The sequence below is a fragment of the Acipenser ruthenus genome, chromosome 2, assembly GCF_902713425.1.
Source record: "Acipenser ruthenus chromosome 2, fAciRut3.2 maternal haplotype, whole genome shotgun sequence".
Taxonomy (NCBI): Eukaryota; Metazoa; Chordata; class Actinopteri; order Acipenseriformes; family Acipenseridae; genus Acipenser; species Acipenser ruthenus.
This window is the reverse complement of record NC_081190.1, coordinates 114,315,713-114,459,891: the sequence shown is the minus strand read 5'-3', so window position 1 is coordinate 114,459,891 and position 144,179 is coordinate 114,315,713. Positions and strand designations below refer to the sequence as shown.

At 38.1% G+C, this 144,179-nt stretch overlaps 2 protein-coding genes across 8 annotated transcripts; both read left to right on the top strand.

The window, feature by feature from the left end:
* The first annotated feature begins 8,696 nt into the window (after positions 1–8,696).
* On the top strand, positions 8,697–32,957 carry tbc1d19 (TBC1 domain family, member 19). 3 transcript variants are annotated; one of them, XM_034013663.3, is made up of 21 exons: positions 8,697–8,919; positions 13,618–13,690; positions 15,218–15,263; positions 16,739–16,814; positions 17,142–17,216; positions 17,762–17,825; positions 18,136–18,182; positions 18,879–18,989; positions 19,348–19,420; positions 19,926–19,964; positions 20,711–20,823; positions 22,912–22,986; positions 23,200–23,262; positions 26,311–26,395; positions 26,602–26,646; positions 27,585–27,617; positions 27,945–28,054; positions 29,183–29,274; positions 29,851–29,966; positions 31,093–31,163; positions 32,268–32,957. In XM_034013663.3, exons 1-21 carry the CDS (start codon positions 8,821–8,823, stop codon positions 32,340–32,342), a joined length of 1,581 nt encoding a protein of 526 aa, XP_033869554.3. In that variant the 5' UTR covers positions 8,697–8,820; the 3' UTR covers positions 32,343–32,957. The 3 variants fall into 3 exon arrangements, with proteins under 3 accessions (XP_033869554.3, XP_058862473.1, XP_058862474.1); XM_059006490.1 differs by having other exon boundaries at positions 13,618–13,708; XM_059006491.1 differs by lacking the exons at positions 29,183–29,274; positions 29,851–29,966 and having other exon boundaries at positions 13,618–13,708.
* A 16,954-nt stretch (positions 32,958–49,911) lies between these two features.
* On the top strand, positions 49,912–128,035 carry stim2b (stromal interaction molecule 2b). Of its 5 annotated transcripts, none has more exons than XM_059006489.1 (13): positions 49,912–49,995; positions 50,558–51,371; positions 81,428–81,558; positions 103,080–103,191; positions 113,424–113,535; positions 116,056–116,171; positions 117,637–117,814; positions 118,047–118,224; positions 122,152–122,313; positions 122,980–123,080; positions 123,219–123,457; positions 125,772–125,970; positions 126,795–128,035. In XM_059006489.1, exons 2-13 carry the CDS (start codon positions 51,239–51,241, stop codon positions 127,237–127,239), a joined length of 2,106 nt encoding a protein of 701 aa, XP_058862472.1. In that variant the 5' UTR covers positions 49,912–49,995; positions 50,558–51,238; the 3' UTR covers positions 127,240–128,035. The 5 variants fall into 5 exon arrangements, with proteins under 5 accessions (XP_058862472.1, XP_033871170.1, XP_033871171.1 ...); XM_034015279.3 differs by lacking the exon at positions 49,912–49,995 and adding an exon at positions 50,011–50,455; XM_034015280.3 differs by lacking the exon at positions 49,912–49,995 and having other exon boundaries at positions 50,011–50,735; positions 51,218–51,371.
* The last annotated feature ends 16,144 nt before the right edge of the window (positions 128,036–144,179 follow it).

The window sequence follows — 144,179 nt, the reverse complement described above, 5'->3', positions numbered from 1 at the left end:
CTCACCGACTCTATTAGACCAATAAGAACAGGAGAGACCCACCTGTGGCTAAAAATGAGTAATAGCATTGTCACCTGCCAAACAGATATCTACCTGTGTGCAGCCTACATCCCCCCATCGGACTCCCCTTATTACAAGGAAGACACCTTCCATGATCTCCAGACAGAGATCTGCCACTTCCAGGCCCAGGGAAGTGTGCTGCTCTGCGGTGACTTTAATGCCAGAACAGGCACTCTGCCTGACTTCATGAACTCACAGGGCAACAGCCACATATTCGGACAATCCCCTCTGTACCACACGCACATGACTACAAACAGGAATAGCCATGACAGTGTGGTAAATAAAAATGGGAGACAATTATTGAATCTCTGTCAAGGCCTAGGCCTCTATATCATGAATGGCAGGATCAGAGGGGACTCTTTAGGTAGGTTTACATACAGCTCAGCTCTTGGTAACAGTGTGGTGGACTATGCCATCACTGACCTGGACCCCTCCTCTATTAATGCATTCACTGTCAGACCACAAACCCCCCTGTCAGATCACAGTCAAATCACTGTGTTCATAAAAAGAACAGAGCAGATCAACAACACACAGACACAGCCCTGTAAGCTGTACAATCTAAACCATTCCTACAGATGGGCTCCAAACAGCACAGAAATATACAAAGAAGCAATTGGCACCAATGAAATAGAAACCCTAATACACACATTTCAAAACACACAGTATCAACACACAAAAACAGGAGTAACTCTGGCTGTAAAAGATTTGAATAACATATTTAGAAAAGCAGCAGAAAAATCTAAATTAAAAATAGTAAATCGGAAAAACAACCAAAAGAATAAATTCAAAGAAAAGTGGTTTGATGAAGAATGTAAAACTAGAAGGGAAAAACTAAGACAGCTATCCAATCAAAAACATAAAGATCCAGACAGCCCAGATTTACGCCTCAGATACTGTGAGGCACTGAATCAATACAAACACACTCTAAGAAATAAAAAACAAGACCATATTAATAAACAACTCAGCGAAATTGAGGAGTCAATAAACCAAAATCATTTTTGGGAAACCTGGAACAACCTAAATTCAACAAAAAAAGAAGAATTGGCCATCCAAAATGGAAACATTTGGAAAAAACATTTTGAAAACCTTTACAAAGAAATACAAAACAAAGAACAAAAAACTCAAAATGCCATTTGTGAAAAACTAAAAAATTTAGAATCCTGTATTAAGGACAATCAGAACCCCCTCGACACCCCAATCACGGTGGAGGAGCTGAGTGATAAACTCAAGGCCCTCAAATCAAAAAAAGCAAGTGGACCTGACAGCATCAACGCTGAGATGCTCAAACACAGCAGCCCCAAGCTGCAGGAGGCCCTGCTCAAACTCCTCAATCTTGTACTGAGAGCTGGGTATTTCCCTGAGACCTGGAACCAAGGGCTTATAACACCCATATATAAAAGTGGAGACAAATTCGACCCCAATAACTACCGGGGCATCTGTGTGAGCAGTAATCTGGGGAAGGTGTTCTGCAGTATCATTAACGCCCGGATACTGGCCTTCCTTACCGAACACAGTGTCCTGAGTAAGAGTCAGATTGGATTTCTACCAAAACACCGCACTTCTGATCATGTTTACACCCTACACACCCTAATCAATAAACACGTCCATCAAACTAATAAAGGAAAAATATTCGCTTGCTTTATAGACTTTAAAAAGGCATTTGATTCAATTTGGCATAAAGGACTATTTCTTAAACTTCTTCAAAGTGGTGTAGGGGGTAAAGTCTATGACATCATAAAATCGATGTACTCAGAAAATAAGTGTGGTGTGAAAATTGGCAACAAAAGAACAGAATTCTTCACACAAGGGCGTGGGGTGAGACAGGGCTGCAGTCTGAGCCCAACACTGTTCAACATCTATATCAATGAGCTGGCCACAGTGTTGGAGCAGTCTGCAGCCCCTGGCCTCACTCTACATGACACTGAAGTCAAGTTTCTGCTCTATGCAGATGACCTGGTCCTGCTGTCACCCACAGAGCAGGGGCTGCAGCAGAGCCTGGCACTGCTAGAGCAGTACTGTCAGACCTGGGCCCTGGCAGTAAACATGAACAAGACCAGAGTCATGATATTCCAGAAGAAAGCCAGATCTCAGGGAAATAAGTACCACTTCACTCTAGGTAACACCACCCTAGAGCACACCAGCAGCTACACATACCTGGGTCTGACCATCAGTGCGTCAGGGAGCTTTAACCTGGCAGTGAATGCACTAAAGGAGAAAGCACGCAGGGCTTTTTATGCCATAAAGAGGAGGCTCTACAATATAAATCCCCCCGTCAAAATTTGGCTCAAAATTTTTGAAAGTGTAATTCAGCCAATTGCTCTCTATGGCAGTGAAGTGTGGGGTCCAATCACCAACCAGGACTACACAAAATGGGACAAACACCCCACAGAAACCCTGCATGCAGAGTTCTGTAAAAACATCATGAGATTACAAAGAAAAACACCAAACAATGCATGCAGGGCTGAATTAGGCCTTTATCCATTGATTATTAACATCCAAAAAAGAGCATTAAAATACTGGATTCATCTAAAAACTAGTGACCCAAACTCACTCCATCATAAAGCCCTGCAATACCAAGAGCTCAGCCCAGAAAAGAGTCCCCTCAGCCAGCTGGTCCTGAAGCTCACTGAGCTGAGCAACACTGACATCAGTCAGCTTCAGGACAGCACTGCAAAAACAATTCCAATTAGTGTCAACCAAATTATAAAACACCTGAAACACTCCTATCTGGACCATTGGGATACAAACACTAAAACACAAAACAAACTAGAGTGCTATCGGACCCTAAATAGAAATTACACCCTGGCAGAATACCTGGTAACTGTCAGAAACACAAAGCAGAGGCAGATCCTGACCAAATACCGGCTCAGTGACCACAACCTGGCCATTGAAAAAGGCCGACAGAGGCAAACCTGGCTGGCCAGGGAGAACAGGCACTGTGGTCACTGTGAGACAGGAGAGGTCGAGACAGAGATTCACTTCCTGACACACTGTGAAAAATATAAAAACATAAGGGACATTTTCTTCCCCAAATTCTGTGATTTAGTCCCAGAATTCCCAAAAATGTGTGATACCCAGAAGCTGTCAATCCTGCTGGGGGAAGACAAACACACAGCCAGACTGGCCGGTCAATACGTGGAGACCTGTCATAGCCTGAGGGACAGACCGTGAACACGTCACACTAGAGAGGGAAAAGAGAGAGGGAGGGAGGGAGGGATTCTGTTTAATATAGAAAGAGGGAGGGAGGGAGGGAGGGAGGGGGTATTGTTTAATTGAGGGAGGGGGGATTCTGTTTAATAGAGGGAGGGAGGGGGATTCTGTTTAATATAGAGGGGGGAAGGGGGTACTGTTTGATATAGAGGGGAAGGGAGGGATTCTGTTTACTGTATTAATATAGAGGGAGGAGGGATACTGTTAGTATTAAGAAAAATTCTTTGTCTGTATATTTGAGTTGGTTATGCCATGTATGTGCTTTGGCAACACAATTATTTTTATTGTCATGCCAATAAAGCCAATTTGAATTTGAATTTGAATTTGAGAGAGAGAGAGAGAGAGAGAGAGAGAGAGAGAGAGAGAGAGAGAGAGAGAGAGAGAGAGAGAGAGAGAGAGAGAAATAAGAATAATAAGTAGTGTTTCTCACCGTGTTTGTTCGTCCCTGTTTGTTAGTGTCTGTCCGTTTAAGTGTTTAGTACGTTTTGTTTGTCTCTTTATTTTGGCGTATAGTGCCGCGTCCTGTGTTTTTGTCTGTTCCGACCTTTTATTTTCTGTGCTGTTGTATTAAATGCTGAGCGAAACCATTCGCTCAGCTCCACCAAACTCCAAATCTCTGTCTGTTTATTTCCTGCATCTGGTCTGACGCCACCCACTCCGGCCGTCTTTGTGACAGTACCACAGAACAGTAATCATCAATATAGCTTTAAGTGCACTTTATGAGGCAAGTACACTGTACCTTTTCAAAATGTATTTCTCCATTTTATACAGTTAGAAAATATATGTGAAAAAAACCTTGGAATTCAGATTATTTATTCACAAGATTTGTACGATACAACACCACATGACATAAATGGAAACCTCCAAAAAGCTAAGTTGAATACTTGCCAGTCTCAAATGTGATGAATTGCAACAACTAATAGCAAATAAAAACTCAAAAAAACGACAGAGGAAAAGAGGGTTATAGAATAAGATACCACTGAAATTCAAGTTGTCTATTTAAATTCCGTTGGGATAGACACATCTCTTTTTATTTTTTTATTTTGTTCAGTGAAAGTATACATTTAGAGCTTATGCATTAATTGTTTGTTAATCACATCCCCACTATCATATTAAACCAGTCTTGTTTAATATGCTTAATTGTATTGTGTATGTTTCTACATCCTTCCATGGTTAAGTCTAAAAACATATTGGACAATTTTCTGTTTTTCTCCAGAATATTATTTTTTAGTCATGTAGATCATTATTACAATGGGGGCATTGCATGTCAGGAAATACATGTTAATATTTTCAACATGGGCTTATAAAGTAACAAATATGGGCATTTATTTATATTAATAATTTTTTTAAACCTGTACTCTCATAAGCAAAGACATGGTTTTACTCATGAAGGAAGAACAAATAATGAAGAGAATACAGCTTTTGGGTCTTAATGCCATTTCCAGAGAAGAAAAAATTAAATAAAAGCTTTTGCTGCTTCTCAAAGTCTTCACAAGGGCAGTTATTTGAATGATAGAAATGCCAGGATGACTCATTTGCTACTCATCATATTTGTAATTATTTAAAATATAACTGAAGTCCTGATCAATTACTAGCCATCAAAAGAAGCTTGCAAATGCAGTAATACTAAAAATAAACTAAGTAAAATGTCTTTGTCTTTCGTTTAATTAAATTGTGTACTGCAAATGTAAAACATCATCTAAATCTATTTCAGCATACGACCACAGGGATGTAAGAAAGGCACTGAACAGTGCCTGGGCTTACCCGATTTCCTATATTCCTCTATTCCCATTTGCACATGCACTAGATGTATTTTCAATTCAATAAGTAGTCTGTCTTCTACTATGCACTTTAACTGGAAAGGTTAACTGGAAAGATAAGCACAACTAACCTGGACTAGATTTTTTTTTAAAGACATTAAAAGCAAATCTGTTTGCTTAATCTTTCTGTGGAAAAGACAGCATCTCAGAAATGATTATTTGCAGTGGTAGGCACCACTTTTCCTCTTATTATTCAAAGGAGGTCTTGGTTTTGGTAGTTGAACACTTGTATGTAGGTCATGCATTATAAAGGCATAGATAGATTCATATTGTGATTCTATATGAATGATAAAATAAGGACACAATTGAACCCACCTGCTGTAGGCTGATGATAGTTAAATGCATACCCCATGTGAAGGTGTATTGTCAGATGAATGTATTAATCTGGTAGAGGGTACCTGTTACAATGCATTACTTACAACAATGACAGTGCAATTGTTTTAACTAACAACAACAACATTGTTTTTTAAAGAGATTTCTGCATGCTGTACTTTTTTTGTATTCGTTTTAAACAGCATACTATAATGAACCATCGGTGAAGACTAAACAATTGCAAAGGCACAACTATTGTTTTGTGCATCCCATTTCTTATGCTTTTCCTTGAATCAGTGACAGAACATATTATCCACTGATAAATCTGCTGAGCTGCAAAAGGGTTTGTGATTAGCTGAGACAATTGTTAACCTCAATACATAATGCATGAGTACTTCCAATGCATGATTTCCGAAAGACTTTCATAAATAATTAGTGGCATTTGGGTTTTATGTCCATCTCCAAGAAAGCACATGTTGAAATATAAATCAAATGTAATTCAATCTAAAGCAAATACATTTGCATTTAGCCAGTTACCATAGTGTTTAAAGCATTCATGCATCATTGTATTTACATTTCACACTTCATTCTAAACAGAGTTCCACTGTTGTACAGATTGCAGAATACAGCATTTCTTTTGAGCAAATGTGTGGCAAAGTGGTTAACAGTGTGCAGGTGCAGGTGATCAATAAACAGACAGACAATGATAATCCAGGTGCAATGGTGTTTTATTTTATAATCCAATTGCCTGATGGTGAAACAGCAGTAAATAATAACAATGATAAACATTGTTAACAACTAAATTGATGATTTAGTGTACCGAAGTTCCTAACCCTTTCTAGATGACCAACTTCTGTCTAACCCTGGGAATGTAATGACTGGCCATCCAGTCCAGGGTACTCTGTTCCCTTTACACAGCGCCTTCACAGGTCGGGAGGGAGATGTATCACCAAGAATCACTTTGTCTCTATCACACCCTGTTAAGAAAACAAATGGAAAAACCTGGGTAAATGAGGGACACCAAGTATATTGAAAGCAAGGGCTTCCACACATGTGTGGCCCATGTGTTAATTAAGCAAATAACATCCCAACATGCTTAGGGTCATGTATAAAAATGCTGGACAGGCTTGGTTGCCTATAATTATGGCTAGCATGGCTGCAAGAGGAGACCTCAGTGACTTTGAAAGAGGGGTGATTGTTGGGGCGCGTTAGGCAGGAGCTTCAGTGACCAAGACAGCTCAACTTGCTGATGTTTCACGAGCAGCGGTGTCTAAGGTGATGTCGGCATGGAACTCCGAGGGAAAGACATCATCAGCAAAGGGCAACAGTGGGCGGAAGCGCATACTCCAGGATCGTGATATCCGTGCATTAATTCGAAGTGCAAGGCAAAACAGACAAGCAACTGCAGATCAATTGACTGCAAATTTCAACCTGGGGCGCGAGCAGCCAGTTTCATCAAAAACGGTCCACTGAGAACTCCACAGAGCGGGATACCATAATGGCCCAACGCCCTATTAAGTGACGTTACATTGGTGTTTCCATTTTTTTGTCCACTACCTGTATGTTATGTAAAACACAACACGCCAGGATGATATTGCTAACCTTCTGAGGAGTGTACTGTAGTGTTCCCCCAAAGACATCCAAACATCAGAATTGCATTTCAATGATTCCAAAGGTTGTCTTAATTACAGTACAAGCACATTTAAAGGTACGGTTATACCTTTGTTCTGCAGGGGTCATGGGGTTGAGCAGTAGTGTCAGTAGCCACCGTTTCAGTGGATACCCGTTGTCCCCTATCAACCAGCCTCTCAGACTGTCATCCCGCTGAAACGCAGCTGCCACCTGTGAATTAGCGGAGCCAGGATAGTTTACATACACATTTGTGGTGCAGTTGTTGGCTAGGCATCACACACTACTTGCATGGAGACAGAATAGGTTCCCTTATGATTTATGTAGAGGTGCCTATTCTGTGTTGGTGGGCGTAGCTGCACATGTGTGCAATCGATGTCTCTCAGGACACCAGGCAGGAAACCCATACCTCCAAAGAAAACCCTGCTTTGTATTTTGTTGCAGCTCGTAAGAGACAGGGAAATGGATGAATTCTCCTGCCCGCTTAAGCTGCAGTTACATCTGGCTCATGTCACAGTACGTTGGAATGAGCCAGGGGCATAATATGTTAGTACAGCAGGGTGCTGTACTTAGTGGTGTAGGCAAGGCAGCAGCAGGGCTGGTAGGTGACGTAATCACACACGAAGACAGGAGCATGACATACACTCCTTGCTAGTGCGGTATCGGCACTATGCTGTACTGCGAGAGGTCCCGGGTTCGCGCCCGCCCTATATGTGGATTGCCTCTCCGTGTGATGTGCCTGCCTGCGTTAACCGGGATCGCTACAATATATGGGGGGTGGGGGACACATCACAACACACATCTGACTAAAATACAAAATAAAATATCTCCCTCTCTATAATGCACATATAGTGAAGCAAAAATGTAACTTTCTGTGAATTAACCATGCATAAAACACCATGTAATCAATGTTATATTTTTTACAAAAAAAAAAAAAAAAAGGTAACATTCCCACCCGTGGATCATTTTAATTAGCAGTTTTTAAACGATAAATAGCCTGGCTAAAAAGTGCTCAGGAGTTAAGTTCGAAGCGACAGACAAGCAAACCAAGTAAGAGAAGGAGGGGGAATGGGCTCGCCCCAGGTTCTGCTGCCGGAGCGGGGCTGAAGCGTCTCGTCTCCCGGAGAAAGTGGGAGCACTGTGTGTGTGTGTGTGTGTCTATATATATATATATATATATATATATATATAATTTGTATTTTTGTTCTGGAGGCTGCCCATTACGAAAATGACGATTTAAATACTCCATTGGAATTAACTGTGAATTCATTATGTCTTTTATGCCTAATTTTGGTTATAATTAAACCCCCCCAACATTTCAAAAAATAGATGGTCTCACTCAGAGGTCTGTGATCTGTGGCAACTGTACAACCTGCACAAACACAGACCCCCTGATTTACCATCATGTTTACCATTAATAATAATAATAATAATAATAATAATAATAATAATAATAATAATAATAATAATGCAGTTATTAGAAAATGACAATATAACAAGTAATGCACCGATTCTAAAATCCTATACCTTAATATTGTTTATACAGTGAAATATTGCCATATTTGTTTCCTTTTGTTCAACAAGTCTTCATACTTATCTTGGGACTTGTTGGTAAACGAGTAAATATTAAAGTTAATAAGACAAGGAACTATTTTCCAGCTCTGTTGTTTCCAGACGTGTTTTAGACGGTGGGACGCAGTTGCTTAGTTACCGCTGCAGGTGCTGTGTCTGGAATGTATAGGTAAAATAAAATGGTGCTACTATAGTAATATAAAATCACGTATCGCAAATGATGGACGAAGGAACGGAACTCTCAGTGACGATTGCTCAAATCGTCCAGAAACTGAAAGGGTCTAATTTACACTCTCAGCTGGAGCGACAAGCCAAAGTGAGTACGACAGGACAGAGGCGAGAGCAGCTGCGTTTATCACTTCCTGCGAGTGTGTGAGTGGGTTACTGTTGACAGATAAATGCGTTACTAGAAATACGTGGTTCTGTGATTATCAGGTTAAATTATTTAATATACAGTCTTAATTAAATACATCAGTACTGCAACTCTACACTCATTGGACGTTAAAAACTCGCTGACTGAATCTGGTTGCTTATTTTTTTTTTCTGCCAGTGCTTTACTGAGTCATCTTCGTGGACAGGGATCAATACTGTGTTGAACGTTATTAGGGAATGCCATGTACAACTGCATACGAGGTCCATAATGAAGCTTACTGTGTTTCTACCATGTCATTTATGTGTGTTTTTATTTTTATGCATATAGTTCCATTTATTAATTATAATACACGTTTATTTTCAATTACAAATTGATTTTTGCATCCCCCCCGAATACAATGAAGCGAGTGGTATTGCTGTACTGTAGTATACCTGTTATTGATGGTTTGAATACTTTATGTATGGGGGTCAGACAATTCGGAGATGCAAATGAGTGTTGAGTCAGAAGATATTAATGGAGTTAAGTGTGGGACTTAAGTACCACCCCCCTTCAACTTTAAAATTAAGTAGATTTCCTTGGTGTTTATTTTAATTGTTTGATGATGTCTTTAGGCACACATAAAAACACCAAACACAACACAAGTGTTATCAAAATAAGCATGACTAGAATATAAATGATTCAATGTTGTAAATCAGTTGCATTAGTTGTTTAATTAATAAACATTTGGTTTCAAGTGTTCCTGCCTAGTTGCATTTTCTTAGATTTTGACTAAATGAAAGATACCATGCAATGTAAACAGATGCACATATGGGGTCTGAAATACAGTGCTGAGAAAGTTTGTGAACCCCTTAGGACTTTCACATATTTCAAACCTAAAATGTTATTAGATCTTAATCTAAGTCCTTATAATAGATAAAGGTAACCTGATTAAACAAATGACACAAAAACATGATACTTTTTCAACATTTATTTATCCACAAATGATTAAACATTTAGTATCCATGTGTGAAAAAGTATGTAAACCTTTAGATTCAGTAACTGGTGGCACCCCCTTGAGCAGCAATGACTTCAACTAAGCGTTTCCTGTAACTGTTGGTCAGTCTCTCACATTGGTTTTGAGGAATTTTGACCCATTCCTCCTTACAGAACTGCTTCAACTCAGTGACATTTGAGGGCTTCCTTGCATGGACAGCTCGCTTCAGGTCCTGCCACAACATTTCAATGGGGTTTAGGTCCGTACTTTGACTAGGCCATTCTAAAACGCAGAATTTGTTCTTCTGCAGCCATTCTTTTGTAGATTTGCTTGTATGTTTAGGATCATTGTCTTGCTGCATTATTATTATTTATTTCTTAGCAGACACCCTTATCCAGTGCTACTTACAATTGTTACAAGATATCACATTGTTTTTACATACAATTACATTATATTTTTACACATTATTTTTACATACAATTACCCATTTACAGACATGCTCAAATTTGTTGGTACCCCTCCACAAAAAACAAAGAATGCACAATTTTCTCTGAAATAACTTGAAACTGACAAAAGTAATTGGCATCCACCATTGTTTATTCCAGATTTAATAGAAATCAGACTTTGCTTTTGATTTTTTATTCAACATAATATTGTAAATAATAAAACAAATGAAAATGGCATGGACAAAAATGATGGGACCGCTAACCTAATATTTTGTTGCACAACCTTTAGAGGCAATCACTGCAATCAAACATTTTCTGTAGCTCTCAATGAGACTTCTGCACCTGTTAACAGGTAGTTTGGCCCACTCTTCCTGAGCAAACTGCTCCAGCTGTCTCAGGTTTGATGGGTGCCTTCTCCAGACTGCAAGTTTCAGCTCTTTACATAGATGTTCGATAGGATTCAGATCAGGACTCATAGAAGGCCACTTCAGAATAGTCCAATGTTTTGTTCTCATCCATTCTTGGGTGCTTTTAGCTGTGTGTTTTGGGTCATTATCCTGTTGGAGGACCCATGACCTGCGACTGAGACAGAGCTTTCTGACACTGGGCAGTACGTTTCGCTCCAGAATGCCTTGAAAGTCTTGAGATTTCATTGTGCCCTGCACAGATTCAAGGCACCCTGTGCCAGGCGCAGCAAAGCAGCCCCAAAACATAACTGAGCCTCCTCCATGTTTCACTGTAGGTATGGTGTTCTTTTCTTTGAAAGCTTCATTTTTTCGTCTGTGAACATAGAGCTGATGTGACTTGCCAAAAAGCTCCAGTTTTGACTCATCTGTCCAAAGGACATTCTCCCAGAAGGATTGTGGCTTGTCAATATGCATTTTAGCAAATTCCAGTCTGGCTTTTTTATGCTTTTCTGTCAAAAGTGGAGTCCTCCTGGGTCTTCTTCCATGGAGCCCACTTTTGCTCAAAAAGCAACGGATGGTGCGATCAGAAACTGACGTACCTTCACCTTGGAGTTCAGCTTGTATCTCTTTGGCAGTTATCCTTGGTTCTTTTTCTACCATTCGCACTATCCTGTTCAGTCTGGGGTCGATTTTCCTCTTGCGGCCGCGCCCAGGGAGGTTGGCTACAGTTCCATGGACCTTAAACTTCTTAATAATATTTGCAACTGTTGTCACAGGAACATCAAGCTGCTTGGAGATGGTCTTGTAGCCTTTACCTTTACCATGCTTGTCTATTATTTTCTTTCTGATCTCCTCAGACAACTCTCTCCTTTGCTTTCTCTGGTCCATGTTCAGTGTGGTGCACACAATGATACCAAACAGCACAGTGACTACTTTTCTCCATTTAAATAGGCTGAATGACTGATTACAAGATTGGAGACATGTGTGATACTAATTAAAGAAACTAATTAGTTTGAAATATCACTATAATCCAATTATTTATTATCTTTTCTAAGGGGTACCAACAAATGTGTCCAGGCCATTTTAGAATAGCTTTGTAGAATAAGCAATAATTCATCTCTTTTTACAGCTTCTTTGCTTTATCTTATGACATACCAAAGGCATGCAAGTATACATGATAAAATAGCTTTTAATTTCATCACTTTTCAGGAGGAATGACGCATTATTTCAATGAGCTGTAAGGGTACCAACAAATTTGAGCATGTCTGTATACAGTTGGGTTTTTACTGGAGCAATCTAGGTAAAGTACCTTGCTCAAGGGTACAGCAGCAGTGTCCCCCACCTGGGATTGAACCCACGACCCTTCGGTCAAGAGTCCAGAGCCCGGGGCTCCCGAGTGGCGCATCCAGTAAAGGTGCTCCGCGCGGAGTGCAGGATGTGCCCTATAGCCTAGAGATCGCAGGTTCGAATCCAGGCTATGTCACAGCCGACCGTGACCGGGAGTTCCTAGGGGGCGGCGCACAATTGGCTGAGTGCTGCCCGGGTCGGGAGGGCTTAGGTTGGCAGGGGAATCCACGGCTCACCGCGCATCAGCAACCCAAGTCCAGAGCACTAACCACTACTCCACACTGCTGCCCATACTACTACACACTTCAGCTCACGGACGGATGGCCTGACATTCTCCTCTAGAATCTTCTGATGGCAAGCCGTCCAGGTCCTGAGACAGCAAAGCAGCCCCAAACCATCACACACCCACCACCGTGCTTGACGGTTGGGATGAGGTTCTTCTGTTCGAACGCAGTGTTTGGTTTTCGCCAAACATAACGTTTCGCATTGATGCCAAAAAGTTCTACCTTTGACTCGTCTGTCCAGAGAACATTGTTCCAGAAGTGTTGTGGATCGTCTATATGCTCTTTGGCGAACTTCAGACTGGCAGCAATGTTCTTTTTAGAGAGCAGTGGTTTCCTCCTGGCTATCCTTCCATAAAAACGATTCATGTTCAGTCTTTTTCAGATAGTTGAGTCATGAACACTCACATTAGCCAAGGCGAGAGTTGCCTGCAGATCCTTGGATATTACTCTGGGGTTCTTTGTTACTTCCTTGATGATTTTCCGGTTTGTTCTTGGAGAGGTTTTGGTAAGACGACCGCTCCTGGGTAGAGTGACTGTGGTCTTGAACTTTCTCCATTTATAGACTATCTGTCAGACAGTGGATTGTTGGAGCCCCAAATCCTTAGAAATGGTTTTGTAATCCTTTCTAGACTGATGAGCATCAATAACTGTCCACTGAGATTTCTTTTGATCGCGGCATGCCATGTTTCCACACACCTGTATAGTGAAGACCAAACTCACAAAGTTTCTGATCTTTATATAGGGTGGGGCCTCCCAAACTCACCCCTGAATATCTACCTAATTATTTAAATACCTGATTCTAATTATCCCCTTAATTGAGCTGATAAAACCAGGGGTTCACTTACTTTTTTACATACCCTGAATCTTAATTACTCATTGTTTGTCTAATTCATACTTCATTTTGTTTCAAAAGACATGGAATTGGTTAATATAAACCCTATTGGATATTTAAGAAAAGTTTTGAATCAAGAAGGTATCATGGTAAAACTATGGAATTTCCATAATTATCATTGGGGTTCACAAACTTTTTCTCGGCATTGTAAATGGTAACACACATTCTATTGTCTGGGTTTATTTGACTCCTGAGAGATTTCTTCACTACTAATATACCTTTTCCAAATTGATAATACATGCTTGAATTAAAAAAAAAAAGTTTATTACATATTCTAATATTTGTGTACTAGGAATGTCTGCAAAGACCAGAAATTCAACTTGAAGATCTTAAAGAAGATGTAAAGGAATTCTTAAAGAAATCAGGTAAAAAGCATTTGAAATGTAAGCATTACTTTGTAGTTTCTCTAGCATATGTATTGATAGTCATCATCATGACAGATTTGATCTAAATCTTCAGGAATCCACACCCAACTCATTGAAAGAACAAACCCACTCATTTAGTTCAACTTACCCTGCTTGACATGTTTTTCTACATATTTTTTAAACTTTTGTTGTGTTGCAGCTTAAGATTTTCTGGTAAATGTTGACATTTGCCAAGCAAAACACCAATTGTCCAAAATTAGACGATAATGCTTTACTTCGGACATTTACCGGTAAATCTCAAGAATAACCAAGTGCCTTTGTCTAGTGTCCGAATGTCTTTCGCGTATTGTAAGTCTTCAGGAGTCCTGTGTAACTCCAGTGCCACACAATGCTGCAATAAGTAAGTCATCAAATATATTCACTGCCTGTTTTTGTGACTTTTTGTGTCATAACCAAAGTGGTTTTCTGTTGAAAAAATGAAAGTCCTAAATGATTTAATTTGTGTTTAATAGCATGTTATTTTTTATCAAACTACTACGTATTTACAGTACAATATCCTTCAACACCATTGTGAATTGTTTTATATGTAAATTTACCAGAATGTTGGTTGTTCTACATAAGTGGATCACAGTGTTATTCAGTACCATGTTCAACTAGTTTAAATTGCTCAATTGTGCATTACTGTGAGCCCATTAATGATTATTTGTTAATGTAAAATGCGTATACAGAAATAAATATGTTTTTCGACATTAATGATTAACCGGCAAATGTCTGAAAAGCAATCTATTTCTTCATAATTTCTGACATTTCCCAGCTTGTAAATGTTGAACAACAAATTGTAATGATCCCCTCCTGGTGGCTGATGTGTTTATAATGCTACCATCAGCGTAAGACACGTACTTTCCTCTTGACTAGAGAGCTTGCTGTTTAGTTGACTGGTAAGGCGTTTGTCTTCTAACCACATGGTCGCAGGTTCGAGGCCCGGTCCTGCCGTTCCATGCAGTTCAATGGAGTGTAAAACCCAAGCATTACAATATACAACAAGAAAGTCAAGGTTGATGTATTTTAACAAAAAAAAAAATCTCCATCTGTACATTAAGTATATCCCCAGAATACTGGAGGTAAGAAATGAGTTCTATGAAAACACCTTGGGTTATCTACAGCAATGAGAAAATGGCTGATTTGACAATACTGTATTTTGCAACCTTGCTTAGATAACAGACTGGTGACATATCATAGATCTAACACCTTTTTGGCCATAAAAAATAAAAACAAGACATGGTATGTTGTAAGTATATCAATATACAAACCATTTGCCTGAATTAGATTTTTTGTATAAATTTGTATGAACTGCATACCACATTCTCACAGTCGCAGGTTTCTGTTTCATCTACAGGACCTTTATTTCTTTTGAATCCTGTGTTCTTTTAGGGGAATGGAAATTCATTGTTATGTGTGTAACAAAACCTTGGTATATATGAGAGCTACAGTGCATTTAATCAGAATGTGTTTTGTTCTTTTAAACAGGTTGGGAAACAAAGCTACAGAATGCAGTTTACCGTGAGCTGAATGTGTGAGTGATGGCATTTTATTCAGATATGGATCATGGGTTATAACAGAGAATAAGCATGTCATTTAAACCCAGTACGACAAACAATTGACTTTCTGTATTCAGCACACTGCTGGAGCTTGAAGGTGTCATTCTTAACTTCCATAGTAACATTAGAATACCGCACAGAATGACTGTTGGAAGCAGAATTCCAGACTGTGTTCTGATAAAGGGGAGTAAACAGTGGTAAACAGTGCAAGTCTGTTGAAACAGACTTAGATTAATAATGTTTTAGCTAAAAATGACTGTGGAACACAAAGACTTTAAATAACACATTGACACAGATCCAGGTTTAAAAACAATACATACTGTTCGAGTCACTGCAAAGCTGTTCCAACTTTCTGAGTCAACCTTTATTAAATATACAGTATTACAAACCCATTCATACCCAACGTTGCACATATATTACATACCCAGGGTACAATGCACATTAAAAAAATAAATACAAATATATTTTCTTCTACTGCACAGCCTCACATTCTAATATATTTATCACTTCATCCAAAGAAATAAAACTGCCAATTTACAATCCAGAATAGGAACAACTGTTTTACAACACTGCTAAAAATGTTTAAAAATGTGCCGAGTAGTTTTATTTCGCTGTAGGTCAGACTGTGGAAATCATAAAATAAAGGATAAGTGGATCAGGACCAGGGAGAATATTTCTGGTGAATGTAAATGCCGAGTTGTGCTTATAAAGCGATGTGCACAGTTTTGATGTTAACTCTTTATTTTTCCAATAGTATTTAGAGTAACTATTTAAACATAAGTAAAAGGCTGACCCTTTTTGATAAAAATATATGCATAACTTTGACAAAGACATGTCCAAATGCATCTCCAATTTCTTGTTCTGGACAGTATTTTGCATACTAACATTTCCAATATAAAAGTACACTTGCTTTGGTATTGATAGTGTTTTATATAAATAAATGGGAGGCTTGTATGATAATATACTTATTTATCATAAATCCTTGGCTGCTTTATTGAGGTCAAGTGACTTTTTGCTTTCCGGATGATAAAGACTGAACGCTTTGAGATATTGGCTTCAAACTTGGTACACAGCTTCAGTGATGCTGTAGGTCAGCTTAATCATGGGTATTATCCAAGAAAAAAGAACCCTTTCTGCAGAACGTAGCTGTATTCTATGATTCCGTTATAGGTGGTGTCCAGTGGAAACGAACCATCTCAGTGCCACATTGTTTTAACCTCTGGACATGTCAATGGTACAGATCTTCTTCACATCATTTATCCATTTTTTTTCTAGTTTACTTTTACAATATATTTATTTCAACATTCCACTTTACTTTTTCACACAGAGGTTACAATGTGACAGAACATCACATGCGTGTCAGAATATTTGATAGCATTTGATTAATCGAGCATTATGAACCTTTAATATATATCAAGTTAGAGTATTCATTGCAGTATTTTTTTAATAGGCTTCCTCCCCCCAGTCACCCAGAAGCACCTGCTGAGCACATTAAGGAACCATTGGCATACATGAGAAAGGCACAGGTAGATAGTGTTTTACATATTTTATTTAAAAGTTACAGTACATAATTGTTTAATTGAATTTATCAATTTTTGAAAGTTTAAATTAATTATTTTGTGAATCCATGTGGCACTTTTTGTCAACACACATTAAACATGGACTGAGTCATACAGTTGATATATAATCGACTGTAATCAACTGTAAATCTTCTGATTTATATTATAAAATAAACTACTAAGCATCCCTAAGCTGTTCTTTCTGGAATGTAACATAAACAGGCTTAACATTGTGTTTTAAATGTTGTTCGTTTAATTCCCTAGTTGAAATAAATGCAATATTTACTGCTACAGGGCAGCTGGGAAAAGCGTATCCTCAAAAGTCTGAACAGCATGTGCACTGAATTAAGTATCCCACTGGCACGAAAGGTATGTTTCAATGTTCTCTCACCACTACAAATATTACTACCTGCTGTTTTCTTGTCATACTGAAAAAGATATTACCAAACACTTTTCAAAGAATTTTTTAATATATTGGTGTTTATTATTTTGTTCAAGACAACATGACATGACAAGCAAAGGTTGTGTTTTGATCTTTAACCTAATTTCAGATCTTGTGCTTCCTGTCTTCCGTTGCCTTGACATGCTACTTCCAAACGTTTGATCACTGTTCACGTCTGTGTTACTAGATTTAATGCCTCCTTTGGTCTTTAATCAGTTGGGTGACTTAAACTTGTCAGTAAACCTAGAGATTAACCTGTAATTTGCTAATCAAATTAGGTTTACTTCATTAAATGGCTGGTTGAGATTTGTAGTGTCTTAATTAATGAAATCCCAATCTAGTAAACATACACCTACAGTGCACAGTCATTGTAATTACATTTCTTAAAACAAAGCTGCATATTGTCTTGTCTGAAATGTCTGAGGTTTCTGACTTAATTAACTAGTAGTGCATACTGTTGTTTTCACCTCAGAGACCTGGAAATGAACAAAAAGAGCTGCTAAGCAAGTGGAATGAAATGGGAACTGATGAACCAGGTACTTTGAGTTTACATTTATGACATTTAACCAAAATGTTTCAATTACAAAAAACAATTTCATAATGTATCCAATGTACATACTGCACTGCGTGTACAGAAACAATAGTACACTGTAAATATTATAGCATGAAATGCTGTACATCCAGAGATAAAGGGCATTTATTTTGAGCAGCTGAACTAAGACACGTGCAGCTTCACTTTCTTTATAATACAGTTTCTGTACAAAGTTTAAAATAATCCTGAGGAATCTGAGGAATTATGTTTTTTTACTTTCTGTAATGAAATTCCTTTTTTTATGTAATTAACAGATTTAAGCCACTTCAGACCTGTTTATGCCCCTAAAGATTTTCTAGAGGTAAGTTTTTGTAAAAGCTAATTTTGGTCCATGCAGATGAGTAGTTCCAAGTATTTATAACATCTTTTTTTATTACAGGTGATCCCTAAATCATTTTGAGAAAGGTGGTTGTTAAGTGCCTATATAATTAGTTTGCCCTATCATCACAAAATCAGCATTTTACTGCTGGCAAACTCTTAAATAGATTAATGAGCACAGTGCAGACAGGTTTGTGGCGCAGTATCTGGGCATTATGAGTGGCAGGCATTCTTTATAAACCTGGTTCTCCGGGACCAATTTTAGTCCGGGTTTCTGTACATAGTCAAACAATGAGTGTTGTTTTTTGTGCACTGGAAAGCAATGCAAATCAATATTTATGCCAGAATAAGTGGTTGTATTGTGGGCTCTGCATGATACTAACTAACCCACCAGCTGTGAAAGGATAAATGATAGGGGTATGTCAGTGTCCAGACTTGATTGTATACTACAGAAAACGTCCCACCTGCAACAGTCCTTTGCCAGTGAGAATACACACATGTGAGTACATTTATATAATTAGTCAAATATTTACTTGAAAAAATGTTAATAGCTTCCCTGTGTCATTGGAAACATAGGAATATGCATCCAGATATTATCAAAAACATAAAATAACTCATTGGTTAGATAATTGTGAATAACTGAATAGAGCTGAATATAGTCCCTGTATTTCTTTTTCAGGTACTGATTAATCTTCGAAACCCCAACTATGACAGTAGTGACCAACCTAGCTCTAAGAGTCACTGGGGGCTAATCCAGGTTCCACTGAAAGTCAAAGACATTCCAGAGCTAGTAAGCAACCAGAACAGCCTGTTGTATACTTATTTTGCAGTGATAATGATATGTGAATCTTTTGTATGTGCAGCAAGTCCAACAAGCAATTACAACACCAGAGAGTTAAAACCATGCAAATTTAATGCTTCTTGCTATAAAAAATAAACCTTATTGAAGTAAGGTGTTGCCCTGAATAGGACCTTTTCAGAAATCCACATGCATCCCTATCCTAGAAGACTGCAAAAGTACATTTTCCTTCCCTGACAGATAGCTCTGTACTAGACCTTGAGGTGTCACTGTAGCTCTTCCACTTCTGTCAGCAGTGTTGCATACATTCTCACATAAGGTTTTAAAAAAATTCTATGTTCTTTTATAGAGGGAATCTTTTGCAGAATTGGGTCTGAATAGTGGACAGCTAGGTATTGATGATACCACCCAAGTTCCAGCAGGTGTGTATGTATATTATTATCTGGAAGTGGTTGTGCATATGCCACACTTCATATTGTCCGTATACCTTGAAAACCAATTATTCAGTTGTCATGGTAAAAATATTGTTTAGCATAAATTACAGCTAGTATGAAAAAAAAACAACTTTATAATCTGAGGTCATTCTGATTCCCAGGTAAAATGTGAGGATTGGAAACAAGTCTTGAGCAATGTGCCAGTATATAGGGACCTTTGGAGACCACATTTTCTCATCCAGATACACAGAAGAAAACAGCTGGATGATGTCATTAACAGTGAAAGGCCTGATTTGACTCAGCCAGGAAGACTTTATGTCATGCAACCCGGCATGGACTGGCTCATGCCAGGGTTCTGCTGTTGGCTTTGTAACATGCCCATGGCAATTGAATTAGTGCTACAGAAAGGAGCTGATTTAATAAACACCCCCAGCGAGTGCATGGGATAAATATAGGATTACAGCTTTGACCTTTTTTTTTTCTTTATTTACAGACATGTTTGAAAGTGAACATGCTGGTATTGGAAGAAAAGGTCAGAGCTACTTCTTGAATGTTCATCTACCTCTAAATCAGATGGTTACATCATAAAAAAAACACCTCACAATAACATCTTTGAATAGGCTGAGTATTATTTGCTAGTGGTCAAGATATTATAGTTTAAACTACAGTTACCATTGTAATGATACTGGAGATTATTTGCAGGTTAAAACTATACTTTTATAGTTTGCAGATCAGCCTGCAGTTAAAATGAGACTTTAAAAAAAGATAACTACATTATACATTGAATTGTTTTTTAGTGCTTAATAAAGGCATATATCTGTTAGGAAAGAAGATTAGTGTCTTTGATACAGTTAATATAAGTGTTTGCAGATAACAGCAACATATAATTATTCATACTATGGTCTAGGAACAGAAAACAATATCTGCTTCCTGTTTAAAAATATCAGACTTACTAACATGTTCACGTCTGCTTGTATTTAAACTTAAACTGGCATGTAGTTTCTTCTGCAGGAGGACGTGCAAATTAAAAGTTCTGAAGATGTTTATATTACATTACCTGGTAGATATTAATTTAGAGACCCCTGTTATTTTTCCTCTGTCTGCCTTAAGTGAGTGCTCTCGTTATTTTTCATTGTAAATGTTAATAAAATTATCCTTCCAACCATTGTTAGATAAAAGGTCTGTTTGGATGCTGTCTTCCTTTACTGCAGTATAATTCTTTCCAGAAAGTATTGGATAACATAACAATGTATGAAACAGCCTTTTCTTTTCTGACAGTTCTCATAGAACAGGACAGCGCTGCTGCTGAGCAGTATATACGACAGGGCTGTCCGAATGAATTGCGTGCAGAATTGTGGGCACTAATTCTGAATGCCACCAATGAACCCGAGGTAGGAAAAAAGAAACATTGGAATACAGTGCATGTATAAATTTGCAACTATCGATGTGTCTTCACTACTCTAACAGATTGTTGGAGTTGCCCTAGATCCAAATTTAACAGGTCATTTCTTTATATCCACCACAGCCAAATATAGCTTTGTTTTACAGATGTTGGTAAGATGCAGCCTACTCATACTTGTTAACTTGAGAGGGTTGAGGAAGCAACAAGCACAGGACAAAGCCCTCATTTCTCCTGACAGCATCTTCCAAACTACGCCAGTGCAATTATACATATTATGTGAATATATTTTGTTGTTTTCATATTTTAAATTTATCTTGATATTAACACGAAGGACATGTAACCCTTTCACCCTTCCCCAATTGGTTGTGTACATAGACACTTAGATGTAACAACTATCATTTAATATCGCAGAATATTTGGTCATCTATCACTTAATTTGATTATGTGAGTTATTTTTAAATCCTGCTTGTCATTAAATATAAGCTCTGTGCCAGGATTGTAAAATGTAGTGATTTAAAATATTAAGTGAGATGGAGAAAATATATTTAAAAAGTAAGATATAATATTAAATCGACAAAAAGAAGCCATGAACAAAACAGGTAAGTTAAATTGGACAAAAAAACAAATTAAGAATAGCATGCAGCCAAAACACAAAGTCGAAATGTCTCGTACGAGAATAATCTCTTTCACTGAAATTAAACAACCCCGACCACTAAAAATGAAATCAAAACTTGCAATCTTATTACACTCACTGCAATACGATGTTCCAAATACTATACTGAGCATCAAATAAACGTATCACTTATATTTGAGCATCAAAAGAAACATATCAGTTATATTTGGATAAAATTCACTAGATGTGATTGAAAAATGACAAACTCTGTTTTAGAGCAGGTGCGGTGACTTTTTATGTGGTGATTAACAATTGGCATCACGAAGATGGGCAGGTGTTGTGACTCTTGGTCTCCCAGTTCATGGCCTGTCATTAACAGAGTGTGTCTGGTTATACCGTCTCGCCAGGTTTGAAATTGCTGGCGGTGCGCACCCAAGACGGCGAGCCACAGTACGCTGCTCTTTTGACAGACGTGGCATATTGTTTTTTTGTCTGTGATTTTCTTTATTGCTTTTATTCAAGCTTGTTTCTTTTGATGCTCAGTATATAATGTTGCCTGTTCAAAAAAAAAAAAAAATGCTTTAGATCAAACTGTGATAACAGTGCAAGGCGCATAGCAAACACTAGTACCATATACAGCACTCTGCAGTACTCTGCTAACTACCTTGTATATTTCAGGGATAATGGCATTGCTGTGGCATGTCACAAGGTAATAATGAAACCCCCGAGTCCAGTCATTGTTTCTACATTATGGCTATTATACTAAAACTTTGTTATTTATAAAGTTATTTATTTAGTTACCTCTGTTTGTGTGAAATAAACCCTAATGTTCTGTCCATTTGAAATATATCACAAATGCTGATTTAGTCAGACAAGAGTCAACTCCACCACATATTTTCTTTACGGTACTATTGGGAGTGCTGTGTACAGTAATAGTTTCAAGCCTTGCATCAAAATGTAGCCCTTTATCTTTTATAAACCATGCACAGATGTTCAGATTGTCCTTATGAGGGTTTGTATACACTTTTTCTGGCCCACAAGTTGTTCCAATTAAAAGGTTAAAATTAAAAGATTTGAAGATTGTGTATTTTGTGTAATATAAAACAGCACACAAACCCCCTCCACTCAAACATACCCATATATGCTTTATTTGCAGATTTGAACCAGAAAAAAATTCTCAATGGTGTCCCCATTGTGTAATGTTTAAATATAACTATAGAGAGAGCTGCAGTGTTTTTTTTTAAAGACAATACCGAGAAACTGTTGCTTTTCCTTTCATACTTATCTAATCTTTTCGGATATGTTTTTAAAACACTGTGTGCTGTGTTGCTTTAAACTGAAACCCCAAATACAATTCAGTGTATTTTTTTCTTCTTACTAGTTTCTTTCCAGAAATAAAACTGGAACCACAGGTAATCACTGATGAGTATGTTAAAAGTTAACAGTCCATTCTTTTTCTTCTAGGATATATTGTACTATGAACAATTGAAATCTGGTGTCCTCCATCATGACCTGTTAGTTGACAACCTGATCTACAAGGTAACATTTTTTTTTTATCTGCACAAACTGAAGAAAGACTAATGAAGTAGCTACAATTAAAATACAAATAACACATGCAATGATATGTACATTGTCTGAAATGTTGTTGAAAATAAGTATAAGCAATGATTTTTGACACCCAGTTCAATGTTGGGTCACCGGAATACTGTAGTATCATTTTTATAATTTCAGGTATTTTTTTTTTCCCCCCAGGATGTAAAACTGACTGCCAGTAATGATGATTACTATTTTGTGTTTGAAGATTACTTGTACCAGGTTGGTGAATATTGTGATAGCAAGTAGTAGATACACAGCAAACACTATGAATAAAACAAAATGTGCTGCAACAGTATTTGCAGCTATAATGATGTGAAACCGGTGTTGTGTGCATTGGCTGCAGTAGCCTGTTTTGCAAGCATCCACCTCTTCTATCTCTATGGCTAACAAAACAGCTGTCCTTAGTAAGTTTTTTGCAAATACACAATAAAAAAAATGGAGTTCAGAAAATTGCCTTTCACAGGGACAAAAAACAATTATCAGTACAAAATAGCCCCTTTTTCTGAATAGCGTTTCGAAGCTGATTAACATTGTTTAAAAGATATGATATAGGCTCTTTAATAACATGTACACGTTCACATGTATTTGTGTTATATTGCGTACTCCTGGAAGCGATATTAAACTGTATTACTAGTGTTGTAGGATACTTTACAAGCAATGGCAGCACAATGGATGAATTCCATCCACAGCTCATTTAAAACCTAACTTTTCAATATTTTATCATTCCATGATCCACCAAACTTTGTTATATGCAAAGCTTAGGAATGAGTATACCGATGTAACGGTGAACAAAGCCATCCTTGCATAGTCACATGATTGATGACTCACAGTCAGTCTCTCCTAATTGGCCAAAGGGAAAATGTTCCTTTAGGTAGATCCCTGGTATACTATGAGAAACATGTTTCCAGAAACATGGAAACATCCAGCATACACGAGGAAACATTTTGTCTAAAAACATATTTCTTTGTGTATGCAGGGCTTTACATAGGAGTGACAGGCGTAGTAATTTATTTACACTGATTACATTGCTAATTAAAAAAGGGATTACAGTGTCAACATAAATGTCATGGAGCAGTGTGATGTTTCTCACTGCAAAGCAGGTAATTAGATGCAAATAAGTCTTGGTTATTAAGACACTTGTTTAATTCTGCCCTTCGCATTGGGAGAAAGGGGCAAGATAATATGTCTTTGGACTGATATATAACACTGTTGACTGTTCAATATAAAAAGGATATAAACTTATGTAGTGTGGTGTAATACAGTTTCTTCTGACCAAATCTTGGATAAAAAGGATCAGATACATGATTACTGAATGACAGTAATGGTCTACACTTTTTACATGATCGTCTTGTTAAAAATATCATCAAATGTTTGATAGTATTTATTTGGTCCATAAACAGACCGTTTCTTATGGGGAAAAACATTTAGTTCTACATTAAGTGTTGGAGATCTTGCATCGAATAGCTCTTGTTTCTTATTCAGTACTCCTGAGTGAATATCTTTCTCACTGGCGCTCTTTTTGGAATCTGTATTGCATGCATTCAACCCCAAAGACAGAATGACAGGGTGCATTGTGGCTTCCAAACAATGCCACGCTGCTAAATAGGTGCAGAATGTCATTCTTCTAATGTAGTTCTTTCATTTAGGGTTAAATAAGTGTCCTTAGTATATAAACAGAATACTTCATGAATGCTCATAGAGACCTGTGGTTGCTTTCCTCAGGAGAATACCCGTAAACAATATAATTTTACATGTTCAAGTCAGTTCACTACATCGGAACCAAGTACGTCCGTGACATCTATCCACTGCTACTCCGACAATAATCGCCATCGACTGGGCAAGTTTGTGCAATGAGCCTATCTTACAAATATATATGTGTGTATATGCTTTTAAGCATTTATCATATTTTAGTACTGATACAGAAATTCCAGGGATAAATATTGAAATCTTGAGAATGTGTTCTGGCTGACAACTGTATTTGAACTAAGTTGACACACACTTTTTCTGGGTGGTTATCATGAGAAAAAGTCCAGAGTACTGAAAAGATGTCTGAGGTTGTTTGTATGCAGATTATTATTGTATACTCTTTATACGTTATAACTTCCAGATCATGCAACATACCATTCTTATACACTGATTATAAAGTATACACAAGTCTGGTAGTGATCTTTTAGGGTTACTATTGATAACATTGTGGCACAGATTTCTTTCCCATTCAGTAAGTGATCGCCTTTATTAAGCATCCCTGTAAAGGGTGCTTGTGTGAGTTTATCCACCTGCTAGGCTCATGTGACTTGTTTTGGTTTCTGGATGATAAAGGGCTAACACTTTGAGATATTGGTGTATCGTGTGAGTCTGTAGGTATAATACAATACGAGATACAACCCTTCGTTGACAATTTTTAATTTTTTTGCTTGGGGAACAGATGACTATGATATATTACCTAATAGATCAACACAAAATGGGAAATGCAATGTTTATGTCTATTGTCTATTTGCAAAGAATAAGATATTTTTTTCTTTTGGTTTTTCAAATTGGGTAATATTGAAAGTCCCATATTATTTTTAGAAAACATTGTACACTTGTGCTTAGCAAAAATAATATTCCATTACCAAAGTATTATCATTGAATACTATCAGAATGAACAAACAACATATCACCAGTGCCTGGATTTGTAGATATTACAGCTTGTGTAAACTTAATAAAGGCGAAGGCAAAGCAACTAATTGTCTGTTGCATGGGGTAAGCCATTACACTATTATTTTTTTACAGCACTTAATGTACCTTGGTATTTTTTTTTTATAGCCAGCATTTTATTATTTTATTCTCATAAGAAAACAGGATTATAAAATATAAAATGTATTCCCTATTCAGCAAAAACTTGAAATCCTGCAAAAAATAATTTATTTGAACTATGTTAATGGAACACAATAATCTTGTGGAATTACATTAAATCAAAAAGTAAATCTAAATGTTTTATTTCTGGTTTAGCAGAATTTATGCAGGTCAATCCCAATACATGATTCACGAATAAGCAAATCAATGATACGCATTTTCTTCCATGGGTACAGATACAGCATATACTGTATAAAGCAGAAAGCCAGAAACAAGTGGACTAATTAGGATGGTGTCTTTAAGTGTAATAAGTATTCTATGATCTAGTGGATCCAATACTGCACTGAAGAATAAACATTAACAGGTCTAAGTTTTGTTCATTCATTCTGCTTACATGTAAACCAACACAACCTTTTGATTTTCTGTCTCTAGGTATTGCTTTGTTTTTCCCGAGACACAGTGGTATTGGAGCATTTTAATTACAACAGTGCTACTCCGCCAAAGTCTTACATTCAAGGTAAAGGTGTTCATGTGCAAGAAGTTTTAGTTGAACTCCCTTATAAATGACTTACAGATAAAAAAAAAAAAAGTTGTCATTTCTTGTAGAAAGTTGTCATTTCTTGTAGAAAGTTGTCATTTCTTGTACTATTAAAAGCTTTTGTTTACAATTAGTAAAGAGCAAAAATACATATTTACTTAATGAATGTGTTTTATTATTAACAGGCAAACTGGGATTAGAAGACTATGCGGTTGTTTATCCACCCAATGGTAAGACTGGTACAGAAGCACCCTCTAGTGTCATATGTAATATTACAACTTGAAAGAATTGGTATTGCATTTTTAGTAATCATTGCAGGTGTTGGAGGCAGTGTTTTTAACTACTACCCTATACTGCCCTCAACAAATGTGTGTGTGTTTATTAGTAATGTAATTATATTAGTGTCTGGCTGTCCTATCTGTCTTGAAAAGATCACCATCTACAGATGAACAGGTTTTTCTTACTTTAAAACCAACAAACAACTAAACACATCAGCCAGCCATCTAATTTTAAAACCAACAAACACCTACACACATCACCCAGGGGGTTTGTTTGCAGGCTTATTAAAATTTAAATGCAATATAGAGAGATGGGTTTTTGAGTGATCCCCAGTAGTCTTCAATCACTTTTCTCATCCCATTTTTTTACCTTTCGAATGGTATTTTTGTTATGAATGTCCTTTGAGTTATTGTCTCTTTCAAATAACCTTTCTCTCACACACCTCCAGCAGCACAGCAAGCACTGCGGTGATGAAATCCCTCCGGTCATAAAAAATGTGAATGTGCAGGATTAGAAGTTTCAATATTGCAGACACCTGCTTCCCCTTATTAATGCCAAGAACATTTTGAAAAAGACAGTAGTGCAGAAGTTGCCTTCCCCCAGATCCCATTCCCCCTCTCTCTCACTCTCTCTCCACTTAGTCTTGAGCCTACAAAATGATAATGTATTTTTTTCAAACCCTTATTTATGTCTGTAATCAATGTTATTTGTGAAGACAGTTTGTATCTAAAAAAAAATATTTATTAATTAATTAATTAATTAATTAATTAATGGAGACCCGTAACTGCAAAATGCATATTATGTGGGAGAAAAAAGGAATGTTTAAGATGAAAATACACAAATTTAAATTAAAACACTTTGACTAAACGTCTTTTTTTGTGACCCTTAGGTGTTATCCCATTTCATGGATTTTCTATGTATGGTAAGTAATTATCTTAGTAGCATCCTTTTTTAGGTTTGGCAGATGAAAAGAGGAGGTTGAATAATAGATGCATCTCCTGGCTTATCATGATGCATCTGCTACTACCTGACTTGTAAAGAATAAATAAAGAATAAAGACACAATACCACCAAGAAAAAGTACTGAAAGTTACACAGCAAGGTCTAATACATCTTACAGGTGATGTTATAGCTTACATGGGTGTGATACTGGCTCTTTAAAGAAGTAAGGTGTGACTGCAAACTGAGAAATACTTCTCTTTTGTTTTAGATATGTACTGTATTTATTGAATTGTTTGTTTGTGTTTCAGTGGCTCCTCTCTGTTTTCTTTATAATGAGCCTTCCAAACTTTACACTGTGTTCCGTGAGATGTATGTGCGCTATTTCTTCAGGCTCCATTCCATCTCATCATTTTCTTCGGTAAGTTCAGAGGAACGTACATTTAAAATGTGTCACTAAGCCAGCAGGTTTAAATGGATTCTCCTTCTGATGTAGATTCCCAGCGCTGGGAATGTAATGAACAAGAAGACTACACTAGATATCACAGTGGGCTCACCTCATTCCCTCACTCACTCCCTCACTCACTAGTGAAATAAGTTTAGTGGCCTCATTCTATCCCACAGTGAGAATTCGTCTTCATGCTCAGATCCGGACTGAGGCCTTTTCATGGAACCTGCCAGCACCATGCATGATGTAGCCTAACCTGTCCCTAACCAGTTCTTTCTTCTGAATATTATTACTGTTCCCCGTTTTATTAGGGTAGCAGTGTGGAGTAGTGGTTAGGGCTCTGGACTCTTGACCGCAGGGTCGTGGGTTCAATCCCAGGTGGGGGACACTGCTGCTGCTGTACCCTTGAGCAAGGTACTTTACCTAGATTGCTCCAGTAAAAACCCAACTGTATAAATGGGTAATTGTATGTAAAAATAATGTGATATCTTGTAACAATTGTAAGTCGTCCTGGATAAGGACGGCTGCTAAGAAATAAATAATAATAATTGTGCAGATAATCTGGTTCTTCACTTGTTTCTTTATGATTATTCATGATATGCAAATATTTCAAATGCAACTCTTGTGCTGCATCCTTTTACCTTTGCTTAAACTAATTACATGACGTGATTAGGTTCCAGTAAGCAATATCAGGTTTTTTTATGTATAGTTTTGTCTTTACAATATCTGCATATTCCAGATTGAAGTATAAAATACAAGGAAAGAACCAAACAATCTTCAATAAAAGAAAAAAGAGTGATAATGGGCCCTGTTCACAAAGCTTTGAAACAAAAACGTATTTATTTTTTATAAAATGCAATTTGATGTCCAAGATGCTGTCCCAGACTGTTGTTGGCTTCTTAGCGGCAGTGTAGACCAGTTTCATTAATTCCAAACATTAAAAAACAGACTTTGAGCTAAAAAGCAGGAACATATGAGTTAAAGCTATGTGTATAGGGACCAATATTCCTTGTGCTAATAAGGGGTAAGAAAATTGATGACAGTTTAAGTTTAGGATTGTGAAAGTTCCCAAACTATTTGAAACTTTTTTGTGGTTTGCAGGGTATTGTATCCTTATGCTTGCAATTTGAATCCCTGCTCCAAACCCACCTCCCCCAGCTCTTCTATCACCTGCGTGAAATTGGCGCACAACCGTAAGGGTTTTCATTTTCATACAAATTTCTCGCTAGTTTGCTACTTGATATTTAAGACCTTGACACTACCAATGTTGTTATTTATTTGTTTTATTCAGTTTTATGTGGTATAGCATCATCTAGTGACCGTATGCTGGAACTACACGTCATATTGAAAGAGATAAGAAATGTTTTTCTGTTTTTTGCATCCTTGGGGTTAGAATCACATTGTCGTGTTTCCATGAAATCAACAAATAGTATTGTGAAAGGGTAGCGTCAGGAATGAGACTCGGTCAGGGAAAGCTGCTTTTCAAATGCAAATGATTTCTGGCTTCTGTAGCCACTCCCCAATTAGCACCAGTTACCTAATTGTGACTGCTGGCAGGGACAGATTTAACCCTATTCCTGCCAACCTTACATTCCCACACACACACACTATTTACAGCAGCAGGACTTCTGCCATGTCACAAGTATATATAAGACAGCTGTAGTATTAGCATCCTAAAGCTAATTAGAACTGTGCAATGCAGATCATTTATGAACATAATACACATTGCAATAGTCTAACTGACACAAATGTGGTATTTTTTTGTACAGGTTACGTATTGCATTTAAGTGGATGGTGCGAGCTTTTTCTGGTTATCTTGCCACTGACCAGCTTCTACTCCTGTGGGATAGAGTCCTTGGATATAACTCACTTGAAATTCTTGCTGGTAGTACTATATGTTTTTTATTAACCAGGTTAGGACTATAGAGAAGTCACATCGCTTTCCTGGTCTAGGCGTTAGTTGATGCCCACCTGCTATCTCATACAACAGCCACCAGATGTGTTTTGACAGAGATCAGGCAGTAAATAAAACTGATGAAAAATAATATTTATGCTACAGCTTAATCGGGGTACAGTAAATAAGACTAATATTGCATTGCACCTGATCTTAATTAGCCACACCTGAGCATAATAATACATATACTAGAGGCCATAGACCTAGGTGTGGTTAATTAAGCAATAGTACAGCCTGAAATGCCTTAAACTACTTCATTGTTCTTTCTGTACATTAATTTAGTGCCAGAACTCTTTGATGTTGCCCTACTTAGGGAAAGTGGATAGAGTCAAAGTAAACAAGCATTTTATTTACCTTTTGTGTAAGGTTGTGTTCTTTTAATAATTTCAACAAAATATATTGCAGTAGTTGGGCAATAAGCGACAAGCCCAGTATTCAGTACTTCTGGCATCCTTTTGGACTTGATTTGATAGTTTGTTTAAAGATGTTTATTTGGATAGTGTTTGTACAGTGTGCATTACATGCTATATTTAGTTGATTTATGCAGAAATAGAGGACTGGTGTATTAAGGTATCTTTCCTTGAATGCATATCGGTGTCAGTAAAAAAAAGCATGTGTAATGAAAGATAAAAACATGTTATTTTGAAATGGATTCCTGAAATAAGATATTATTTGTTTTGGTATATTATCAAAATTAAAAAGTAATTTACACTAACACCAGTTCAGACACTTAAATATAATGACAGAATATGTTTTTGTATCTGTGGTGGCCAGAGATGTAATGTATTTACAGGCAGTAACAGTGGGTACTTGTGCTGCTATTTCTGTGATTAATGATGTCCGTCTTTTCATTATGAATGTGAATAATTACCTACAGCAGCTGTATTATTTACCCTTCAGGAAGTCTAGGCAAAAGTACTTTATACACGATATAGCAGAGGATGATGCACATATAAAATAACATCAGAAACCATAAGAATCCCCTTGACTTTGTATTATTTTTTTAGTCCACTGGTTAGTAGGTCAGCAGTTTAATGCTGTGTATGGTATTTTTCAGTACTGGCAGCTGCTGTGTTTGCTTTCCGAGCACAGAATCTGATGGAGGTGACATCACTGGCTGCAGCTGAAGTAAGTATTTGTTACACTCAAGTACAGATTGAAATAGTACCTGACATACTGCCAGCCCAAGTAATTTAATCTTCATATGCAGATGTCTTGAAATCGAAGGTTACCATTTTGAATCTTTAAAAGTGGTTCAGTTTTGAAAACTACAAGATGGTTCTGTACATTAGGGTTAGGGTTGCACTCTGTTTCACTTATATTTAATATAATGGAAAATGTTTTTTATACTGATTTGCATGGCATGCTCATATTATGAGATACTAATAGAAAATGAATATTAGCTGGTTTTCTCTAAAGGTGCTAAACAACACTGTTCTTGTAAGTGTGACATTGTATCAGCTCTTTGTACCATACAGTGAGCCTTTTAGAAGAACACTCATTTAGCTAAATTGGTAAGCCATTCACAATTTCATCTCGGTTTTAAATTGGGGAGGGGGGAGGGGAGGGGGGGGGGCGCATTGCATTTTATGCTACACACTGTTGTCTAGCAATATCATTCTGTAGTGCAACTTGTAAATGTATTTATATAAACAAATCATTTTAGCAGAAATATTATGCTTGGATGGGAATGTCCCTATAAATATAAAATATATTAAAAGGGATGCCTCATAAAACAGATTGACTTTGTCAGTGACTTTAACTTGTGTTGGTTAATCCAGGCTGACGCACTGGCGCCAGATGTAAGAGGATTTAAGATCCAGTCAGACATTTTTTGCTTGCTCATCTACCACCAAGTTTATTGGAAAAGGTGTCATAACTTGTCTTTATTTTTAGCACAGGCTGGGTGAAATATTAGACTCTTTTAGTAAACATGATAGGTCACTAGTTTGAATCTAAACCAAAAGGCCAAGAAGGGGTACAGCACATTTGTAGCGTGAATGTATAAAGTGCAAGTTAGATACAATCTTACAGCATGTATACATCACAGCTGTTTGATTCAGTAACAGTGTCTTTTTTAAACTGGCCCAATAAACTTGTCATTTACTTGGTAAGAGATCAGTAAAACAGTTGTAGTTGTTGTGTTTGTATTGTTTTTTTAATACATTCTGCAATTTAAATGAGATCAACATTTACAAAATGTAACACAATGTTGTTTTATTTTTAACACAGGCCGTCCTTGCAGACCTTTCAACTCTAAAGGTTATGCCTCTACTTCAGATCTTCCTGTTTGCCACTATCATGTGAAGAGGTGAAGACACTGATGCCATAAAACCTTTGATTCAGTTGTGCAAATGATCATGAAGAGTTGCATGAAATACAGAAACATGTGCATGTAATACCACAGTATACAGCTTCATGCACTGTCTTGTGTTTATACTGTATACTGTTTCAAACTGCAACTTTGCACAAGAATAGCATGATGCTAATATGCCATATTTCTAGCATGTAGCCAATACAAAAATAAATATTATTAGTCTTAATTAATTTGTTAGTGTATGAGATCCTCAATGTGAAATGCATGAACGGGTACGTACTGTGTGTGGTATAATGTTTACAATGCTTAGCAAATGAGTTTATCTTTTCATGCACTGGCCATAAGTTTCTACAAAAATAAAAAAAAATATCATATTGTAATTGTAAAATGTAATTTAGTCTGTACAGCAATGAAGCCATGCTGTTAACAAACTTTGCACTTGAAGTCTTCGCATAACAACAGTAACCAGTATTCTAAAATTTTTAGAGAAAACAGACATAAATGCATCATTGTGATTATTCATATGCTGATTGTTTACATTGTAAATGTATGTGTTCCTTCAAGCAGCCATTACAGGTGCTGGAATAAAGTTGATTTCCAGTGTTCTGCTTTTCTTTTTAAAAAGTTGTGTTATACTAGGCTAGCACAAGGCCCTGTATCTATAGTACATTTAAAAAGTAAATGCTTTCATCATAAGAACATAAGAAAGTTTACAAACGAGAGGAAGCTATTCAGCCCATCTTGCTCGTTTGGTTGTTGGTAGCTTATTGATCCCAGAATCTCATCAAGCAGCTTCTTGAAGGATCCCAGGGTGTCAGCTTCAACAACATTACTGGGGAGTTGGTTCCAGACCCTCACAATTCTCTGTGTAAAAAAGTGCCTCCTATTTTCTGTTCTGAATGCCCCTTTATCTAATCTCCATTTGTGACCCCTGGTCCTTGTTTCTGTTTTCAGGTCAAAAAAGTCCCCTGGGTTGACATTGTCAATATCTTTTAGAATTTTGAATGCTTGAATCAGATCACCGCGTAGTCTTCTTTGTTCAAAACTGAATTCTTTTAGCCTGTCTAGCCTTTCCTAAAACCATGCTGGCTGTCTCCCAGGATATTGTTACCATATAGGTAGTTTTCCATTTTTGATCTGATTATAGTTTCCATAAGTTTACATATAATAGAAGTCAGGCTTACTGGTCTGTAGTTACCTGGTTTGGTTTTGTCTCCCTTTTTGTGGATCGGTATTACGGTTGCTATTTTCCAGTCTCGGTACAACCCCTGTGTCAGGAGACTGTTGCATGATCTTGGTTAGCGGTTTGTAAATAACTTCTTTCATTTCTTTGAGTACTATTGGAAGGATCTCATCTGGCCCAGGGGATTTGTTTATTTTAAGAGCTCCTAGTCCCTTTAACACTTCTGCCTCTGTTATGCTAAAGTTATTTAAAATTGGATAGGAACAGGTCGACATGTGGGGCATGTTGTCTGTGTCCTCCTTTGTAAAAACCTGTGAAAAGTAATCATTTAATATATTTGCTATTTTTTTTTCTTCATCTATGATTTTGCCATTTGTGTCTCTTAGACATTTAACCTCCTCTTTGAATGTTCTCTTGCTGTTATAATATTGGAAAAACATCATCAACAAACTATTACATTACAATGTTTATTTTGACTAGATATTCATAACGTTACAGTGTAATTTTGTTGCTAATTTAGCATCACAGGATATCTCCTTTATTTGTTAACCACAATTCTTTGGTTCCTTTATAATTCAGAAGATACTGTATGGTTACAACAGGAACCATAAAGGACAGAACTAGGACAGATCATAAGAACATAAGAAGAACATAAGAACATTTACACAACAAGAGGAGGCCATTCGGCCCATCTTGCTCATTTGGTTGTTAGTAGCTTATTGATCCCAGAATCTCATCAAGCAGCTTCTTGAAGGATCCCAGGGTGTCGGATCATGTTAAGCCCATATGAACCCTGTCACCTTGTGACTGGAAGTAGCAGGACTGAACCTAATTATTTGAGTTGTTTTTTCATAGGTGATGTAGAGCTTTGTAAATTGAATTTTGGATTTCATTTAGACTCTGTTGGCATTGTCTTTAATTAGAGATTCTGCAACAGAGGGAGAACATATATCTCTTTATTTTTTGGAAATGTAACAGGTTTATTACCAAAATAATTCATAAATACCTGCCCATGTTTACTCTATTTGTACTAAACAAATATAAGATGTAAATAAAATTGCAGTTAAGTCAAAAACTGTATGTTGCAGTTTTTCATTAAAAGTCGTGGTCTGCAAAACGTCAAGCCCTTCATTTTTTTTTTTTTTAAATAAATCTAACTAGTGGTATATGCTCGGTGATAGCAAAGGAATATCCACTAGAAACTGTCCTCATGGCATCAGATGATTCTAGGGCATTTGCCAAGCACTCCCACCTTTCACTTCCCAAGCTTGTCACCTCTCCGAAATCAACCCACCCTGACACTAACCCTAACCCAACCCCAACCCCAGCCCTAAAACCTAACCATTATGAATCATCTGATGCCCTGAGGACAGTTTGTAGTGGATATTCCTTTGTGCTGCCTGCTGTGCTCCTCCATTATGACCACTTTATACTGACATCTGGTGGCAGGAAGTACTGTCTAGTAGGTTACTTTCACAAATGGTTTGTTTCCAAATAAACACATTTCATACGCTGAAAATAATGTAGGAAAATGCTGTAAACACTGCACTGAAATCAACAAAACAAACTCGGCCTTTTCTGTTAGAACAAAGGGAAGGGAACTCATGTCTGTGTATATATAAGTTTACTATAGTAAAAGCATGACAAAATATAATAAAGCATAATTGAAAGTATGGTAAAGCAGATAAAGGCCTGGTAAAGCAAATTATGTTAAACTGTGGTGCATTCAATGTACAACTATGGGAACGGTGTGGGAAATCTACAAAATCACTGTGGTAAGCTTTTATAAGGCTGGTTAAAACCGTTCAATTCGCCTCAAATTAAAATGGAACATTACTAATGCAGAACTGCCAGTGTAGGACCAGGAAGTGGTACACATACCTGTTTAATGCCAGAAAATGGTACACTGTCAATGCTATGAGTAACTACTGCAGAAATCACTACGAACAAGACAAACTCTGGTTAACTCACAAAACTGTCAATGTTTACAATTTTATATAACCCAATTTGTTGCTCATCAGTTAAAGTCACATAAATTTTCTGAATTGTGAAAAAAAAAATTATATTAAAAATAACTTTATGGGCCAAACTCAGTACATTGTACCATTTTTAGATGGCGTTTCCTAAAATCATTTGTGCATGCCCGGGCAAGCACAGTACACAGTGTACCATGTTTTAATGCATGCCAGGGGCAGTCGGCATGGTGGTTCCCAACTGGGTGGGGATCGGCCGGTGTCGATCTGGTGTTGGACCATCCCAGTCCATCCCCCATCCTCCGGCCTGACCGCAAAGAGGTTCTCAAATTCACATAAGAGCGTGCAGAGCGGGTCGCTCTCCTGCTCCTCGAGTCCCTCTTTGCTGTGCTCCATGGCTTCACTGAGGCAGCTCCATGCCGTTTCCAGGTGGGGGGTGGCTGTCGCTGTCTTCTCCCCCCTGTTCTCTGTTTGCGGCCTTAGTCCGGCTGGTCTCGCTGGCCCGCTGGAAGATGTCAGGTCTGACCAGGGTGATAGTGAAGCCGGTGCCAATCAGCGCAGTGCAGGGTACGCCCTCTACTCTGCAATTTAAGTGGAGGTGTGCCCCAATACTGGTTCTCCCCACGGTGATGGGGATGGTTGTCGTGTTGGGGTTGGGGACTCGGGACAATGTTTCCCTTCTTACACTGGCCCTCGCTCATTTCCCGCCAGTGAAAGGTTGGGTTTGGGTCATGGCTCCTGCCGAGGGCAGTAGAAGCGGATGCAGCACCACATGGGCATCCCCTCTCATCGCCGCCGTCAGTTGTTGTCCAACCTCCACTTGCACAGCTGACCCAGCACCGTCAGCTGAGCATGCAAGGCCTCCCAGCTAGTAGTGCTGTCAAAACTGAGCAGTTTCGCAGTCCTCCGTCCCGCTGCGATACCGCTGCTGTCAGGTTGGCTGTGGTCCTACCCGTTTCTCCCTGCTCCAGGTATCCAGCTTGGCACTTTGTGGGATCCAGCAAGGCCCTGTGCGCTCCAGGGATCGAACTCCATCCTGCTTCAGGCAGAAAACAAGACAGAAGGTTGGTTCTTTTCAACTCTTTATTTCAACGCTCTTTCACACACCAGGGTCTACAGCTCTGTCAGCAACTCAGGATTTAAACAGCGACAAACAGTAATACAGATTGCCTGCCTTGGTCCTTCACTCTCAGTTCTTCAATTGCAGACAGGAAGCCCACGAGAATCTTCGAGCATTTGTCTTGAGGCTACAAGAACTCTTCAACAGACTCAGCAAGAAGGACTCAAGAGGCATCAAAGAACAGGTGCTTCTGAGAGACCAATTTATTGATGGACTAAGAGACTACTTTATGGAGTGAGTTCAGAACTAAAGTATTGTTGAAAGATGACCTCACTTTTTGCTGAAATAAAAAGGTAAAAAGGTAGTTGCTATTCCGGGAAGAAGCCTATGGCGAGAGGCCAAAGCATGCATTGTGTTTTTAGACAGGGGAGTACACTCTGCTTGAAAAGGGGACGTTAAAACAAATCAAAAGAGAGCTGTGTAAAGAAATGACCAAGAGGTGACAAGTTGTTTTACAGAGCTGTCCCAGAATCTGCTGAGTGAACTCCGAGCAGAACTCCATCGTGCACCACCTGTTAGGGAGCACCCGAGAGCTGACTTTGGTGAGAATGTGCAGACCCAGCCAAGATGGAACCCTGGGTACAGCGGCAGACCGTACCAGCCCTGGAACCAATCTGGGAATCAATATGATGAGCAAGGTAGGCCTACTTGTAGACTGTGTAAACAATCTGGCCATATAGCCTGTTTCTGTAGGGGAGCAGCCACAAGCCAGGAGGCACCTTTAAACTAATATGTACTACTGTCGTGGGTCAGACGGTGGGCAGTCCTAATAATGGCCCTACAGTAAAAAGTGAGACTTCTAGGCTCTTAGGAGCAGTCTCTGTTGTAGAAGTTAATGTGGGAGGAGTAACTGTTTCATGCCTTTTACATACTGGATCCCAAGTCACCATGCTACGTGAGAAGTTTGGCCAACAAGGCACTTGTCCTCTTGGCTATCTTTTACAAGCCGCAAATGGACTTGAAATTCCCTACCTGGGCTATGTAGTACTGGATGTAAAGATCGGTGATGTATTTCTTCTAAACTGTGGAGTCGTTATCGTCCATGATTAATGCTTAAGTAACACTCCAGGCCTTGTGGGGAGTGATATTGTAAAAGAATGCTGGGGAAACATTGTTTCAAGGACATGTTGCATTGTTCTCTTTCCAGCACTCCTGTTGAACAACGAGTTTGGCACCAAGCCTTAAAGGTCTAGACTAATGAGTTTCGCTTTGCTGCTTCCAATTGATTTCTGGGGAATGTCCGTACTGTTAACCGATTTCCCTTGACAGTCCCAGGGAGGAGTGAGAATGTTGCGGCCGTAGTAGAGCTGGAATAAACGGGAGAGACCACCAGTGCACGGTGGAGTTGCTCTGTGAAGTTGGAATACTAGTGGCCCGTTCTGTTAGCCCTGTCAAGCAGGGAAGGCTCCCCATTAAGGTGAAGAATATCAGCGACTCCCCAGTCTGCCTGTACCGACATCAGAAATTGGCTGAGGTCTTCGTAATCTCATCTGCGGATGTGTCTCAAGAGCCCAATGTGAGTGTCAAGAGTGGGGGAATGTGTGGTTCAAGTCAGTCTTGTTCAAGCACCAAAGGGGGACACAAAGCCAGAATGTGCTGTACGAATTGATTTAAAAGGAGTAGAAGTGACTACAGAGCAGAGAAAACAGCTGAAAGTACCGTTAGAGAAACACCAAGAAGTATTTGCTGCTATTTATATTCTCCCCTTAAAAAATAATAAGTTGTTAAACTTGCATTGTGTTTTTCTGTTGCCTAAATTCATTCCAGTGCCAAACAAAAGAACCCAAACATTTTTACCCTAATGTGAAGGTGGTGCCTTCAGTGATGTAGGCGGCTACCATAAATTATTTATACAGTGCCTTGCGAAAGTATTCGGCCCCCTTGAACTTTGCGACCTTTTGCCACATTTCAGGCTTCAAACATAAAGATATGAAACTGTAATTTTTTGTGAAGAATCAACAACAAGTGAGACACAATCATGAAGTGGAACGAAATTTATTGGATATTTCAAACTTTTTTAACAAATAAAAAACTGAAAAATTGGGCGTGCAAAATTATTCAGCCCCCTTAAGTTAATACTTTGTAGCGCCACCTTTTGCTGCGATTACAGCTGTAAGTCGCTTGGGGTATGTCTCTATCAGTTTTGCACATCGAGAGACTGAAATTTTTGCCCATTCCTCCTTGCAAAACAGCTCGAGCTCAGTGAGGTTGGATGGAGAGCATTTGTGAACAGCAGTTTTCAGTTCTTTCCACAGATTCTCGATTGGATTCAGGTCTGGACTTTGACTTGGCCATTCTAACACCTGGATATGTTTATTTGTGAACCATTCCATTGTAGATTTTGCTTTATGTTTTGGATCATTGTCTTGTTGGAAGACAAATCTCCGTCCCAGTCTCAGGTCTTTTGCAGACTCCATCAGGTTTTCTTCCAGAATGGTCCTGTATTTGGCTCCATCCATCTTCCCATCAATTTTAACCATCTTCCCTGTCCCTGCTGAAGAAAAGCAGGCCCAAACCATGATGCTGCCACCACCATGTTTGACAGTGGGGATGGTGTGTTCAGGGTGATGAGCTGTGTTGCTTTTACGCCAAACATAACGTTTTGCATTGTTGCCAAAAAGTTCGATTTTGGTTTCATCTTACCAGAGCACCTTCTTCCACATGTTTGGTGTGTCTTCCAGGTGGCTTGTGGCAAACTGTAAACGACACTTTTTATGGATATCTTTAAGAAATGGCTTTCTTCTTGCCACTCTTCCATAAAGGCCAGATTTGTGCAGTATACGACTGATTGTTGTCCTATGGACAGAGTCCCCCACCTCAGCTGTAGATCTCTGCAGTTCATCCAGAGTGATCATGGGCCTCTTGGCTGCATCTCTGATCAGTCTTCTCCTTGTATGAGCTGAAAGTTTAGAGGGACGGCCAGGTCTTGGTAGATTTGCAGTGGTCTGATACTCCTTCCATTTCAATATTATCGCTTGCACAGTGCTCCTTGGGATGGTTAAAGCTTGGGAAATCTTTTTGTATCCAAATCCGGCTTTAAACTTCTCCACAACAGTATCTCGGACCTGCCTGGTGTGTTCCTTGTTCTTCATGATGCTCTCTGCGCTTTAAACGGACCTCTGAGACTATCACAGTGCAGGTGCATTTATATGGAGACTTGATTACACACAGGTGGATTCTATTTATCATCATTAGTCATTTAGGTCAACATTGGATCATTCAGAGATCCTCACTGAACTTCTGGAGAGAGTTTGCTGCACTGAAAGTAAAGGGGCTGAATAATTTTGCACGCCCAATTTTTCAGTTTTTTATTTGTTAAAAAAGTTTGAAATATCCAATAAATTTCGTTCCACTTCATGATTGTGTCCCACTTGTTGTTGATTCTTCACAAAAAATTACAGTTTCATATCTTTATGTTTGAAGCCTGAAATGTGGCAAAAGGTCGCAAAGTTCAAGGGGGCCGAATACTTTCGCAAGGCACTGTATTTAATGGACCTAAGCCTCCACTACAGTAGCGTCCCCAAAATGAACACAAAAAAGGCATTTCTTCTTTCTGAAAGGTCAGTCAGCTTGGGGCTTGCCCTCAACGCACTGTAAAAAAAGGTAATTGGTTATTTCTTCTTCTGGCTGTTCAGTAAACACTATAGTTGGTTAAGTTATAGTTTGGTATTTTGCAATGTTTTTCTAGTTTTTTGAGTGCACTAGTATTTTATGATTTGTCGGGTTATGATATTTATTTTGATTATATTATTACAATTTGCATGGTTTTGCTTGTAGAAGGTGGGCATTACTAACCGGTGTGGGTGTTGACAATAGCCACCTAACTGACTTGCTAGTTAGGTAATATAGTGGTGTGTTGCCAGTCTGTTAACATTCAATTAATCCTTGGGGACCCTTGTATATTGCTGATGACTTTTCTAATACAGTTCCTCCCCTATGTGTGTTTATGAACTATTTGGTTTTGTTGTAGAATCCTTGCTGGGGAGATCCTGTATCTATCTATCTATCCACCATCCCTCAATGAGATGTGCATTTGCTGCTAGGCCCTGGTCTAAAGACCCTTCCTGTTGAATACAGTGTATTTTTAGCTGCCTTTTATTTAACTGCCTTTCTCTTATTAAAACTGTGATAGATTGTATCAGTTATTTGAACCGACTTATTTAACTTTGAGACTATTGCAATTAAACTTTTATTCTGCTTCTGCCACTCTGCTATCTCTGGTCACTTTACCTCTCTATTCAACAGGTTGAGTATTTACAAATTTAGTTTAGTAGTGCCCCTAGTGGCGGTGTTGGGACCCGTTGGTGGGTGCTCCTGGGTGGCTGCTACGCTTAACAAATGTAACAAATACTTCATCTCCCTCTGGTCCTCGCTATGTTATGTAAGGAGTGTACATTGTTTACTCAAAACTCCACATAACAAAGAAACAATTCTTACACAGCCAGTGAACACAGCCTACCTCAATCAGCAAAACGGCTAGAAATTGATTGTGCAATATTTACTCATTTCTAAACAAATTTATCCCGAATTTCTGACTTGCCATGTTTCTTCTCGACTACTCGTTTTTCTAAATTCAAACTACATCCTCGGGTTTTAGAGCAGTCATTTTTCACAAACACTGACAGCAATAGTTGGTGACTTCAGGATAGATTCAGACGAATGGTGAGACCGTTTCCCAACAAAACATGAATCCCATTGTTGTAAGCCATCGATCCGTGAGTTTGGTAATGCGATATGATGCCATATTCATCCCTCTATCAAGCAATTCTCATGGTTTAATTCTAGCAACAGTTCTCAAATCTCGAATAGACTACATGTATGTCTAATTGTTGTATTTCAGTCTCCACCCTATCTAATCAATCAATCCAATTTATTTAGTATGGCGCCTTTCATGCCAAGGCTTTCCAAAGCGCTTCACGTTACAAATAAATATACTATACAATAATATAATATACATTAAACTGTTAACATCCAAAAACAAATGGGGGGGGGGGGGGGGGGGCGGGGGTGGAATACATATTAACAAAATTCTAAAATAGGCCATCCCAATCTACAAAAAGGCCTCTACATAAAGATGTGTTTTAAGCTTTGATTTAAATGCATTTATTGAGTCAGCTTTACGGATTTCAATTGGAAGATTGTTCCATAATACAGGTGCATAATGACTAAAGGCCCTTCCATCACAAGAGCTACATTTTATCATTGTCACCATAGTCACCAGAAGACCAGCATCAGCAGATCTCAACTAACGTCCAGGGACATAAGGTAAAAGCATATAATTAATGTAAGCAGGGCCATTTCCAGAGACAGCTTTAAATGTCATTAATAACATTTTAAAAACAAATCTGTACTTCAGCGGAAGCCAATGCAAGCTGGCAAGAACAGATGTAATATGTTCAAATCTTTTTGTACCTGTCAGAATTCGTGCAGCTGTATTCTGAACCTGCTGTAAGTGATTGATAAGTTTACAAGGTAGACCAGCCAATAGGGCGTTACAGTAATCCAGATGGGATGAAACAAATGCATGAATTAAAATTTCTACATTAGATTCTGCAAGATACAAACAGACTTCCGATATATTTCGCAAATGATAATAAGCAGACTCCACTACAGTTGAAATGTGATGCTGAAAACTAAGAGCAGAATCAAATAAGACTCCAAGACTTTTCACAGCTTGCGAAGAGCTAATGGGGAGGCTGCCAAAGGTCATTGGTTGTGGGATTTTATTTAATGCTGTTTTAGAGCCAATTGAAAAAAAAAAAAAAAAAAAAAAAAATTATTTGCATTTAACTGCAAAAAATGTTTTGACATCCAAGTCCCTATTTTGTCAAGACAAGTTGATAGTCTGGAGCTTATGTTTATATCATCTGAACTCATTTTAAAATAAATCTGGGTGTTATCGACATAAGAGTGGAAATTAAAGCCATGTTGTCTGATCACATTCCCCAGCAGTGGCATATACAAATTAAAAAGTAAAAAGGACCAAGACCAGCAATGGAACCCCAGAAACAACAAGAAAATTAACCGATTTTGATCCTCCAAAGGACAATATTACAAATCACAGGAGCAAGCGTATCTGCACAATGACAGGCAATATTAGTTAGCCAAGGATCAAGAGAACACGAGGTGGAACGAGCTTTATTGATAATATCTAAAACATCAGCAATATCAGTTGTAGCAAAATGCGCAAGTCTATGTGGAGCTACTATGGTCTCTATGCCCACATCAATTAAATCTTCCAGACCCTCACAATTCTCTGTGTAAAAAAGTTCCTCCTATTTTCTGTTCTGAATGCCCCTTTATCTAATCTCCATTTGTGACCCCTGTTCCTTGTTTCTTTTTTCAGGTCGAAAAAGTCCCCTGGGTCGACATTGTCAATACCTTTTAGAATTTTGAATGCTTGAATCAGATCACCGCATAGTCTTCTTTGTTCAAGACTGAACAGATTCAATTCTTTTACCGGGATAATTCTGGTTGATCTTCTTTGCACTCTTTCTAGAGCAGCAATATCCTTTTTGTAACGAGGTGACCAGAACTGAACACAATATTCTAGATGAGGTCTTACTAATGCATTGTAAAGTTTTAACATTACTTCCCTTGATTTAAATTCAACACTTTTCACAATATATCCGAGCATCTTGTTGGCCTTTTTCATAGCTTCCCCACATTGTCTAGATGAAGACATTTCCGAGTCAACATAAACTGCACATTTTTATTGCCTGTGTGCAGTACCTTACACTTTTCTCTTTTAAATGTCATTTGCCATGTGTCTGCCCAGTTCTGAATGCTGTCTAGATAATTTTGAATGACCTTTGCTGCTGCAAAAGTGTTTGCCACTCCTCCTATTTTTGTGTCGTCTGCAAATTTAACAAGTTTGCTTACTATACCAGAATCTAAATCATTAATGTAGATTAGGAATAGCAGAGGACCTAATACTGATCCCTGTGGTACACCACTGGTTACCTCGCTCCATTTTGAGGTTTCTCCTCTAATCAGTACTTTCTGTTTTCTACATGTTAACCACTCCCTAATCCATGTGCATGCATTTCCTTGAATCCCTACTGCATTCAGTTTGAGAATTAATCTTTTATGCGGGACTTTGTCAAAAGCTTTCTGGAAATCTAAATAAACCATGTCGTATGCTTTGCAATTATCCATTGTCGATGTAGCATCCTCAAAAAAATCAAGCAGGTTAGTTAGACACGATCTATCTTTCCTAAAACCATGCTGGCTGTCTCACAGGATATTGTTACCATATAGGTAATTTTCCATGTTGGATCTTATTATAGTTTCCATAAGTTTACATATAATAGAAGTCAGGCTTATTGGTCTGTAGTTACCTGGTTCGGTTTTGTCTCCCTTTTTGTGGATCGGTATTACGTTTGCAATTTTCCAGTCTGTCGGTTGAACCCCTGTGTCAAGAGACTGTTGCATGATCTTGGTTAGTGGTTTGTAAATAACTTCTTTCATTTCTTTGAGTACTATTGGGAGGATCTCATCCTAGATAGGGTAAGAGAATCCCTTATTGTAACAATCTTGTCAGTGAAGAAATTAGCAGAGTTATCACGATCCAATGCTGAAGTACCTGCATCACATTTTGGTGTTATAAACTGATTAAAAGTTTGAAATAGAACTCTAGTGTTTCCCTGCCCCTCAGTTATAATAGAAGAAGAAGAATTAGACCTGGCAGAATTTAGGGCTAATCTGTATTCAAGAAAGTGTTTTTTCCACATCTCTTTGTGAACAACCAGACCTGATCGCTTCCACTGGCACTCCAGTTTTCTACCAGTTGTTTTTAGAGCCCTAAGCTCATCATTGAACCAAGGAGTAGAACGTCTTATTTTAATAATTCCAGTTTTAAGTGGGGCAATGTGGTTAATTGTGTTTGTCACGGTCAAATTGTAAAGTGCAACGGCATCATCAACATTACTCGGTACTACATTTACTAAGAGGCAAGGCAATCATTAAAGACCACTGGATCTAAAAGACTCTTTGTAAGTAATTTCCTTAGTTTGTTTAGGTTGGTCGAAAGAAGGAAAATTCATTTTTGCAGTAATTAAGAAATGATCAGATATAGTTAGATCTTGTAACACAAGATCAGAAAGTTCTCTACCTTTACAGATATAAAGATCTAAGATATGTCCATGAACATGTGTGGGGGACTGAATCACTTGGGAAAGCCCAAAAGAATAAAGAATAGAATTACATTCTACAGCCATAGTGGAAGGAGAGTCCAAATGTATATTGAAATCATCACCAATGAGCAGTTTCTTAGAATCAATAAACAACATAGAAAATAATTGATTTATCTTAGAAATGAATGAAGAATTGTACTTAGGTGACTGATAGACTGTACACAGAGTTAACGACAATGATGCAGGAAATCTAACTGTAAGGTGTTCAAATGAAGTCTTTCAGGGGCAGAACCTTAGCATTAAAGTGAGATTTATAGATAATAGCTATACCTCCTCCTTTACCAGTCTTCCGTGAGTTCTCTTGAAATGTATACCCTGCAGGTGTAGACTGATGCAGTAGACCTACATTGGCGTATTTGTGCCATGTTTCAGTGAGACACATGAAGTCAATTTTATTATTGACAACAAATTAATTTAAAAACAGTACCTTATTTGACAGGGACTTAACATTAAGCTGTGCCACTGTACATTCTGATAAATTAGTTGGAATCTTTCCATTTGAGTTATGTAGTGGAGTGTTTATCAGATACCTATTAGATCACGATTTTTTACATATTGGTACTAAGAAACGCTTTGTCCACGGGATAAAAATATTTGGAACAGCACTTGGTAGAAGACCATATTGCAAGCACATTTACCAAAAGCAGCTAAGGGAAAAGGGATGGGGTTAATTCCTGTCCAAATAAATTTGAGAATGTGGCTGCTCTCAAATTGAATAATTGGTGATAATTGGGAGCAGCCACATACTATAAAAGGAGAACCCAGAGCTCCATTCGAGAGACGACCAGGGAGCTGGGAACAGAGAGGTTTGCTGAGAGAGATTTTTTTTTTTTTTTGTATTATTTTGCTGGGTTTAATTTTCCTTTTTTTTGTTAAATATGGACAACTGGATTTGTGGAAACTGCGACACAGGCCAAATTGAATGGGAAGACGGGCTTGAGGAGCAAGGATGGTGCCTTGCATGTGGTGAGTTTGGCACAAGGTGGTATGCTGCCCTATCCAAGAGGAAGAGGAGGAGCTGCTTGCCCAGAAAAGGGGGAGCCTGAACATCCAGTGCCCAGAAGGGTGGAGCCCGAGTGTCCAGCGCCCAGCGACCTTAAGACACATTTGATCATGCTTGCATACAAAATGCAAAACTCTTAATCACCTACTCAAGTCTTTAAGTACTATTGTCTTTCCGAACAACCTATTTCAAATACTAATTGATAATCTGGCAAAATACTTATTTGAGCATCTGGCAACAATTAGTGTTCATTGTTGCAAATGACCTCATCTATGTGAGAATGCAAGGAAGCTTAATTGATAATCATTACATCACTACATAAAAACTCTGAGGAAACAGCAGCAGTTTGTGACAAAATGGAGCAATTGGATGAAATTGCTGGACGTGGATGTGGACGTGGTCAACAACAACATGTGGTAGTCTCAAATGAAATTAGAGCAACAGTGATTTCACCACATCCTAAACAGAGGTAAGACAATGCAAGAAGCTGGTCGTGTTGTCTACTGTCGGTTCAATTATCAGAACATTTTGGACTGAGAATCGGTAAGTGTACAATATGGGAATTGTATGTACACTGTTACAGAAACAATGTTTACATTACTGCAGTGTTGGATTAATGTATTTCAGAACTGAAAGGAAAGACACCAGTGGCAACCGTGGCCGTATTCATACTGCAGAGCATAAGATGACCATAGTGGACATAGTGCTGGCAAAAAATGACATTCGCCTGAAGGACATCCAGCAAAACAGATGTTGAAATATTTGAAGGGGTTGATGCCATAAGTACAACCACTATTGGACGCATATTGAAAAGGCACCAAATAACTATGAAACAGAGTTATTTGTTGCCTTTTCAAAGAAGTGAGGAGACAGTGAAAGCATTGTGAAGTGAATACGCTCAGGTAAGTGTACAGTCATTCTGCTAGTACTACAGTGATGATATGAACAGTGAGATGCTTTGTGGCTGAGAATTGTGTGTCTGTGCATATTCTTTTGATATGTGGCCTGTGTTCTACCGTGCAGTTTCAGAGAAGGATGAAGTTGGATGCGGGAGTCAACCACCATGAGTTCCTCTATGTTGACGAAGCTGGCTTCAATATGACCAAACGTCGGCGCTGTGGTCGGATGGTTATTGGCCAGCGTGCCACATTTGAAGTGCCAGAGCAGCAGGACGGGATTCTAACAATGTGTGCGGCCATATCACAAAATTGAGTTGTGGCACAAAATCCTGTGTATGGGCCATACAATTCAGCCCATCTGCTGAATTTTTTGGATGTTCTGCATAATCGTCTTGTACATCCAAATGCTGGAGGTACATTTGTCATAGTCTGGGACAATGTCAATTTCCATCATGCATTGGTAGTACAAGTGTGGTTTGCAGCGCTTCCAGACTTAAGCATGATGTTCCTGCCACCATATTCCCCATTTCTCAACCCTACAGAGGATCATTTTCAGCCCGGAGGTGGAAGGTGTATGACCGCCACCCTCGTCCAACCCATGGATGAGGTGTGTGGTGACATCACAGCGCAGCAGTCCCAGGGGTGGATAAGGCACTCCAAGAGAGATTATCCACGGTGCCTGGCTAATGAGGACATATGATGTAATGTGGATGAAAATCTGTGTGGAATATCATAACAAATGCATATTGTATCTTATTTTGTATATTTACAGTACTGTAAGTTATCATTTTGTTCACTGTGATTTAGATCACCTTTATTTGATTTAAACAAAATGCTTGTTTTATGTTCATTTACATTGGTATTTTGTGTTCAATAATATTATTTGTTAATGGTTATTTTATGTTATTGTGCTCAAATGATTAAAATGAAAATTTTGAACTATTTGTTTTGGTGCTATGAATTGCTTTTGCATTATGTATTTATCACATTTGACTCACTTTCATTTTGCACTGTTTACAGGACTTTGATACTGGAGTGAGTAGTTTGGGGTTTTGTGTTAAGAGTTTTGTGCTTTGAAACTGTGTTTTGAAAAGTGTCCAAGCAATTGTAAAAAGCTGTAATAGCTGTTTCCTTGAGTTCAGGATCCTCCCCCCTGATTTCAAGAGGAATCAGATGAGGTTGTTCAGTCTCCCCCCCTCTAATTGATAGTGGCTGCTGAGTTATTGGCAATTCTAATTAAAAACTACCCAGATATATATGGGCTAAATGTTTTGGGTAAAACATTAATTATCATCTAGTTTGCAATGACTGTGGCAAAGTGGTTGCTGAGTAGAACAGGTGCAGAGGTGATGCAGTGCAGAAATAATCATAAAAAGACACTGTAATCCGATTTGGAAAAGGGATCTTTATTTTGTAAAATCCCAGTCTGCCGACCAAACAATAATCCTCCGGCAATACACACCAATGTGTAAAGCTTGGCAGGAAAATGATAATAATGATTTGCAAAACAAATAACACGTTATCTGATCCCACAATAATACTAACACAATCACCAGTCCAGGTGCGTGCAGTAGTGCTCGAGGTGGGTGATAACAAACAATAATGACTGGGGTGGTGTTGTTCTGGGTAGTGATGGCCCAAGGTGACAGCTCCGGAGACGTGTTAGCCGTCTAGTGAATTTACAAACAGAAGACAATTACTAACAGTGCTACAAACAAACAAAACACTCATGAATACTTTTTCACAGTTCAAAGGGGAATCTTTCCCGGTCCTTCCAGTTCCGTATGCGCTCTGAAACCAAGCGAAGAAAAAGATTTATGATTCTCCGGCCCCTTTATGCCATTCCGCATGACCCTTTGGTAAACGATTGCAGCTGCCTTTACTGTCTGCAGCTGCTATATCGTTTCCCTTCCGGGTCAATACGTTCCTGCAACAGAGTCTCGTCTTCTTCCAGACTGATCGACTTCCCGTCCCAGGAAAAGAACTGTCAGGCCAGCCCGTCCAAAGCCTTTCCCTTTCGCTGCTTAGCGCCCTCACAGGTCGGGAGGGAGATTTACAACCAAAACTCGTTATACTTCTGTCAGTGACACAGCAATTGTTGTTAAGAATGACACACAAGTGTCCACTGTTGTTGATAAATTGCTATATATTTCTTCATAAAAGTTTTTGTTTTGAAAATCACGCTTGTGTATTTTGTCTGTCTAATATTGAATATTTAGAACGCTTATTTTATTCCTGGCCTCATACTAAACAGGTCTGGAATGGAATGGAATTCATACTTGGTTGTCTATAAAAATTTAAAAACTACCAAATTTGATGTCTGATGACATTATATGGTATTTTAATGCAACCTGTAATAGTGACATTTTATTTATTGTAAATCTTGTTATTTTGTTAGCAACATTTTTTATTCACAAATGTAAATGGGGAGGCTTGAAGCCTTCAGTCACAGCCGTTACTCATAAGATAAAACTCTATAAAAATGGTCAATTCTAAATTAGCATGCAAGTCACGTGATTTGATAACCCAATACCTCCTTATGTAACGAGGTTAAGCAGTTTACAATGTCTACATGTTACTCATCTCCATAACAAGTCAGTAATGCTATGTGAATGTAATCTATCAACCCCTGGTAATGCCTAGTGTATTTCTTCTTCTTTGTTTTCACATTCCTTTCCAACACGTCCCTCATTCCTGCTGGAATTTATTCATTGTTAAAAATAAACAATTATTTAAAAAAGCTTATACAGCAGTGACAGTCTGCATATGTGATGTCCAGGAACGAAAACGAGACCGGTGATTCTCTGACCTGACTTGACCCGGATTCAGAGCACAGGAGCTAAACACTGACTTACACAAAAGAGAAGCTCAAACAAAAGAATGAGGAATTTCCTGCTTAGCTAACTCTTGGTAAACAGATGACAGATTTAGTATGTTCCCGCAAATTACAACGCGGTCCCGCCCGCAACAAAGTACATTTTTCCCGCTCCCACCCACTGTCCTGTCCTCGAGTCCCCCGTCAGCTCTAGTGTACTCCTAGTAACCCTGTGTTTAATTGAAAATCTCCACACCATACATCTTCATCCTCCTGTTTGGTTGTTTCTGTGCCTGAGTCTGAGTCCCGCGCAGTGGTTTTAAATGCTGCCAGGAAGATTTCTCTAGCAACCAATCATGGCTTGACATGTTGAAACACTCTGACCAATGGCACGCTAGAGCAAGACCTCGAGAGAAACGCCTTGGAGCCAGCTCGGATTTCACAGACGTGTATACGTGGGTGTACGGCAACAGAGCCGAAAAATGGAAACTATTGAAAGCTCACCATAATAACGAAACACAATTACTTCACTAATGTCACTTATTTGTACAATGTACGCTGCTTTTTTTTAAATTGGGCGTTCAGTTAACAGTTTCACATAATATGTTATACTTAGTTGTAAGTATGGCAACGCGGTTATAAATCATAACGAAAGTGTTATTTTAGCACGAAAAGTTCAAATAACAATAATGTCACTAATATCAGCCCAAATAAAGAAAAGGAATTCGTACAGGTTTCATGTATTCACCAGCAGCAAGGCAAAATAAATTCCTGTTGCTTGTCACTGACAATGTCAGGTTATTTGCATATGGACTTCCGCCCAACAGACCGGGTTTGCATCAGGCAAGAGTCGTCTGGTGAAGATATGGGACAGTGGAGGCATGAATGACATCTTACATAAAGTTTTCTGTTCAAGTGGGTAGAGGTTTTGGAAGAGGGCGTTAAGACTTTTTATATGATTCAAAAAAGTGGACGCGTTTTGCGAAGCAAATGTATGTTTTTCTGTGTTTTTCGTAGAGGATCCGGTATGACCCTATCTACTAAGAAGACGGATCTGCACCAACTGCGTGTTCAGTATGTTAACAGCACGGAGACCCATCTATCTGGAGATACCATGAATATCAGGCCTTAATGAAATCATAAGATTACTGTTACATTTTGAGTGGATAGGACAGGATCCATCAGCACATTGACAGCAAGTATTCTCCCGTTTTTGCGTTGTTACCCTACACAGACTGTACAGGATGTTCACTCCTTTTTTTTTAAATTTGAAGATGCACGTCTACATTGCCACTACTTCTGCGTACTTATTTTGATTTTTGTATTGTTACGTTTTTCGAGGTGTTCATTTTACCACGATACAGACAGAACTGGAATATTTTCACTTTGACGCCTGGAGTTTTTAAGTTTTAATTTTGCCGTTTTAGTAAACGTTCCATTTTAACATATGCTTTTTACTTAGTACACTTTCTTAGCATCTCTTTATTGTAATATGTGTGGTATTTTTGTTATATCAGACACGTGATCATTTAAAAAGCGGTACTACAGTTATAAAATATACCCGTTGTGGATTTCGTTCCATTCTTGGATTGATTCACACTTTATATTCAAACAGCAATCGAGCACATATTGTTTCTGGAGCCCGCGAGTTCATCATTGATACATTTTTTTTTGCAGAAAGGGATTGAGCGGCTCTTTATGTTAGCTATGATTTACTTCACTCAGCCTATACTAGCTGTGGTACTAGGATTCCTCGTTTCTGCAGCATTTGGATCGGAAGTTTATGACCACGCAAAACGAGCCTCGTCTGACAATCCAGCCTTTCCTACAGGTAAATATATTTTACGTGGACCACTAATGTGATTTAGATTTTTATATTTACGGACACACTGAATAATGATAAAAAGTTTATTTCACAACCAATAACTGTAGTCAAGTGTTCTAACTAGTAGTATGTGTGACAGCAGTTTGTTCATTGCTTTAAAATATTACAAGTAACATTGTGCTCCAACCGTAAGTACGATTGAGTGCATATGGATATAATAATCGTTTTACTTTCCTTCAGCAACAACTAGATGCGGTGGCTTTAACTCTAACTCCAAAGCAAAACAAGCAGTTTTAATTGCTGCTCTAAAGCAGTGCCGCCGCCCCACCCACCCCCCAAAAGTATCCTTTTTTATTTAATAAAAATGCTTTACTTTGCTATTCTTTAGAATGCCTCCCTGTGCTTTACCATGCGTTCACTATGATTTATTACACTGTGCTATGCTTTTACTACGGTAAACTTTTATAAGGGTGTCTGTGGTAATGGACCCCAAATTACACGTACTAGTTCACGAGCCAACTCACTTAAGTTTGTATTTGAAGTTGGCTATTCGATCAGTCACATACAACAGTTCATATAATAATGCATTACATGACTACACATACAAAGATGAAACGTTAGTTTGGTTATTTCATCTGCTGTATTACACACGAGAAAGGCAGTGACTCTACAGGTGTAGTGTTAGAAAGTGGTACATGTACCAAAATATGACCCTTGTAATGTCAGAAAGTGGTATTTTGGTACAGGTGCAATCAGTTGCGATCTGATGGGTGTTTCGCTAATGTGAAAAGGAGGTACATTTCTTTTCACTTTCTAATGAGTGTTTTGCAGCTGTGCATAAGGGGCAGGCCTACGTGCTTATTTAACCCTTTCAGGACCAAGCATTTTTCAGTGGGATGCTCCCCCAGGACCAGGCATTTCTTGGCTGTATTTGACTCTTCCTATACAATTTCACTAAAAATAATTTTTACAGTAGCATTTTGGCAACGGTGACCTTTTTCAGAACACTGGGGAACATTATAAAGTACTTCAATATTTATAATATTCTGTGTTTATGTAAAGTGTGTTATTTTTCGTTTTTTTCTGTATTCTGCTTAGATATATGGATTAAAACTTGTTATTATATGACCCGACAGACGTTGAAAAATATTGATGTTTGGGCAGATTACAAGACAATGGGTGATTGCAATCACACGTTTATTCTCGGGGTCTTTATAAGCAATAATTATTATTATTATTATTATTATTATTTATTTCTTAGCAGACACCCTTATCCAGGGTGACTTACAATTGTTACAAGATATAACACATTATTTTTACATACAATTACCCATTTATACAGTTGGGTTTTTACTGGAGCAATCTAGGTAAAGTACCTTGCTCAAGGGTACAGCAGCAGTGTCCCCCACAAGGGATTGAACCCACGACCCTCCGGTCAGAAGTCCAGAGCCCTAACCACTACTACACAATAATGGACACTACACTCGATTATTTTCTCAAAACATTTTCTTTGCACACCATACAGTAGCCGCGTTTTATTTCTATCCCGAGGTTAGTTTAAGTCGTCTGATTTAGCGTCCTCCTCCATACGAATCTATAGAGTCATAAGGTTTGCAGTAAAAACACAAAACAAATGATAAGTTAATTATACGTATTTTTTTCAAACTTAAACTGGAAACAATAAATTTCTCTAAAAAGAAAAAAAAAATTCACCACGAACAAGACAAAACAAGTCCACCGCAAAGTTACAGAAGTAAAACAAACGTACAAGACCCAATGTATTGCATGGGATAAGTAGTCGCATACAGTTTTTTTAATGGTGGAAAAATATGATAAATTCAGTTAAAGACGAAGAAGACCGAAAGCAGCATAAGGTACCAAATTTGACCAGGCACTAAAGTGTTTTCAAAGCAGTTGTTTAGAAGTTGTTTAGGCATGCGTGAGCCACATTTTATCAGCACACACCTGTCTCTGTCTTGGGAACACTGTGTGTGCTGCATATTCTGAAGTATATCCTAGACATGAACTTATGAGAGAGAGATAACACTGAGAAACCCATAAGTCGAAATATTCAAGACAAAACATATAGTATGAAAGTAATATATTGCTTACTACTGTATTACCAGCCTTTTAAATCTATTTGTACAACACATACTAAATATATTAACATTAAGGTTTACACGCATAAAAACTGGGGGTTAGACGTGCAAATGGCAGTATTTAGTTAAAAGCAGATGGAATCATTTGCATTAGAAATGTTTTTTGGGGGAATGCCAAGTCATTGCAAATGGTTTAGAAGTTAAATGGATGGATATGAAGAGATCAATAACCCAGAACATGCTTCCGCGATAAGTGTCGGATTAGCACATTCACAAGCTCCCCTAACAATGGATGTTTACAGTGGTCCATAGTTGGGAATCTGTGATGTAAATGATAAAATACAGTTAAAGGACAGTTCTGCTCTGACATGAGTTCGATTCGGTTGTGAGACACTTGTGGGAGAGTGGAAAAAATGAGAAAATCTGACGACTCAATATAAGAAGATATTCTCGGCACAGGAGGTTTATTTATAGTTTGAATGTGGCGGCGGTTTCTTGATTGTGTAGGTGTAGCCAAGCTGTAGTGTAAACATCAACAGCATCTATAGTGACGCAAGCAGTGATAAACCACTTCCTCCTCTGATCTGATCACTGTACATTATACTATCAGCAGTTAAGAGACGCAACGTATTTCTGTGTTAAAACGTTTTCTGATATTTACTGTGCAGATATAACACATTGTATTGACTTGCATCATGCTTGTCTGCTGAGCACACAATGTACAGTAGTGGTATTTGCCTTATGTGGGGTTTTCTAGCAATACCCATTCAACACTGAACTTGAGGGCGTGTGTTGCCTTTGTTTCACTGTGAGAAACCAAACAGAAAGTCCTGGTACTGCACTAAAGTATATGTGACATTTTAACATTTAACAGTGACTCTGAAGTAGAGTAGAGCTAGGGTGTCTGAAAGGAAAACATGTGTAAATATGAATAGTGTGTTACAGAAGAGATGCCAATGAGCCAGGTTTATACTTTTGATACTTTGTGATTAACCCTCCATCGACTGAAATGGTCCATTTGGACCCCATGCATTTAAAGTTAAAAATGCTTTGTCACCTTTTAAGGTGTCTGGGGCCAGCCTTTATTGGTATTAGGGTAAACAGTTACAGCTTTGTGTTAGTGCAACAGAAATTTTAATACCCCTCCAGGGCTTGAATTTCATTTGTGTGCTGGGGGGATTTCCCCCCTATGCTGCAGCCAATAGGGGGGGGATTCCAAAATTTTAGGGGGGGGAATGATAAAAACAGGCACTTTTGCATATAAAAAACTATATATATTTTACTGCATCATCATTCACACTGGTGTTGCTTTAAAATGAGCTGCTTTCAGGAGACCTAACAGCTGTTCATCGCTGTGAGACAGAGCACTCTCCATTGCTTTTGCCATTGCTGGACGTGAGGTTTTTGCATGCAGCAGAAGAAAAGGGTGCTTTTCTTTTTAACAAGCGCTCCATTTCTTTTTTTACGCCCTATTTCTGCCTGTTTTTCACTGTTTTCATTGATGTATGTTTATCTACTGGATAGTCTGTACTGCATGCATGTAACATATGAAATGAAAGTCCACAAAATCTCCTTTCATAGTATGTAAGTTGCAACAGGAACTCCTTTCATAGTATGTAAGTTGCATACTTTATGTGGTAGAGATGAGAATATATGTAAAAAAAAAAAAAGTGCTTTTCCAAAAAAAATCATGTTTGGTCACTGCTATATATATAGAGAACGTACAAGAGAATAAAGTCTCGCGGCACTTAAAATATCCAGCACTACTTTTATTTATTTATTTATTTATTTATTTATTTATTTATTTATTTGATCTAGAACTACTCAGAATGCGACTCATAGTGCTTTCGTCACTGACACCCATGTCCTTAGAGATTGTTGTAGCGTTTCAGGCATTCTAAATTGGGTGAAAAATACAGTAGCCTGGTGTCTTCAAGTATCTCTGCGGGGGGCTCCCGAGTGGCGCATCCAGTAAAGGCGCTCCTCGCAGGATGTGCCCTATAGCCTGGAGATCGCTGGTTCGAATCCAGGCTATGTCACAGCTGACCGTGACCGAGAGTTCATAGGGGGCGGCGCACAATTGGCTGAGCGCTGCCCGGGTAGGGAGGGCTTAGGTCGGCAGGGGAATCCACGGCTCACCGCGCATCAGCGACCCCTGTGGCCGATAGGGCGCCTGTGGCTCTGCAGCGGAGCCGCCAGATCTGTGTTGTCCTCCGGCACTATAGGTCTGGTAGCATTGCTGTGGATCTGCAGTGCGAAAAATGACGGCTTGGAAGGAGCACGTTTCAGAGGACGCGTGTTTCAGCCTCCGTTTCCTGAGTCGGCGGGGGGGTTGCGAGCGGTGAGCCGGGGATACAGATAATAATTGGGCATGCTAAATTGGGGTGAAAACCGGGGTAAAAATAATTGGCGACGACTAAATTTATAAAAAAAAAAAAAGTAAGTATCTCTGCGGGATTTTGCTGCACTGAAAGTTGCAGAGCAATTAGAGAGCAACTTGGAAAATGCGTGATTGCTGCGACCCCGCGCTGAAATTCAAGCCCTGCCCTCATTAGAAAAGAAAAAAAAACTCCCCTTGTTCTGGTCGGGGGTTCACCCGGACCCCATGTGCACATGATATGAAATGACCAAACAGGTTAAGGTTAGAATCTTCTGTTTTGCAATTTGAACCTATCAGAATTATTTTTTAATTATGGCAGGTGGCAGGGTAGGTTTAACTAAAGTTGTAAAGCATTTTTTTAATACATCTCTGGGTGTTAAACACAGAATTATATATTTTTAATATATTTTTTAATGTAAACAACATTACATTGTACAATAGTATTGACAAAAATGTTTTATTTGGTAAGGGTTACAGGATCTTTCCAGTGTTCTGTTTTATTATTATTATAACTTTATCATTTTTGCATTAGCCACAACCTCTGCTAGAACATTAATTTATTCAGTTGCGTGTTTACTGTAGTCTTTCTTTCCATTCATCTGTGAACTGTTTGCTATATAGTCTATACCAGGACAGGACTGATCTCTACTGAGAAGTTATTTTAATACACTTGAAAATAAACTACTGTATCCACGAGTCTTCACTATTCAGACAGATATGGTATCATATCCTGACAGTCATCAATCAAACGCAAAAGCTGTCGTTGGTGTATTGCAGTTCCAGGTTGAACTGAAAACAGTCTGTTTTTTGTGCATAATCTTCACTGTGTGTTGGATTCTGAAGATTAGTTGAGGCTGAGATTTTGCTTTTATGTGGGCCTTACCGGCTTTGGGTTATATTACTTATTTAATCTTCTGAAGTTGTTTGTACTGTAGAGTGGCAATGTGATCCTGTTCTGCAGCTTGCTAATCTTCTTGAACTGACTGCAACCTTGTCTAACCTTGAAGTTTAAATTACATATTTTAATTTATTTTAATCTGAAAGTTTACAGTGGGCCTGCATTATATACAACGTTTTTATTGGTTCTGTGGTTAACATTAAGGACAGAACTTTATTTTCGGATGCTGCAGTGTAAACAAGAGTAGATGACTAGAAATAAAAAATGAAGTCATTTTAATCGTGTATTTAGATTGATTTAAGAACTTTAATATTTAGTTTATGTATAAAACAAAAACCAGAGGCAGTATTAAACCTTGTATGTTATTTTTTAACCCTAATTTTTATTTAAGTGAACAGGACAAAACTTCCTCTGTTGTAGGCAGCACAATACAGTGGAATGCAAATATGTACCTTGGTGTTGCCTGATTGTTTGGGCACCATGTTATTTGGGAGATCAGCTTGTAAAATGCCATTTGTTAACCCAAAAGGTGTGTGTCCTAAGGGACAATCAACATTACAAGTGTGGTAGCAGTATACAAAAGCAAAATACTAACCATCAATTTAGAATTGATGCAACGGTTCTGTCGTTGTTCACATAAGGGATTACATTAGATATTCACTTCACATGTAACCGGTTTTGAGAAAGCCAAACGTGATAGAATATATTGATGTTAATAAGAACAGTCACACCAGCTGTGTGCAAAGTGAGCAAATTTGTAAATGGGGTGTTTTTTTTGTTTTTTGTTTGTTTGTTTTGTTGCTTTGGAACTGACCAGTGTGAAACAGGAATGTGTGTCTTTCATGTGGACACAGAGTTCATTGTTGCTTCGTTTTGGTGTTGCTCCTTGAACAAAGGAGATTCGCTAGCCTCTCTCACTTGGCTTGCAACGTTTTCAGAGTTAGGAGGGCTTTTAATCAAATGTATTCTTCTCTTAATTGTAGATTTCCTCATTTAATACTCAAGATGAAGAGGTTATGGGCGATGTGGTTAAAGTCTAACAGTTTAAGAGACCAGCCGTGATTAAGCAGCCGTGATGAAGCTGAAACTGTAGTTGGATTTAGTTTGGTCCACTGTATGTTTTTACCTTGCCGTTGACCTTCCCATTCAATGCAAATTGAGACATCACCACAGCAGGATTTTTTTGCAAGTACTGTAGCAACAGAAAGAACTGCACAGTCACATTTAATGTTCACAGGCCTAATATATTATTGACTGTTAGTCTCTTAATGTTGCCCAGTAGTCTAAACAAGTTTAAATTGGTTTTTTGAAAATCATGTTTTCAATGCTTCCAGGCTACAGTATTTTTAAGGTATGCTAAAAGGCGAAAGTTTTTAAATAGGGCTTTTTTTGTCACATTTTCAATTTTAATCCTCTCCTCTAATGGTCTCAGGTCAAATATAAATGTAAGGTTAAACATTTTAAAAATGTGTTAAGAGTTATGTTTAGAAACATAATGTACAGTATTGCAAAGTTCTACAAGGTTTTCTTTTCTATTTTTTTCTAATATTTTTAATTTCTTCAAGCTGTTTTCCTGCAACAGTTTGAAATGCCATTAGCCTAAACATGTCTTGGTTTTTCCATGTTTCCTGGTGTAGTACCAGAGGTCCATAGATGCTATGGTCTTCCATTGTCAAAATCTTCCATTCTTCTGTCAGCCATTCAAACCCGGAAAGCCACAGAAAACGTGTGGGTTTCTTCAATGGATAAATGCAAAGTGTGAGTCCTGCAAACGGACTGCTGTATATACAAATAACACTAGAAGGAAGAGATTTGTGATCTGTATGGGAGAAGTGCAAATCTAATCAAAATCAACTGAGCTATAACATGTAGTTCAGCTTTAAAATGCAAACCTGTTACAAAGGGGGAGAAGAGGCCTGTCCTTTCATCTAAAATGAACTTTCAGGAATATAAATGAACTTGACGTAGACTTAACTGGAGAAGAATGTGCTGTAAACACCAATAAATTAAAAGTTTAGTGTAAAACTGGATTTTCGGGTAGTACAATACACTAGATTTGGAATGGAATGTTTTGCCCACAAGGGCCACCGTAGACAGATACTAAACAGTATAAGAAATATAGCAGAAGAAACATTACAAGTATTTGTTTGAGATTCTTTTGTTAGTTTTTTTTAACAAGGATATGCAAAAATGACTTTTGCTAAATGAAAAATATAGACTTGTATTGAATAAAAGAAAATATCATTAAAAAATGTAGAAGTGACAAGTATTTTAAAATTAAAGCGTGGATAGAACAGTATTTTTTTTATCAGCAGTTCTCCCATTTAAGCATAAACCACAAATGTCGTTGCACCTTACTAACAGTCATTTGGTTTTAGTAGTTTAATATCCTGTGTATCGTACTGTACTATCATCTGTAAGAACGTTTTACCAGTGGTTTTGTTAATGGATGTTGTATTTTTTTGAAGTAGACCTTTAACTCTTAAAAGGTGAAGCACAGGTTGAGGTGCACTTAGACACTAGAGGTTGTTACTAAGGGACCCTCTAACACGCACGCACGCACACACACACATACACAGTAAGGGTATCTAAAGTGCATAGCCTATTTCTGCAATCTGCATGTTTTCAGGATGTACGGTCTGCAGATTGATACTGTATTGCACCGAGCAAGCATTTAAAAGCATGGAGGAAGTTTCTATCCCTACAGATTACCATTGGTGGAATGCAATTGTACAAGACTGTCTACAAAGCCTGCTTTCAGATAAAGGGGAGTGCACAAATGGGCTTGATTTAGAATTGAATGTGGTTGTGATCTTGTCTGTTACCAAAAGAGAATAAGGTTTGTACATTTTCTAACAACAGGAAAGCAGGTTGAATCAAACCATTTGAGTAAAATATGCATCAAATATGCATCAGAACACTGTAACTGTCTGGAGCTTTCATATTTTACAAACTTGTATCTAGCCCAGTAGGGCAGGATTTTCAAAAGGTTGTAAATGATAACTCCAGTCTTAATCAAGAAATTGGTATGTCACAGTGATTTTGGCATTTTAAAGCTGTCGTTATGCCTATTTCATTATTAAATAATCGTCCAAATGTGATTTACGAAATTATGTTGATTTACGAAATAATGTTAATATCTTAATGAGCAGTGCTTCTTGCAACTATTTCTTTTGTTTGCGTGGGAATTTAAAAGGAAATCTGTGTTAATTGTCATCATTTATCAGGAGTTAATTTGCACATGGAAAAGGAGAGTTTTAATTAACGAAAGAGTATAACTCACCTTGAAACAGAAATTGAACAGACCGTGTCTGTGACGCCAACAAAACAAAGAGACAGTGTACAGGACCAGGATTAATTTCTTACAGACTACCTCGATAATTCAATGTTTGTAGTTACGAAAATATTTTGGCCTTTTCTATACTTGTGGTTATACATTTAGATTTATTCACTTATTTTAACCATTTATAACCTTAAAGAACGTTTGTTGTATTGCTAAAGTGATGTACTGTTATTTTCACCCAGTGACTACCAAGAAATTATCAACTGTAGCCTATTTGAATTCTGCATATGTACATTATGACAGCTGACATCCACTGTAGATTTTATTTTAATTATACAACTGAAATCTTGGTATAGAAAACAGCATATTAGATATTACAATAAAGTTTCATTGGATGATTGCGGATTTGCTTTTAACACCTGTGTCTTATCCACACAAGAAGAAAGAACAGGCGTCAAGGACACACAGCGATGCACTATAGGAATGTGATCGAGATCATTGACATGGATTTGTAATGTTGTCAGACTCCCCCCACACTTTATATACACTTTCACCTTCACACATTTGTATGCATATAAAATGTTCATTATAATACTGCAAGTTTTCAGTGGCTAATCATGTTGAGTTTATTTGTCGCAGAGGCCAAAGATTAACAGAGAAAATGCATGATTGGAGGAATTCTATCGTAATTTTAAAAGCTTAATAAATACATAATGAAGTGTTACGTACATGGTGTACGTGTATAACAAGTAACAACTACAAACACCAATGCAGGGGTGGACAAATCACTACTATGTGTGTGCTAGACCGATGGGCTACCAAAAGGTAAACACTGGTAGCCCACCACAAATTTTGGTAGCCCACATTTTTCAGTAGATAAACATTTCCATATTACGCTCGCACCATTAAAAAATGTAGACAGATACAATTGTAAGGTGGTAAGGTTCAGAAAAGAAATCCAACATCACTTCTGAGGGCCACTAAGAAAACATTCACCATATATAACCAGATACTGCCAAAGTTTGCTAACAACCTAGTTTCTGTTAGTATTTCTACTAAACAATAACACGCTAATAATAGTGTCCTGATAGAAAATGTAGGGAATTATGTTTGACCGCATCATTTGCATTATTTTCCCAGACTTGAGTCCTGGGGACACACAGTCTGGGTTTTTGATCCAACCAATATCTCATCATTAGTTTTAAAATATTCACTGCGTAACAAATTAAAACAATCCTGTTCTGGGTCCTAAATGGACTGTGGGAATTATTATGCATTTGTAGTAGTAGTTTTTTTTTTTTTTTTCCTCACCTGTTCCATTTATAGAGCCTAACCCCACATTTTACCAAGTCTTCATTAGCTAAACAATTTCATACCGTTTACTTTGATCTTTTTAAATATTCATAGAAATATCTATAAAACACATAAATATAAAAAGGCTTAGTTATTTTTTTTTCTTTACCCTGTGCACTCACACTCACAGTATCCACTGCGCATTATCAGTAACTAAACTCTGCATTTCAAGACGTTATTATACAATCAATATACAGTAGTACCATACAAATAAACTTGGTGGCCTAAATGTGTACACAGAATATAAACATGAGCACGGCTTTCTGCGGACTTAATAAAAAAAACAATAATGTCAGGGTATACATTTAAAATAGTACAAATGCATTGCACACTTTATAAAGACATTACCATGAGTGGGGGCTCCCTCACAATACCGTTAGCTAATTGTTCAGTTGGAAATAAAAAAAAGGCACCTCTATTAACTTTCTACTGTGCTCGAGCTGCAGTGTCCCTGCACCTCGGTAACACAGTGAGAGCCACTGAGGGTACGGTGTTCTCTCCTGTTTATTGTTTTATATATATTATCTCAGCCATAACTCTGAGATAATATAATCACTACATACCGCCGGCGCCATTCTAGTAAAGTATAAAGCAAATTCCCCACTTTGATTGGTTCATCTGTCATGTCACTGATCTTGCAGGCAACTAATGCACGATTTAAAAAAAATAAAAAAATAATAAAAATAAAAAAATAATGGAATGTCATGATTCTTAAGGCATGACACAATCGGTTGGATTCGCTGGTTACTATAGCTACCACTTCAACTGAGTAGACGTGTACTAAACGGGAAGTAAACTCACCTGGTTTATCAGTCTGTACAAAGTAACCAACGATCTTCTATATAGAAGCTCTTTGAAGTAACTGCTTAAGGCAAAAATAATCTTTAGAAGCCTCCGGTAGTCCCGTGAGCTTTACAACGTTACAGTTGGGTAGTCCCGTGAGCTTTGCAACATTACAGTTGGGTAGTCCTGTGGGCTTTGCAACGTTACAGTTGGGTAGTCCCCCGGGCTTTGCAACGTTACAGTTGGGTAGTCCCATGGGCTTTGCAACGTTACAGTTGGGTAGTCCCGTGAGCTTTGCAACATTACAGTTGGGTAGTCCCCCGGGCTTTGCAACGTTACAGTTGGGTAGTCCCGTGGGCTTTGCAACGTTACAGTTGGGTAGTCCCGTGGGCTTTGCAACGTTACAGTTGGGTAGTCCCGTGAGCTTTGCAACATTACAGTTGGGTAGTCCCGTGGGCTTTGCAACGTTACAGTTGGGTAGTCCCGTGGGCTTTGCAACGTTACAGTTGGGTAGTCCCGTGAGCTTTGCAACGTTACAGTTGGGTAGTCCCGTGGGCTTTGCAACGTTACAGTTGGGTAGTCCCGTGGGCTTTGCAACGTTACAGTTGGGTAGTCCCGTGGGCTTTGCAACGTTACAGTTGGGTAGTCCCGTGGGCTTTGCAACGTTACAGTTGGGTAGTCCCCCGGGCTTTGCAACGTTACAGTTGGGTAGTCCCGTGGGCTTTGCAACGTTACAGTTGGGTAGTCCCGTGGGCTTTGCAACGTTACAGTTGGGTAGTCCCGTGAGCTTTGCAACATTACAGTTGGGTAGTCCCCCGGGCTTTGCAACGTTACAGTTGGGTAGTCCCCCGGGCTTTCAAACGTTACAGTTGGGTAGTCCCCCGGGCTTTGCAACGTTACAGTTGGGTAGTCCCCCGGGCTTTGCAACGTTACAGTTGGGTAGTCCCCCCGGGCTTTGCAACGTTACAGTTGGGTAGTCCCGTGAGCTTTGCAACGTTACAGTTGGGTAGTCCCCCGGGCTTTGCAACTTTACAGTTGGGTAGTCCCGTGGGCTTTGCAACGTTACAGTTGGGTAGTCCCGTGGGCTTTGCAACGTTACAGTTGGGTAGTCCCCCGGGCTTTGCAACGTTACAGTTGGGTAGTCCCCCGGGCTTTGCAACGTTACAGTTGGGTAGTCCCCCGGGCTTTGCAACGTTACAGTTGGGTAGTCCCCCGGGCTTTGCAACGTTACAGTTGGGTAGTCCCCCGGGCTTTGCAACGTTACAGTTGGGTAGTCCGGACCCAATTTTTGGTAGTCCCGGGTGCCCAGACTACCGATTTTGTCCAACCCTGCAATGGCACTTGAAACATATGTATTTATATATAGCCTACAATCATACTTAAATACATACAAAAGTAGATGTCATCATAAGAAAATAAATTCCAACCAATATACATAGATGGCTTAGGGTATTTTTTTCTTTTTAACCAAAAAAAGATTGCAAAATGCACGTTAAAAGACTTGTATTTAGTAAGCTGTGGCAAAATATCCCCCCAAATGAGGGAATGACTAATGGAGTTTAATTGTTTTTTGTTTTTTTTCGTCCGTGCCATCTGATTTTTACCCACACGCCAGAGAATCGTAAATCAGCATTTTATATGCAAAGTGTTCTAAATAAATGTACATTCTGCATGACAAAATGCACCATTTTATATGAAGTTTAGAAATGATGCATACAATAGATATTCCCATTATTTTTTATTTCCATTTGGTTGCTGCTCGCTGGTGGGAGAGCCGTCTCCCTGTACGCTAGTAGTTTCCATAACAGTGAATTCTGCTTCCATTCATTTTTCTTGATCTCGTTAACATGCATTTTGATTAACGAGTTCCCCTTATTTAGTTGTTGAGACAGGAAGTGATGTACGTGACCTGCGACCAATTATTCTTAACGAGAAATGCGTTCATTAACTACCTCATCGACTCAATTTGAAAGCATTAACGGATTGATTTAATTAACACATTTCGTTTGAAAGTCACTTGCTGTTAAAGCTCTCGTTACTATACCACGAGTTCGGTACAATAACACTGGCTTTTGAAAATCCTGCCTGTAGCGTCTTATAAAGTAGTTCTTTTAGATTGTCTTGGTATAGTTCAGTAAAATTCTGACTTTACAGGAATGTATCTGTTTTACATTGCTTCTAGCCAGATTTTCTTCAGTGAAAAATTATTATTATTATTATTGAGCCTCCTGAACCATGAGAAGGTGTGCTCGTTTTAACAATGGGAATAGTGTTTTAAACAATACTGATTACACAGAGAATATGTTCCGTAGCATTTATGGTATCTGAGACTTTCAGTTCTTTAGTTTGAGGTTACCTGGGCTGAAATCACTTGATAAAGTCAGTACCGTGAATAAATAATGATTTGTATAATTGCTGATCATCTGTATTGGCTGGTCACAGCAGTGAACACTTACTATAACAAAACAGGTGCTGGCAAGCAACACAGTCTTAATCTTTTTCCAATAATGCCATGCTTGTGTTACTGGTTTACAGCTCTGGTATGCAAAACTGACCTTTTGATTAGATTTATGTTTACAACATACAACAATTAGTCCTGTGTTCCTCTAGTGGAATGTTTTGTGTGTGTGTGTGTGTGTGTGTAGGCCTACAGTATGTTTTAGAATTTCTCTTTAAATGATTAAGAATATTTGTTTTGCTAGATAGCATGTGGAATATGCTATTGTGGATTTCCTCTGTTCCTGTAGTTTTTAAATTGTATGCAGCGAGTGCAGGTAGCTACAGTAAGAAGTGTATTGATTTAGCAGCACTGAAACTATCAGTTTGGACTTTTTAACATGCTTTCTCAATCATGGCCCTTTTAACAGTGTGATCAAGGGGGATACATTTTCGTTTACGTTGCTACAACACTGCACTTTTGTTGTCACTTGTTCACTTTGCCACAGGTAATTTTCAAAGTAAATTGAACAGTCATGTGAGGAACAGTCCATTAATACAAACTAAACTTTGTTTACAGTCATATAAACATGGGTTTTTTCTTTCTTTCTTTCTTTCTTTCTTTCTTTCTTTCTTTCTTTCTTTCTTTCTTTATTGTAAAGGGTGAAAGAGTATGCAAATTATTGAAGAGTAAATTGCTACAAATCCATTTGGGTTTTACTGCCCTCGTATCATCTGATGATATTTGCAAACAGGAGCAGGTCTTCTGTTGTGTTTGCCTGCCTGTCATAGGCATACAGCCCAGGTTTGTACCGGTTCACACTCAGCACTAAACAGCTGTAGGTGAACTCAGTATTTGAGTATGCATTAAGAACACATCATAAAAAAGCTTTGAAAATATATTTGACTCTTTAACTCCATCATTTTCCACATGCTTTTGGGGTGTAATATTGGCACATAGTCATGGATTTTTTTAGCTGACAGTAATTCAGTATTTTCACATCTTGAAATAAATAGCTAGACAGTTGCTGTTGTACAGTAAAAGCTGAGACTTTGTCATGAGTTACAAATCAGTAAAAACTACAGCTATAGAGTCTTTTACAGGTGTGGACCATGTAGTTAATCCTTTAGTAGATTGTAGTCTTGGTGGAACCTGCATAGCAAATCCTTAGACTATTTCAAATTCTAGCCTATACACTACATTTAGGTGTAAGCTGAAAACATATTTATTGGTTATGAATGCTTGAATGGTTTTAACCTTCCTGGTTCTTCATAATAAGCTGTTTTCAATTAAGTAATGTACAGTATGCTAAAAAGCTAATTAAAATGTGCTTTTTATTTTGAACTGACAACATTTTACATAGAACTACTGTAGAGTTGAGAGGTTACTGTAACTCAGAAATACCCAGTGTAACAAAATTCCCCCCTGAGTACTTGTGACTATACCAAATTCAGATTTGTACGTCCCCCCCACCCCCAATATTGCAGTGATGAAAGGGGTTGAGATTTCTAGGGTAGCAGTGTGGAGTAGTGGTTAGGGCTCTGGACTCTTGACCGGAGGGTCGTGGGTTCAATCCCAGGTGGGGGACACTGCTGCTGTACCCTTGAGCAAGGTACTTTACCTAGATTGCACCAGTAAAAACCCAACTGTATAAATGGGTAATTGTATGTAAAAAAAAAAAAGTGGTATCTGTATAATGTGATATCTTGTAAAAATTGTAAGTCGCCCTGGATAAGGGCATCTGCTAAGAAATAAAATAATAATAAATTTCTAGTGTGTGTAAGATTTTATTACATCATCAGAATCATTGAAACAGAACCACTGAAACAAAATGCATAGCTTACCTTAGTGTAGTATAGCACATTTAAATACATAACATGAAAATAAATGTTCTGTAACTTCTCCTGGGTAATTAGAAAGTGGAGAGCCAAAAATGTAAAAAATATAAATATATATTCTTACAACAGATCAGTGCATGAGATAGAGGCCTCCTTGATTAAGTTAAATTGTATCCAAGTTGATGCCGGGTTTTGTGTAATTTAGTTAAATCCACTCTACAGGAAATTAAATAAGGCAAATGCTCTAGTAAATGAAATTGCATGAATGACTATATACATGTCAGTTCTTATTTTTTTGTATTTTTTTTTTTAACAAACTGATTTAGTCTACCTTGTCGGCAATATCCTTTGCAAGCATGCTTATTATTTCCCATTGATACAGCTCCTAGTTTTTCTAACTTTGTAGCTAAAATACACTATCGCCGATGACTTTAAAAGTGACATAAATAAAAAAGCTACTGTAGAAGCAAATGATTAACCAGCAACAGAACTAGAGTCCAACACCTTTAACCCTTTGCGGTCCTATGTCGGACCAGGTCGGACGTTAAAATTGTCCCTTTCCGATCATCAAAAGGCTTTAATCACAGGTCCTTAGCTTAATGGAGCTACCACTGATCTCTGTAAATGGACTGTTTGAGCTGTAAGGTATCGTAGGAAACGTTTTACACATCACATGAATGTCACCTCATTTTTAAGCTGTTTTACTCATTTAAATAAAAAAAAAAAAAAAAAAAGAACACAGAATTGAAATGTAACAAACACAATGGCAACTGTAAGCAGAACTGACACCAAGCCTACATTGAGAACCCCAAGGCTCATTTTTACTTTTATGGGTTGTGTTTACTGTGGCATATTGTCAGAGAATGTCCAGGTTCCATATACTGTACACTGTATGTGAACAAGACTTGTAAAGATTCAATAAGACTCAGTCCATTTGTAATGAGATTGCACAGTTTGGGGACGTCGGTCCAGGAAAGCCCTTTCTTGACAAGAGTTCCGATATTAGATTCTGAATATTTCTTTTTTGTACTCTGCTTAAAACCCCCTTTTGCTTTATTGATCAGCTCCTCTTACCTTTCTTTGTCTAACCCTTACTCTGAAGGGGTAGTAATCCTCTGGGTATTAACACTTCACTTACAGTAGTTCACCCTGAGGTGATTTCCTGCCAGCTACCCTCTGTAGAAGGATGATGGGGTACGTTATGCATAGTGTTCCGCATTTCCGGTTTATTCTGAATTTTTCCGGAAATTTACAGGATAATTTTTTTACTGGACGTCGGTTTTACTAATTTATACCCAGTTTTGTCTATTATTCAATATTTTCTAAGCACTATTTTCTAGGAAATTCACAATATTTTGATTATAATGCTGTTTTATTTTGACTCTGACGTTGTAATAAGCAGCCTTACACTGTATCCTAGGATACAGCGGACGTTTAGATGTCAGAGAATCAAATAACGTTCAAACGTGGTTCTCTGTCACTTCACAAACACATTATCACCTGATTATGTTGACCAATCAAAGTCTGATTTATTGCTGGGCGTAGTAACTACTAGCTTGATCAAAAACTAAATTGAAATACTTACACGAAAACATAATATTTTTAGTGCATGAGGAACGGGGAGAAAACGTAAATCAATTTATGAATATTCAAAAGAAAACTAATGTTTCAAAATAAGCAAAAATCGCAGAAGTGGGTCCGATGAGGCAGAGGATGCATAGTGCTGCAAATACTGCTGCATTGAGGTACATGTTCCCGCTGACAATAAAAGAACATACTGAAAAATAAGCTGCACATTAAACTAAAACAATAAAGTGAACTGAGAGACACGCAGTCAGTTTATGTGGCTTTTACACATGCTTTAATAAAAGCGAGTGCAGAGTGACTGTGTTAATGAGTTTGTCAGAGCGCTGTGCTTTGCTGGACAGCCACTGTTTATTGCCTAATGCTGACAATCAATTGTAAATATTTGACAGAAAATGGTGATGCTTTAGTTGGTAAACTTATGGAATGCAGTGATGGAAATTAATGTCCAGTGTGATTTTTGACGCTTCTCCCGATGGCTTGCACCGCCCAGTTCTGTCAGTTTTCTTTTTTTTTCTTTTTTTTTATTAATTCAAGATGAATAAACCTGGCTTGTTTTGTTCTGATGTCATGTTCATACCTTCTGTAGATATTATTTCCATCAGCACAGCGATTGCCCAAATGTTCGCAAAGTACCAGCTAACTTGGGATGTGGCTTCGATTTGCACAGATTCTGCTTCATCATACATGCCAGGGACATTAAACCTAATCATATTCCACGTGTTAAGTGTGTATACTGAGATTTTTTAACCGATGTTTCAATTAAACTATTTTTTATCGATTTTTATTCCTATTTTAATATATGTAAAATAAACTCCGGAAGATTTTTTTAAAGATAAAAAATGAAAATGCGGAACACTAGTTATACATGAAGTTTAGTTAGGGATATGGAAGCACCAAAACCATATGTCCTTTGACAATTCGATACTGCACAGTTCTCAAGCAAGCTCCAGCTGCAGTACTGCACAAGTAAACCAAAACCATCTGATACTTCAGTGTAGTTCAAATAAGTCCAGGTGTGTATAGGCACATGTATGTCATATAGGTACCAGAATGTTTCGTTTTTGATGTGGTTCCTTGTTTTTAGAATTATTCATATAATAAAGGAAGTGAAATGTAATGCAATTACTTCTGTGTATCGGTGAAGTTTATTGCAGTACTTTATAAAAAGTGTGTTTGCAAGGTCACTTAAGTTAGAACATCTGTAGCCACAGAGTATGAAATAATTACTTTGTTTTCCCCTCAATAAATAAAATAAAGAAATATTTACGCCTATATTTTAGACATAGGATACTGGGTCCCACTCAACGTAAAATCAGGCATTTCTGAATGACATTTTTGACAGAAGGTGGCATAACACTTTTGGATGCTCCCTTTGTATGTTCAAGAAAGAATGACTGGCCCTTTAAGAGCATGTCTCCTATGAAACTATAAGAATTTGGCTTCCTGCCAGTTTTACTGCACCGAAAGGAGAATTGGACACGATAAACATCCAGCTACGCTGTAGACTGCTCAAATTTACATTCCCTGCCTAGGCTGACCCAAAAAATGTGAAACTTTGAATCCAATATGTGTCTTGAGAAATTGGCATACAGCAACTATGAGAGTAAATGTAATACAGTGAAGTGGACCAGCATGGTAATGTGTGACTGATCAGATAGAGAGCAGGCAATACGGTTTTCAAAGATGTTCCTCCTTGAAGTGGTACAGAATAGACATTGTAATTTCAGCTTCAGCTACTGTGCTCTAATCGGGAATACTATGCAGGCATACTGTGCTCTAATAGGGAATACTGTGCAGGCATACTGTGCTCTAATAGGGAATACTGTGCAGGCGTAATGAGTTATCCCCCATGAGGACAGTGCATGTGAATCGTGAATGCTGCAGTTTTGAAATCAATGTAAGATTATCCCAATACTGTTGCCGACCCATGAAACAATAACAGCGAGGCTGGAAAAACTTAAAGAAAATCATGCTGTTCACACAAAACTTTCAAAGGGAGAAAAATGTGCAATTACCACAGACCCGTGGGCCCCATTCCCCAATCTTCTCGTAGGTGCAAGGCTTTTTTCGCTTAAAATTTGTTCTGTAAGCTTTTGGACTGAACGGCCGTTTGTTTAGTACAATTTTTATTTGTATGTTGGAACTACTGCACTAAAGTAAAGGCCCTCTGAGACACAGTTCAAACAGGTAGGCCAGGCATCTCTTTTTACAATTTAATGTAAAGTTGTGTGGATACTTGAATTTGAATATGTTACGTTATTTATTATTACTTGACCATATACAATTAACTGCACAAGAAGGCATTAGTTTAGAGCAGGGCTCTTCAACTAGTTTTTTAAATTTAGGGGGGCCAGATTGGAAAAAAATTAGCAGTAGGTGGGCCAGAGTATTTTACTCTGCACATTTTTAAACAATGATAAATATTACATAACTTAATGTTCATATATTGAACAAGACTTACACATTTGACCATATGAATAGTACTTTAATAATAGAACAGTGTGAGAATTTAACAGAGTATCATAACAAACATTTTAAAATGTATGTGACATGTTAATAGTATAACTGTTAAGAAGAGATCAGTGCTTCTACTTTTGAGCTTCTAACTACTGTGCCCTCGGGATACGTATTTCCAAAAGCTCCTTGTTTGGTTTCAGAATGCCTTTTCATATTGTATTGCTTAACTACTGACACACATTCATTGCACAATAAACACACTGGCTTTGTGTTCGGTACAGTTGGTAAAATAAATAAGTATTTATTGGTCCACTCATTGTTGAATCTACAATTGTCACCATTTTCTGTTCTTACTACAGTAGCTAGAGTAGAGAGAGCCATGTTATAGCAACACGAGTAAAAGAAAAAAAACAACTAAAAATCACTCCTGAGTACATAGTATTATTAAGGAGTTAATGATAAATCAGAAATACTAAGTTATAAAACTAAGGTTTCACCTCGGCCACCGTGTCGTTTCCTTGCGTTGAGCGGGTGACGGAGTAACGGATTTGCCATAACTACATAAATGAATACAGAAATTCAATTACGTTTTTTTAATCAGGGTTTTTTTTTTTTTTTCAGGTTCTTTTCTGCTAGTTGCTTTTTTAATCAACTCGACTCACAGAGCACACAGGCAGCGCTGCAGCAGAGACACAGTCCATCAGAGTAATGGCCACAAAACCACCTGTTTTCTCGTTATCCAATGATCCAAATAAACATACAAAAAAGTTTTACAACAGCGTCATTGCTGGGCTTCTGGGTAGTGTAGTTTTCAAAGCAATCCATTATTTTTGTAGGAGAATAACAGCGGTAAAAGACTGTTTGTGCAGAATTCCGTTCCCAATGCCTAATTCTTGATTCCGTCCGTGATTCCGCGATCGTGGAAAATCAGTAGCTCTACTTTAGTTTGGAACAGTGTCACTGTTTAGCTTGGGTGTCAAGATGGAAGTGCGTATTCCTGGGAAGGCTATTCCCTTCTCTGGGGAAGGGATGGGAGTTGACTTGGCCTTGTCCTGCAGTTCCTGGTGGAAAGGAGCGCAAACAAGCTGACAATGGGATAAAGCCTGTTTGAAACTACAGGCTGAAAACTGCTACATATAGTACCTATTATTGCCAAGCAGTACATGAATAGAAAGGTAGCAACAGTATGCTGTGCTTTACTGTTAATGACAGTGTCCCTCAATCCTTTTACATTTTACAGTAAAATGCATCATTCTTCTGTAGCACTCTATGGTGCATTCAGTTTCATATAGCTCATGTTTTTACCATCTGCTCATAAGTGTTTATTAGGAAAATAAACAATGGTAAAGAAAGTTCTGATAAAACCTGAATGCTTTGCTAATGCCAGATGCTTACACAGCTGAGTAAGAAGGCTGTAACTGAAAACATTATAAGCCTCAGGGAGAGTCCCTATCCTCCCCAGCAAATGATATTTGCGTCTTAATAGCTGCTGATGATCTGAAATCCTAGACCCTTGAGAATCTTTATTTACGCTCTTTTATCAGCTGGATGTCTAAATGAATGATGGGCTCCCAGGACCGTTTCAGTTAAAGGGGAAGTACTGTACATCTATGTAGTGGCATATCTATATAATCCCTTTGCTCCACCAGTGATAACTGTGTTAGTAACAATGCCATCCCTACTCAACAGACAACAAATGGATGTCCGTTTGGAATTCTCCAAAGCAAAAGAAAGGATACTGGAAGGATAGGAATGCTATCCCATTTAAGGGAATAAGTCTTTACAGGATGGCAAACGTGAGGTTAGCCCTGCATCACACAATGGGAAGTTACTGTGCTGTAGAAGCAGTTGCTGCATTTATCGTAGTGCTGAGACGAACATGTGGTTTTCATGTTCGGATATCTGAATATTCCAGTATTTGTCTGAATGTTGAACATTCGTTTGCAAAATGTTATCAAAGCCTTTATATGTAACACTGTATTAAAAATGAAAAATATCCCAGAAGGAAAAACGGGTAGTGAAGGTCTAACTTTACCCTATAGTGACTTAACTACAAAACAAACAGGTAAAAGCAGTACAAAAAGTAGACCCAACTAGGATCGCATCATAAAAGAAAAACAAAACGTTGATCACGATAGGAGACGTTTCTTTTGCAAGTTGGACCAGTGGTAGAAAGCATGAGGCATTCTGGAGTGATGTACCAGATATGTATCATATTGCTGACAGAAACGGACCCCGATTGACTCGCTTCCCAAATCTGAAGCGGGGCCCGCAACTTCACATGAATCTAGAGATCACTAGCTAGTGCTCCATGTGTGCAGCCTAATCTGGACTCTTTCTTTTAAAATGCTAGTTTTTTGACAGACGAAGTAAATAGGGGAACAAGAGTGGCTGTGTTGACGTTCTGTTTATCTAGAAATCCCACACAGCTATTTTTCCTCTTGCTAATTTAGACGCGCAAATTCTGGCAAGGTGGTAAATTGATGCAAGGCAAAATATGTTGCGATTACACGTTTCTCATGTCTATCAACTGTCATTTCTGACACCAAAAATGTTTTCTTCGAATGCATGCAAAAAAATGATATTGAGATATGTGTGCCAGCACTAATTTATTACATGCAGGGGTTGAATGTCCAATGTTTTAGATACAATTGCTCCGACGCTCGATTGATACAACAGGACCGTACTTCTCCTTGGTACAACTTGCATTTTAGGACACTTAAAACAGTGGGGCGTCAGGGTGAACGTAAATGGAGGGTACTGGCTTAACAGTACATAGGTATATATGGAAATCACATTTGAAGGTCTATGGCTCAGAATTCAAATTGGCAAGAATTAATTTGTATTCTAACATCACTGAAGGGGGACAGGGTAATCCCAGTGTTGTTTTTAGTACCTTTGACAAAATTTCATCTTGTCTTTCTTTGGCTCCTGACATTAATCCTGATCGTTGCGAGTAGTTTCCTTTGTATTTCAACAGCAAAATAGATACTATAAGGGGGTCATTTCCATCAACAAATTCTGCTCCTGACACACATATACTGTCTGACTCCTTTGCCTCTGTTTTTTCAGATTTCGCCTATTTCTCTTTTAGATACACTTAGGTTGATTAAGAAGGCCAGAAGTTCCTCTTGTGCTATTGATCCATGACCTACTAGTATTGTGTAGATACTTTGTGTAGATACCCTGGCCCCCTCTATTCTTCATATAATTAACATGTCACTTTCTGAGGGTTTTGTCCCTATTGTATTAAAGCAAGCCATTGTTAACCCAATTCTAAAAAAATATATCGCTTGACCCGACAGTGGCGGGTTACCTTCGACCAATATCAAATCTTCCTTTTTTGGCTAAATTGCTTGAACAAGTTGTTGCTGATCTCACATCTTTCACAAAATAATATATTGGAAAAATTTCAATCTGCACACGGCACTGAAACTGCTATGGTTAGGATTGTAAGTGATCTCCTTCTGAATGCTGATGATGGTGCTCTTTCAGTGTTGGATCTTTTAGATCTTTGACACTGTTGCCCACCGGATTATGCTGAAGCGTCTCAAACCTGGTGAATGTAAGGGGGACAGCTCTTGATTTGGTTCTGCTCATAGTTATCAGATTGTTATCAATACGTGTAATTCTACAAATACTCTCCTTGTTCATGGAGTCCCACAGGGTTCTGTCTTTGGTCCTCTTCTTTTTAACATGTATATGCTGCTATTCGAAAGCATGTGCTTCAGTTCCATTCTTATGCAAATGATACACAGATCTGTTTAAACATAAATTCTAACACTGATACAGTCCTATCCGCTTGTTTGGCAGGTATTCAAACTTGGATGTCAAATATTTTTTTGAAATTGAATGCTAGTAAAACTGAGCTATTGGTTACTGGATCTAATACCCAGCATTGCTCTTTTACTGGGTTTTCATGCTCTTCTGGTGACTGCCTTGTAGATGCCTCTTTGTTAGTCCGCAGCTTGGGTGTTCAACTTGACTCAAAGCTTTTATTTGAAAAACATATCTCTTCAGTGGTAAAGAAAGGGTTTTATTACTTTAAGAAAGTTAGCAGAGTGTGTCGTTTTCTGCCCCCTAGGGATGCTGAGATTCTTGTTCATGCATTTGTTATGTCTCGTTTGGATTATTGTAATGCTCTTTCTTTTAATCTTCCTGCTCGCCCTTTACATCGATTGCAGGTGGTGCAAAATGCAGCAACAAGGGTTCTTACCAAGTGGGCAGAACACATTACTCCGGTCCTTAAGCGTTTGCATTGGCTTCCTATCCAGTCCCGGGTTTCTTTTAAAATATTATTGTTGACCTGCAAGGCTTTGCACGGTCAGGGTCCTAGTTATGTAATGGACCTTCTCAGCCCTTCCATCCCTGGGAAGCAGCTTCGATCCTCTAACTCTGGATTGTTAAAATACATGGTTTCAAAATGTGTTCCGCTCGGAGGGGGTGCTTTTACTGTGTTGCTCCTTTTCTTTGGAACTCATTACCAACTTCTATTAGAGAATCCACAACAGTGGCCAAATTTAAGAATACCCTTAAGATGCACTTATTCTCCGCTGCATTTTTTAACTCTTTGACTCTGCTGCAGTCTGCACTGTCTGTTATCATATATTGTACTTTCATGATGATCGATTTAATCTTTATATTTACCTATTTTATTGTATTTTATTTAATTATATATTTATAAAAAATGTTAACTGATGAATTGTTTTTTATTGTTTTGTAATATTGATTTATGTTTGTTTTGTACAGCGCTTTGAGCCACCAAGGTGTGAAAGGCGCTATAATAAATTAAAGTTGTAATTATAATAATAATAAATAATAATAATAATAATAATAATAAACAACAACAACAATTCAATAGTAGTGAAACTTGGTATGACATTTCTTACCCTCCGATTGTTTGGCATAAAGAACTCTCTTGCTTTAGAACTGCTTGCAGAAGCGTGATGAAACTATACATTTTATATAACATGTTGTTCTTACTGATTTTTCTTTTCACATTACTCAGCAATGTGCAGAGTAGTTAGTAGAAGTAAAAGTGCATGGTCATGTTTTAGTAGACGCAGTGGCTGTACAGCCCACCTTTATGCATGTTACTCACATCCCTTGTTTATTCAGTTCAGCACACTGGTCGAAGCATGTGTAGCAGACCTAAAAGGAGTCACATTCTGCTTGCAATGTATCTCTCCACACGTGTTATCAAAGTCACTTTAAACTGATAACTGATCCAGAATTTAAGATACACACATATATATATATGTGTGTGTGTATATATATATATATATATATATATATATATATATATATATATATATATATATATATATATACATACACATACAGAAGTGCTCAAATTTGTTGGTACCCCTCCACAAAAAACAAAGAATGCACAATTTTCTCTGAAATAACTTGAAACTGACAAAAGTAATTGGCATCCACCATTGTTTATTCCATATTTAATAGAAATCAGACTTTGCTTTTGATTTTTTATTCAACATAATATTGTAAATAATAAAACAAATGAAAATGGCATGGACAAAAATGATGGGACCGCTAACCTAATATTTTGTTGCACAACCTTTAGAGGCAATCACTGCAATCAAACATTTTCTGTAGCTCTCAATGAGACTTCTGCACCTGTTAACAGGTAGTTTGGCCCACTCTTCCTGAGCAAACTGCTCCAGCTGTCTCAGGTTTGATGGGTGCCTTCTCCAGACTGCAAGTTTCAGCTCTTTCCATAGATGTTCGATAGGATTCAGATCAGGACTCATAGAAGGCCACTTCAGAATAGTCCAATGTTTTGTTCTTATCCATTCTTGGGTGCTTTTAGCTGTGTGTTTTGGGTCATTATCCTGTTGGAGGACCCATGACCTGCGACTGAGACAGAGCTTTCTGACACTGGGCAGTACGTTTCGCTCCAGAATGCCTTGATAGTCTTGAGATTTCATTGTGCCCTGCACAGATTCAAGGCACCCTGTGCCAGGTGCAGCAAAGCAGCCCCAAAACATAACCGAGCCTCCTCCATGTTTCACTGTAGGTATGGTGTTCTTTTCTTTTGAAAGCTTCATTTTTTCGTCTGTGAACATAGAGCTGATGTGACTTGCCAAAAAGCTCCAGTTTTGACTCATCTGTCCAAAGAAGGATTGTGGCTTGTCAATATGCATTTTAGCAAATTCCAGTCTGGCTTTTTTATGTTTTTCTTTCAAAAGTGGAGTCCTCCTGGGTCTTCTTCCATGGAGCCCACTTTCGCTCAAAAAGCGACGGATAGTACGATCAGAAACTGACGTACCTTCACCTTGGAGTTCAGCTTGTATCTCTTTGGCAGTTATCCTTGGTTCTTTTTCTACCATTCGCACTATCCTTCTGTTCACTCTGGTGTCGATTTTCCTCTTGCGGTCGCGCCCAGAGAGGTTGGCTACAGTTCCATGGACCTTAAACTTCTTAATAATATTTGCAACTGTTGTCACAGGAACATCAAGCTGCTTGGAGATGGTCTTGTAGCCTTTACCTTTACCATGCTTGTCTATTATTTTCTTTCTGATCTCCTCAGACAACTCTCTCCTTTGCTTTCTCTGGTCCATGTTCAGTGTGGTGCACACAATGATACCAAACAGCACAGTAATTACTTTTATCCATTTAAATAGGCTGAATGACTGATTATAAGATTGGAGACATGTGTGATACTAATTAAAGAAACGAATTAGTTTGAAATATCACTATAATCCAATTATTTATTATCTTTTCTAAGGGGTACCAACAAATGTGTCCAGGCCATTTTAGAATATCTTTGTAGAATAAGCAATAATTCATCTCTTTTCACAGCTTCTTTGCTTTATTCTATGACATACCAAAGGCATGCAAGTATACATGATAAAATAGTTTTTAATTTCATCACTTTTCAGGAGGAATGAAGCATTATTTCAATGAGCTGTAAGGGTACCAACAAATTTGAGCACGTCTGTGTGTGTGTGTGTGTGTATATATATATATATATATATATATATATATATATATAAGCTCAAAGAGCCAGCTGCCCAATGTTTTGATATGTTGTACATATATATATATTTACATATATATAAATAATATATATATATTTGAATTAATTAATTAGAACCTTCAATTCATTTGTTCTGTTTAAAAAAAAAAAAAAAAAAAAAAAGACTTGATGGCTTCAGTTGATGAGTTGGATATGTTTAAAAGTATTGAAGTCTTTTCTACGGTACATTCACAGGCAGCAATGTTCTGATAATTGCACTCCTCAGTATTCAGCCACTCCTGCTTTTGTTTTTGTAGTTTCTAAATATTTATACAGGACAGCATCTGGTTTCCTGGGACCTACTTCCTGGTTGTATGACTATTGTAAAAAAAAAATAATGTTACAGGATAAACAGGATGTAGCCAGCCCAAACTGTATATTGTATTTATTTATATAGTATAGTTTATTTTCTGTCAATGTCTAACATTTCATGTTACAGTCTTAGTGCTGATTGTGGCGTACCTTAGGGGATTTAATAAAAAGTCAAATTAGATGCAGAAGGCATTTTTCCAATTACTAAAATAGCTGATAAAAGGTACCATTGTTCAATATTATTTATGTGGACATTTCATCACAGCTGAAAGCTGGAAACTTTTATGTTTGTGTGGTTGAAACAAAAATTGCTTTACAGTGTACCCATCCTTGGATTAGGTTTGCAGCCGCCTTATATTTATGGACAATATATTACAAAGCCACGAGGCTGCTCCTCATACTACATGCTGGTTAAGCTGGTCCAAGAAAGATTAGTTTCATTAAAATCCCTTGCATGTGCACTTTCTTAAACTTTCATGGGCATTTATCCTTGAGTGTGAAATTGTCCCCGACCCTTCAGGGCCTTCGTTCTTGTCAGTAACCAACCAGCTGACATGCAGCCAGTAAGATGCTTTAACTGAACACACTGCTGAAGTGAAATCACGTAAAAATAAATAATAAAAACACACAAAAAAAACCAAAACAGAAGTGTAAGACATTTCCTGCAAGACGAGGCAAGCAAACTGATAACTTTCTTTTACCAAATTTATTACCAGATGTCATGTTTTAGAAAGAAAATACATGTTGAGTCTGTGTGGTCCAGTGGTTAAAGAAAAGGGCTTGTAACCAGGAGGTCCCCAGTTCAAATCCCAGCTCACTCACTGACTCCCTGTGTGGCCCTGACCAAGTCACTTAACCTCCTTGTGCTCTGTTTTTCGAAAAGGGCTTGTAACCAGGAAGTCCCCAGTTCAAATCCCAGCTCACTTCACTGACTCACTGTGTGACCCTGAGCAAGTCACTTAACCTCCTTGTGCTCCGTTTTTCGGATAATACGTTGTTGTAAGTGACTCTGCAGCTGATGCATAGTTCACACACACTAGTCTCTAGTCTCTAAGTCGACTTGGATAAAGGCGTATGCTAAATGAAGAAATAATAATGTGTTTCTTTGAAAGCTGCTCACTTGAGACCTATATTACAAATATATGTGAACAATATGACATTATTTTGTTATCTACAACCATTTTTTACTTTTTTAGAAAGGCTTTTTCGTATCACAGTCTTTGGGACCAAAGAATAATGCTCTTTCCGAGGGCAATTTATGTGTGATTGTAGCAGGGCAGCAGGAGAGAAGCCCTGCACATGAAAGGGGGCGGGGCAAAGCCCTGCCATAAAATGGGATGTTTTATTTTTTGTATTGTTTATTTTAGAACGGGGTAGCCCTCTGCCCCTGTGCAGTTTATTTTTAAATAACAAAAATATACAATATTTTAACAAAAAAAACACTGATCACAGAGCAAAATAAATTTTCAAACAAAAACAAATCTCGAACAAAAAACACAATAAAACTCAGGTCAGGCTGAGCAATCGCTTTCACTGATCATCCTGTATTTTTAAACACTCTCTGCTTGCTCTTGCTCTCGTTCTTGCCTCTGAACACCCACCCTGAGCTTAGAAAGCTGCAGGCTTTTATTTAATGTGGCCGAGGGGTTAACTATCAATTATCTCAGTACCCCTCAGCCACAATCTGCACAAGTTTTTTAATTACTACTGGCAGAGGATGAGCTGACGACCTTGCCTCTGCCAGAACAAATTTAAATAAAATTAATAAAATAAAAACGCACAGCTACGCCGTCATACAGATACATAAATAAATCATTATAACAACAAAATAAATACAAAATAAACTGCACAGGGGCAGAGGGGTACCCCATTTTAAAATAAACAATACAAAAACAAAACACCACATTTTATGGCAGGGCTTTGCCCCGCCCCCTTTTCATGTGCAGGGCTTCTATACTGCTACACTGATGTATAAACCTGTCTAAACATCCCATTAATCAGCCGTGAAACATCATTGGAATAATAATAATAATAATAATAATAATAATAATAATAATAATAATAATAATAATAATAATAATAAATTTTGTACTAGCATAATTTAAACATTTTAAATAGGGTCCACCTTAATTGTGTAATGATGTATACTTTTATTTTGTTATACAGCAGGCCACAAACATGAATTGCAGGCTTTATAGATCAGCTGTTTTGCAGCATTCTTAAACTTTATTTGAGCCCACTGTGTAAAACATGCCAAAGCACCCACAGCCTGTATGCAGATAATTCATTTGCCAAGGTCGAGGGTGAACAAGCTTCAATTTAATCATTTTTTCTTTTACCGTTTAAGACCCCTAAAGAGAAATTATTTCGACAAATGACAGCTTTATTGAAATAAAAAAAGACGAGTTCTCTGAATCACTTTGTATGAAATTTCTTGCTGGCATGGTGTGGTGAAACACTAGTAACACTGCATTGCATTTGCCACTGTTTGTGTGTTTGGATGTTGTCAAATGAATACTAGGAGGCAGCAAACCTCTCAACTTCCTAAACAAATAATCAATATCACTTTCAGGAAGACAGTGCTGACTGCCTATTTTGTGTCCGTAACGCTATGGATAAAAACTCAAAAGCCCTAATCCGTGATGGAAAAACCTTCTGTATTTGGGTTGTGGTATGTTAGAGAGGAACTTGATGTGGTTACAGACTTTATTAAAGACAGCGTTGTTATCAGGTTTACTAAGCTTTTATTACTAATGACATGAGCATTAATAGACTGAAGTAATTTTATTGTATCTCCAGCTCATTCACAGCAGTCTGTAGTATAAATAATTCCCATTTATAACAAAATAAATTATCCATCTGTTAAGCATAAATATAAAACAAAGCCACAACAGCAAATTTATCTATCTAAAAAACTACCAACATTAAAATACATTAACACCCATACTGTAAATGGGCTTCAAAATTGTTTATTGGCAAATAAAAATGGTTTTGTGAACCGATTTTAAGAATAAATGTATACACATTGAAATAACCTTAGCATTGAAGCATATTCTTAAAATTGAGTTTCTCTTCTCAGCTGCTTATGTGGATGTCACATAGGAACAGTCTGTAAAACTCAATCTTATCTTGTTCCAATATGAATAGGTTGCCAACAGTTATATCTGCAGTATACAATCCAATACAATCTTAACTGGAGCTGACAGTCCCAATTCAATCTGGTTTGAGCTCAGATTGCTGCAGATGGAGGCAAACAGTGACAGATGAAAATGTGGCCTTAGGTCAAGATCTATTGAGCACAAAGGGAAGCAAGATGAATACTCTCAATTCCGAATGTGACCCGAAGTGTCTGGGAATGTTTATGGCAATTAATGCCAGAGTCATTGAACTTGAACAATGAAAACTCTTCTACAGGCATACACAATGTAAACATTGGGAAGTTGGATGCATTTGAACCTCTTTTTTCTTATAGTTATCTTATAGTAAAATGCAAAGGTGACCGTTACCTCAGCATTCGTAGGACAGCTATGAAGGCAGGAGAACCTTAATGAGCCATTTTCATCTCTCTTCAGTGACCTTTGACTTTTCCATTTCAGATCCCTGTCTCACAGTGACACCACCATGCATCAGTGAAGCTGACAGGCTGAGTTTGGAAGCACTACGCCAAATCCACAAGCAACTTGATGATGACAACGATGGCGGGATTGAAGTAGATGAAAGTGTTGAGGTAACATGTTTTGCTATAACAGAAACCATTCTGATTTCATCTTTATTAGTTGTTTCATTCTATTAGTAATTATTTAACCGCTCGGGATATCATTTATATTTTCATTTCAAGCAGAATCCTAGCAATAACAATATCATCATCATCATCATCATCATCATATTATTATTATTATTATTATTATTATTATTATTATTATTTATTTCTAACCAGACGGCTTTATCCAGGGCGACTTACAATTGTTACAAGATATCACATATTATTTTTTTTACATACAATTACATTATTTTTTATACACAATTACCCATTCATACAGTTGGGTTTTTACTGGAGCAATTTAGGTAAAGTACCTTGCTCAAGGGTACAGCAGCAGTGTCCCCCACCTGGGACAGAACCCACAACCCTCCGGTCAAGAGTCCAGCGCCCTAACCACTACTCCACACTGCTGCCCATCATAGCAGTTTATCCTTGGGAATCAGATTTGTTTGTCTTTCATCTGGGCCAGGCATCTGCTCTTGTCTCAATGGTTATTCAGTAATGCATATTGATGGTAGCAATAATGCCAATGTCTGGCCTTCATATTTATAATTACTAAATTAGTAGAATGCCACAAATGCATATTGATTTGTTTCCAGTACAGTAGCAACATTCTGCATTACAGAGAAAGTCTTCTACTGAGCTGGATTGCAAATCAGGGAACTGAAAAATGGACAGTGCACTCTCCGTGAATTCTGAAATGGAGGCTCTTATAGTCACGGCTGTGAGGTAGAGGTTTCAGTTGTGTGAATTCAGAATTTTGCTGGGAACTGGTAGGCTATAAACCATTGAGCCAAATTACTTTTTGATAGTCTTCAAGCCATTGGTAATCGTTTTGCATGCCTTTTAGGCCACAATCTTAAAACAGTCTTCAGAATGGAAACAAATGGTCTGGAGCATTGTATAACGTACAAAAATCATACAATACCTTTCTCCTTTCCATATGTTGCCCCATACTGCATAAATGTTATGCATCAACCTTAATATCAACAAATACCCTAAATTAAACAAGGAACAACCTTGGTAACTATTTGTTACTCTTGGTAAGTATACACGTCACATTTGTAGGACCCCTTTCTGTTAACAACTGGGTCAATTGAAAACCCCGTTTTTATTTTTTCCAATAATGTGTCCGTGCTATGAGTAAGAGTCATGTTAAAAAATCAGACTCTAACACCATTGGGCATGAAAAAACGTTGTCTGTTTCCATCCATCACAAGATTAAAAGGCAGGTGGAGAGGTGTTCATTGCATAACCTTTGGTAAATAAACAGGATTACCATAGAAAGGTGGACATCTCATGTGTCCTCTGCAAACACCATGTCCTGACACTAAGTAATTATCATCTCCATTAAGAAATTCAGTTAACCCCTCCAGTAGTCTTACAGATGAAAGGCAAAAGATCTGCCCTGTACCAACCTTCATCTACTGGGAACATATGTAAGGAAAAGAGTGCATCCCAATTTCTCAAGGGATGAATCCAGTTGTCTCAATTAGACTGTACTGGTGATCATAGGATGTACAGTGGCATCTGATACCCTTTAATTTCTAGTTGCCTAAATAGTTCTGTATCCGTGAGCATATTTCTGTATCCTTGAGGAAAATATAAATATCTATAACTTGTGGTGCGCTTCATACAGATACATAGGTATTCTTTAGTCTTTGTTTTCTGATTTTGTCATATCAGAAAAAAAATAGTGCTTGTGACACTGGAGTAAAATGCTTTATTAATTACCCTCTGCATTTGGGAAACCAGGGCTCTGTTATTTTATGATTTATAATTATTATTTTTTCAACCAGTCTTAAAATGTTTAGCTGGATATTAGAATCCCTTTTCATAAAGGTCAAATACAGCAGGGCATTAGTTTAGACCGGAGGAAAGAAAGGGCGAGGAATTACTTTTTATACATGTTGTAAAGAATGTCCTGAACTGTATGGAAAGTCACAGGGGATGACAGGTGTGTGCCTATGAAAGGAGTCTGCTCTTAAGTTTGGGTCGTGCCAAGAAGTCACTTAATAGGATCAAATTGCAGCACTTACTGTAGGAATACCAAGACGGAACATAATGCACGCCAAGGCCAAGAGTACTTTGGAAACTATCAGTTTTAGTTTGAAATATATCCATCAAAGATTAATTCAGAATCAACTATACCCGCATAGTGAACACATATTGTATTTTCTTCCTGTGTGGATTTTTCACAAAGAATAAACTCTATTCACCAAACTTTAGTTTGCTAGTTATTTAAGTAATGTTTTTTGCCTGTTTTTTTTATAAATAAAATAGTTTGGTATTCATTAAATGGTTATATATTATTTTCACTTTGAATGCCGAACTGTATTTCATTTTTAAGAACAGACTAAAAATTATTCTTCAGAAACTCATTAGTTACAACTTTGAAAATATGCCCAGCTCTCTTCAATGCACTGACAAATGATAAAAGCCCAGCCCTGTCTAAAGCATTTTCTTGTTTACTTGTGGAAGAAAAGTGATTGGTGTCTAGTTTCAGGGTTTAGAACTTTAGCAGGAACTACCAAGTAGTTAAGAAACCAGGAGCCACATTTACAACCGGGTCTGTTGCTATGTAAACACCAAACGCATAGCAATGCTACATGCAAATACATCGGGAGAATTTACTGCAGATGCTAGATGCTGTGTAATATATGTATGTGTAACAGGGGAGGTCTGTGCTGACTATCTGGCGTATGCGTGGTTCTGCAGGAAGAGGGCAGTAGCCTCATAAGATCCGCCTGTCAGTCATGGCGATGACACGGAGAGGTGGGGATGAGGGTGTGTTGGCTTTCCCTCTCTCTGAGTGGCTGAGAGGCGGGCCTTGGGGGATTGCTCGGCCCATAAGAACTGCGCTTGGTTGTGCATTCGGGAGGCCATGACAGGGGAAGCCCAGTGACGCTAGCTGAGGTGGCGAGCGTACACAAACACCAGGCAGCAACGCCAGTGGTAGAAGCAAGAAAAATAAAATCAGGCAAGCACGGCGGAGGAAGACAGCCAGCCTTAAACAAACCATTTATTAAAATATATGGTTACATACCCGAGGGCACGTGTGTAGTGATAGGGGAACCTTGGCCACCCTAGTGTGTAGTGCACAGCGAAGCGTAGGATGGAGACCCGAGCTGACCGGCATAGCAGCAGTGGGGACACTGCATAAGCAGCACTTCTGTTTTGTAGTTTTATTACTGTGTTTTATTTTCCCTTTTCATTTCACCTTTGGGTTTCATTATTATTTTTGAGCACCTGTGAGTGCGCCTGCAATTACCTGTGTTGGTAACCTGTGGTCCTTATTACCGTTGATGGTTTACAGGCCACAGACAACAGTGCCCTCTGCGGGCTAAAAAAAATCAAAAAGAAAAGAAATAAAACTGGGCACCTGGGCGGTGTTTGCAAATACAATCTTCTGTCTCCCGTGTCAGTGAATACCCCCACCCTTCCACAGTATGCAATAGGACCCGACAGGGTGTCTGTAAATGTCCAATAGACCGGCGCCTTGGGGCGTTGTGTGTCATGAGGCGAAGCCAAGTGCCTCCAACCCCTGAGAAGTCCATATGTTGTAAGTATATGGACACCCTGGAGGGCCTTATTGCATTTGTATTCCAGGTCAAAGAGTAGATTTGAAAAACAAAGCAGAACTCATGTTTAGGGCAAAAAGTTATTCGTTTTTTATTAAATATCCTTACGCCAATACAGGGACCAGAAAAGTAGTCCCATTTATAACTTTGAACTACACACTAAGTTAAGTTGAGTATATTTTTTTAATTGAAACATGCAAAAGTAACTACATTATTGGTATGTATTGAATGGCACATTGCCAGTGAAAAGATCCACCAGGAGGCAGTTTTTTTTTTTTCTCTCAGTGCAAGACGCTGTTGTTGTTTCAACAGAACAGAGGGATGGGAGGAATAAAAATAAATTCAATGACGTCTCTGATTTCAGTAATTTAAGGTCTGTGTTGGAGAGAGGTGGTGTAACAGGGTGATGTTACAAACGTGGGTTGTCACTGAATCAGACACAGAGCAGTGGGTGTTGACACGCCGCACAGGCGTGCAGATTTAATAACAACACAGGCCCGATGCTAGGGTACCCAAAATGATAATCTTCGCGCTGGATTTAATAAAGCAAACTACACTACTAACCCTCCTTGTCACAGGTGGATAATGCGCCAACGTGTCTCTTTGTGTTTTTCTGTAGCGTTTACAAACCACTAAAAAGACATTGTTTGAAGTGACAGTCAGGGTGAGTGTGTATATTGACAGATTGTTAAGTTTTGTTTTCATTTAGACAGGTTTATTTCAGCTCCAAGACTAATGTAGCTTGAAATGTTATACTCTTCTCCTTGGGCATTTGTTACATTTCTGTAGAATTCCCTTTGTATTTTGTTAAGATGTACATTGTCCGCAGTTGAAATATGTATTTTAATTTGTTTCTGTTTTAACCAGGCCTGAAAGTTGGCAATTTGTAATTTTTGTATCTAAATCGGCATGTCTGTTTACTACTTTTGCAAATATTTTTGGTGGCTCAGTATCTTTAGAGACATCCATATTTTCAGGTAGCTGGTCACTGTAACTTTGTAACTGTAAACAAGATGGCTGCTGGTGCTGTAAATTCTGTGAGGTAGCGCAGTAATTTCTACTATGTGAAAAGGCTCGAATTGTCCGTATCCATCCAATATACAGACAGCTGGAACCTTCCTTGACCAATCATATTGATGTTCCATTGCCAGCCCTAGATTATATTAAATAGTCTTACTTCCATCACTTTAACACCGGATTATTTAAAAATGCTACTCTACTCTGTTATGCACTAGGACACTACAGCTTACTAATTTTGTTCTTGCTATCAAACAGAACACAGTTGTGACCCACTGATGTAATTAATATTCTTATAAATACAGTCTGTAACAACAGGTAGTCTTGTTGTGTGTGCAAGTGTAATTTGGTGACAGAAAAATGATGTGTTGTACGCCTTCTCTTTAAACTTAGCTGGGAGTCCAGTCTTAAAGGAGAGCCTATGTTTGAACCATTTGATTTATTAAAATGAACTGTTTATAACAGGCAAAAGGAAATTAACAATATTTCTGTGGTTGTTTGTTCTGTATTTCTGTTAATAATGTGCATGCATTAATGGCATTCCAACAATGCAATAGTGCGATTCAACCAACATTTGTACAGGACTCTTAACACTGACAAAGTTGTTTTGGCCACTGGCATTTCATATTTTCTAATAAAATCGTACCTGTTATTGATCTACTTTAGTTGTATTTCAATCCATATTTCATGCATGCATACAATAAAATCAGATAACATGATATCATAAATTCATAGCTGTTTACATTTCAGGTGTCTCCTGCTTGTTCAGAGTACTTCCCTCTAACACTGATAGGTACAGTGGCTCTCAAAAGTATTCACCCCCCTTGGACTTTTCCACATTTTATTGTGTTACAACATGGAATCAAAATGGATTTAATTAGGAGTTTTTGCCACTGATCAACACAAAAAAGTCCATAATGTCAAAGTGAAAAATAAAATCTACAAATTGTTCTAAATTAATTACAAACACAAAACAGAAAATAATTGATTGCATAAGTATTCACCTCCTTGAGTCAATATTTGGTAGAGGCACCTTTGGCAGCAATTACAGCCATGAGTCTATTTGGATAAGTCTCTACCAGCTTTGCACATCTGGACACTGCAATTTTTGCCTATTCTTCTTTGCAAAATTGCTCAAGCTCCATCAAGTTGGATGGGGACCTTTGGTGAACAGCAATTTTCAACTCTTTCCACATATTCTCAATTGGATTGAGGTCCGGGCTTTGACTGGGCCACTCCTGGACATTGACCTTTTTGTTGTTAAGCCACTCCAGTGTGGCTTTGGCTGTATGTTTGGGGTCATTGTCCTGCTGGAAGATGAATCTCCCAAGTCCCAGGTCTCTTGCAGACTTAAGCCGGTTTTCTTCCAGGATTTCTCTGTACTTTGCTAAATCCATTTTGCCCTCTATCTTCACGAGCTTTCCAGGCCCTGACGCAGAGAAGCATCCCCATAGCATGATGCTTCCCACCACCATGCTTCACGGTAGGGATGGTGTTCTCAGGATGATGTGCGGTGTTAGGCTTGCGCCAAACATAGCACTTAGTGTTGAGGCCAAAAAGCTCTATTTTGGTCTCATCAGACCATAGAATCTTCTTCCACTTGGTCTCGGAGTCTCCCACATGCCTTCTGGCAAACTCTAGCTGAGATTTGATGTGAGTTTTTTTCAACAATGGCTTTCTTTTTGCCACTCTCCCTTAAAGGCCAGTTTTGTGAAGCACCCAGGCTATAGTTGCCGTATGCACAGTGTCTCCCAGCTCAGCCGTGAAAGACTGTAACTCCTTTAGAGTTGCCATAGGCCTCTTAGTGGCCTCCCTGACTAGTGCCCTTCTCGCCCGGATACTCAGTTTTTGAGGACGGCCTGTTCTAGACAGATTCACAGTTGTGCCATATTCTCTCCATTTCTTAATAATGGACTTTACTGTGCTCTGGGGGGTATTCAATGCCTTGGAAATGTTCTTATATCCTACCCCTGATTGGTGCTTTTGAAGAACCTTATTCCGGATTTGCTTTGAATGTTCCTTCGTCTTCATGATGTAGTTTTTGTTAGGAAATGTACTAACCAACTGTGGGACCTCCCAGAGACAGGTGTATTTAACCTGAAATCATGTGAAACACCTAATTGCACACAGGTGGACTCCATTCAACTGATTATGTGACTTCTAAAGACAATTGGTTGCACCAGAGCTTATTTAGGTGTGTCATAGCAAGGGGGGTGAATACTTATGCAATCAATTATTTTCTGTTTAATATTTATATTTAATTTAGAACAATTTGTATTTTATTTTTCAATTTGACATTATGGACTTTTTTTGTGTTGATTAGTGGCAAAAACTCCTAATTAAATCCATTTTGATTCTATGTTGTAACACAATAAAATGTGGAAAAGTCCAAGGGGGGTGAATACTTTTGAGAGCCACTGTATATAGCAGTAGTGTTTTTCATGTGGTTTAGCATGGAACCATTAGTATTTCTGTCTGTCTGTGTCTTTTTCATGGCCCTGTTGTAGACACATTGCTGTCAGATGTCAGACTAAATTTAAAAGGCAAAACTGAGCAACTACTTTGCATGTCAAAATATAAATTCAAAGATGTAAAGAAATTTCAAATGTGCCTGCAGTTGGCTATGTGAGAAATTAAAAAGGTTGCGCAAAAAATGAATAACATAAATTGTCAACACATTTTTTGATTGTTGTTGAGGTTTACAATAATTGAATAGAATGAACAAACTAAAAGTTGTTGGAGTAGCTAATTAAATGTTACCTGTTATGAATCTTGTGTGTTGTGTTGTGCATTTAAAGTTGCTATGCATCTGTGCAGTTTTAAAAGAACCACATGGATGTAACAAAAAATTAACTGTGAAAGCAAGTGCATCAAACATCAATCACAAAGCTCAATGCTTGAATTGAAATAAAAACTGACAAATAGACTAAGCTCGACACTCAAATTAAATTAATATATGCCCAATTGAAAATGCTCAAGCCTCTAATTGAAATAATAAAATAAAAAATAAAAAATTAAATGGATGTCAAATTTAAATTTCCAACTCTCCTTTTTCCTGTTTCTGTTTAGTCTATACCAAATCAATACTGAGCATTCCACTCAAGTGAAGCACTTTAAAATCGTCGCTTGGTCATTCAATTCCAGTGCTGTATTTTTGCAAACTGTCAATCACATGGCCTGCCCATGCCCACAATAATCAGGAAACTCTACAGACTGCCAAACCAGGCAACCAATGAGAGGCCTGATTGAATTGCATGTTATGTCGCATGTTGCACAAGGTCTGTGTGTGAATATTTGAGCGGTGCACATTATTTTCTCGCAAGGTGTGAATTTTCTCCCCTTTTTAAAACTTATATTAACAATAATGTGATGTTTATAATCCGCATTTAGTTAGCTTAATTGTGTTGTTGTTTGATATAATTTTACACAGCATCAGCAACTTTGTTGTAGTTCATTGTATTTAACTTTACCATTTTTATTGACAGTAATGTAACTGTCATTTTTTTAATCATTTTTTTTATTAGCCAAACAGTAACCATAAATAAAATAGAATTGTATGAAATAAAAAAATGTAAAAAATCTCTAAGGCTATGTTCAGTACCGGCCAGAGTGCCTGCAGAGCTGTGGCTGAAGTATCAGAGTGGGGAGCCGGGGCATTGCATCTCAACACTGCATTATAATACACACTAATGTCTGCAATTGCTGTAATGTATTTAACTTTTATACCATTGAAAACCTTGGTCCTTTGTTGTTAAGGTCTTTGACTACCTATAGACGGGCCTCATGAAATGGATACAGTTATGCAGTGATCACGTCTTATCTGTCCAATTAAAAATGGCATTAGAAATATGCATTGGAACGTGCCATTGCAGTTTGTGTAAGAGTGCTGTGTGAGTTGAGGTAGTATCTTACTGTAGATAAGATTTTGAGTTTCCACTTTAATTCTTGAGCTTTGTAAATTTGCCACATATTAACGCATGTGTTGAGCTTTGTATATTTGACAGTTTTTCATTCTTCGTCATGGCACATATCATTTTTGAGTAAAAGGTCGATTTAAAGGTCAGGGGATCCAACATCACAGAGTTTGGTGTAAATTGGAGGGGGATTTGTGGGTGATTTGTGATGAAAGGACTTGTTTGTTAGACTGTTGATGAACTTTGTTTATTATTATTATTATTATTATTATTATTATTATTATTATTATTATTATTATTATTATTATTATTATTTCTTAGCAGACGTCCTTATCCAGGGCAACTTAAAATTGTTACAAGATATCACATTATACATTATTTCACATTACAGATGTCATATTATTTTTATTTTTTATTTATTTTTTTTACATACAATTACCCATTTATACAGTTGGGTTTTTTACTGGAGCAATCTAGGTAAAGTACCTTGCTCAAGGGTACAGCAGCAGTGTCCCCCACCTGGGATTGAACCCACAACCCTCTGGTCAAGAGTCCAGAGCCCTAACCACTACTCCATTTGATGTTTGATGCACTGACTGTTCCTTTCACCTCTCATAGCTTACTTGTATCTGAAAATGAAATCTCTTTCCATACTAGGTTAGGTCGGTTTTCATGATTTTACAGTGTCCTTTTCTATGATAAAGATTCATACTGAAAGTACCAGATTCTGCCAAGTCATCGCCCCACCCCAACTTTTAGTTGATAGTCAAATTTTCACCATTCATTTCCGGTATCATCTAGTTATAGATAACAACCATGCACAAATAATGCCTCAGCGAAAATATTGAGGCTCCCATGAATAGAAAAAACTGCCTAGAAGTAGTTGCTCTGTGCATTGAAAGATTCAGGGTTAGGGTTATCTTCGGTTCAGATAACGAAGACACGGAGTTCAGCGGTTTCGGATCCGCAGACTCCGCAGTCTGATTGATTACGCTTTCCTGTTCTTACGCTACAATCCATATTTTAGATTATAATTTTTTTTGTATTGAACATTTTAGTGCTATAGTGCTACTTTGGGTGTTAATGTATTATTTTGTGTTGTGTTTTCACACTCAACACTGCAATTTCTTACTTGCAGAGATTATGTAAAGCCCTTTATTTTAGTGGACCGAAAATGTCACGTGTTTATATGTTTTTTAAAATGTAGCGACTTTTATTTTAGCATTTTCCCCCTACAGGTGTGTTTGTTCATGATGTGGCTTTGCACTGGACACTGCAGCTTTAAAGTTTAATGTTTGGTTTGTGTAAAGATTTGAAATGACAAAACAGTGGACATACTGCAGCAGCTTTGAATTGTATTTCACCAGTCATTAAATATGTTGACTGCACTCCTTGATTCTATATCATGACAGTGTGCTGTGGCTCTACCTTTTAATTTTAAGCATGCCTAATTGTAAATGCAATCTATCAAGCTAATGTTAAAAATACTCCCTCTGCAATAATGCCTGTAATTTTACCCCTGCCCGAGTCACACCCGCCCGCACCCCCACACTTTTGCCTTAATGACAACTTTATGACCCCTGGGCGTTGACTCGGCAGAACCCGGTATTACAGGACTGAGATCACAACAACCAAAACCCTTCTAGGGAGATGGCTCTTTTGCTAGCGTAGTTTTACTTACAGGGAATTTCCATGGCAATGACAGAGCCATATGCGAATTTGTAAGATCATTGAAAGCTGAAACTTGTACATTTTTAAGAAAACCGTGAAATTAATCCAGCAAGCTATTGTCGTGCTGAGACTTTCATCAGATTAAATAGAAGTGTTTCGTCAGGATTATATCACTTCATCTATAATTGAGCTTGGTTGTTAGCTATGCACGTAACTGAGCTGTAAAATATGCAAACACTCTTTATGTAAATACAAGAGACCGGTCATGTACTGTATGATTGTTTGAACCTAAAGCTTTCTGCACCAATCTGATGGTATACAAGTATGGCATAGTAGGAGCTGTTTGTCAATCTTTTTATATATATATATATATATATATATATATATATATATATATATAAAAAAATAAATATATATATATATATATATATATATATATATATATATATATATATATTTATTTTTATATATATATATATATATATAATTACATTTTAGAACTGTTTATATATATATATATATATATATATATATATATATATATATATATATATATATATATATATATAATTTTAGAACTGTTTAGGCAGCTTTAGTTTCTTGACATACTTTAATTAATTAACTGTGAATTTACTAAAGGTCACAAGTGCTGTGAACCCATAACCTCTAAGACCCCAGTCTTTAGCTTATAAAATGAGGCTTTGTCTATCCACTTTACAAAAATAGCCTGCTCATATCTAAACTTGTAAGTTTCCTGAGTTTGATATGGAGACATTTAGAATTAGCTGTAAAATGTTGTATTGAGAAATATGATTGTGTATAAATGCAATTAAGCAGTTTAAAATGCCGTTTAGGGAGCAGTCAGCCATTGTGTGGGCATTGCGTATCTTAATAAAACAGACAATACTGCTGATATTTAATTCCCAAAGTGAAACAGGAACTACTGTAAAACAAATATTAATGAGGCAAGGTATTTCACTGTGTTAGGGGCATTATGTGTTCTCAGAATAAAAGGGATTCATATATATGAAGCCAAGCTAAAACTATATTGTTTTAAGAACTTCATTCATCAAGAAACTAGAGCTTATTTGTCATGGTTTTGCATGGGCCTGAACCAACCCATGTGCAGTAATAAGGCTCTCGACCATGGTGTTTACAGTAGACACGCTGGCAATGGAGGAATTCATGGATGTTCACATGTACAAAATGGAGAGAGGGCCAACCCCACACAAAGCACAGCTCAAGCTCATACAGCACAGCAGCCACAATAAAATCATGTTCTCAAACCATAGCTAAGGGTTGCATCACCTACAATATTAGGATTGAGAGTAATAACAAAACTTTTGGCCATAGCTCTATACTCTACCTGTTTTTGTTTCATTAAACAAATGTCAACAGTCAATTTCTGGAGCTGTTTCCTGAAACAGATTAAACACAATCTTTAGATGTAAAAGAAAAAACAAATGCAACGTATCACAAAATTGTGTTTGCATACACAAGTAGTTTTGGATTACGTTTCTATATAACAAAAAAAAAAAGGTCTTTGCATGTGACTAAGTCATAATGATGTAAACACAAGAAGAAACTCGCAGCTCCTGCAATAATACAGAGCTGAAGTGGTTTCTAGTATACAGAATAAAGCATGTTTTGACATTAAATATAATTTATTATTTAATAAGAAATTGTCTTATTTTAATGCATTCATTTGGAACGAGGAGTTTTATCCCTTATATATATATATATATTGTTTTGTTTTATTGTGTGATAAATCAGACCCTCTAGACAGTGCTGCATGGCCCCTCAAATCGTTCATTTATTCTCTCTGGTTGTCTGCCCCCCCATGCATTCTCTAAAACACAAAATATATTAGGAGGGAGGGGGCGGGAGTCCAGCCTGCTGTTTGTACTCTGTACCAGCTCTTGAGAGGAGGTTACTTTCCTAATTCATCAGCTGACTTCCACCAACAAGCTTTACTTCCTCACCCTTCTAAAAGGTCTAAGTATTTGCTGATGGAAATATTTGAAGTATTCAGATCACACATGTGCTATAGTCATATGCACCTGCTGCTCCCGTTCGCTAGCAGGGTGAATGAGCACTTCGGTTACCACGCTTGTCTCAAAACAAAAAGGGAAACTTGTATCTGTTATTGGATTCTATTAAGTTGTTTAACATATTACGCAGACTTTCAACGTGCAAAACATATTATGAGATGTTAAACAGAATAGAATCAAAATCACTTTTACAGCAGTCCACTGTACTGCACAGCTATACAATTTCAATTAAACTGAAGAGAGCTGTGCATCATGCAGCTCGTATGCTTTGACTTCCTTCTCTTGAGACCGGTGTTAAATTGGGTAAAAGACTTGGCTTTGAACTTATTAGTTGCACGAAGGCAGAAGTCATCCACACATGACCTAATAGATATTATACAGGGGATTAAATAAAATAATATCTGAGCCACTGCGCTAGGCTTAAGTGCAAACTACTACTTTCTACTGTTGGTGACACCTGTATCCATTACAGGAAAAATATGATCTAAGAATCTAGATCAAGTCCCCATTGCAGTTTTATTTAAAAGCCAGTAACATACACCAGCATTTACACAGCCAGTCAATCTAACCCAGAGTACCTTGTCCTCTTTTTTTGGATTTGATTCTATGCTGGCTGCAGGTCAAGCATGGGGACTGAAAATATAACTTCTAAGGGCTGGTTCATACTTCTGTCGCAGATGAATGCGATATGAGAGGCGCAGACAGCTATAAAAGCTGTGCAGCTTCACTACTTGCTGTACGAAGGACGCATCGTGTCACAGCTTCGCTGTTTGCTGTACGAAGAACGCATCTTGTCACAGCGCTTTTGACTGCACAGCTGTTCATACTTTTAAATACGGACTGCATTTGCGTAATTGGAAAAAGTGACATTGGAGGATGTGCTGAGTTTGTGCCTCTTACAGGTTTAAAAAAAAATTAAAAGCGACGTTGGTACATCTGTCGTCTCAACCAACAGAGAAGGAAGAATTTCATACGTTAATTGGAGAGATATTTTAGAATAACGGGTTTGACGATCTGTTAAACAGATTGGGACCATTGCTTCAATGTAAAAATACACATGTGATGCAGCGACACCTGCAGAAAGACTTGCAGTCACACTGCACATAGAACTGGCAATTCCAGCAAAATGGGGCCACGGGTGCTGCATTCTCTCCAGCCCTTTTTTTCTGAATAATACACACCAACGCTGTTTCTGTTTGGTCATCTCTATATTATTTAAGTCAGGGGTTATAAATAATAATGTGGATGTTTACCAGCGTACGACCATGCAGCAAATGCTGAAATTGTTCAACATCATCTGACCCCATGCGATTTCAGGTCGCAGACGCATGAGAAAATGCTGTACGACTTTCCAAAAAAGGACCACGCACGTCGTAAGAGTGTGGATGACATCATTCCGACCTGTCGCACAGTGTCTAAAGTATGAACCAACCTTAGGGTTTACACATTTTAGGATGGAGGTATTAAGATTGTCCATTACTTTGATCTTTTGAAATAGACCCCACTGTACCTACATCTGGTGGTATATTAGGTTCTTTACATATTGTTAAAAAAAAAACAACAAAAAAAAACACATCTACCAACCAAATGACTTACAGACTTAATTTCACTGTATTTTTTATTTTTTTTTATTTATTAATACGAAAGCAATCTCAGTGCAGTTGTTTTGTTAACACACACACACACACGCTTATTTTATCACACAAATACTGTTTTATAATATACCATTTGAATTGTAACAGGTGTGCCTTAGACTCTGTGTTTTACAGATCTGTATCTACAGAGTGGGAGTTAAACTCTCAGAGCTGCTGATGAGTGAGGCTTTTGTTTTTTATTTGTATGTGAACGTTATTCTCTCGTGTCTGCCATGGGAGTGAGGATGGGTTCCTGCCTGGAGAATGGACACACCTGCATTGAAAATAAAGCACTTTGCTGTAGCAGCAGCGCTCGTACGGTACATGCATCGCCTGTGCCACGTTGTGTCTATGGCTCAAGACATAGATCATTTGTATTAGCCTGTTGTACATTAAGATGAATAATTACCTTGGAATGGCTATCTAGATAGTTTCAAATACACAGTCAATGTATCCAACCTGATTAATTTCAGGAGCCAAGTTAATGGATTGGCTAAAATGCTAATTTATCTAGACTGGATCGACCTGTATTACAATTTTAGATGGTTTTATATTACATTTGTAATAAGTGTTACAGCAGGGATTTAAAAACTGGAAAACTCTTTGAAGTTGTATTACATTAGTAACTTGTTGAAATCCGTTTTCCTACCATTTCCGCAGTATCAGTATTCTGTATGGCAGGGGTTCCCAAACTGGGGTCTGCAGCAAATATGTAAAGTTATTTAACAAAAGGAAATTACATGTGAAATATTTAAAAGCAAATCTTAAAAGTTAAATAAACAAATCTTAAAACTCGTTCCCTCGCGCCCCCTGCCCTGCATATGTACTTTGAATGTCCCTGGTTGCTTGTTTCGTGCTTAAAGTATGCACCGTTCTCACAAAAGCGGGGTGGATTGTAATTTACAATTTAAATAAACAACCATTTTTTCGTTCAATTTCTAGATATATTTTCTACCCCTGCTGTTGATAAAATAAAACATTCCACTTCTGCACATGTACAGGGAGAACTAGACAGAGTATAACAGTCAAAATGGAGCGGTTTCTGAAATGCCAATGAAAGGAGCCTAGGGAAGAAAATGAATGCAATGATGCTTCCACGAGTACCAGTGCCATAAGTACCATGTCACAGACGGTTCTGGCATGTCCCTTTTGTGCTATAAGTCATTAGATCCTTTTGCATTGAAGGCTGTGGTTGCAAGGGTGTGTGGTTCTTTGATGGACCCAGATTCAGTTAAAATGTGTTTGCCCATTGACGATGGGAATGAGAATGCAGAGATGGGAGCCCAGCTAACAAGATTTAAGTTTTTGCAGGTTATTAGACACGAATTGGATGATTTTAAACTAACCTGTATTGATTGAAATAATATGATATACTCTTTTTTCAATAATTATAATAATGCTGTATATTGTAATAATTGTACTGTGTTTTTAAAGAATATAAAACCAGCATAAATAATATTGCAGTAAATTATGAATAGGTTACAATGCTTTGAACTAAGAAAACTGAACAAGTGATAATGTTAGAAAAAAAAAGCTTGTCTATGTGCCTTTGTTATTAGTGCACATACACTCGTGGAAGTCTGTAACCTTGAAAGAAAGGCATCTGGGAGAACTAAACACGGAGGCTAGGTATTGCAAATTAGCAAAAACAAAAGGGTAACCCTTTTCAGACAGAACGATATTTTAAACTAAAAAGACCTATTTGATTTTATTTGATTGTGTTGTTACTAAGCATAGAGGTTTTTAAAAAAGTATTCTGATCTAATAATAGAGTGACAAAACTCTCTGAAGAGAAATAATATGTTTTAAGTATTTTGATCAAATAAGAAACATAATATTTAAAACAAGCGTTTTTGCTTGTTAAGGCTCTACTGTAATACAAATATACTGTAAAAACAGGAGCGAGCATTTAATTTAATCAATTTAAGAATTAGTTCATTTTCTTTCTCCAACTAAACAAAAAAAAATTAGACATTACAACATCCATTAAATTAAAGAATATAAATGTTTAGTTTATATAAAGGTTTTACTGCAATAAAAAACAGGAACTGTTAGGTTGGAATATTAGACACATAAAGTGTAAACTATATTCAATAATTTTAGTACACAATAAATCTACAGAAAAATAGCCTTGCCCTTATCTGCTTGCAAGCAGAGCGGTTCTAGAGATGGAAGGTTCTTTTTGGCAGTCAAAGTGAGATTTACTTGTAGTCCGCAGTTTTGAATCCAAGGTCTTTCTATGATAAGAAAACCTCGTAGTAGAAGGGAGCATTCCACGAATTAGGGGAGTTATGTCCAGTCACAGTTCTTACCAAATAAGTATTGACTTTCGTTGGGAGAAAACTGACTTCATGCAGTGAATTTGGAGAAGTGCTTACAATGGGGTTCATATTAATCAAAACAATAGTCTTGGCAAGAAAACAGGGTGTCTGAATCCTGCTTGAGCAGACAACTTTTAGAAACAGAGAGAGGTCAGGCTTGGTACAAGTTAATACAAGGCTATTATATTTAACATGTTCATTAAAGCTTAAATTTAAATGAAATTAATTGAACTGACCACTGTATGCTTTTTCGAAGGCAGTCTTTGTCAAATACTTTGTTAACACACATTTGTATATGAAGTTAAACTGACCCATTGACAACACACTGAAAAGGTAACATAATATGCGGCTCAGAGGGACCTATATAATCAAATAGAGCTGGTGTTACATATTAAAAACATCTCTCTTATATACACATATACTTGTATTATATTATAGCAAGGATTCTGTGAACTTTGGTCCACCTGACTTTTTAGAAAAAGGAGGAGTTGGAAAAAGAGAGCGATGTAATCATGTTCCAGTATTTTTTGGCAAGAAGTTATATCCAATCAGTTTTGGAAAAGGAGTTGACCAGATCCTTCTAGAATGTATAATTAACTTAAAAATAAGAAATGTCAAGGCCGAGTGATGATTAGATTTTCTTGGGACTTCTGATGTATTCATTGGAGGGAAAAATCCTTTAAAAACCAAGGTAAAACCCCAGTCAAGTATCGCGTGACTTGCTAACTGCAAGTTGTGTGGTCCATGCTGAGGTTCTCTGAAAAACTGATTGCTGTTTGGTCGTATTCACAAGTCTCTGCCTTTTGAAGACAGTTCTTACTTTTCAATATATCCTACACTACACTTCCATATACTGGAAGGTAAGCATATATTTGAATTGAATATCTTGTTTATATTGATGCATTGCTATAAGTTATAGAAATTATGTTTTAGTCTTAAGAGAGTGATATATATTGAATGTTCTAGAATTTAGCGGTGGGCATTTTTAGCTTTTTGCATTTTATAGCCTTAGAGCTAAATATATTATAACCATATTTGTATTACTGTATTGAAATATTAATGCTGTTAAACCTGTAAAGCACTGGATCGCCCAGACTGCTTTTTACTTGGGATTTACGGTGGTCTGCGCAACCAACCAATCCAATTTTTAACAATTTTAAACCGAAAAGAGCACTACTACTGCTCTGATTCGTTATAACTTCAAGTTAAATGAGTCTGTGTGATTTTCTTTATTATTAAAGTCATCTGGATACGTTGCAAGCCCAGTGCATGAACAAAACCACTACAGGAGTTTAAAACATCTCTGTCCTCCCTGAACGTCTCCCCTGAGTATAAGAGTGTGCTCAGAGCATATATACAGTGCCTTGCAAAAGTGTTCAGACCCCTGACCAATTCTCTCATATTACTGAATTACAAATGGTACATTGAAATTTCATTCTGTTTGATATTTTATTTTAAAACACTGAAACTCAAAATCAATTATTGTAAGGTGACATTGGTTTTATGTTGGGAAATATTTTTAAGAAAAATAAAAAAACTGAAATATCTTGCTTGCATAATTATTCAACCCCCACGCATTAATATTTGGTAGAGGCACCTTTCGCTGCAACTTTAAGTCTTTTGGGGTAAGTATGTACCAGCTTTGCACACAGTGTCGGAGTGATTTTGTCCCATTCTTCTTGGCAGATTTGCTCCAGGTTGTTCAGTTTGGTTGGACGACGCTTGTGGACCGCAATTTTCAAATAGTGCCACAGATTCTCAATGGGATTGAGATCAGGACTTTGACTGGGCCACTGTAGGACATTCACCTTTTTGTTCTTGAGCCACTCCAATGTTGCTTTGGCCTTGTGCTTGGGATCATTGTCCTGCTGAAAGGTGAATTTCCTCCCAAGCTTCAGTTTTTTAGCGGACTGAAGCAGGTTCTTTTGCAGTATTTCCCTGTATTTTGCTCCATCCATTCTTCCTTCAATTTTAACAAGATGCCCAGTCCCTGCTGATGAGAAGCATCCCCATAGCATGATGCTGCCACCACCATACTTCACTGTAGGGATGGTGTGTCTTGAGGCATGGGCAGTGTTAGGTTTGCACCACACATAGCGCTTTGAGTTTTGGCCAAAAAGCTCTATCTTGGTCTCATCTGACTACAAAACCTTTTCCCACATCGCAGCTGGGTCACTCTCATGCTTTCTGGCAAACTCCAGACGTGCTTTCAGATGGTACTTTTTGAGTAACGGCTTCTTTCTTGCCACCCTCCCATAAAGGCCAGTGTTATGCAGAGCTCTTGATATGGTTGACTGGTGCACCATTACTCCACTCCCAGCCACTGAACTCTGTAGCTCCTTCAAAGTGATTGTTGGCCTCTCTGTGGCTTCTCTCACAAGTCTCCTTCTTGTTTGAGCGCTGAGTTTTGAGGGACGGCCTTTTCTTGGCAGTGCCTGGATGGTGTGATGCAGCTTCCACTTCCTGATTATTGATCCAACTGTGCTCACTGGGATATCCAAACACTTGGATATTATTTTGTACCCTTTCCCTAATCTATGCATTTGTATTACTTTCTCTAACTTCTGTAGAATGCTCTTTGGTCTTTATTTTCCTTCAGATTCACAGCCTGACCAATGATCCTTCAACAGTGGGGTTTTTATCCAGAAAATGTGTCAGCAACTTTAATGGCTCACAGGTGGAGGCCAATGGTAAGGTAATTGTGTCCTCGTTAGGGCAATTTCTTTCATCGGTGTAAACTGGGAGCTTCCACAGCACGGGTTGAATACTTATGCAAGCAAGATATTTCAGTTTTTTTTATTTTTCTTAAAAATATTTCCCAACATAAATCCAATGTCACCTTACAATAATTGATTTTGAATTTCAGTGTTTTAAAATAAAATATCAAATAGAATGAAATTTCAATGTACCATTTGTAATTCAGTAATATGAGAGAATTGGTCAGGGGTCTGAATACTTTTGCAAGGCACTGTATATAAATAAAAAGACTACGTTGCGAGAATTTCTTGACAACCACCTGTGCAAACGAGCAGCCATCCTCAGTGAAGGCATCGAAATCTAAATCTCGAAAATATGATGCTCAGTACATTCACTTCAGGTTTTCTTGCATTACGAAGAAAGACAGCCTTGATTACCCAAAATGTGTGATGTGCTTCGAAATCCTATCGAATGAATGCCTCAATCCGTCAAAGTTGAAACAGCATTTACAACAAAAACACCCAAATGAAGCTGGGAAATCTACAGATTTTTTTTAAAAGAAAGGAATCCCAAATTTTAAAACAAGTGAGTACTTTTAAGCAGCACGTTACTGTTCCAGAGAGAACCTTAAAGGCGTCTTTTCTAGCCTCATACCACATTGCTGGCACAAAAAAAACACATACAATTGGGGAAGAGTTACTTTTGCCAGTGACTGTACATACTGTTCATGAAATACTGGGTGAGGAAGCAGCCAAAACAATTGAAGTGGTGCCGTTGTCAAACAACACTATGTGCTGAAGGATATGTGACATGGCAGACGATGTTTCTGCTCATCTTTTGGATAGGTTACGTGCTAGCCTGTACTTTGCCTTGCAGTTAGATGAAAGTACAGACGTTGCAAATGCTGCACAGCTACTTGTATATGTTAGATTTATAGAAGGGGGGAATTTGTCAAAGGATTCCTTTTATGTAAAGAATTACCAGGGAGAACAACTGGAGATTGAACTGAACTATTCAGAACGCTAGATGGATATATTCAAGAACATTCAATAGACTGGTCTCTGTGTGGGAGTGTGCACTGACGGTGCGGGGCTATGACCGGTAAACGTAATGGTGTTGTAGCCTTTATAAAGACAAAATCTCCAAATGCCCTTGCAAATCATTGCATGCTTCACCATGAAGCACTTGTTGCCAAACGTATGGATGATGAGTTTAACCATCTGCTGCAAGAAGTGATAAAAATTGTCGATATCATAAAAGCTAGGCTCCTGAAACACAGAATGTTTGCTGCGCTTTGTAGTGAAATCGGTGCAAGCCATGAGGACTTACTGCTCCACTCTGAAGAACGCTGGCTGTCAAGGGGGGTATTCATGCAACGAGTGTTTGAACTTCGACATGAGCTGAAGCAGTTCTTATCAACAGAGAATAGCCAACTCGCAAGTTGTTTTGAAAATCCTCCATCGTGTCTCATTTGATTAATCTGCAACAGTACTTCAGTGAATACTTTCCAGAGCTTGAAAACAAACATTTGAAATGGATCTGAAATCCCTTTAATTCTGAAATCGGTACAAACCTGGACCTGAAATCCCAAGAGGAGTTGATTGAACTGTGGAACGATGGGACTTTATAGATTCAATTCACTGCTGTTCCATTACCACAGTTCTGGATACACATTATAGATGAGTACCCTCTTAGCGAAAAAGCTGTGAGAACTGTTTTACCCTTTGCTACCACATATATGTGTGAGACTGGGTTTCCACACTGACAGCACTGAAGACAAAGCACAGAGCACGTCTGCATGTGGAGAGTGACATGCAAATATCATTGACTGGAATGAAACCGCGATTTTAATGACCTGTGCAGGAATTACCAAGCACACCCATCCCATTAGGCATTCAGAACTTGGAGTACTTTGTAAGTTAGTATTATTTACTTAAATTTATTTTTATCCTCATTCCTTTTTATTTCATCATTTAATTTGTTTGCAATGAGACTATGGTGATCTGCTCAGTATCTACAAGAAAAAAACACTGGCACTACTACTGGTCTGCCTTTATGCTACTATGTCTCACGCAGTGAGACATAATGTGTGGCTAAGTGCATTTTTTGTAGTGATGCTGTTACCCTTATAATGTATATGTAGTACATTATATGCAAGTTGTAAAGAAAATGCAAGTCGCGATGGATAAAGGTGTCTGCAGCTAAATTACTTAATAAAAATGATAGATGTCTGCTAATGACTAAATAATAATACAGATTCATTGGGGGGGAGGGGGGCCTCAGCCAGGATTCGGAATGTTTTGGGGGGCCTTGAGCTGAGAAAGTTTGTTAGGGGACGTTCTATTATCTATAACATGTATAACTTTTAAGCACTCTGTTTAGAAGAAAAGGATCGTTTGGATGCTTTGTGTTACAATGAAGGCAATGGGCCTGCATACTGTACATTATGATGATGGTAATGGCTTGCAAATGTGGCTAAAATTTTATTTTCATAAAGGAAATTTAAAAAATCTCTTCCAAAACTTGTGTAGGAAACGTGCTTAAGGCAATTATGATTGTCATGATTTTACTTGTTCATTAATTTATGTATTCATTTTTACAGTTCATAATTGAAGATATGAAACAGCAACAAACCAACAAACACAGTAACTTACACAGGGAAGATCAGCACATCACCATCGAGGAATTGTGGAAATGCTGGAAATCTTCAGAAGGTCAGTCTAAACAAAGTTCCTATTTTAAAAAAATGTTTAGGTTAAAATGGTCTTACTAAGATTTACATTTTGTACTGTCAGCACAAAGGTAATAAAAGGGCAGCTCTACCAGCTCTTGTATAGTAGGTTAATAGCACTGTTTCTGTAAGCAGAGTTCTAACTAAAACTCTTAAGTGAAGAAAGCATTTACAATTGCTGTATTTGTATACCAAACACAGAATCAGTGAAAATAAAAATTAAAACAATTTTAATTGAACATGTTTTGCACATTTAGCACCAGCTAATTAAAAGAAAAGAAGACACACAATGTAGATGAACATTGCTACAAATATGCTACATTCATTCTGAAGGTTTTATTGTAAAAGGCATTAAACTATTTTATTTCATCCAGATTCAATTTACTTGAGGGAGTTTAATGTAAGACCTAATAAGGTTTTCATTGCATGTATGGATGGATGTTTTTGTTTTGTTTTTTGGATGAAAGGAGTCTGACTGTTAACCCTTTAATGTGGTTGCTGCTAAAACATAATTCCCCAAAACTGTCCAGCACTTCCTGTCTCAGATGAGCTGCAGTTTTGAAATAAGCACATGTTCAAGCAAACGTTTGTTTTAAGGCACAGTAGTCTTGAACTTCCATGGTCACATCACCTGGAGAGTGAAATTGTCCCCGTCTATTCAGGGCCTTATTTTCTGTCATTAACCAAACAACTGCTTACAATAGTGACTGACATGCTTTGCAACCAATAACATCCTCTGACCCCAAAACACTGCAGAGCTGAAATGACCTAAGAAGTGAAACAATAACAGGCTTTAAGAAAGGCAAGGAATGCAAACAGGACATTCTTCCCATATGCAGTACAATATATCATGTTTTAAATTAAGATGCATGTTTTCTTACAAAGTTGCATATTATTTTGAGGCCTTCTGCATGTGGTGAATAGAAGTGCATATTTTTTCTCAGTAATATTTCCAACAAATACTTTTAATATTTTATTGTCCTTTTGAAAGTTGCAAGATTTACTGGAAGTGCACAAGCTACATTCTTCTCTTATCACACAAATGGCGCACTACTGTAATAGACAGTTGTTTGATGGTTAACCTGCTGTGGTCATTTCTATTTTTAAAGTGTATTTACACAGCTTCCGGTGTTCACAGAATTGGTATGCTGTTCTTGATATTTAATCACTTACTCCCCAGAAATGTTTGCTTTAACACATTATCAGAAATGAAAAGCTGCTTAATTCCAGCTCACTGAGTCAGGTGCTGGAGTGCTCGTGCAATTGCTGCCATAATGCATTTGAGCTGTGTACCTGTGCGGTCAGCAAGTTGCCAGGACCAACTCTGAAATGTATTTAATGCAATAAATACAACTACAGTAAATAGAATTGTAATGTTTGTATCTACTGTAGATTTTTATAGCGAGTATGAGCTTGTTTTAAGTTGGGGTTCATAATATTGGACCAGAGCTATAAAGTTGTGTGTGTACTAGTTGTGTGTGTTCTTGCTTTGTTAAAAAATTGCTCGGAATATGGTACAGCAATTATTTGCATACAGATAAGTTTAGGTCATGTTAAACCGATACAGTAGAACTTAACTGCCCCTAATAAACACATTGGTGTCTGTTTAAATTATCTTAAGCCTCCTTCTCTTCTCTGTACTGAACAGACACTGCAGTGCACAGTGCAGCTTTTTGTTATAAGGGATCCTGACAGGAGAAAGTCGTTATTAGAAGGCATGTGTGCAGTTTACTGGAAAGATTCATTCATTCCTTTCTGAACCGGGCTCGAAGCACACTCTTCCCTCTGTTTCAAACTTGCATTATCATTTCTGAACCGGGCTCGATGCACACTCTTCCCTCTGTTGTTTCAAACTTGCATTATCATTTCTGAACCGGGCTCGAAGCACACTCTTCCCTCTGTTTCAAACTTGCGTTATCATTTCTGAACCGGGCTCGATGCACACTCTTCCCTCTGTTTCTAACTTGCATTATCATTTCTGAACCGGGCTCGAAGCACACTCTTCCCTCTGTTTCAAACTTGCATTATCATTTCTGAACCGGGCTCGAAGCACACTCTTCCCTCTGTTTCAAACTTGCATTATCATTTCTGAACCGGGCTCGAAGCACACTCTTCCCTCTGTTTCAAACTTGCATTATCATTTCTGAACCGGGCTCGATGCACACTCTTCCCTCTGTTTCAAACTTGCATTATCATTTCTGAACCGGGCTCGAAGCACACTCTTCCCTCTGTTTCAAACTTGCATTATCATTTCTGAACCGGGCTCGAAGCACACTCTTCCCTCTGTTTCTAACTTGCATTATCATTTCTGAACCGGGCTCGAAGCACACTCTTCCCTCTGTTTCAAACTTGCATTATCATTTCTGAACCGGGCTCGAAGCACACTCTTCCCTCTGTTTCAAACTTGCATTATCATTTCTGAACCGGGCTCGAAGCACACTCTTCCCTCTGTTTCAAACTTGCATTATCATTTCTGAACCGGGCTCGAAGCACACTCTTCCCTCTGTTTCAAACTTGCATTATCATTTCTGAACCGGGCTCGAAGCACACTCTTCCCTCTGTTTCAAACTTGCATTATCATTTCTGAACCGGGCTCGAAGCACACTCTTCCCTCTGTTTCAAACTTGCGTTATCATTTCTGAACCGGGCTCGAAGCACACTCTTCCCTCTGTTTCAAACTTGCGTTATCATTTCTGAACCGGGCTCGAAGCACACTCTTCCCTCTGTTTCAAACTGGCGTTATCATTTCTGAACCGGGCTCGAAGCACACTCTTCCCTCTGTTGTTTCAAACTTGCATTATCATTTCTGAACCGGGCTCGATGCACACTCTTCCCTCTGTTTCAAACTTGCATTATCATTTCTGAACTGGGCTCGAAGCACACTCTTCCCTCTGTTGTTTCAAACTTGCATTATCATTTCTGAACCGGGCTCGAAGCACACTCTTCCCTCTGTTTCAAACTGGCATTATCATTTCTGAACCGGGCTCAAAGCACACTCTTCCCTCTGTTGTTTCAAACTTGCATTATCATTTCTGAACCGGGCTCGATGCACACTCTTCCCTCTGTTTCAAACTTGCATTATCATTTCTGAACTGGGCTCGAAGCACACTCTTCCCTCTGTTGTTTCAAACTTGCATTATCATTTCTGAACCGGGCTCGAAGCACACTCTTCCCTCTGTTTCAAACTTGCATTATCATTTCTGAACCGGGCTCGATGCACACTCTTCCCTCTGTTTCAAACTGGCATTATCATTTCTGAACCGGGCTCGATGCACACTCTTCCCTCTGTTTCAAACTGGCATTATCATTTCTGAACCGGGCTCGAAGCACACTCTTCCCTCTGTTTCAAACTTGCATTATCATTTCTGAACCGGGCTCGATGCACACTCTTCCCTCTGTTTCAAACTTGCATTATCATTTCTGAACTGGGCTCGAAGCACACTCTTCCCTCTGTTGTTTCAAACTTGCATTATCATTTCTGAACCGGGCTCGAAGCACACTCTTCCCTCTGTTTCAAACTGGCATTATCATTTCTGAACCGGGCTCGAAGCACACTCTTCCCTCTGTTTCAAACTGGCATTATCATTTCTGAACCGGGCTCGAAGCACACTCTTCCCTCTGTTTCAAACTGGCATTATCATTTCTGAACCGGGCTCGAAGCACACTCTTCCCTCTGTTTCAAACTGGCATTATCATTTCTGAACCGGGCTCGAAGCACACTCTTCCCTCTGTTTCAAACTGGCATTATCATTTCTGAACCGGGCTCGAAGCACACTCTTCCCTCTGTTTCAAACTTGCATTATCATTTCTGAACCGGGCTCGATGCACACTCTTCCCTCTGTTGTTTCAAACTTGCATTATCATTTCTGAACCGGGCTCGATGCACACTCTTCCCTCTGTTTCAAACTTGCATTATCATTTCTGAACCGGGCTCGAAGCACACTCTTCCCTCTGTTGTTTCAAACTTGCATTATCATTTCTGAACCGGGCTCGAAGCACACTCTTCCCTCTGTTTCAAACTTGCATTATCATTTCTGAACCGGGCTCGAAGCACACTCTTCCCTCTGTTTCAAACTTGCATTATCATTTCTGAACCGGGCTCGAAGCACACTCTTCCCTCTGTTGTTTCAAACTTGCATTATCATTTCTGAACCGGGCTCGAAGCACACTCTTCCCTCTGTTTCAAACTTGCATTATCATTTCTGAACCGGGCTCAAAGCACACTCTTCCTTCTGTTTCAAACTTGTGTTATGCATTTGTCCCATTGCCAGATACAGTATGCACATTTCCCTGCTGTTTTGCAATTAAATGAATTGAACAGTACTGTGACAGGACACTTGCCCGGATGAACTGGTTGTTCTGAACCACATATAAATTCATGTCAGCCAGCTCAACAAGGACAATTAAAGTAAGTTGCTTTGCTATAAATCCCACAGTACTTGCATAGTACTTTCTAAGGCATGTTTCCCAGCCACACAGTACATCTTGTTGCTGACAGCACTTGGAACAGTGATGTGTGAGTCACTGGCAGTATATATATGTGTGAGTGTGTGAGTCACTGGCAGTATATATAGGTGTGTGTGTGAGTCACTGGCAGTATATATAGGTGTGTGTGTGAGTCACTGGCAGTATATATGTGTGTGTGTGAGAGTCACTGGCAGTATATATGTGTGTGTGTGTGTGAGAGAGTCACTGGCAGTATATATGTGTGTGTGTGTGTGTGTGTGAGTCACTGGCAGTATGTGTGTGTGTGTGTGTGTGTGTGTGTGAGTCACTGGCAGTATGTGTGTGTGTGTGTGTGTGAGTCACTGGCAGTATATGTGTGTGTGTTTGTGTGTGTGTGTGAGAGTCACTGGCAGTATATGTGTGTGTGTGTGTGTGAGAGTCACTGGCAGTGTGTGTGTGTGAGAGAGTCACTGGCAGTGTGTGTGTGAGTGAGTCACTGGCAGTATATATATAAATATATATTTATATTTATATTTATTTGTGTGTGTGAGAGTCACTGGCAGTATATATATATATGTGTGTGTGTGTGTGAGTCACTGGCAGTATATGTGTGTGTGTGTTTGTGTGTGTGTGTGAGAGTCACTGGCAGTATATATATGTGTGTGTGTGAGAGTCACTGGCAGTATATGTGTGTGAGAGTCACTGGCAGTGTGAGCGAGTCACTGGCAGTATATATATATATATATATATATATATATATATATATATATATATATATTTATTTATTTGTGTGTGTGAGAGTCACTGGCAGTATATGTGAGAGTCACTGGCAGTATATATGTGTGTGTGTGAGTCACTGGCAGTATATGTGTGTGTGTTTGTTTGTGAGAGTCACTGGCAGTATATGTGTGTGTGAGAGTCACTGACATTATATATAGGTGTGTGTGTGTGTGAGAGTCACTGGCAATATGTGTGTGTGTGTGTGTGTGAGTCACTGGCAATATAATATATATATATATATATATATATATATATATATATATATATATATATATATATATATATATATATATATATATATATATATATATATATATATATATATACACATATATACAGACGTGCTCAAATTTGTTGGTACCCCTCCACAAAAAACGAACAATGCACAATTTTCTCTGAAATAACTTTAAAGTGACAAAAGTAATTGGCATCCACCATTGTTTATTCCATATTTAATAGAAATCAGACTTTGCTTTTGATTTTTTATTCAACATAATATTGTAAATATTAAAACAAATGAAAATGGCATGGACAAAAATGATGGGACCGCTAACCTAATATTTTGTTGCACAACCTTTAGAGGCAATCACTGCAATCAAACGTTTTCTGTAGCTCTCAATGAGACTTCTGCACCTGTTAACAGGTAGTTTGGCCCACTCTTCCTGAGCAAACTGCTCCAGCTGTCTCAGGTTTGATGGGTGCCTTCTCCAGACTGCAAGTTTCAGCTCTTTCCATAGATGTTCGATAGGATTCAGATCAGGACTCATAGAAGACCACTTCAGAATAGTCCAATGTTTTGTTCTTATCCATTCTTGGGTGCTTTTAGCTGTGTGTTTTGGGTTATTATCCTGTTGGAGGACCCATGACCTGCAACTGAGACAGAGCTTTCTGACACTGGGCAGTACGTTTCGCTCCAGAATGCCTTGATAGTCTTGAGATTTCATTGTGCCCTGCACAGATTCAAGGCACCCTGTGCCAGGTGCAGCAAAGCAGCCCCAAAACATAACCGAGCCTCCTCCATGTTTCACTGTAGGTATGGTGTTCTTTTCTTTGAAAGCTTCATTTTTTTGTCTGTGAACATAGAGCTGATGGGACTTGCCAAAAAGCTCCAGTTTTGACTCCAAAGGACATTCTCCCAGAAGGATTGTGGCTTGTCAATATGCATTTGAGCAAATTCCAGTCTGGCTTTTTTATGTTTTTCTTTCAAAAGTGGAGTCCTCCTGGGTCTTCTTCCATGGAGCCCACTTTCGCTCAAAAAGCGACGGATGGTGCGATCAGAAACTGACGTACCTTCACCTTGGAGTTCAGCTTGTATCTCTTTGGCAGTTATCCTTGGTTCTTTTTCTACCATTCGCACTATCCTTCTGTTCAATCTGGGGTCGATTTTCCTCTTGCGGCCGCGCCCAGGGAGGTTGGCTACAGTTCCATGGACCTTAAACTTCTTAATAATATTTGCAACTGTTGTCACAGGAACATCAAGCTGCTTGGAGATGGTCTTGTAGCCTTTACTTTTACCATGCTTGTCTATTATTTTCTTTCTGATCTCCTCAGACAACTCTCTCCTTTGCTTTCTCTGGTCCATGTTCAGTGTGGTGCACACAATGATACCAAACAGCACAGTGACTACTTTTCTCCATTTAAATAGGCTGAATGACTGATTACAAGATTGGAGACATGTGTGATACTAATTAAAGAAACGAATTAGTTTGAAATATCACTATAATCCAATTATTTATTATCTTTTCTAAGGGGTACCAACAAATGTGTCCAGGCCATTTTAGAATATCTTTGTAGAATAAGCAATAATTCATCTCTTTTTACAGCTTCTTTGCTTTATCTTATGACATACCAAAGGCATGCAAGTATACATGATAAAATAGCTTTTAATTTCATCACTTTTCAGGAGGAATGAAGCATTATTTCAATGAGCTGTAAGGGTACCAACAAATTTGAGCACGTCTGTGTGTATATATATATATATATATATATATATATATATATATATATATATATATATATATATATATATGTGTGTGAGAGTCACTGGCAGTATACAGTGCCGTGAAAAAGTATTTGCCCCCTGTCTGATTTTCTGCATTTTTGACACTGAATGTTATCAGATCTTCAGCCAAAACCTTATATTAGATGAAAGGGACCCTGAGTGAACAAATAACACAAAAATTGGATACATATTTCATTTATTTATTAAAGAAAGTTATGCAACACCCAATGCCCTGTGTGAAAAAGTAATCGCCCTCTTAGACTCAATAACTGGTTACGCCACCTTTAGCAGCAATAACTGCAACCAAACGCTTCCTGTAGTTATTGATTAGTCTCTCACAGCGCTGTGGAGGAATTTTGGCCCACTCCTCCATGCAGAACTGCTTCAACTCAGTGACATTTGTGGGTTTTCGAGCATGAACTGCTCATTTCAGGTCCTGCCACAACATCTCAATGGGGTTTAGGTCTGGACTTTGACTAGGCCATTCCAAAACATTACATTTCTTGTTCTTCAACCATTCTGATGTAGACTTGCTTGTGTGTTTCGGATCATTGTCTTGCTGCATGACCCAGCTGCGCTTCAGCTTCAGCTCACAGACGGATGGCCTGACATTCTCCTGTAGAATTCTCTGATACAGAGCAGAATTCATGTTTCCTTCAATGATGGTAAGGCGTCCAGGTCCTGATGCAGCAAAGCATCCCCAAACCATGACACTACCATCACCATGCTTGACCGTTGGTATGAGGTTCTTACTGTAGAATGCAGTGTTTGGTTTTCGCCAGACATAACTGGGCCCATGTGGGCCAAAAAGTTCCACTTTTGACTCATCTGTCCATAGAACATTGTTCCAGAACTCTTGAGGATCATCCAGGTGCTTTTTGGCAAACTTGAGACGAGCATTCATGTTCTTCTTAGTGAGCAATGGTTTATGCCTTGCTACTCTGCCATGAATCCTATTTTTGCCCAGTGTCTTTCTGATGGTGGAGTCATGAACACTGACCTTAGCCGAGGCGAGAGAGGCCTGCAGATCCCTGGATGTTGTTCTAAGGTTCTTTGTGATTTTCTGGACGATTTTACGCCTTGCTCTTGGAGAGATTTTGGCAGGATGGCCACTCCTGGGAAGATTCACTACTGTCCAAAATTTTCTCCATTTGGACAACTTTTTTCCGGAGGTCTTCAGGAATTTCTTTTGTTCGTGGCATGATGTGCCTCTAGAACCTGTGTGCTGACAACTTCACTCTGATGGTAAGGGCCAAAGTTAGTCAGATTTATATTGGGCAGGGCTGGTCCAAATCAGGCCTGGTTGTTAACCAAAGTACTCAAACAGCTGACCCTAATTATCCTTTTAATTGGGTTGAGTTAACTAGGAGGGGCAATAACCTTTTCACACCTGAAGATTGCATGTTTGATTACCTTGCACACCAAACAAATGAAAGAAGCACCAAGCTTTGTCATTTTTTCTCTCACTCACTCTATATGCTACTACAACCCACAAAAAAATCTCACCAAATACAATGTGAAAATGTGCAAAAATGCAGAAAATCAGACGGGGCAAATAATTTTTCATGGCACTGTATGTGTGTGTGTGAGAGAGTCACTGGCAGCAGTGTGGAGTAGTGGTTAGGGCTCTGGACTCTTGCCCGGAGGGTCGTGGGTTCAATCCCTGGTAGGGGACACTGCTGCTGTACCCTTGAGCAAGGTACTTTACCTAGATTGCTCCAGTAAAAACCCAACTGCATAAATGGGTAATTGTATGTAAAAAAAAATAATGTGATATCTTGTAACAATTGTAAGTCGCCCTGGATAAGGGCGTCTGCTAAGAAATAAATAATAATAATAATAATAATAATAATAATAATAATAATAATAATAATAATAATAATAATAATATGTTTGTGTGTGTGTGTGTGAGAGTCAAGAGTCACTGGCAGCATATATTCCAAACAGCAGTATGATGTATGTCTGCCTATAGGGTCAGAGTTGCTTTTTTGGATGATTAGTTGTTAGAGCAATATATCGCTCAACCTTTAGAGGTACATGTGTGTTTACTGAATGTAAAAATGACAAGGATTTCAGCTATTCTGTGTATTTTTACCAACAAGTACCAACAATTCTGAAATAAACAACACATTTTAGAGCTACATATTTGTTCATTGAACATAACACTTTATGTAATTATTCAAAAAAGTATTTGTGAATCGGGCCCAATGCTTCAAAACTAGAAATAACTAAGATTATTATTTAATGGCCCCTACTGTATCTGCACCTGTTATTGTTTTAACTTTTTGAAGAAGCTTAGGACATGTGTACTGTAATTATCTTCAAACCCTGAGCAACAGGAATTCACTAGTAATGCCAATATTCTCTTTCTCTTGGTGTCTTTCTTGCACAATGCTTGATGAATTAGTCAGTTGGCAACAAATTGCACCCTGGGCTGAAATGCAATAATGCATTCCTAAATTGATTCAAATCATAAGATGGAGCCCATGCAAGACTTGATTGAACATGAAGGCTGCTATTCTCTGCTTCTAAATAGCTTTCCAAACTGATTGCTTTACTGTACTCAAGGACCAAAGGTTTCCAGCAGCAGTCAGGCTTTGGTACTATAGTTCAGGGAATACAGTGAAAAGGTTGAACAGAGTACAGTAGGAAAGCTGATTCCAGGCTATTAAATGAGATATTTATCTAATAAGTGATGTTCACCCAAATACCCTCCCAAAGATGTGAAGCGATGACAGTACTTATTTATACCAGAAATATATATAATATATGTAAATTAATATCATTTGGTTTATTTTGTACAAAACTGTTATGATTAACTGTAGTTGGGGAAGAAAGTTTCACAGAAGGAGCCATAAAAAAGGGAGGTGGGGTATCACAGTCAAACTAATCAAAGTTTACAATGTTTGCTAATTTTCTTTTTAGTGTAAAAACGAAAAATAACTTATTTTACTGTATAATAACAAATGTGCCCCTTTTTCTTACAGTACACAACTGGACATTGGAAGACACAGTGCAGTGGGTGGTTGACTTTGTTGAGCTGCCTCAGTACGAGATGAATTTTAGAGATTATAAAGTCAATGGTAACACCCTGCCACGGTGAGTCACTTTGGTAGAACACGCCTAGCTCATCTTACACTAAACACACAAACACAAGTAAGACCGTTTCCACAGCATAATGGGAGCTTACCTTGATGTATTATCCATTTGTGACAATTTGAAAACAATCTAATTTTATTTTCTAAGTTAGTTTGAGTAATATGAGTCCAATAAAATTTCTAACATGTACTTCAAAATTATTTTACCCCCAATTCTTCTCCCCAATTACTGCAGCAAATTTCCACATAGCTCAGGAGAACTGAAGGTTCAGTGGGCGTCCTCCGATCCCACGTCCAAGCCAGTTTCCTCTTTTACACCCCGGAACGAGAGTCCGCGAGTTACCAGCCTCTGGAAGACAAAGGCTAGACCTGTAGGTGTCCGCCTGAGCTCACTAGGCGCCTGGCCAGCAGGGTCCGCTGTAATGCGATGAGGAGAATCAGTCCCTGCTGGTAATTCCTCCCTAACCCGCAGGAGCGGTCCCTCCGGAATCCCCAGCGAAGACCGGCAACTTCGCACAGCCAGGACGCGAACCTGTGCTCCCCTGACTGTATGACTCGCCCTGCACACCACACAGCCAGGACGCGAACCTGTGCTCCCCTGACTGTATAACTCGCCCTGCACACCACACAGCCAGGACGCGAACCTGTGCTCCCCTGACTGTATAACTCGCCCTGCACACCACACAGCCAGGACGCGAACCTGTGCCTCACCCTGCACACCACACAGCCAGGACGTGAACCTGTGCTCCCCTGACTGTATGACTCGGCCTGCACACCACACAGCCAGGACGTGAACCTGTGCTCCCCTGACTGTATGACTCACCCTGCACACCACACAGCCAGGACGCGAACCTGTGCTCCCCTGACTGTATGACTCACCCTGCACACCACACAGCCAGGACGCGAACCTGTGCTCCCCTGACTGTATGACTCACCCTGCACACCACGCAGCCGTGCCTTTTTGCCAAGTGATCCACTCGGGAACCCAGTATCACTTACGTTTTTATGTGAAATTACAAAGGATGTTGGTCTTTTTTTATACTTTAGCTCTGATTTTGTGTTTACAGCCGTAGCAGAGGATTAACTTGTGAAACTCTTTATAAAAATGTTGCAGCTACTGTATAGCAGTCAGAAAAGCTTCCTCTAGGTTGTTTGGTTTTACTAAAGTGAATGAATATTGTGAAAAATGACATATACCTCGACTCAACACTGCTGACTGCTGGTAATGAAAGAAATCAACATAGTGCTACAAAAGCTTACAGAAGAAACAAATGAGTTATAAACTGAATCAAACACACTAATATTATCAAAAATAATTTTGAATTCCAAACAGTTCTTTAAATTACTCTAAGGAACCCCACATATAGTTTTCTTTCCAGTAGTAAACATTATTTAAGGGTAGGAAATTAGAATTAACTGTCGATTTGTCTCTTAATAAAACTGCTGACTGTGCAGACTAATGGAATTACTTTTCAGTGAATTTGAATTTCAAACATAAATTTATGGCAATTCATTAATAATTAAGGTTGTCTCCATGTATAGAAGTTATGACTATACCCTGTCATTTTCAGCTCAGTTTATACCATTTTGTGCATGTCAAGGCTGGATTAAAGCAATGACAAAGTATGTACGGTATAATTCTCTTTTATTTAGAAAAAATGTGGTCTGTTAAAAGAAAAGCAATGGAAAATGACTCGCTTCAGTAGGTTTTGAACACTCACCTTGACACAATTGACATATATATATATATATATATAGCCTTTTGTGTGTCCTTGATTTGATATATTTGTTCTGATTTGCACGATCTCACAGCTTTACTATTTGTAACTAAAATGTTATCCTAGACTTTTTTGGGGGGAATTGTTTGCTATCCCTCTGGTATTTTTCAATGTTTCAAGAAACTGAACCAGTGATAGTTGTATTGTTCTTATTTTTGTTTCAGTAGATCTTTATGTTGCAGGGAAAGACAGAACCAGCAGTATGTGCTGCTTTTATAGAAGGACTTTATTTAAACATTAGAAATGTCAAATATTTACCTGGTTTGAAGAGTGCTGTTTGTAAAGAGGTGTGTCCCAGGGAAAAATGCTCAATTCTGCTATTTTATATCTTGAAAATTGGACAACCAATATTCCTTTATTTATTGAATGCAATCGGAAACATACATCAGCCACATGTTGCTCATTATTTATTGACAAATGTAAAATATTATCAAAACATAATAAAAACAAGCAGTAACTCTATTTTGAGGCATTTGCAAAAGTAATTTTCAGAATAGAAAAATGTAACAAAAAAATCTGTTGCAGAACCAGTTATTTTACTGAGTAGTTTTATGTTTTTTAATTATTTTATTCTAGCTTCAAATTGTCTCTATACTACAAGCCTGGTTTAAAGGCAAGATAGGCTATTGCTTTTAGAAACTCCTGATGAAGTTCTACACACTTGCAGCAAGCCTGCAGTACATTCCAAGTAGGAGAAATGAAAGGCTATTGTGTGTGTTCATTGATTGTGTTTGTTGTTATAGGATCGCTGCTAATGAACCTGCGTTTATGACGTCCCAGTTGAAAATCGTGGATCAGCGCCACAAGCAGAAGCTAAATCTCAAGGCCCTGGATGCTGTGTTATTTGGACCCCCTATTCGTTAGTATATTGATTTATTTCAGAAACTAGTCAATTTGTATGCTAGGGATAACGGTCAGTTAAATGTTTCAGTAAAGCAACAATGTAGCAAGAGTGCTCATGCCTGCTATAGTAGCCTACATTAAAAACATCATATGTTTCTCTTGAGATGCACTTTCATTTAGTGTCTTACAAATCATGTCTTTTGTCTTCAGTTGGTTTTCAGTACAGCATACTGGTTTCAAACAGCCTCACAGGCAGTATATATGTGAGTGTGTGAGTCACTGGCAAACATGCCTTGGAAAGTACTATGCAAGTACAGTGGGATTTATAGCAAAGCAACTTACTCATGCGTTGTGACTTGATCCCTCATTGACAACTGAACAACAGACTTGACTTCTTGTAGAGGCAGGAAACACTTCTTATGGCAGACTGCTTATGCTGACAGTATGTATGACTATATTATACTGTATATTAGGAAAGCAGAACATTCCACTTCCACTGTGTGGTCCAGTGGTTAAAGAAAAGGGCTTGTAACCAGGAGGTCCCGGGTTCAAATCCCACCTGACCACTGACTCATTGTGTGACCCTGAGCAAGTCATTTAACCGCCTTGTGCTCTGTCTTTCGGGTGAGATGTAATTGTAAGTGACTCTGCAGCTGATGCATAGTTCACACACCCTAGTCTCTGTAAGTTGCCTTGGATAAAGGTGTCTGCAAAATAAACTAATAATAATAATAATTAAAGCTCACATTCGCAAAGCTCAAGACTATTTATGCAACCTGACATAAACTCTATTTCTTTGATAGAGCTTTGATAGAATGATGTGGCTACTTAGCACATTACTAGTGACACACCTCTATAGGACAGTGTGCTTTTGTGTACCAAGCATTGCAGCATTTTATTGCCTTGGTTCCAAACGTCACTTCTGTACATGAGTATACGTGAATTCTATGGATGCATAATGTTATTTAACCTTTTATTTATTTTTTTTACATTTAAGACAGACTCATTTATTTTTATCAGTAACTTGCTTGCCATTAAGTGAAATGTTCTCTCCAGTACAGTTGTGATTGACAAAGTAGTTTTCTCCTCCTCACATGCGTTGCTTCATTGTGATTGGCTACAATGTACAGTGGCAGTGAGTAAGAATGAAAGCATCGCTGTGGAGAGTGGTCAGGGAAAGTTGCCTTGCTAGAGACCCTTTCTCTTCGCAGCAGTGTGGACACTCACATTGAAATGCACGGGTGGACATTCTGTTTGCTTTTGTGTCGCTCGCCTCTCCTCACCTCGCTCTAGTCGTACGAGTAAATCCGCCTATATGTTCAAAACTAAATCAAAATGTGCAGAGGTATTTTGACATTAGATATGTTTACTGGTTTGAGTTGAAGTTTATTTCCTATAGTGTTTGAGTAGCATGCAGTTTTGAGCTGAGTTACTGTAAAATATAAAAATAAAAAGAACCTTCTTGATTTTTGTCTTTTAAGGTCCTCACCACAACTGGCTGAAGGATTTTGTCCTGATGATTTCTATTATTATTGGCGTTGGAGGCTGCTGGTTTGCTTACGTTCAAAATAAATCCTCCAAGGAACACATTTCAAAAATGATGAAAGATTTAGAAAGCCTCCAAAGCGCAGAGCAGAGTCTTCAAGAGCTACAGGAACGGTAAGCAGGTTGAAGTCAAGCATTCAGCTCCATCCAACATGTTTGAATAGGGTTCATTATTGTACTCGTATAGTGTGTTTGCAAAAAACATTGTACTACTAGCATTGTTTTTAATGAGTTCTGCTTTTACTCCATATTACTGCCTAATGATACTAAGAAACCATAGTAGCAACCAAACGTCATTTATAAGCTTTGTTTTGATGCTATTTTCTTAATTTTGTCAAATTTTTAGACTTGAAAAAGCCCAGGAAGAGAATCGAACCGTTGCTGTGGAGAAGCAAAATCTAGAGCAAAAGATGAAAGATGAGATTAGCGATGCCAAGAGGGAAGCGCATCGTCTGCGAGCGCTGAGGGAGGGGGCAGAGTGCGAGCTGAGTCGGCTCAAGTATGCAGAGGAAGAGCTGGTTCAGGTACAGTAGGCTCAGATTGCAGTGAGCATGAACTGTACAGACTGTGCTGCAGCACATTTATAACGCTTTTATTAGGGTGACTATAAGTTGCAGTTGTAAAATTGTGCTACAATTGAGCAACCCGTAGAAAACCACAACTGATATTATCGTGTCCTGTGCTTCCAGAAAACCTACAAAATAACCGAAGCTACAAATTCACATTTTTGGTCACAAAAAAAAAAAAAGTGTTTTTAAAATTGTCTTAGTGCCATAAAAACTGGACCGTCAGTATGAATCCTAATGTTTAAGTCACTTTAGTAGCTTGCTAACGTGTCCTTCTTGCACTAATAGTTTTATTAACAATAATATAAATAAAATCAGAGTAGCAAACACATTTTTTCTTAGTCTAACAATGCAGACAGTTATACCATTTACGCACAGTACGGTATGGCATGGTTGAAGTGCAGTGATTGTGAGCGTACATTAGAACCTTATACTTGTTGACAGCCTGGAAATATTATTGCTATAAGAGCAAAATATGGAATATAAAAAACAAACAAAAAAAAACCAACAAGTAGCAGTAAGAAAAGGGATGTTTGTGTGATAAAGAATGATCTCTTTAAATTGATAAATGGTCTTAAAACAACTGTTATTACAATAAATACATGTAAGAATTGGGAAGAAATGGTGAATACAGGTGCATTAGACCTTACTTGGCTCATGATATGAGGCATCCTGACAGTGAGGATTTCTTCCGATCTCCTTTCTGTTGTTCAGTGATGAACGCTGTTAGTGCAGGCACTGGGATACATGTTATAAATGCACAAGAGAGCTTACATCCAGGTGGTAAGTGTTACACCCACAGTAAGCCGACGGCGGGGTTCATGTTCAAATATTGAACCCCAGGCCAGGGAAAGACTGCTATATCAGATGTCAGAAAATGTTTCTGTGTGTGCTGCTCTCCCCACTTTGGGAATGTGGTGTAAATTTATATGATAAAGTCATTGTAACATAAATCTTCAAGCTATCTCGAGACAAGTAAACATGTATTTGAATACTGTCTCAAGACACACACTTAGTTATGTATAAACAGCATTTTACTATAAATGATCTAGGGTGTTACCACTATATCTCTCCATGTCACCATCAAAACTACATTCATATCCAAGTGCAATCAAAAGTTAGACTGAACATATGAATATATATTTTATAATAATCATCGAATTATGGCTGTAAATATGATTGATTCATTCTGCATATGATTTAATGTTTAGACAATATTGAACTTTGATTCAATTCAATGTTATCATTAGTGCTGTTTAACAGTAAAAAACAAACACATCTTGTTGAAAGTAGTACCTTTTTTTATAAAAGATTATATTAGATTGTAATAATTTGTTTCCAATGTATAATAAATTATTATACTTAAGTATGTTTAAGAAAAAATTACCATATATTCGGTTGTAATTCGGATTCTAAATATATACAACATTTAATAATGCATTAATATATTTTATCATATAATAATTCAACATAGGTTGATGTCATTACTTCATACTCAGAATGAAGTATAACAGAATTAATCATACAATTGGTTTGTGCACCATGGAAATTCATAGGTTGTTTAGTTACCAGTACTTAAGTGAAGAAAGTGGAAACAGTCTCGCTGTGTAGAATTACTGTATATAGCTTTCTCCTCATAGTTAAAAGTTGAGATCTTCAGTTTGTAGTTCTCTCCACAGTTAAAGGATTTTGAAGAAAAACAAGATGGCTTTATTTTTTCAGGACTCCCACGATTCAACGAAGCCACACACAAAATGGTTTCCTCTTCCTGTGTGTTACAATGCTGTTTGTTACAGCAAGGCAGCGCCAATTTGAACAGATTTGGTTTTAAGTAACTTTTGTATCTTTCTGTTGACTTTGTATTTTAGCATACTTTCAAATTTTGTAGCAATAACGTTTTCTTTATTCGTCATTTTGAATTAAGGTCTTTTCTTCAGAAGTTGTTTTCTTGTTGCCCAGCAGCTGCGTTTGTTCTGTGAAGCTGAAATGTTGAGCGTTGTTGTCTTGGAAGCGATTCAGTTAGATTGTGTGCACATTCAGATGTTTCTGTGTAGGTTTTCCTTGTTCTGTGAAGTTGAAATGTTGAGAGTTGTTGTCTTGGAAGCGATTCAGTTAGATTGCGTGCACATTCAGATGTTTCTGTGTAGGTTTTCCTTGTTCTGTGAAGTTGAAATGTTGAGCGTTGTTGTCTTGGAAGCGATTCAGTTAGATTGTGTGCACATTCAGATGTTTCTGTGTAGGTTTTCCTTGTTCTGTGAAGTTGAAATGTTGAGAGTTGTTGTCTTGGAAGCGATTCAGTTAGATTGTGTGCACATTCAGATGTTTCTGTGTAGGTTTTCCTTGTTCTGTGAAGTTGAAATGTTGAGAGTTGTTGTCTTGGAAGCGATTCAGTTAGATTGTGTGCACATTCAGATGTTTCTGTGTAGGTTTTCCTTGTTCTGTGAAGTTGAAATGTTGAGAGTTGTTGTCTTGGAAGCGATTCAGTTAGATTGTGTGCACATTCAGATGTTTCTGTGTAGGTTTTCCTTGTTCTGTGAAGTTGAAATGTTGAGAGTTGTTGTCTTGGAAGCGATTCAGTTAGATTGTGTGCACATTCAGATGTTTCTGTGTAGGTTTTCCTTGTTCTGTGAAGTTGAAATGTTGAGAGTTGTTGTCTTGGAAGCGATTCAGTTAGATTGTGTGCACATTCAGATGTTTCTGTGTAGGTTTTCCTTGTTCTGTGAAGTTGAAATGTTGAGCGTTGTTGTCTTGGAAGCGATTCAGTTAGATTGCGTGCACATTCAGATGTTTCTGTGTAGGTTTTCCTTGTTCTGTGAAGTTGAAATGTTGAGCGTTGTTGTCTTGGAAGCGATTCAGTTAGATTGCGTGCACATTCAGATGTTTCTGTGTAGGTTTTCCTTGTTCTGTGAAGTTGAAATGTTGAGCGTTGTTGTCTTGGCAGTGATTCAGTTAGATTGTGTGCACATTCAGATGTTTCTGTGTAACTTTTCCTTCCAAGAGACAGCTTTTCCTTAAGACGATTTCATTTTCAGAGCGAGACATTCTTTTGAGAGTTTTCCCATGCGGCAACTGTTTAAATGAATACTGCAAATGGGCCGGACATAATGCATTAACCAATTAAAAGAAGAGTTCTTATAAGGATATTTCTCATCATTATTTCAGTAATTGGCTGTTTTGAATGTAAACAGGGTGACATCATAGCTTCACAAGAAAGTGCCTTCCTATCTTCATTCAAACAAAGCATTGTAAATCACAGAAAATGCATTCAGTTAAAAATACTCTTTTCCTCAGTTAAAAATGTTTACTCGCACAATGCGGTACCAAATGAAATCATAAAAGTCCCATATTTATGATTCTAATCCATTTCCTGAATGATAAATTACTTATTTTTTTAGTGGTTTAAGTAAGGCTTTTTAATATACTACATTTTTAATGTTTGTAAATTTACGATAATACCAATGTATTTAATGCCAAACTGAACCATCTCTATCGTCCACCAGGGAGCAGTATTACTTTATTTTTGACCAGATTTCATATGGAATGCTCATTATGCAGACATCAAGTCTGTCTTTAGGGAGATCGTCCTGTTATCAGTTTCAAGATGCAAGGTGCAAATAAAGTATGTGTTAAGCTTGGTACTTAGTTCTGATAGCAATCTGCATTTGTTTAAAAAGGTTCTTCCTGGCTGATCTTCACAGCAGGGGATTTAGCTTAACAAATGATACTAGATGGTCCTAGATGAGAGTTTTTCCAGACCTCTTGTCAGTGGTCTTCGGATTAAAGATTCAATGGGCATATCATTTAAACAAATATAAACTGTACTTTCTACCTTACAGGGTGATGTTTCCCTAAGGCATAAACGTGCTTGTCTTGACTCATTGTTAGGTCCGCATGGCACTGAAGAAGGCAGAGTTTGAAATGCATGGGAATTGGTCAGTTCCTGAGGCTTTGCAGAAGTGGCTGCAGATGACTCATGAGGTGGAGGTTCAGTACTATAATATCAAGAAACAGAATGCTGAGCTGCAGTTAGCCATCGCCAAGGAGGAGGTAAACCAGCTGCCCTTTATAACACAGCTCTTATTTTACAGGAGTCTTATTCCATCTGAAATGTTTTGGTGTGCATTGGGATCAATAGAATGAATGTCGTATCTAGAAGCTGTACTGCACAACACCTGTGTAGCATTTAGGCAGCTCCTCTGCATTACAGGTCAAACAGGTTGACTTGCTCTAGAAGTCCTTATTAAAACATTTCACAAAACAATTGACTATGTACAGGGTGATTAGAAAGTTGACCACATCAACGCACCATATCTCATGTGGTAAACTTACTTTCTAATCACCCTGTGTATAAATGACACCTTGTGTAGGGGAAAATAATGACATTCCCCTTGCAACTGTTTGTTTTGCTGTCATCAAAAACCAGACTTAAGTGTTTTGTGTGTGGCATAAGATAAGCACATATTTGGATCCGCAATATCTCCATTGTGTTTATAAAAATAGATGTATCGCACCACAGCAGGGATCACATTTAAGTTGATAAGAAACACGCTCTCGGGCTCACACAGAGGAGTGCGCTTAATGGTTTTTATTGTCTTTGCAAATGAAAGGCGTTGCAAGACTTAACCTCTCCCCCTTCCCGGCGCTATATTTGTGGTCTGCCTTTTCAATTTTCTACACCACTGGCATGACATGTCTTTGTTAATTCCTTTTTAGGCAGAGAAGATCAAAAAGAAGAGGAGCTCTGTCTTTGGGACACTACATGTCGCCCACAGCTCTTCACTGGATGAGGTTGACCACAAAATTCTTGAAGCAAAGTAAGATTAGTAACTTTGCTTTTTTTTCTTGGGTTTTTGGCAGCTAGAGTCAATCAGCTGAAGTACTGAATGTGTAATTTGAGTACCTTTTCCTAAACCATAAGATCTTTTATGTGACTCTGCTTTTTTTGCTTTCAGGAAAGCGCTATCTGAAGTAACAGCTTGCTTGCGTGAGCGTCTCCACCGCTGGCAGCAGATTGAGAAGATCTGTGGCTTTCCTGTAGTTCACAACTCAGGGTTACCCACCCTGACAGCCACGCTCTACTCAGAACCCAGCTGGGTAGTCATGCCAAGAGTGTCTGTCCCTCCATATCCTATTGCTGGAGGAGTCGATGACTTAGACGAAGATACTCCTCCAATCATTCCACAGTTTCCCAGTACGTCCTCATCCAGGGAGTTGCATGGTTATGATAGATTAGCTGATGGTCATCTACCCATATGGGCAGATACAGATAATAAATACAGTGCAGGTAAACTACTAGAACAAGACATAGGGCCTATATTTAAACTGTTTTATAATTATACTTGTTAAACAATTAACAGCTATCATTTACTTGTATTTATGACAAAAACGAACAGGTATTGTTTACTTGTTGCATTTACTTCAGAAAATGAATTCAAAGAATAACGTAGTATTATATTCTGGCTTGACAGCAATTTATACATTTGTTTTACAACATAGTCACACAAAAATAACACTTTGCATATGTAGTAGTAAAAACACTTCTGTAGAAAAAATGTGACATATTTTTTATAGCCTCTTGCCGTCAAACATTGCATATTATAACTTCGACCTATACTGTACAGTAAAAAGTATCCTACGCAATGTCAACAACAACGTTCATTAAATTCCATTTTTTTAAGCATTCACTGCTTAAAAATGCAGCCCAACTTAAATTGTTCACTTAATCAAAAAAAAAAAAAAGTCCAGTTACAAAATTGTGAGCAAGTGAGCTACTGAGGAGGAGCTGAGGTGATGTCAAGCTGCCAAAGAGAGAAGGAGCAGAGGCAGTATAGGCTACATGTACTCTTAAACTATGAATAATAATAATAATTATTACGCAGTTCATCGTTGGATGTAATGTAGCATCAAGTCTGTTCTGCTGCTCACAACTCGCTATTCTATTCTATTGTCTTCAGATATTTAAAAAAAAAAATCCAAACACCGCATATTTACTGCATTTCGATCGCACGTTACACAGCACTGGGAAAATGAGCGTCTCAGTGGTTTTGTGTCATTAGTAAGCGCGCCTGACCAAACATTAAATTCTGTGCTGGAAGAAATTCAAGCATGAATATCAGTGTACATTATCGGCTAAAATAACAAAAACTGCCGATAGCCGATTGTGTTTTTTTCCCTTATATCGGTGCCATGCTGATAGGTTACCGATTATTGGTGCACCCCTACTAACTGGAGTGAATGAATGAATGAATGAATGAATGAACGAATGAAAATGTGTATATGAACACTTCATTTTGCTTTTCATTTACTTCTAGCCATCGGTTGGTATAATGTGTTGTTTATTCTATGCAAAATGGATAAGACGCCCAATGCGCACAGCTGTCTCCTAGCAAGTGAAGGCGCCGCTGTATTCTGCACGCTGTAGTTTATTCTAGGAACATGTCATCGGGGCGCGTGAGATTATCATTGGAAAGCTCCAAGCCGGAACCGGAACGCTATCTGTTGAAGGGGCCGAGTAATAGGCAACAAATGAAACTTAGGAGCGGACTCATGTCACATGACTCAAGCCTTAGTTTTGGTTTGCTGTAGTTTCATTTAGGAACATGTGTTCAGGACATATGGTAGAGCATTGGATGCTGGACAACTACCTAAAAGGAAACAAAAATCAAGTCACTAGATCCACATAATAACTTATACTAAAGCACCGTGGGGTCCGAATGGAGGGTTAAATATTAAAAATAGGTCCAAGCCTGGCATTATACGTACTTTTAAAGACAGAAATACTGAAATTCACCTTTCTTAACCATATAATTAAAATGTTTCATTGAATGCTATGCTGGTTTTACTATAGATAATTTGAGTTGTGTTTGATTGTCTGGAAGACATCTGGTGCATACAGGCACCCGTAGAATGATAACAGGACACAGGATAATGAAGCTGTCCTACAGCAACATTCCTGAAGACTTATCAGACATTCTCAGTAGTGTAGTTACAGGGATGTTGATACTCTACTGAGCTTTCAATGTTGAATCACAATGGGGCATTTCAGCATTATCCAAGTATGCAAATCAGGGACAGCGGTCTAATTCAAGAGCAAACGTGACAGGAAAGGAGGCCTAAAAATAACTTCTCAAGCTATAAATAAGATCTGTGTAGTTAAAGGTGCCTTTTACTGTTACAGTATTACTGTTTTAAACTTTAATCTCTTGCTTAATGAAACATTATAACATAGCTATAGCTAATTGAAATAAGAGAAATATGAGACAGAATTTAAACTTACTAAATGATGATTTCGAAAGTACTATTTGTCAATATAAAAAAAAGTTCAGTAATGCTATGTGGAATTAATAGAATGCTTCTGTAGAATATAGAATAAATACATTTCCATTCAAAGAGCTAATATTTCAGGGAGAGTTCTGAGGTTACCTTCACCTGTTAGAAATTCAATGTCTTGGGTTGTGTAACCAACAATAGATAACCAGTTGTATTTTCACCTTTGCCCTATTTAGCTCCACTAATGAAAGTGGGGTCATTAGCAAGAAGCAGTAGTCAGTGCCGCTCACGACGCAGTGTAAAGAGCTCACCTCCACAGCCCCAGCCTATCCTGCTCTCCCCAGATCCGGATCTTCTGTCAATGGCTAGCTGTCCTCCAACTTACCGTACAGAGGAGGAAGAGGATGCTATCTACTTTAATGCAGAAAAGAAATGGTATGTACTGTATGTGAACAAATAAGTGTCGTTCCTATTGTTTGTTATTATTTTATATATATACTGTGTGTGTGTGTGTGTGTGTGTCTATATATATATATATATATATATATATATATATATATATATATATATATATAATATATAATATATATTTTAAATATACATTAAAAGAGAATGAAGCATGCATGCTGTCATGGAAAGGCTCTGTTCCCATGCTAGTTTGATGTTTACTTTATTAAGAGTACAGTTTCCACTCACACGTAGGGTTGTTCAAAGTTGCAGACAGCATGAAATGGCCAGTTTAAATCGCTTATATGTTTGTTTTTGCCTGCAGTTACTTTGTTCCTATTTTGGGTCACGGGTACTGGGGTTCTTTTTTAAAGCTGTGTTACTGTTGTTCAGTATATAGTTCAATTCAGAACATGTTACTTGTGTTTGTTCCAGATGGCTCACAGTTAAATATCAAATAGACTGATATAGGCCTTGAATGACCTCGGCCGAGGTTACTTGTAAACACCAAGGGTGATTAGAAAGTAGAAAGCATGGTTCATTGATGTGGTAAACTTGCTTTCTAATCACCCTGTGTATATATTCGTAAGTCAGATCTGTGGTAAGTGAATTGCTTTCTGCATCATGATGACCTGTGCTTTTAGCAGATTTGTACATTTAGTTGGAATGATAAGCTACCCTTTTAAACTGTTACATTTGTTATTGCTTGTGATAGAATTACCTCCACAGAGTAATCCTGACCCTGATGGTAGGATTGCAGAACCAAGTAATAGCATCTTAAAAACTCCTCAACGCTGTGTGTTCTGTTTCAGGGACTTGCAGGATACATGGTCAGATTGTGATTCTTTGAACTCTTCTATAGGAAGAAAACAGTTTGCAAGCGCAGAAGTTCAGGAAGTTCCTTCTCGAAAGACCTCCAGGGATGAGCTGTTTGATCAAGAGCTACGTTTTACAGATTCGCCAACGTCCTTTGATCAGTCTAAAGGTTCACCAGACATTGAATCTAAAAGCATGGTCTACAGCCCTGCCAGTAAGATGGTCTACAATGGCATCCTGGAGAAGTCCTACAGTATGGGCCAGCTGTCCAGTGGGCTGCCTGTCTCAGAAACCCGCTACCCTTCTCTTACCTCACTGAACATTGAGGGCAGAGTAGCGAAGGAACAGAAGATTTACAGTATGTCCCAGGACTCCTGTGATGATGGCGACAAGACGAAGAAGTCATCCAAGTTAAAAAGCTTCTTTAAAAAGAAAAAGTAAGAACTTTTCAGGAGGGATGTCATCAAAGCCAAAATCTGTCACTTCAGACATTTTAATAGAATGTAGCTCTAATTCAATGCCCCAGATGGGAAAACATTTGGAATGCCTCTTCATTCAGTGATAGCGTCATAGTTAACTGACTTCAGTGGCCAAAGGTCATGCCAGCCATCACCTAGACATCGATGAAGTGTGGACTGTTTACTGTCACTTTTTGCGGATTTATTGATTTGGGGTTGTTTTTTTTTTTTTAGTTAGAAAAAATATCTTGTTTACTGAAGCCTTTAGTTATCTTTGCACAGAGCTAAGAAGTTGTTTCTGTACCAGACTAACACCTGCAGTTTGTTGCACTACCACTTTCCAGATTACTACAAATACATGTTTTTACAAAGTTCTATTACAGGTTTTTAAATAGACATAGAATTTATATTGGTTGGGTTTCAGCGAGAGAGACACTGGTTTTTATTGAAATAGAAAATAAAATCAATCCCTTTCATGTGCTTGAGAAATAAAATGAGCCCTGCTGTATAAAACTGTGTTCACAGGGCTTGGCTCTCGCTGTGATTTATTGCAATTGAAGGCTGTCTGGTATTAGAGTGAATAGCTAAAAAAGGCTACAATGTCCCTATTTTACTTGTACAGGTGGTGGTGGTAGAGTCTGGCCTGGCAGATGATTTTTTTAACTCATCATTGACTTGCTTAAAAAGAAACTAGTTTACAAAGTTTAAGAGTTTTAGAATATTTTGTGTGTGAATCATTGTACTGTAGAATAAATTAATAAAATGGAGGCATTATGGCATCCGTGGTGTTTATTTTCCATTTCATTGAATATATTTTGTACCTTAAAAAATGAAAGTAAGAAATACTAATTTCTGCTTTTAGACATTTTTATTTTATTTTATTTGTAAGGCTGTTGTTACTTCTGGTGGAGGGTGTGGTAGTTCCTTTTTAGGTGAAATAACACACCCTTTGACACAAGAGGCTATATTTTTAAGTTGCGTACCAGAAATATGGATTAAGATACTACAGAACACCTGAAGGGACATGGTTTGAATTAAAGAAGCTTAGCATTCTGTGTGTACGAGTTAGTGCCTAATACGTGCTTGTGGTAACCTCCTGTGATTTTCTTTTGTAATTTATCTCTCAGTCTTTGCAATACTGTAATTTAGGAAGATGAGCCGTCATTGTGCGTTGCAGTAGCTCCACTTTCTGAGAACAAAAGCAGGATCGGGCTTGATCATCAATGTGTCGGTCCCAACAATAACTCTCAAATCACTGAGACACATGACTTCTTACTTCTTATGATGAAGACATTTGCAAGTTAGTCTTCATGAGCCATGTATGAATTGTTGTATGACGTAGCCTACTGTATAATGTAAAGGGCAAACAACTCACAAGTCATGAGACAGGACTCCGATTACTCACTCCTTTCGCATTTGCTTTTGTAACCAGGTGAAATGTTCCAGGCAGTAATAGAATACAATTGGATGCAAGAAATAATTGTTTTACGTTAAAATAACTAAAAGCACACCAGTTTTGCATAGTTGTTCTGCCATGAGCAGGAAGATACGGCATTATCTCCTAACCTGTCCACCGAGAATAGCAGGCGTCTGCTGCAGTCAGCAAGATTTTAACTCATGCTCACATGATCATGTCGGCCGCACGAGGTACTAACCTTTTTTAATTCACATCATGTCCCTTTAGGAGTCCTATAGGTTAGCCCTTAAATGTAGTTTTTTCTTTTTTTTTTTTTTGTTTTTTTATTTGTCCGAGTAGTACAAATATGAAGGGAATGCCATACAGTTAGAGTAACACTTATATGTAGCCTATTTATACAACAAATGGAATGTCTTGCAAAAATATTGAATCAGATGCTGTAGTACTGTGTTTAAATTTGTTTCAAACTTCAACCCAAAAAATAAATAAAAATACTTTGTGAATCAGGCCCATTTATAATTTTTTAAAAAAAAAAAACAACATACATTGTGAATCAGACCCATGGTACTGTTAACACAGTTTAGGTTAAGGTTTCTTTGTTAATATTCTTGATTAGAATTGTCCAAGTTATTTCCTATTATACAAGGTGCAGTGCAGCCATATATTTTGCATAACAGAGTTGTTGATATTAAATTCCCTTATATAAATGGGTTCTTTTTAAATAAAAATACATTGAATTCTGTTCAGTTTTGTTTGAAGGTGTTGTGAGCTCTTGGGATGGATCACTTATCTCTCTTGTCATTTCTATATTGTTAAGAACAGCAAAGCTGGTCACACATTTCCATTGCCCCCGTGGTCAGAGACCGCCATTGTTTGTTTTATAGATCTCCCAAAACAAACTTTATTCACAGAGCAGTGATTTCTTTTTTTTGCAACAAACAAACTCCTGGTAAACTGAGGAATTTATTGTATTTGTATTTGTCGTTTTTATAAAGAAGTTAATGTATAGTATGACCGAACACAAAGCCGAATTGCTCTGCTGGGTACAGTACATGAACCATAGTTTCTGTTTGGGCCGCACATGCACGCACGGACACACACATGCACGCACGCACGCACACACATGCACGCACGCACGCACACATGCACACACGTACGCACGCACACACATGCACGCTTGCTCAGAAGAATGTAACACTTTTTTCAGTAACTGTTCTTTAACCAAAAATCTGAATAATTATTATTGTTATGGCATAGGCAGGTTGGTAGGTTTACATCCTCATCTAAACAGTGGCACTTGAAACAGCATTGTCAACCCACACTGATCATGCTGAGGTGTCAGAATGAAATCTGACTACCCGATAGAACAAAAGCTGCTGTACTTCATGACGATTAACCAGTCCACTACAAATCAGTGGGTTACTGATGCCTTAAAAACTACACGTACTTCATGTGACCTGGTGATTAGAGCATTGGACTGTGCATTGAGCTCTAGTGAGGGTATAATTAGTCTTATACTGTTAGTTGGTTTATAGATTTTTTCTTTCTTGGCTCATTGGAAAGAAGAGTAGTTTGAAGGATTATTTTCATTGTTTAAGCCTTGTAATCTGTACTTTGGAATTGGGTCTTCAATAATAAACCTTTGGGGTGATTAGTTTGATGATCTAGGACACATTAGGGTGCTCACCGTGCGGCTGGGATGAGAGTACCAACGATCCCAGTGTCTGTAAAGGACTGTAAGCTGTGCTCGTCTTGATCTGCAATAAAAGGTGCCTTGTTTGACTTCACTCATTTCTTGACTTTTTTTTTCTGCTTTTATGGTACCTGTGCATAGAATGTTCCAGGTGGTTGAAATTGACACCAGCTGTCAAGCGTTATCAAAAGATAAGACCGCATTTGGTTATCACATGATTATGGTAAAATGTGGGGATTTCCAAGCCGGGTCCTCATCCACATAGCCAGACAAATGAAGATATACTTGAACATCAATCAGATGGCTGGAGGTAGTCCACTGAGGATTCTCACCCCTTTAGTCTGGATATACAGTGTCTGGTAAAGTAAAAGGCATTCTAATCCCTGATCAATAATGAGCAGTGACCGTGTTTTCCTAAGGAAGACAGAGAAACTATTTTGCACATACTGGACATTCCTTCTTTGGTATTCAGTACTTTGTTTCAGCTTGTTTTAAAATAAGATCAGATATTAAACCACTAGGTGGCCACATTTACCAATTTAGAGTTAAGACCAGACATTTTTAAACACATCTTGCTTATTCAAATGGCAGAACATAATTACTAGAACAAATAATAATATATGCAGCGATGAAAAACAGTGAGAAATACTGCTGGAGGTGCAGGAAGATGATAGAATGTAAAAGGTGAACAATAATGAGGCTAGAAAAACATCAAACTCATCAGCATGTAGCATATTGTGAAAAAAAAACCCATCCAAAACAAAGATGTTCATGGAATTTAAACAATACAATCCACAGAAGAATCTTGAATTGTTAAATTCAACCTGGAACATGCCACCAATACCATATGATTAAAAGGCTAAATGGAATTTGTACTGTACATTTGTTCTGCAAAATCATCTAAGAAATGAAAGTGCTGTAACGAATGAATGGACACTGAAGGGCTATTTGGGTGGTGGTAATGAGCCTGAGGCAAAGCTATATAGTAATTTCCTTATTTTTCCTTTTGTATTTGGTAACTTTAATTCCTCCTCATAAACAATATCTTGACCCTACAGCAAACACTGCTAAATCTAGTTATTGTGTTGTAAAAATGCAAGAAGTTTAACAGTGTGACAGTGAGAGGTTTAAACAGAGAACCACACACAAGGAGCTGCAGGTGCATACTGTTCAAACCAGAGGTGGTGCCAATAAAATAATTCTTAACTTTTAAATAATTCAGTGTTCTGTTTCAAAACTGAATCCAGCATTCACATAATATGGAATGTTCTGAATAAAAAGAGAGTTTACCAGCCAATCGGAGTGAACGAAGTATAATTCACATTAAAAAAAAAAGTTCAAATCCTCACCCCAAAATAGTATGAATGCATAATGCGTTCTTTTTTACTTCTTTGCATTTACAGTATGTAACAGCAAATGGCAGGTTAATTTAAATGTGTATACATGGTTCAAACTTGTATGCAGTTCATCGTTAGTTTAATTTCACACTCCGTATATAGACAGTAGCCCTATATTGTGTACTTGAAAACCTTAACCTACAGTAATTGAAAGTACAATACAAAACACCCCACAATTTCTATTAAAGTTGACTACATAGGATCAAATGCAACCACACTTGAGGTCTTAATAAAGATTATTTCAGTTGCAAAATGTCAGTTAGGGCTTATAGCACCATGACAACCATTCCTTGCTAAGTGATCCATCTAAACTGCTAATTGCTTTTCACAGTCTAATATTGCACTCTGTGCAGCAAGCTCGCTCCACATAGCTCTTGTCTTTATCACCCTGTCTGCAGCCATCTCAGCTGTTTAAGTCTCTTCTGATCAATAGATGTGGCAAACACTACTACTATTTGAACAGATCATTTAGTACCACCACTTGCTTCCTGTCATTCAGAATTTGTAAATAGAAGTTTAGAGGTTGCTGCTGGTGATTATTTTTCTCACTGTCGGTGGTTTTAAAAGGTTTTAGAACACAGCACACTCAAGTTACTGGGGATTTTCTGCATGTTATTTACTGGTTTGGCATTTGAGTATGCTTCTTAGTATATTGTACAAGAGGTGTGCGTTCTAGAGGTGTAACCCAAGGTTGCTTGTTAATTAAGCAATAAACCACAGCAGTGTGTATATTTCTGTGAATAATTACATGCCTTGGTGCATTGTAACTCACAATTAGAAATTGCTTTATTTTATATTAAGTTGAATTTATTTTTGTATATATATATATAATACTGCAGCTTGAATATATTGCTTTTCTGTAAAGGAAAGCTACACAAATTAAATAATAAAGCACTTGTTTAAATGTGTTGTACACATTGGTATGTAAATGTGATGTTTACTTTCATAAGTCGAGCTCTACACCTTTGCATTTTAACAGTAGAACTGCAGTCATTTGGACCGTTTGCAGTTTTTAAAATTAATTTACTCTGCCTGTCTGGCAGATACAGGGCTGTGGGACATGGACAACATGCCCCACATGCCAACCTGTTCCTATCCAGTTTTAAATAACTTTAGCATTACTGAGGCAGAAGTGTTAAAGGGACTAGGAGCTCTTAAAATAAACAAATCCCCTGGGCCGGATGAGATCCTCCCAATAGTACTCAAAGAAATGAAAGAAGTTATTTACAAACCGCTAACCAAGACCATGCAACAATCCACAAAAAGGGAAACAAAACCGAACCAGGTAACTACAGACCTGACTTCTATTATATGTAAACTTATGTAAACTATAATAAGATCCAAAATGGAAAGTTACCTATATGGTAACAATATCCTGGGAGACAGTCAGCATGGTTTTAGGAAAGGGAGATCGTGTCTAACTAACCTGCTTGATTTTTTTGGATACAACATCGACAATGGATAATTGCAAAGCATACGACATGGTTTATTTAGATTTCCAGAAAGCTTCTGACAAAGTCCTGCATAAAAGATTAATTCTCAAACTGAACGCAGTAGGGATTCAAGGAAATGCATACACATGTCGTATGCAGACAGGCTAAAAGAATTGAATCTATTCAGTCTTGAACAAAGAAGACTACGCGGTGATCTGATTCAAGCATTCAAAATCCTAAAAGGTATTGACAATGTCAACCCAGGGGACTTTTTTGACCTAAAAAAAGAAACAAGGACCAGGGGTCACAAATGGAGATTAGATAAAGGGGCATTCAGAACAGAAAATAGAAGGCACTTTTTTTACACAGAGAATTGTGAGGGTCTGGAACCAACTCCCCAGTAATGTTGTTGAAGCTGACACCCTGGGATCCTTCAGAAAGCTGCTTGATGAGATTCTGGGATCAATAAGCTACTAACAACCAAATGAGCGTTTGTAAACTTTCTTATGTTCTCATGTTCTTATGTTCTTATGACTTTTCCTAAATATATGTATTAAATGCTGTAGACTGGCCTCTTTGTGTCTTACTTTTTGGGCTGGTCATGTCTTTTAAATGTTAGCCTTTCGGCGAGATTCGGGAGGGGCGTGCCGGGACCCTTAATTGCTGCCTATCATTACCAATCTCCTATTTAAACCCTAATTACACACACCTTCCCTGTCTAGTGTTTTTTGTTTTTTTAGCAAACGCTCAGACCCCGTCATTCATGCTTCAGCTTAACGTTTTTGCTAATATCTAAACTCTCACTCCTTTCTCTGCAGGTCACTTCTTTGCACAGCGCTGCCAAGATATTATCAACTATTTTCCTACCTACTCAGGTGATGCTTATCATTCAGTTTCTCTATTTTGCTGCAGTATTTAGAATTGGGACATCTAAATACTGCTGGCTCGTCTTGTAGACCTACGTTAACTCCTTTTATATACATGACTAACTGTTCCAAAATTGAACCTAATATATTTATTCAAATCTAAAAAGAATACGCAAATGTTTTATACATAAACAAGGATTTTAATCACAATTCCCAAATATATTCTACCCTGCTTCACTGAAGCCAACAGTTTTAATTCCAATTGCAACCTCTAGACGGCAGTATAACACCACAAATTATACATATTCGAAGCTTTTGGCTCTCTACAGCAGGCCACTGTACACTCTGACAGCACTCCATCGCTTACTTCCTCAGATCACTGCACCGTTCTGTAGATCCTGTCCTCTACTGTTAATTGCTTCTCACTACAGCAGATCTTGGCTCCCTCTTCAGATCGGCTCATCATTGTAGAGCAGCAACCTCAGCAGCCTGTGCTAACATCAATGTCCACCTAATCAAGAGTATGGGGCGCTGTACTTTATCAGCAGTGGATATATACATTCGCCATTTCCCACCGACATTGCCATGGCCCATCAGAAAATTGTTAGCATGCCCGGAGTAGGGGCCACCTGACCGCCGGGGCTACCAGAGGTTTTTCCCCTTTTAGAAGGGGTTGTTTTCCTCTCCACTGAGCGGCAGGTGAACACATAAATCATTACACACTAACCCTTCTAACCCCTCCCTGTTTGTCTCGTATGTCTTTTTCATCCTCAAATGTATGTTATGCATTGGCACGTGCTCTTGTATCTCACAATGAGGTTCTACGGGGAGCCGGGGGTCCATTCTTTGGGGGGTAAGTGAGCCTCACTTCCCCGACCTTTGGCAAATTGCGCTTCCTCAACCTTATTTAAGGGGGGTTCTCACCGCGTGAGTCAAAGGGGACCCCCGGCCACACTATCCTATCGCAGCTCATGCGCTTTTCTTACCTCATCACAGTGAGACGCTTTCTTATATTTTACATTTCGGGACGTGGCCCGCTTTAATCTCTCAGTGCTCGTGTCCCAACTAACCCACCTATTCTTGTTCTTTACAGGTTCCCTGCGGGACGCTCCTCTGCTCCCGGCTTCGGAGTCTGCAGTCTCACCCCTCCGAGGGCAGCACCACATCGGTCAGGGCACCCCTTTTACTGTTACTTCTTTTCAGGTCTGCGCAAGACAGCTCTGTCGCAGCAGAGTTTTTCTCATGTTTTCAGATCCCTGGGGCCGCAGCCTTCAAGAGCAAGCCCTCTCCTCCGCAGAGGATGGCTCTCTGGTGGGGGATCTCTCTTCTATCCAGACAGCAGTCTGTTCAGAAGTTCGGGCCGCAGTCCACTTCTCTAAAGTCGGGTTCCTTCACCTGTTACTGTCGCACTAACACCTCCTTTCTGCCTTCTATGTACTACACTAGTCCCGGCAGCCGCCTCGTGAACCACAAGTTCCAGCTTTGACCTTATTAAATAACTGCATCATTAGGTTAGATATTTCACATTTATAGAGAATGTCTCAAGACAGGTTAGTTCAATGTAAAAATACTTCCTTGGTAGGGAAGCCCATTTTCTGCAGTGAGAGGAGAAAATAACATTGGATATGTTGTAACTGCACATCCACTTGGTACAAAAAGAATGTGCTGCAGATTTTATGCTTTTGTAAAAATGGTGAAAGAAGTGATCAAGCTTACAGAAAACATATGGTACACAGTAAAAATCAGAGAAAGCAATCAGCAGAGAGCAAATCTCTGAATGACTTTGCTCGATTATGTATTTGCAGATTATTTCAGCATCTTTATTATCTTCTGAAGAAACGCAGGCAGTATCAAGGATCTTGAGATTGATTACACTGTGTAACAATTTTTTTTTTTTTTTTTTTTGGTTCCTGGGTAGTAAGTGTTATTTCCTAATTGCTTATGACTCAAAAGTGTAGAAAATGGCTTTTATTCCCCACAAACTTTGCTTTTGTGACCAGGACAGTGATATTTTGAAATTTACCTATTTTCCAGAACATTCCAGATAGATTCAGTGCTGAGTAAACTTGGAGCAACTTCTAGAACTTTCTAGAACTTTCCAGTAATATAAATAGTAGTATAAATACAGGGGCCTTAAGCCCACCATTTCAGTTTAGTTTCAGCTGCCTAAGTGGATGCATATCTGCATTTTTCTGAGATGGCATCAAGGTCATAGGAGACTTCAAAATGGTAGCATTCCTGATGGGTCTCCAAGGCGGTTTTACCAAGTTTCCCTGCTATCTTTGCCTTTGGGACAGCAGGGACACCAAGGCGCACTACCACAGGCGGGACTGGCCACAGCGGACTGAGTTCACTGTGGGGAGGAACAACATCATGTGGGAGCCAATGGTGGACCTTCGGAAGGTGCTGATGCCACCATTGCACATCAAATTGGGCCTTATGAGCTCTAGATAAGGAGTCGGCAGCCTTCAAGTACCTTCAAGACGTCTTCCCAAAGCTGTCTGAGGCAAAGGTCAAAGCCGGTGTCTTCGTCGGACCACAGATAAAGAAGATCCTGGAGTGCAATGAATTCCCCAAGAAGCTCACTAGTAAGGAGAAAGCGGCTTGGAACAGCTTTGTCATAGTGGTTCGGGGCTTCCTGGGCAATCACAAGGCCGAAAACTATGTGGAGCTGGTTGAGACTCTGGTGAAGAACTATGGCACAATGGGCTGTAGGATGTCCCTCAAAGTCCATATCCTTGATGCTCATCTTGATAAATTCAAGGAGAACATGGGAGCGTACTCGGAGGAGCAAGGCGAGCGCTTCCACCAGGATATACTGGACTTTGAACGCCGCTACCAAGGACAGTATAACGAGAACATGATGGGAGTCTACATTTGGGGGCTGATTCGTGAAAGTGATTTACAGTATAATCGTAAATCTCGAAAAACTACTCACTTCTAAATCTTTTGTAGTAATTTTTTGTATTACTTTAGTATAAATACATGTTAATTTGGATTCATATGTTGTTTTTTTCTGACTTTATGTGAACAAAAAGACACAAATTCGCCCATTTTCTCATTGGAAATAGGTAAATTTCAAAATATCACTGTCCTGGTCACAAAAGCAAAGTTTGTGGGGAATAATAGCCATTTTCTACACTTTTGAGTCATAAGCAATTAGGAAATAACACTTACTACCCAGGAACAAAAATTGTGTTACATAGTGTTACCCTTATTTCCAACATGCTGAAGATAGTGATTTGAAGCACTAATGTCAGCTTTCTTCTGTTTTAACAATGGTCACTCATCTCAGAACTAGTTATTTATATCCTCTTCATCGCCTCAAAATAAAGAACTGGAGAATGTACACCATGCATTACATTAAAGGGACTATCCAGCACAACTCATGCCCTCAAGTGCCTTATTGCTTTTATAAAAAAGAAAGGAGAAATCTATATCGTTTCTAAAGATTTATTAACATTTTGAGGTATTTTTTTTGTTTCATTAAATGCAACAAATTAATTTTTTTAATAAATAACAATAACAACCTTACTTAGATGTATTTCAGTTCATTTTTCTGACTTTAAATAACTATCAATCAAAACCTTGTTTAGTTGTGTTTCAGTTGTCTTTATAGACATTAATTTGAATGTTGCTGCTAACTGCACAATTATTAAAGTAACTGTCAATTGCTGCAGAAGGAGGCATTAAAGTGCAGGAAAAGGTTGTGCTCTCATCTAATCTTGTTTGTTTATTTGGCGATGCAGTGGAGTGTTGCCCTGACAAGATGTTGCTCCAGCGCTTTATATTTTCCAGCGAGGGTGCCAGTAACTGCAGGGAGGCCTCAGATCTTTGTTTTGTACAAGGAATGCACTGGATAAATATCAGCATGAGAGATTTCATTTTGAAGCTATCCACAGCGCTTCGGCAGAAACATTTCAATCAGAAAACTGCAAAGCAGCAAGCTGCTGCAGCTCAACCTGGATTCAGTGCTGCACCAAGTGACACATGCAAGAGAAAACATGTTACTTTCGTTTTAAGTTAAAAAATAATTTTGTTTTTACAGTTTTGTGTGTACATATACCTGTTTACACACTAGTTTATTTTGAAATGTTTATTTTATTACAGTTTTTCATTTTTTTGATGTAGTGCTTTATATGTGGCAATTTAGAAAATAAACCCTTTTAAGTTTAATTTTTCGTTTAAATGCGGCCTTTCAGCTGTGCAGATGTTTGATATGACGTGCTTGAATAAAACTTTTGAGTTGTAGCCGATAGTTTGTCTTTCATTTTCATATTGGGGTTGTTTACAATGTAACCGTCATAATGGTTTTAGGTATGAGTGTAGCCACGGCAGTTCTACTGTTAAAGGTCATAGTGGCATACTTAGCTGTTTTCATCTGTTTTTATAACAAGAGTCAGCTTTTAGTTGTCTGATTCATTCCTTTACTCTGCGTCCAAAATGTAACTGGACATTGAGCCAAACTTTACTAGCAAGACCAGTGGCTGTGTCAGGGGCTAGGGCATCAGAATGTCTATAATTTGAATGTCTCTTTCCGTTATTGCGAGGTGATGTGTTTTATCCCAGCCTTCTCGTCTCAGTTTTTTAATTGTACCCACAAACACGTTATTTGAAGCTGTGAATTCTGTGTCACTCATTAAACTCCAGGATAAGCTCATTTATATGTGTGTTTAATCCAGCACGGATCCCCACATAGCTGCTTATTCCATATTGCTCGCTCATACAATTTCTGACTGTGTCATAGACATCTCTAAGGATATCATTTAACTGTTCTTTTGTAAATAATTAAAGTCAAATTGCATATTTGTTTTCAGAAAGCCAGTCATTGAAACATTTAACACTCAGCCCAATTAGTTTGTTTTGTGGTATTCATTTCATTTAGAGTTTTTTCTAGCATGTCAATGTTACATTTTTGTACCTCAGCGTCCCAGGTTAACTTTTTCTTTTCTTCAGTTTTGGGAGAGTTGCTTTTATAAATGGATGCATCTTCCCGTGTTTTGACGGGATTTGTCTTTGATTTTGCGTTGCGCAGTGAGACGTGGTTAGCACAGGTGTAGTGATTTGATGGGATTTGTCTTTGATTTCACGTTGCGCAGTGAGACGTGGTTAGCACAGGTGTAGTGATTTGACGGGATTTGTCTTTGATTTTGCGTTGCGCAGTGAGACGTGGTTAGCACAGGTGTAGTGATTTGACGGGATTTGTCTTTGATTTTGCGTTGCGCAGTGAGACGTGGTTAGCACAGGTGTAGTGATTTGACGGGATTTGTCTTTGATTTTGTGTTGGCAAGTGAGATATGGTTAGCACAGGTGTAGTGATTTGACGGGATTTGTCTTTGATTTTGCGTTGCGCAGTGAGACGTGGTTAGCACAGGTGTAGTGATTTGACGGGATTTGTCTTTGATTTTGCGTTGCACAGTGAGACGTGGTTAGCACAGGTGTAGTGATTTGACGGGATTTGTCTTTGATTTTGCGTTGCGCAGTGAGACGTGGTTAGCAGAGGTGTAGTGATTTGACGGGATTTGTCTTTGATTTTGCGTTGCGCAGTGAGACGTGGTTAGCACAGGTGTAGTGATTTGACGGGATTTGTCTTTGATTTTGCGTTGCGCAGTGAGACGTGGTTAGCACAGGTGTAGTGATTTGACGGGATTTGTCTTTGATTTTGCGTTGCGCAGTGAGACGTGGTTAGCACAGGTGTAGTGATTTGACGGGATTTGTCTTTGATTTTGCGTTGCGCAGTGAGACGTGGTTAGCACAGGTGTAGTGATTTGACGGGATTTGTCTTTGATTTTGTGTTGCGCAGTGAGACGTGGTTAGCACAGGTGTAGTGATTTGACGGGATTTGTCTTTGATTTTGCGTTGCGCAGTGAGACGTGGTTAGCACAGGTGTAGTGATTTGCCTTCCTAAATACTACCTAATCGTGACATTGTGCTGGATATTGTAAGGGCATGGAACACTGATGGACCAATCAGCATGCAGCATTCTAACAATCCGTTTTATAAATATTATGTAACCACATTGCATATTATATATTTACATATACAGTACATGCTGAAGAGTATTAGAAACATAATACTGAGGGTGATAAGGATGCTGAGGATAAACCTGGCTTCTCTTCTACTGCTGTTTTTAAGTAAGTGAAGCAGTTAACTCCGTCTCACAGTAACCTAAACAAGCACCTGTGAAAATATATTGATGCCCCTCTACCTCACCTTAGAACTAAGATCCCTGTATAGCTAGTTTTAATATTACTACTTAATTATCTTCTGTACAAATTTATATTCTTGAGCTTATAACTTTACTAAGCACATTTTACACAATTATTATACCAAATTAATCACAATATATTGCGTATTAAAAATAATTGTCTGTGTTTAAATACATCGTGCAGACTGTCACATCCCTACTAGTGTTTCGTTAATTGAAGTTTATCAATGTTCCAAAAACGCCACGTTTTACTAAATATTTTATAACTAATACTCTGCCATCCATTTGCCATTTCTTTATGACATTACTGTGATCTCAGGCTGTATACACATTTGATATCCGGGGTCTATGAGCCATGTATATTCACTTCTCAGTGGTCAGTTTCCCTAGTTAAGGTGCCTGCAGCTCCAGGATCGGAGCAACATTTATGGATCAGTGGAGCCTGCGTAGTAAAACACCATCTCATGATCTGGGTTCAGGGATCCCGGATCTGATCGCATTTTTTGTTAGTTAATACAACCAGCTCAATGTGCAAGAAGGAGCAGTGTGGTGCTGTAAGTCTGTTGATTTTATATAGGCCTACATTTTTTATATCTAAATTTCAACCACTGCAAAAGAACGCTCGAATAGATGACCCTTCAATGAGTGATGACCAGTGCATCACCATTGTGATGACCAGTGCATCACCATTTTAAACATGGAAGATCCAGATCCACCTGTTGTAAAACAAACCTCTCGTGACCAGTCCAGAAACATACCCTGAACTCAAGCACAATTGGAAGAAGTCACTGCAGCTGCATATTTGTTCTTACCATGCTGTCATCATTTTAGTAGATTAAAGTTGCTTTTAGGAAATAAAATAAGCAACACAAAAAAGCCCATAGTAAACACTGAGCTATACAGTAGTAGCTCTTAGCTGGTTTTAGTTCGTCTGTTAAATCAACTAAAACAGTGATTCATAACAGACACTGTGCTTAATGATCTTGGTAAATAGCAGCTTAAACTTACATCAGATGTACAGTAAGAGCCCTTTATTTGCATTCCTCACCCAAAATGACTTTCTAATGTTATCTGCAAGCTGACAATGTAATGTCTTTTTATATCACTGAGGAAGCTTTTTTTTTTTTTGTCTAACTGCAGGATTGGATCTACAATACCCTGAGTATACTCCCTTAAATCTCATTAGAGCTGATTTGATGGGAAAATCATAGGGCAATTAAATAGATGCACATGTGGTTAATTGGAATCTCAAACAAGTTCCTACATGAAGCTTCCTGAAATGTATCCATATACAGTAGTCTCCGCGTATAGGAAACACCCTTATGGTGAAACTGATTTTTCCAATTGTAAATGCTCCAGCTAAAGGAAGAGGAACTTTGCTTAAAATAACACCACCTTGGCACCGATAGCGATTCGTTCACAACGGATACAATACTGTTTTGTAATCTGATAACTCATCATCATCATCAAACTTAAGTTAAAATGGTTTATTCAGTCTTTTCAAAAGTGACTTGTCATCATGAGAGTGTCTTGAGGCATACTGATTGGTTTATTAACTCTTTCCAGAACCGCTGTCAAATCATTGCCTCGCTGTGTATTCTGATTTCTGCGAGTGCACCTCATCACTATGAAATGGAATATAAACAAACGGCGAAACGCACCGCTGTTTCTCTTGCTACAAAAAGTTGGAAATTGTTCAAGCTCCTGAAAAAAACCTGAATCAGACACAAGTCACTGAACAATTTTGATGTTTCCTGTTCTGGTGGGTTGCTTCACCATTCTATTAAATAATGTGCATGTCTTGTATATTGTTGCTGCATTTTTTATCGTGTAGGGGTGCTGTGATAATTTAGTTTGACAGTTAGTTTATTAACATTAGTTTGCCTATTGCTTTTTTCTTATTCTATTCATTTCATATGTTGATGCACATGCATCATGACAAGTAATTCTTATTTATTGATTGATTGATTGATTGATTGATACATATTGTGTCTAGTGGTTAACTGTCTTAGAGAATACTTGGGCTATAAGAACAATTTGCTTGCTTCCCGAGGGTGTTCTCTTAGCTGGAGATGACTGTACTTGTAGCTCAGATATAGTTTTCACTTGTGACTATAGTTAACTTTTGTTATTGGTGAAATATTCGAAGTATTTTGTCATCGAAGTTATACTTGCTTTTAAACCATGAAATATTGTTATTTCCGTTGTTATGAGAGTCCAATTAATGACTTTATGAATCTTCTTTTTGTTATGTTTATTTTTTTCCACAGGTTAAACTGTATATTAACACCATCAGCCAACTGAATAAATGACAACATGAAACTCCTCTTGGTTGGAAATCATGATCCCCAAGTTGAGTTGTATATTTTTCTAAAGGACGCACATGGAAAATTGCAGCATGACAATGTATTTATGTTAGTTCGACTCCTGATAGGAGCTAGTTTACCTGGCAGGCTGGAATAGAAAAATGCCATTCCAGGAGGCAGGTCATTAATGATTAAATCCCCAGGTGTATTCATTGTCATTATGGGAGCTTAGATGGGAGCTATTCAGAAACAATAAAAAGGGGTTGCTGAGGCAGAGAGAGAATTACAGTAGCTGTGACTGACACAGCAATAAACTGTATAGGAATGCTTAAAGTAAACTGTAACACAGTTAAAGGTTGCTCCCCCCCTGCTGTACACGAAATACATCTGTTTCCCCTGCCATAGCCACCCTGTGGCTACAGTATGTTGGAATAAACATAGTTCTTCTGGCAGAGTCTGTAGAGACTGCAGACAAACTAGCTTAGGGTGACACCAATAGCATTACAGTTCAGAATGCGCCATGGGGCATAGCAGGCCTTAATGAATCAGAGACGGAGATGTATTAGGCTTCTCCCGTAGGCTATTGGCATCATTAACATGATGTTTTGTCCCTCTGATAAACGTTCCAGCATTTCATGTTGACATGGCTTAGGTGAAGTAGGTCAAATAGATTACAGGGCTCTTTCCATGGCCTCTGTCTTTGTATTCTGCGTCTATTGATAACAGTGACGAAAGCTCTCGTGATTGGCTGTATATTGCCACATGTGACATATCATATGCACCTGTAGGTTCCTACTGTGATTATGTGACACAGAACTGTCAAATTCCAATGAACACGAGAGCAAGTATTGATTACTGTTGTATTTGTTACATTCCAATAGAATGATAGTACAGTGTTGTTTAAGAGGTGGACTTTAATGTTTGTTTTCAAATGCATCACATTACCTAAAATTGTGACAAATGCTGTTTCTATATGGTTCATTGTGCTGATAGGAAGTTGAAAATATACATATTCATATTTGAAGTACAGAAAATATCCGGGCTTACATTCAGCCAGCCAAAATTAATAACCAGTTCATGTTTTAAACATTTTTCAGTTGCATACCAAACTAGATGTGCACCAAAATGGGTTTATGTGAGAGATGACTGCACTACCCTAGCACGATTTGATTATGCTAGGATTGATTTGTGAATGCCAGAGATGTCTGTGTACTCATTAATATCAATGAAGTAATGTCAGTTTCCTTTCTATGTGCTCCATATGCAAGAGCAGGCATAATATCAGTACTTGTTTAAGAAGAAGAAGAAGAAGAAGAAGAAGAAGAAGAAGAAGAAGAAGAAATCTACCTGTTTAAATTACAATTGCACCTTTACATACCTCCATGCATATGTATTTGGTATTGTGTGAGCAGTGTTTAGCTTTTCTGTGTTATTCCAGTAGGGGGCAGGCTTGTGCTGCAGACACACAAAAGAATGCAGTGAGTCATCACTAGGATAGCAGTAGAAACTATAATTAATACTGTTGTTATTAAAGCATCTGGTACTCTACAGAATGCCTTTAGTGGTGATGTCTGATACCTTGACCTGTGATTATGCTGGTACA

Bases quoted from the DNA above. Each gene is read 5' to 3' on its own strand.
- tbc1d19 (XM_059006490.1), top strand. From the start codon at position 8,821: ATGATGGACGAAGGAACGGAACTCTCAGTGACGATTGCTCAAATCGTC. The intron at 18,990-19,347 runs GTAAGCAACCAG...GTTCTTTTATAG, and splicing joins TCAAAGACATTCCAGAGCTA to AGGGAATCTTTTGCAGAATT. The intron at 26,396-26,601 runs GTAAAGGTGTTC...TATTATTAACAG, and splicing joins GCCAAAGTCTTACATTCAAG to GCAAACTGGGATTAGAAGAC.
- stim2b (XM_059006489.1), top strand. From the start codon at position 51,239: ATGTTAGCTATGATTTACTTCACTCAGCCTATACTAGCTGTGGTACTA. The intron at 103,192-113,423 runs GTCAGTCTAAAC...TTTTTCTTACAG, and splicing joins ATGCTGGAAATCTTCAGAAG to TACACAACTGGACATTGGAA. The intron at 117,815-118,046 runs GTAAGCAGGTTG...TCAAATTTTTAG, and splicing joins CTTCAAGAGCTACAGGAACG to ACTTGAAAAAGCCCAGGAAG.